The following is a 115105-nucleotide window of genomic DNA, read 5'->3' on the forward strand; positions in this document are numbered from 1 at the left end:
GTCAGGGTAGCCGAGCCGCTCCGGCAGGCGGTGGTGCCGGGAGCAGGCGGCGCTGGCAGCACGGGTGCCCCCTGGTCTCCCACGCTGATGGGAGCCACGGCCACGGTGGGTGCTCGGGGCCGGCAGCGCTGGGCTCGGGGGATGCCTACCCTGAGGAAGGGCACGATCCCATCCCTGGAGATGGCTTGCAGGAGGCGGGGGGCTCCGGTGAGGCTCTGCAGCCCGGCCCCACACGTGGAGAAGAAGGAGCCGATGACAATGACCCACGGGGACGGCCACGCCAGGGTGCCAACCACCAGGTTCCCGTTGACAGCTTCACCAAACCTGCGAGGCACCAGCATCACCCGCGGCTCTGTCCCATGGCCAAACCCCAGTGCCGCGGCGGCACAACCCAGCCCCCGGGCAGGTCGGCCACCGAGGGACACTGCTGGGGGGGACGGGACCAGAGACGGGCCCTGACCTGGCTGCTGACGGCCCCCTCCCCCCGCGAGGCATGAGCCAGGGAGCGGGGTCTCAGGTATCCGGGGTCCGTCCCCATCCCCCACCCGTGGCCCTGGGGGGGACAAGGGGGAGGCGCGGGATGGGGGCTCCCCATCCCCTGTGCCGGGAGGAGGCCGATTAAGGCTGCAGTTGGCTCCTGTTTGTGTTGGTGCTGGCGACCCAGAAGTGTCACCTGCCGCACGCAGCGAGCTGGGCTGCCCCAGATACGCAGGCAGCGCAGGCAGCCCTGCCTGTTGACAAACAAGCTCACTGCCTGCAGCCCTGGAGCGGGAGGAAGGACTGCGGATGTGCAGCAAAACATGGGGGGCGGTCAGGGCACACACGAGCCTCCAACGCCTGCTACAAGCTCGGGCCCTCCCGAGAGCCCCCCCTGCCCCGGTGCTCTCACCCCCGGACCCCCGCAGACCCGCCAGTGCCACTCCGCCCGCCCAGTGTGTCCCAGCTGCAGCCCCCCCACGCCCCCACCTCCCCCCACAGCTGCCCCTGCCCCAGCCCGTTCCCGGGGGTGCTCCCGAGGGGCTGCCGGGCTCCCCCCACGCCGGCCCTGCACGGCCCCGGGACACTCACTTGTCACGCAGGACGACCCCCTCGATGCACGCCCCGAAGAGGACGACGGAGCTGATATCTGCCGGGCGGTCAAGGAGAGCCAGGAGGACGTGGAGTCCCGCCCCCCGCCAGAGGGGTGCCAAGACCCCCATCCCAGCCCGGCAGGGCACCCAGGGGGTCCGCCCCACGCAGCAAGCCCACCCGCCCTCAGCCCCACAGCCCAGGCTCAGGCGAGCCCTGAAGGATACAGACCGCAGAGGTGGTGGCGATGGCCAGGATGGTGCCCGTGGGGATGGACTTCTGGGCGTCCCGCAGGTCTCCAGAGCGGTTGGAGCCAGCCATGATGCCTGGGGAAAGAGCGGACGGTGCCATGGCGGGCAGAGCCGCAGCCCTCACCCGTCCCAGCCAGCAGGACGGCTCATGCCAGGCACCGCGCGAGCCCCGGGCACGGCAGGGTACCAGCTCGGCGGTGTGCCAGGACGGGGAGCAGGCACGCAGCACCCGGCCTGCTCCCCACAGCCCCCCAGCACTTCCCCCCCCCGAGCCGCAGCCTGAGGCCACTCAAGGATTAGGCTCAAAACGCTCTGAAGTGACTTGTCTCATTAGCCCTTAATTAGCTCAAGCAGGGATGGTGACTGCAGCAGTGGCAGGGACAGAGTCTGGCCCTGGCGCTGCTCTGGGAAGGCAGGAGGCCAGCTTAGGACACGGCTGGTGCCAGCAGGTCCGGCACAGCCCGAGGGACGACCTGCGCTCCTGCTGCGGCAGCGGCCAGGGCGGCTGTCCCACCGCGCCGGGCAGGGCAGGACCCCACAGCCGGGACACGGCCACCTGTAGCTCAGCCCACGTCACTGCGGGGACACGCGCCACGCAAAAAACCAGGACCTGCTGGTGAGCAGGCACCGAGTGGGAGGGTGCGGGGGGCCGTGTGCCAAGTGGCGTCGCAGGGCCTGTCCGGCGCCAGACCCCACCAGTGACGGCAGTGCCTGGGACCGCCCTGGGGGTCCCACTGGCGCCTGAGCACCGGCAGAGCCGCAGGCCGGACCCGACAGCTGTGCCCTGCGCTGGCTGCGCGGCGGGACTGGGGCGGGGGGGGGGGCTCCTCCACCCCCGGGGAGCTATAAATACCGGAGCCGCGGGACGTCAGCACGCACCGAGCGGCACCGTCAGATCTGGAGCGCGGGCGGCTGCGTGGGAGGTGCAGGCTGCGATCCTCCCCCACGCCACCGCCACCGCACCCAGCATGGGGGGCAGGAGCACGTGGGGCTCCACACGTGCGCCAGCCGGTGCCCCACAGCACGCGAGCGGGGCCGGCAGCAGCTCCCACCTGTGACCGAGGGGAAGTAGATGCCGACGAGCAGGGTGAAGTAGGAGGTCATGTCGCTGAAGACGTAGGGCTGGTCCATGTCCACCGGCGTGTCGGGGGGGCTGACGGAGGGCAGCCCTCGCTTCTCCACAATCACGCCCTTGGTCAGGTACGAGCTCCAGAGGTTCTCTGCGAGGAGGCAGGAGCTCAGGCAGCACGGCCAGCATGAGGAGGTGCCAGAGAGCCGCCCGCGCCCGGCACAGCACCTTCCTGCCCCGCAGCCCAGCGGGATGGAGCACGGGGGCATCCAGCGCTGCCTCCCCCCGCCCTGGCCTCACCAAGCAGCCGGCACGGCCGGCAGCCGGGGCCACTGGCATCTGGCGGGTGAGGGACGGGACATCCCCAGCCCGTCGCGGATGTGCAGAAACACCCGGCCTGCGGACAGGCCCAGCAGCACGGATGGGCGACCAGAGCAGGTCCATCCTGCCACTGGCATTGTCCCTGCAAGATACTGGAGCAGCTGACATGGGATTGCAGCAGCAAATAATTAAGAGGGTAATATAATTAATGCTGATCAACACAGGTTTAAGGAAAGTGGATCGTGTCAAAGTAACTTGATAATGTTTTTGATGGGATTACAAGTGCGGGGCTGATGTAACAGGCTTACTGTCCCTCCACGTGCTGCCTTGGCTGCAGATCGCAGTGAGAAACTGGAGCAGCAGAGAGCAGCCAGCGCCCGGGCACGGCGGGGAGAGGCCGACAGCCCTCGACGCAGCATTGCAGAGGGGCTGCTGAGCGGGTCCAAAGGGGCCCACAGGGACCAGCCTGGCGCTGAGCACCCCTCCCAGCCACATGACCTCCCCGACCGCTTGCGGGTGACAGACGGGGCTGGCAGCCCCCACCGACACAGCCCTGCTGGGTTCATCCTCCCGGAAAGGCACGTTTCTCCCCGCAGGGAGACCCAGCGCCTGGGGCACAGCCAGCCCCAGCCACCTCTGCCGGGACTGCGCAGTGACACCCCATCTCGAGATGCTGCCAACCCGGTCACCCTCGCCACCAGCCACCCCAGAGCCAGGTCCTGGCTCTGCCCCGCACGCCCCCGATGCGGGAGCATTTTCTGTCTGCTGCCCTGACAATGGCTGGGCCGGGTGGGGGGTCCACGTCCCCTCCCTGGCAGGACCGTCGCCAGCAGGAGCAGGCTGTACCCAGCAGCCACGGACTCCGTCTCTGCCCCGCGAGACCTCAGCGTGGGACGCCATCCGGAGCCTCCCGAACACCCAGCGAATGTGCTCCACCGCACCACCGTGACACGGCCTGGCAGCCGTAGCCCCAAGCACCACACGCTTAGCGAAGTCCGAGCTCCCACGCCTGGGTCCACACAGCCGCTGCGGCAGGGATGGGCTGGAACGGCCCCGCAGCCGCCCCGGCACAGTCTCAGCCTCAGCACCCAGCGGAGATGCAGCCAGGGCTGCCCCGTGGCAAGCGCCAGCTGTGCCCGGGCGCCCCAGCCCCGTCCCTGCTCCGCGGGACCCCCCAGAGACGGAGCCACCGCGAGCTCACCGCGTGCACCCAGCGCGCTGCACGGCCGGCACAGCCGCTGCCCCGACACCCAGCCTGGCACCGCAGGAGCGCCTGGCCTGGCTGCCGCACCAGGGAAGGGCTGATCCTGCTCGCGGCTCCGTGGGCAGGGAAGCCTGACAGGCTGCTGCACTCCTGAGCCCCGACCCCTGCCCTGGCACAGGAGCGCCCGGAGCAGGTCCTGCTGGCAGGGACCCATGGAGCAGGGGGCTGCAAATGCCCTCTGAGCGTGGCACTGAGCATCGTCCTCCACTGCTCACTGCAGAGTGTGAGCACCTGGCAAATGTACCAGCACCTCCGGAAAAACAGGTCAAAAGTGGCTCCTCACAGCAAATTCACAACTTTTTCTGCGGCCCTGGCCACTCTCCCGGCACGGCTGCGGCCACAGCAGCAAAGTGCCCCCGAGGGGCTATTGCTCCTTGCGAAACCTCAGATCGATACCAGCCATTCTGAAGGAAGCAGAGGGAGGATTTATTCCTCCTCAGCCCTTGGGCATACTTTGGAGCCGTCCTGGCTGGCACAAACCGTACGGGGGCTGCAGCACCCAGCTGGGTCGCACGGTGCAGGAGTCCGTCCCGCTGCCTGGTGCGGCGTGAGCGTGGCTCGCTGCACCGGAGGGGCAGAGCAGCCCATGGCAGGGATCGCCCGCACGCCCGCTCACCTGGACCCGGCACTGCCCGCCTGCCCCCACACCACCTGCCCGGCATACCCAAGAGGCCGGCCGCCCGTGTGCACAGCAGCCCCCCGCGGCACCAGCCCCTCCACCAGCCCTGCCAGCGGAGCTGCCTGGCAGGCACGGCCGCTGCCCCACCACGGCTGCCCTGGGGCTTGTCCTGTGCCTCTGTCCCCACGCCCTCATCCCCATGCCTCCATCCCTGCTCCTCCGTCCCCATGCCTCCGTTCCCGTGCCATGCCCACCTTGGATGAGGCCGCTGGCAGCGCCGGGGATGCCCTCGATCTCAGTCACGTTGTTCATGGTGAAGTACTCGTCACAGGTGGCATTGAGGAAGCGGGAGGTGCAGAAGAGCTCCCAGAGCTTGGAGCCCACCGTCTCGTTCCCCTCCACCACCATCTTGGTGCAGAGGTCAAAGCCATGGCGCGAGAGGGTCCTGTTGCCCAGGAGGCAGATCCTGGGGGGGGGAGCAGGCAATCAGCCATGCGCCTCCATGCCCCAGCCCTGCCGCAGCCCCGCAGAATGCCGTACTCACGGGAAGCTCGGCGGATCGAAGGCCGACTTGATGACACCGGCGTAGATGGCGAGGATGGAGAGGATGACACAGCCCAGGAAGACCAGGGCAAACTTGTTGACGTACTTGACCCCCACGAACACCACGGTGGCCATGCAGGTCAGCACGCAGGTGCCGTACACCCGCATGTTGTTGAGCATCGCGGCCGCCTCCCCACTGGCATCCTCTGCCTTGAAAATGGCCATGGCTGGGAAGATGTAGGCCTGGGAGAGAGTCATGGCATCACCGCCCGGCTAGCGGCCCTGCAGAGGGGACCACGGGGAAGGGTCCCTCGGCCCCACGGCAAAGCCTCAGCTCCCTGACGGGCCACTAGGAGCGGGCAGTGTGGGCAGGCAAGGGCAGCGCTGCCCTGCCAGGACCAGAGCCCACGGCACTGCGCGGGGAGAAGGAGCAGGCACATACCAGCAGGATTTCGATGGTGCCCAGGATGTACATGGCGCCGGCAAAGGTGGTGCCCAGGTAGAAGCAGAGCCCCACGGCCCCACCAAACTCAGGTCCCAGGGAGCGTGAGATCATGTAGTAGGAGCCACCCGCTGCCGGAGAGAGCAACAGTGGGTCCCAGCCAGACCCCAGCAGCACCCCCAGCTCTGCCAGGCGTCCCGGAGGGCAGGATGGAGCCAGGGCAGCCCTGGAACCCGCTCCAGCACAGAGCAGGACGCAGTCCCCAGGGCCCCGGAGCAGTGGGAGCAATCGCGCTGGCAGAGCCATTCCCTGGGCGCCCGGCAGCCAGGTGCGATAGCCGCGGGGACACATGTCCCCGGGATGCCAGACAGGCGCTGGAGCCCCAGGGACGTGGGCCATGCCCTGCTCCGTCCTCCCAGAGGAGCTCTCAGAGCCAGGCTGCTGGGATCAATGGTCCTGCCATGGCAGCAGGATGATAAATAGCTTTAATTACACCCTGCGCTGGGGCTGTCAGTGCTGTGCCCAGCGGACCAGCCGGGTCAGCGCAGCTCGCCTGCTCCCAGCTCCCCGGGCTCTGCGGGGCTGGGCACGCTCTGGGAGAGGCAGCCCAGGGGCACCCACACGGCCAGACCCCGCCGGTGCCTCACCGGGGGCATAGACCACGCACAGCAGCATCCTTGCGTCTGGGGCGGCTCGGGGAGGCCGATGGGAGAGGCCACTCCAGCACCCAACCAGTGGTGCCCGGCGCGCCCGGCTCCCCATCCTCCTGCCGGCATGTCTCCCTGGCTCCCCTGCAGCCTCGCCAGTCTGGCGGAGGGAGGAGCCGTGGCTGGCGGCTCTCGCTGCCATCTGCACCTCGCGGCTCTGGGGACGGGCGGCGGCTCCAGCTCCGCGCTCCCCCCGGGCCACGGGGAACCCACGCGGGCTGGTGGCAGAACGCCGGGGAGCAGCTGGTGGTAACGTCCGCCCTCCCACGCGCGGCACGGGGCAGCCCCAGAGCTCAGCCGGCGTGGCCCAGGGAGCGGGACGGCCTCGGGGCACGCTCTCTGGGAAAAGCCCTTTGCCAGGGACAAGCCCTTCTGGGGCACAGGGGCCCCTGCAGGCACCTGACCCGGCAGGGAGCCAGCTCCCCTTGCCCCCGGCGCACGCACGGACACGGGCTCGGCTCTACCTGGCACCACGCCGTTGGTGGCGATCGCGCTCATGGAAATGGCCGTCAGCATTGTCTGCAGGAAGAAACACAGTGTTGGCACATGGCAGAGCTCCCTCCTCGCTGGGGCAGAGGGACAGGGGAGCAGGAAGGGAGAGCTGGGGCCATGCTGGGACATGGGGCTCCCTGGGGCCACGCTGAGATGTGCCACAGGGCCAGGATGCCCAGGGGAGAGCCAGACGGATGGATGGATGGATGGATGGGCGGGCAGGCAAGGCTGCTGGCCAGCAGCACAGCTGGGGGGCTGAGCCCCTTGGAGGGACTGGCAGCGCCGCGAGGGCGGGGGGTCCCCAGGCTGCCCAGGATGCTGCCCGTGTTCAGCCCCCCCAGCCTCTGCCCTGGGGTCACCGTCCTGGCGCGATGGCTCACTGCAGCGTGGCGTGCAGGGCCAGGGTGGGGGACCCCCCACCACATCCCCCCCACATGGCAGCTGCGATCTAGGTCACCATTTGAGCACTGTTCTGCTGCTGACTCCTTTGGGAAGCCAGAGGCTTCTCCTTGCTGTAAGTGGGGCAGGGGCAGGGGCAGGGGCAGGGGCAGGGGCAGGGGCAGGGGCAGGGGCAGGGGCAGGGTAGGGTGGGCTGGCAGCTAGTGCCCCTCTCCGCAGCCTGGCCAGCCCAGATGGTGACCCCAGACCGCAGGCGAGGCCAGGGGGGGCCCAGCCGGCTCTATCACTCACGCAGGAGCAGCAGAGGAAGACCATGCAGAAGGACTCCATGATGCCGGCGATCCCCACCACCCAGGTGAGGCGCAGGAAGAGAATGACCCCAAAGATGTTCTGGAGGCAGGGCAGGTAGACGCCCATGAAGGTGCCCATCCGCGGGGCCTGCCGAGGGAGCGGGCAGCCCTCAGGGCTCACGGGCCTGGCTGGCACAGGAGCGAGGGGTCCCCCTCCTCCTCTAACGCAGCCAGGGACCCCAGGTGACACCGCCCCCCCCCCCCCCGCCGGGAGCCGCGGGACCCGGCTGTCCCCAGGGCAGCCCGTGGCCTGGCACTGCACAGGCAGGGGCCGGGAGAAGGGGCTGCGTCCCTCCTGTGTCCCTCACCTGCACTGGCTTCTTCTTGCCCCCGTCATTGTTCTCGGCCTCCTCGTGCTCCCGGCTGCCCTGCGGCAGGTTGGTGTAGTTGGCCAGCCCGCTCAGCAGGGACGAGACCATGGGGCTGGTGTCCATCTCCTCCTGTGGAGACCAGAGCCCCGAGCCGTGAGGACAGTCCCGCGGGACCCCGGCCAGCCCTGAGACCCTGGGACTTCTCCAGATGCCACCCCACCGCCCGCCCCACCAGGCATGGCTGTGGCAGCTGGGGGACCCCGGCCTGGGGCTCTGGCATGTCCCGGTGCCCAGGGTGGGGGTCAGGGTGCTGCGGAACAGCTGCCCAGCTCGGCCCCCTCCCCAGGGACCCTCCCTGCCCCGCCGCCCACGCGCCCTACCTCGAAGAGGGCCATGTTCTTGCCATCGTACTCTTTGCCCTTCTCCAGGTCCGTGCTGTTGATGAAGGGGCTGCTCTCCTTGGGATTGCCATCACCTGCAGAGACGCCGCCGGGTCAGCCAGGCAGCCCCCACCGGGAGAGCATCCGCCCCGTGGGGCTGCTGCTGCAAGGGGCCGTGGCTGCACCCCAGCTCCCGCGGGAGGGCTGCCGGGGCCGTGGGCACCACGCCTGCGCCCAGGACAGGCGATGGCAGCGCCTGCGTCCCAGCCGCCAGCTTCGCCTCCGTGGCAGGCATGGGCAGGGGCCACCCGTCCCCAGGAGCCACGCGCTGCCCTGCCCGACTGGGCCGGCGCGCGGACCCACCGGAGCGCATCCACGCAGCGAGGTGAGCGGTGTGGATCCAGGGGGAACCCTCCCAGAGGGACGGCTGGCAGCAATAACTCAACGGCACGGGGCGCCGGCAGGTGAGCGTGCCGGGGCTGCCCACAGCGCTGCGTCTGCAGGGGCAGGATCTGGCTAGCTGCTCAGCATGCCACCACAGAGGGGGACGGTCCCGGCACGGTGCCTGGGAGCAGGGCGAGCAGCCGGACGCCTGGTCCTGCTCCCCGACAGGCACCGCAGGAGCAGGGGCCGGCGGCCTCGCCGGCTGCGCGGCAAGGCAGGGAGGCGTCCAGCGGTGCTGCCACCGAGGATGGGCGCTGCCGCTCTGCCCGGGGCAGCGGAGCTGCTCGCAGCAGCGCAGAGCCCGCAGAGCTGCTGGGACAGGGCCGTGGCTGCTCACTGCATTAACGACCTCGTGCAGAAGAAACCCAGAGTCGGCTTAATAGCAAAGAAAACAGCCGAGCTGCAGAGCAGCAGAAATAAATCAGGCTGGAAATGGAGCGGCAGCGAGGACGGTGCCGCTGGAGCGGTGCAGCCCTGAGCGGAGGCCCAGAGGGGAGGCAGGCAGGGGCTGCATGGAGCCAAAGGACATGGTGCTGGGCAGAGTGGCTCAGCGGGCACAGGGAAACCTGGGCAGCTGGGTCTGGTCCCCGGCCCTGGGCAGGAGGAGAGGGGCTCCCCGCCACGCACCCATCCCCACCACCATGGCCCCGCAGCCAGGGCAATCGCGCCAACGGCAGCAGCAGCACCGCCGGGCAGGCTGCTTGCATGGGCAGGGCTACAGACCTGCTCTGCACCCCGGTCCCCGGGCTCCTCCGGCGTGGGGCAGCAGGGCAGCAGTGTCCCTGACGGCACAGCCGAACCGCGGGGCAGAGCCCGCAGGCTCCTCCTGCACAGCAATGGCCGTGGCAGCAGCACCAGGGCAGTCCAGCCCATGGGTCCGGCTGGCCTCGCTCCGGAGCCCCCTCGGATGCACGCCCGGCGCCGCGCGCTGCACTGCCGGCACGTGCCCTGCCCCATGTCTCCCACCGAAGGGTGTGCGGGGCGTTCTCAGCGCAGACCCAACGTGCTCCGCGCTCGGGTTTGGTCTAAAGCGCTGCACCCAGCGCTCGTTAGGTAACAGCAGTGGCACGGGCTGGCACCCCCTGCTTGCCACAGCTCCCACCCACCCACACCAGCCCCGGGGACCGCGCAAGCACGGAGACGTCCACCACGCTAACGGGGACGCCCTCCAGGCCAACGGCAGGGCCTGTCCCCAGCACGGGGGCACGAGGGCACGGGACCGGGGGTGTCCGAAGCCCACCTCCCCCCCGGGACCGAGCGGGGCCCAGCGGGGCCTCGGGGGCGCGGGGGCAGGGGCAGCCTGGCCGGGGGGACGTGCTCGCAGCCTGGCGAGGCCCTGGGACCCCACTGGGAGAGCGGAGCCCGCAGGGGCCTCGCCTCGACGCCTGGTACCCAGCCGACGACATCACCGTGCTGGTTTCCATGGCAACGGCGAGCCACGGCCGCCTCGGCTCCCGCTCTTATGTAACGGCACAGGCGGCCGGACGCAGGCCCCGCATGGCACCCGCGCCCCGGCCCACCGGCACCTGCCGGACGGCGCAGCCGGGCCCCCCGGCCCCAGCCCGCCCCGACCCCACGGGACCAGCACTGCCTGGCTCCGCACGACGGACGCCAGCAGCACCCCAGGGTGCCCACGTTCCAGCCCGCCGGCACCGCATCAGCACCCAAACCTCGCAGTCCCTCCACCCCCCGGCCCGGGGCACCGCCTCACTCCAGCACCGCCGGGACCGCGGCCCCGTGCTGGCATCGCCTGGGCTGCCAGGGCCAGCCTGGGGCACAGGAGCCCCTCGCCCGGTGGTGCCGCCGGGAGGACCGGCACCGGGAGAGGCCTCGGGCTGGCGGGAGGTGGGGACACGGGGACATGCACGTGGCACGGCTCCAGCGTCCCCGGGGCACGGCTCGGGGGGAACCCCCGGCCACCCGCCTCGGCCCTGGCCCCGCAGGCTGGAAGGAGTTAAGTGCCAGGGCCTCGGGGTCCCAGGTGACGATGCACTCCCCGCTCCTGCCGGAGACCATTTTGCCGCAGAGGGGCTGGTGCAGCCTCTCCCCGGCAGCCGCCACAGGGTTTGTGGTCTGTGCAGGCAGAGGCAGGCAGGGGCACCGCCGCCCATCCCGGGCAGGGCCCACCCCGTCCCCCAGCCGCCACCGAGCCGCCACGCCCGGCGGCACCGAGGGGGTGACACCTCCCGGCCGTGGGGACACGCGGGACGCCGCCGGGTCCCCCCAGCGCCTGCCAGGCCTGCCCGTGCCCCGCTCCCCCAGCACAGCCCGGGGACGAGCGGCACCGGGGCAGGAGCGCAGGACGGGGCTGGCCGGCGGTGAGGCCCGGCAGCCCGGTGCGGGAGAGGCGGCGTGAGCAGAGCAGAGCCGAGCCGTGCCAGGCTTCGATCCCGGCGCTCAGCCGCCCCCCTCCCCAGGGATCACTCAACGTGAATCGGCCTTTTAATTTGCTGCGGCGGCTGGAAGGGCTCGCGGCGGGATTGCTGGCAGGAACCCACAGCCCTGCTGTGGTCACTGCGCAGTCCCGCTCGCAGCCGGGGTTACCAACAACCCTGCCTGCCCGGGGCGTCCCAAAGCCAACCCCGCTGCCCACCCCAGCAGCCCGGGGCCCCCAGAGCCGAGGGCCTGTCCCTGAGCCCCTGGGAGCTCACCCGCCCCACAGGGCAGCTCTCGGGCTGCAGCACCAGCCACAATGTGATCTCCTAATGGCTTTTTACTCAGCCCTAAATTGGGTTGGGAAGCGTCATGTCCCTTATCCCAAATCCTCCCTAATCACTCTACATGGCGCAGGGCACCGCGCGCTGACTGGGGGGAGCCCAGGCAGCCAAACCCTACGGGCTAATTAACCAGAGCTGCTGCTGGGACTGCTGCCTGCTCCTGCCCAGCCGCGGCCAGCCCGTCCCCTCCATGGCACACCGCGAGGGCCGGCTCCTTCGCGGCTGCCGCGCACGGTGAGCCCTGGCCAGGGACATGGGGTGCTGGGGCTGTGGCGCTGGCCGGGAGGAGCAGCGGGCGAGGGGGGGACGCAGCGGGGGCAGCCCCGGCCCCACACTCCCCCCGCGCCTCTGTTTGTGCTCCTGCAGCGCCCCAGGGCCCACCGGCTGCTGGCACAGGGGTGCTGACAGCTCAGGGACCCACCGCGCGAGCCTGGCCGCTGGCCCCTCCTGCACCGCCCCCCCGCACCAGTCCCGCCAGCCCCAGGGGCGGCAGCAGTGCGGTGGCTGCTCACGGTGCCCGGGGACGCCTCGGGGCTCCCCTGGAGGCACACAGGGCACCTTGACTTTTGCCAGAGCGTTCGACGGTGCCGGCTGGCGAGCAGCCTCCTCCCGCTCCCCGGGGCTCTGCCCGCAGCCAGCGGCAAGGGGCACCTCAGGGTGACCCCAGCAGCCCGGCGAGCGCACGGGTGAGCATGTGGCCCTGGCTGATGTCCCCAGCTGCTGCCGCTTTGCAGGAGTTGCTGGCCGGGGAGGCCACAGTGCTGTTCTGTCACCCCTGGCCATCAAGGGGACTTGGCCACACGTCCACTGGCCTGGCCCTGGGCTGCTGGCCTGGTGGTCCCTAAGGCAGATGGGGATGGCCAAGGGGCCCTTCTAGCAGCTGGCACCTCTGCTCCCACCCAGGCTTCCTTCTCCCCTGAGCAAGGGTATCTGCCAGCTGCCCCGGGGAAGGGTAACCCTCGGGTAGGCCACAGAGCCCCCGCAGTCCCCGCTGAGGCAGAGACCACCGGTGGCCAGAGCAGCACTGGCTCGTGCTGGCAGCGTGCACACCGGTGCCGGCTCACAGCTGCAGCGTGGCGGTGGGGTGAGGGTTGGGAGGTTCCCCCTGCCCCGGGGCTGCGCTTTGCCCCTCCAGCCGGCAGGCACACCAAGTGGCCTTTTGGGCTGGATTCTTTCACTGCCTGACCCAAATTGGACCAACTGCTACTTCAGACCTATCCTCTTCCTTCCTAAACCCGGGATTATCCTCCCTTTGATCAGCCGGCCCTGCAGGCACAGAATTTCCAGCACAGGCGCTTTGGCTGGCTGCATTTAAACAGCTTCCCAGATTCTCCAACAGCCCAAGCCCTGCCTTGGAAAAGGCTGTGGACACAAGCTCCAGCAAAGCTCCCCAGCCCCGGGTCTCCCCTCCTAGGGCAGCCCCGTGCCTCCAGGCTGGAGCGCCGGCACAGCAGCCTGCAGTGGGGCTGCGTCTGACATTTCCACACCCCAAACAGAGCGGTGCAAGCTGCCAGCCTGGACACTGCAGGCAGTAGCCCTGCCTGCTCCCCCGCTCCCCACCACCTCCCCAGAGGGTCTGCCACCGGCCCGGCCCTCGCCGGGCTGCCAGGGCTGGAGCCCTTCCAGCCCTTGTCATGAGGCTCTCGCGGGCTGCCCAGAGCGGGGACCTGAGCAGGATGCTGCTCGGCCTTTCTGACAGAAATGGCCTAAGCGGCACCCAGGGCTTCAGCAGCTCCGCTGGGCTCAGCAAGTCTCCGGCCAGCCAGCGCTGGAGCAGCCGGGACGTGTCGGGGGGGCCCCCCTGGCATGGAACAGCTCTGCCACCCCCCCGGGTCATCCACAGTCCCCGCAGACAGACCCTGCACAGGGAGCTCAGTGCGACCCTCGGGGGGGGGGGGGGGAGGCAATCCCAGCCCCCCCCGCAGCAGCTGCCCTCGGCACGGGTGTGGAGGGCCCTGCCGTGCCCCTCCCCATAGATGCTCTCCTGCTCTCCCAAGATCCTCAGGGCCCCCGCCGCCTCCAGCCCCGCGCCCGCCAGCCCACAGGGCACCATCTCGCCAGGCCCGGCTCCAGGGACAGTCTGCCCGGTCCATCTGTAGTGGCACCGTGTCCAGCCCTCCCGCCAGACCCTAGCAAGGCAGAAAGCCTGCCGCTGTGCCGCCGGCACTGCTGTGATGGAAACGCAGCAAGTGGGATAGATTCTGGTGCTGCAGAGGGCAAGGGGAGGGCGAAAGCCCAGGGAAGGGCACGGCCAGGGGCCAGCGCGGCTCCCCCCAGCCTGGCAAGGTGCCCCCAGAAGATTCCTGCCAGCCCTGACCTTGAGTGGAGCCGTGAATAAACAAGCAAATAAACAGGCTCAGGTCGGCAGAGCAGAGCGAACACCGAAAGCCTCGTCGCGGCTGTGCCCAGAGCCTCACTGCAGGCAGCCGAGGACTTCTGCAGCGACTGCCAGAGCCAGTTGTCCCCTCCTGGCTGGGGCTTTCAGCAGACCCCGCGAGGGGACCTGGTGAGGGGACCTGGTGGGGGGCTGAGGGGAGTCAGAGAGGCACTGCAGGTCCCCTCAGGCGCATCGCTGCATTTCCCTGGCTCCAACACATCCCTGTGCCCGACAGAAACACCTGCAGGAGAGGGTGCTGCACTGGCCCAGCTGCCTGGGGCTGAACATGGCCCCGCAGGGGCCCGAGGACCCTCTGCAGCAGCTTGGCTGTTGGTGGGTGCCCCGGGGAGAGCTCAAGCCAAAGTGCCAGCAGTTGCGTGGCCGCTGCCAGGGCCTGGTGGCCCCACCGCCCGTGGGGCTGGAGCCCCGTCCCCTCGCCCGCAGCGGCCCTGCCCGCCTGCACTGCGCCGGGGCTGCAGCATGCCAGGCATGGCACGGGCTGGAAGGGAATGGCACAGCTTGGACCGGACTGGCAGGGCATGGCACGGGCTAGACCGAGCGGACCAGCTCGGCTCGGCTTGGCTCGGCACGGCTCGGTACGGCATGACAAGGCTCGGCTCGGCTCGGCACGGCACGGCACGGCTCAGCTCGGCTTGGCCCGGCACAGCCCGGCACTGCGGAGCGCAGCGGCCCCGGGCCGAGCGGCTCCTGCCGGCCCCGGCGCAGGGCCCGGGCGGCCGCTTCAGCACCGCGGACAGCGGCGGCGGCGGCAGGGGCGGGCAGAGCCCCCGCGCGGCCCCGGGGGGCGGCGGATGCGGGGGGGCGGCGGGGGGAGCGGCTGCCGGGGATCGGGGGCGGCGGCGGGGAGGGATGGGGGCGGCAGCGGGGGTGGCGGAGGCGGGAGGGAGGGATGGGGAGGAGGTAGCCGGGGATGGGGAGGAGGTAGCCGGGGATGGGGGGGCGGCAGCCGGAGCGGGGAGGCGGCAGGGAGGGGTGGGTAGGAGGTAGCCGGGGTAAAGGGGGTGGAGGGGGGGAGGGGGGCGGCAGCCGGGCGCGGGGACCCCCGCGGGGGTCCCGGGCGGGCGGGAGCGGGCCGGTGCAGCGGCCGGCGGGGGCTGCCCGGGAGCGGGCAGGGGCCGGCGCCCGGCGGGATCGCCCGGAGCGCGGCCCGCAGCCCCCGCCCGGGAGGAGGAGGCTCGCCGGCAAGCCCCGGGCACGGCTCGGCCCCGCCGCGGCCGCGGCTCCAGCCGCGCCGCCGCTTCCCGGGGCTGCCGCAGCGGCGGGAGCGGGGCCGGGGCTGCGCGGAGGCGCCGGCAGCGGGAGCGAGAGCAACCCCGCACCGCCCGCCGCAGCCTCGCGGGGCCGCGGACCAAGAGCCGCCGTCGCGGCTGGTGCCGGTGCCGCCCGCCTGCCCCGCGGCGGGGTCCGGCGGCCGCGGCACCCCCAGCCCCCGCGGCCCCCGGCTCCGCGCCGCCTCTGCCGCCCGCTCGGCGCCGAGCCCCGGCCCCCAGCCCGGCAGGGGCGGCCGCCCCCCCGGCTCCCCCTCGGCTCCCCCGGTCCCCGGTCCCCCGGTCGCGGTCCCTCACCTTGGCTGGCGCCGCCGTCGCCGTCCTCGCAGTCGGCCAGGTTGTTCAGCATGGCGCCGGCTGCCCGCGGCCGCACGCTGCCGCCCGGGAGCTGCGAGCGCCGCGCTCCGCAGCCAGCCGCGTCCCCGCGCCGCCCCCCGCCGCCGCCGGTGGGAGGGGGCTGCAGTGCGGAGGCGCCCGGGCTCACGGCTCGCTGCTGCCGGCGGAGCCCAGCCCGGCCGCTCGCTTCATCACGTATGCAGGAGGCATTGCCCCCGCCGCGGTGGGGAGGGGAGCAGCGGCAGGCAGGGGCGAGGCGGGGGAGGGCGCGGAGCGGAGCGCACGCCGCCTCCCGGCCGAGCCAGGCGGGGGGGGGGGGGGAAGTAGGGCACGGCAGCGCTGCGGGCCCCGGCTGGCGCGGGCGGGACGGCCCCGCACCCCGCGCCGGCCCCCGGCACCGCCCCAGGACCGGGCACCGCCGGGGGGGGGACGCTGCGGCCTGGTGTCGGGGCAGCGTGTGTCGTCCCCCCCCCGCCCGGGCGGCTCCCGCCCGGGGCAGAGCCAGGCCGGGGACCCCTCTGCGGGCAGCAGGGCCCCGGCCGGGGGCGAAGCCCCCCCGCCCCAGCAGCAGGACCGGCCTGCAGCCACCGCCATCCAAGGGCACCCCGGGGAGGAGGGGGATGGCCAGACCACCCAGCAGCGGGGCCAGGGGTCCGGCAGGGGCTGCCGGCCCCGCTCTGCCCAGCCCGGCTGCAGCAGCCCTGCAGAGCGGGCAACGCTGCCCACAGACGGGAGCGGGCTTGGCCTGACACCCCCCCCGCCCCCCCGGGGTCTCCAGGGGGGCCGGGGTCACACCGCGCCCGGGAACACCCCGGCTGACCCCGGAGAAGGGCTGCGAAGGGCCCGACCCCCCCCCCCGGGCCCTGCTGCCTCCCGCGGAAGCCCCCGGCCCTCGCAGCCCGTCCCCCGGGGGCCGCGGGGCTCAGGGCCCCCTTCGGGCCGGGGGCTGCTGACAGGACCCCACACTGACCCTGCAGGGCCGCTCAGGCCCCCCCTTCTCTCACCCACTTAAACCGGGAGGATCCCAGAGCCGGAGCTGGCTGCAGCTCCCGGCATCTCCTCCGGAGCGGGCTGAGATCATGACAGCCCGCTGGCGTCCGTTACTTCTTGACGGCTGTAATTAATTGTTTACTTTCTCCTGGTACGGGGCCAGCTGCTCCGCAGCGCGGAGGCTCCCCGGCCCTCACCTTGCGGGGCGGGAGGGCTCAGACCCCTCGCACCGGCCCCGCCAGCGGCCCCAGCCCCGGCCCCGCCTGCTGCAGCCAGGACCCCCCTGGCCCCGTGTCCCCGGGAGCCACAGCGGCACAGCCCCGGCCCCGCGGCAACGGGCGCAGGACGGCCCGCAGGCAGGGCGGGCCGATCGGGGGCTGCCGCAGGGCAGGCGGGACGCTGCCAGCCCGCTCCTCGCACGGCCCCCACCCCCCTCTCCTGCCCAGGCCCCTGCACCCCGGCCGCAGCGTGGGGCTGCCCCCGCCAGCTGCAGCAGCACCGGCCCCTCGCCCCCGCGTCCCTCGGCCTTGAGCAGGAGCCAGCGCTGGAGCAAGGGGCTGGCCCGCTCCCAAGGGACGGGACTGGCCCCCGCACGCTGCCTGCACGGCCAGGGCTGCAGGCAGGACGCAGCGGGCAGAGCCGCTCTCCCTGGCGGGTCCTGGGGGGTTTGCAGAGCCACGCGCGGAGGCCGTGCCCGGGCAGAGGGGCAGCGGGCCGGGGGGCTGCGCGGGGGCCGGCCAGCCACGGCGAGTGCCGAGCGCCGAGAGGGTGGTTTTGCGCAGGAGGCCGCAGCGCGTGGGCTCGGCACAAGAGGGATTTTCCTGCTAAAGCAGATGGGGGGGAGGGAGCACGTGAAAGACCACTAATCCCCTAATCCCTGGATTATGGCTCCATTTCAGGGGCTGGGATTTGCCGGCAGCGCAGGAGGAGGGCTACGCTATCGACTGCATTTGCTTAGCCCATGTGCAGGGTCCCACCGGCATGGGGGGCCACATTGAGGGTGTCCCTGGGGCAGAGCCAGACTGAGGGGGCCTGGCCCCCCCAGCACAGCACTGACCTAACTCTGGCCCGTGAGCGTGACGCCCTGGGGCTGGGGTACGTGGCCCCAGCGCACCCGGAGCTTTGGCATGGCTTGGGCAGCACCCATGGGAGCTGCAGGGTGCCGGGAAAGGGGTTTGGCATCGGGGCCGCAGGCAGCGCAAGGGCATGGGCAGAGGAGCTGGGGATGGAGGGAGGTAGACAGCTTTCCCTGGGCATGGGGGGGGATCAGCTGCAAGTGGCCCCCGAGCCCGGGTGCAGGCAGGATCCTGGCATGGGCCAGGCACGGCACCAGTGCCCCACTGCAAGAGGCTGCCTGGGAATGACGAGGGAGAGCTGCGCAGCTCCTCTGCCAGGCCAAGGGGTTGGCACAACACAGCTGGACCACCCCCCCACGATGCCTCCGCAGCCCCCCCGGGATGGAGACTGCTGAGCTATGCAAGACCCCCAAGAGCCAGAGCCGGTCTGGCACATGGAGCATCCCTGCAAACAGCCCTGTGCCACTGCAGACCCCACAGAGCCCCCCGAGCACGTCCCAGACCCCCCTGCACCCATCGTGTCACACAGAGCCCGGGTGGAGGGAACCGTCCCCGCAGCCCTTCCTGGGGCAGGCGTCCCGGCAGCCGGCTGCACAGCCCGTGCCTGTCCTGTCACCGGCAGCGGTCAAACCTCCCAGGAGCGAGACACGTGCCGGAGGCACTGGGAAACCTCCTGAGGGCACAGAGTGGGCAGCCTGGCAGCAGCCCGCCCGGGAGGTGAGGGTGGCCATGCTCCAGAGATGCCAGTGGGCACGCTGCAACGCTTGCAGCGATCCCCGGGCACCGTCGGCAGCCTGCCCGACCCACACCCTGGCCTGGACAGGAGACCCCGTGGTCCCGGCTCGGCAGGGTGCTCCTCGCAGCGCCGGGGGCTCGAGGGCATGAGGCCAGGCAGCCCCCAGGAGAAAGAAGAGCTGGGGCAGGAGAGACGCCAAGAGGACGGAGGGGTGGGGAGGGAGCCCGGAGGTGCAGCGGGGCGCAGAGGGCAGCGATGCACACACACAGCCAGGGGCCGTTGCAGAGGATTTGCATCACGGCGTGCTCCGCAGCGCTCTGTCCTGCCGGCCCCATGAGCCTGGGGGCAGCACATCCTGCAGCACCTCAGTGGGACGGAGGGGTCTTGCTCATCCTGGTCCAGACAGGTCAGGGCCCTGCCACCAGCAGCAGGGCAAAAACAGAGCCTGGAAGTGACCCGGCTGCCAGCTGGGACCTGCCACCAGCTCCAGCAGCAGGACAGGACGTGGAGAGAGGGACGGTGTCCCATGGGGCTGGGACCGGAGGCACAGGGAGCAGGGAGCTGGGAGCAAGTGCAGCTGCCCAAGGCCAAGAGCAGAAGGGCGGCCGTGGGGCAAGGCAGGAGGCAGTGGGGCAGGGCAGGAGGACGTAAGCTCCTGCGTCGCAAGAGCCCTGCACGGCACGCAGCTGGCGCGGCGTCCCTGGCTGCCCTGCCCAGATGTCTTGCCAGCAGCGGGGCTGCGTCAGCAGGCGGCCGGGCAGCCCGGCACAGGGATCAGCCGTGGAAGTGACCTCCTCCCGCCAGGCCTCGCTCCTGGACAGCACAGCCAAGGACCCCCCCGCAAGCAGCCCCACGCTGGCTGCAGCACCCCGGGGACACCAGGCTGCCGCAGCTGAGCGAGGGCTGGAGAGCACGGTGCTGGCCGAGGAGCGGCTGCACAGCCATCGCCGGCTGCTCCCGAAAGGGTCAGGCGCAGGAGCACGGCTGACTGAGGCACTGGGGTGTCCTGCGTCCCACACGGCACGCCCTGCCCGGCCTGTGCAAGCACCCTTGGCCCCTGGCACCCCGCTGGAGCACCCCGTGGTGGGTTCGGTGGCACAGAGAGGCCTCGGGAAGATGCTGCAGGTGGCAGGTGGGACTTGGGCTGCCCCAGACCCCCCGGGAGCAGTCCCACACTCGGTGTGCCACTCAGCCCCTCCATGGCGCAGCCCCTTGGCGCTTTTAATGACACCTCCCAAGAGCACCCGGTCTCCCACGAACCTGCCTTGCACGACTCCAGGCTGGGGGAGCTGGGGGAGCCAGGGGGGTTGCGGCAGTGGGGAATGCTGGGCAGGGGGGCTGGGCAGGGGGGCTGGCCCCCCCCCCGCAAAGCCTGCCGCTTGCATGCACCCCTCTGTGCCCGGCGCCTGCTGCCCCACCCTCGCACCCCGGCCCCCCAGGGCAGCGGCCCCGCAGTGGGGTGTCCCTGCAGGCGGCAGCCGTGCGGCCGGGACGCAGCCAGGGCTGGTGGGGCCCCTGCCGCTGCCCAAGCCCTCCCCTCCCCCCCCCCCGGGTGCCCAGCCCCCGCCCGGGACCGGCCCCCAGCACGGCTGCCCCACACAGCCCGGCCCACGACCCACGGCCCACGGCCCCCGGCCCACGGCCCCGCCCTCCCCGGCGGGTCTGCGAGAGCGGCTGAACCCCCCAGCATCAGGAGCCGCCGGCAGGGATGACACCGGGCCCGGTTTCCATGGCAACGAGAGAGGCTCCTTAACCAGTTGGTTGCCATGACGACTGCCGCCGAGCCCGGCTGCCTCGGGATACGGGGCGGGGGGGGCTCCGCTCCAGGGACGCCCCGGCGCCCTCCCGAGCCAGGGCAGCTGCCCCACGGCCAGCGCCCCGCGGGAAGCCCACCCGGTGCCCGGCCCCGCGGGAGGCCCGGCCCCTCACTCGCGGCTGCCGGGGGAGACCCCCGCGGGGGCGGCCGCAGCGGCCGGGTCCCGCGATGGCGGCGGGGCGGGGCGGGGCGGGGCGGGGCGGGGCGGGGCACACCCCGCCCTCGGGGGCCGGCGCCGCCCGTCCCGGCAGCGCCCCCTGGCGGCGGCGAGGCCCCGCGCAGCCCCGGCCGCCCCCGCCGGCACCCGCGGGCCCCGCACAGACCCCGCGCCGGCCGCGGCCGTCCCGACCCGACCCCCCCGGGCCCAGCCCCGGCTCCGGCCGCGCTGCAGCGGCAGCGGCAACCTGCGCCCGGCCCCGGGGCCCCCGCTGCGGCGCCCTGCCCGCACCCTGCCCGGCACCGGGAAGTGCCACCCGCGGCTGCCCCGGGCCGCCCCTGCCCGGGCTCCGCACGGGGCTGAAGCCCGCCCCAGCACCACCCCCAGCGCCGGCCGCGCGGGGCCGCCCACGGGCAGAGCCGGCCGGGAGCGGCGGCAGCAAGGGCGGCCCCACGGCCCCGGCACGGCGCAGGCAGCGCGGCAACCAGCCCGCCGGGCAGGCTGCCCCGGGCCGGGCCAGCGGGGGGGCGAGGGCCCGCGGGGCCGGGTGGTCCCACAGCGCCGGGGTCTGTGCCGGGGCAGAGGGTCTGTGCCTGGGACCCCAGCTCTGCAGCCCGCAGCCCCACGCCAGCCCCGCAGGCGCCCGGCCCCACAGCACCCCCTCCATCCATCCCCGCGGGAGGCTGCATCCACAGCCCCGGAGCAACGTGGGGCGTGAATCGGGGCGACCCCGGGGGCTCTCCGGCACACACCCTGCCACGGCCGCGGCCGACCCACGGTTCAGGGTCGGTCCTGGGGCGCCTGCCCGCAGGGTCGGGCCGCGGGCTGTCCTCTGCGAGGGTGCAAGGTCACAGCTCAGCCGGGGAGGGACGCCGTCCCTGCGCCTCCCCTGCCGTGGCCCCTGCGGCATGCCCACCCCAGCTCTCCCGTGGCCAGGCCTGCTCCTCACCCGGCCCACCCGGCCCCCCGCGAGTAGACCAGCCACCGAGACGATAAGCCATTCCTGGAGGGCCACGGGCTCCGGACACGGCTCCAGCCAGCACCGGCTGCTCTGCTCCTGGTGCAGCCCATGGGCCAGGCCCAGCTGCCCCAGGATGCTGTGGGGTGACAAGTGGCCCTGCGCTCACCCGCTAACGGGCCCAGCCCTCCGCCGCCCCACCACAGCCGGGGTCCTGGGCAGGGGGCCCCAGGGGCCAGAGCCCGCTCGCGGGGGCACAGCCCGGCCTGGCCATCACGGTGCCCGTCCAGCTGCTTGCCGCCTCCCACCAGCGCCCTTCGCCGAGGGCACAAGGTCACAGCTCCGCGCAGCACGGTGCTGCCGTCAGCTGGGTTTCTGGGATCGATACGGCTCTGGTGATGGTGCAGCCCCGCCGCCACATCCCCCGGGCACCGCGAGGCGATGGCCTGCCAGCCCCAGCGCCTGTGCCCACTGCGGCCCGGTGGGCCGCCGCCACCGAGGGCTATCCGCAGCCTGCCTTCCCCATGCCCTCACGCTGGCCCGGCTGCAGCCCCACAGCCCACGCTCTGCCACGGCCACCCAAAGAGCAGTGTAAAGCCCCGCACCCCGCAGCCGTCCCCCCGCATGCCAGCCATGATCCCGGCTCCGTCCCGCTGCGGGTCCCGCAGGAGCGGGGCCTTGCTGCGACAGACCCCCGGGACGGGGACAGGTCAGGGGAGCTCCCCGGGGAGCGGGGGCAGCCCCGGGGGAGAGCCCAGGGATGGGGGGTCCTGCCCGGGCGGCCGAGCCCCGCTCCCCGCTCCGCACCCTCCGTCCCCTGAGCCCCGCGGCAGCCCCGCTCCGGGTGTCCCCGCCGCCTCCGGGGGGCCCGGCCGACCGACCACCGGCCCGGGGCGACTCCGCACACCCCCTCGGTGGCCCGATGGCCCCGCCCTGCCCCGCGGACCCACACCACGGACGCTGCCCTGGGAACCCTTCCCCACGGACCCTGCCCTGCCCCGCGGACCCTGTTCCACCGGTTCTGCCCTACCGGCTCTGCCCCACAGACCCCTCCCCGCGGGCCCTGCCCCGTCGGACCCTGCCCCACGGAGCCTGCCCCACGGAGCCTCCACCCCCCCCCCGGCGCCCACCCCGCCGGCCGTGCCCGGGCGCTCACCTCTGCCGTCGCGGCGGGGCAGGCGGCCGCCCCCCGCGCCGCGGTCGGGTCCGCGGGCGGCCGTGGGGCCGTGGCGGGGCAGCGCGGTGACGGTGAACCGCCGGCTCATGGCCCCGCCGCCTCCACAAGTGGCTCCGGGCCCCGGCGGCCGCCGAGCGCGGCCCCGCCGGGCGCTGACCGGGGTCCTAGTGCCCGCGGCACCGCCCGCCGCGCCGCCCCGCGGCTGCAGGGCTGGCACGGCTCGGCCCGGCCCGGCCCGGCTTGGCAAAGCTCGGCTCGGCTTGGCAAAGCTCAGCTAGGCTAAGCTCGGTTCTGTTCGGCGCGCCTCGGCTCGGCTCGGTTCGATACGGCTCGGCTCGGCTTGGCAAAGCTCGGCTCGGCTCGGCTCGGCTCGGCAAAGCTCGGCTAGGCTAAACTGGGTTCGGTTCGGTTCGGTTCGGTTCGGTTCGGTTCGGCACGACTTGGTTCGGCACGACTTGGTTCGGTTCGATACGGCTCGGCTCGGCTTGGCAAAGCTCGGCTCGGCTCGGCTCGGCTTGGCAAAGCTCGGCTAGGCTAAACTGGGTTCGGTTCGGTTCGGCACGACTTGGTTCGGTTCGGTTCGGCTCGGCTCGGCTCGGCACGGCTTAGCAAAGCTCGGCACGGCTCGGCTTGGCAAAGCTCGGCTAGGCTCGGCAGGGCTCAGCTGGGTACGGCTCGGCCCGGCTCGGTTCGGCTAGGCTAAGCTCGGCTCGGCTCGACGGGACGGACCGCGGGGTCGACCGGCCCCGCAGCCGCCGCCGCCGCCGCACGGGGGGTGCTGGGACCGGACCCCGCGGGACGGGACGGGGCCGCGCTCTGCCCCCGCCCTGCGCGGAGCCGCGGCCGCTAATTACACTAATTACAGTCCTGGGGCTGCGGCCGCCCCACCCTGCCACGGCTCCGGGCAGCCCCCGGCCCCGGCGCTGGGCTCCGCGGGCCGCGCTGGGACCGGCCGGGGTGGGGTGGGGTGGGGTGGGCCGGGGCAGGGCGGCTCTGCGGGGCCAGGCCACACGCCGTGTGACAAACGCCCGTCCCTCGCCACCCGTGGAGAGCTGGGGACGCAGGGGAGGGCTGGGGGCTGGCGGGGTACGGGGGAGCCAGGGCCTGGGGGGGGGCGGGGGGCAGGAGGGGCTCTGGAGGGGCACAGGGGGCACGGGGGCTGGTGGCGGGGGATGTTGGGACCGGGGTACATCCCCCCCCGGTGGGACCCAGCGTCCCTCAGGGATCCCAGAGCCCTCAGCAGAAGGGGGGCTTGGCTGCAGCCCCCCCTTCCCCACCGACACTGGCCCCCCGCACCCTGGGGGTTTGCCGCGCTGCGGCCCCGGCCGGCGGACGGAGCACTCGGAGGCCGTGTCCGAAGGATTCTCTTTATTAAAAACGGGCAGACGGAGGTCGGCAGAGCGGGCGGCCGGCAGGAGCGAGGCAGAGCCCCGTGTCCCTGCCCCGGCCGAGTCCCCGGGCGCCAGCTCCCAGCGGAGCCCGGCCCCACGCGGCGTGGCCGGCCCAGGAAAAAGCCGAAGTCGTTACGGATCCGTGTGCGGTTTGCACCAGGCAAACGCCCCTGCGCGCTGGAGCCGGCACGGGCAGGGGCTGCGCGGTGCCCGCTGCAGCGAGAGTCCCGCTCCCCCGGCGGGGCTCCCCGGGCGGGGCAGCTCCCGAGGGGCGGCCCCGGGACTCCCTGCCCCTTCCTGCCGGGGAGACGGCAAAGCCCCCACCTCGGCGGGAGCTGCCCCACGGCCGCGAGGCTGCGTGGCCCCCGGTGCCCCGGGGGGTCAGGCTGCGAGACGGGAGCCGAGGGGTTGGGAGCGGCGGGCAGGGAGCAGTGCACCGGCCGGAGCCGGGCGGGTGGTTGTGTCCTCAGTGCTGGGGGCACTGCAGGATGTCGTACTTGATGTAGCCCACCCGGTCCACCTGGTAGCGCGGCGTCATTCTCCAGTAGAAGGTGCCCTGGCAGAAGTGGTACTTGTCTGGGCGAGGAGGGAGGCAGAGGGAACGGAGGATCAGCAGGAGGGTGGCTGTGCGAGGACCCGTCCCGGCAGCCGCCTGAGCGGCGCGGGCACGTGGGGATCTGGCCCTGGCAGACAGCCCTCGCCAGGGCCCGGCCAGCCCCACCGCAGGGACCCGCCGGGGCCGATGGCGTGCCCTGCCCCAGGGCCGTTCCCCACGCCCGCACGCATCCTGCGCCCAGCACCGGGGCAACGAAGCCCCTGCCCGCGGGAGGCTCGGGGCAGCGCGGGAGTGACCGCACAGCCCCCACCCGCCAGGTCCCCGCTCACCTTGGTAGAGGAAGACATTGCGCGCGTCGAGGGGGACACCGGTGAAGACGTCGTCGGTGGCGCGGGGGTAGCCCTTGTCCACCCTCTGGACCTTCACGTCCAGCCTGCGGGGAGAGCAGAGCCGTGCTGAGGGCTGCCGGGAGCCCTCCGTCGCAGCCCCCCACGGGGGGAGCCGGCAGGCACCGCTGCAGCCATCCGGACCCGCTCACCTCCAGTAGCTCTCCCCACTGAAGAGCAGCACTTTGCCACGGCCCCGCTGCAGGGCCCCCGAGATGCGGCCGGCTTCCTTCCCGATGCCCAGCTTCTCGATCCCCCGGGGGCCCAGCACGCTCTTGCCAGAAAACACCCAGAACTGCCGACCTGCAGCCGGGCGAGAGCACGGGCGTCAGCCGGCCCCAGGGGTGCCAGGGCAGGAGCAGGCTCCTCGTGATGCCGGTGGCACTGGGGCCGAGGGCGGCTGGGGCAGAGCTCACCAGCAAAGAAGAAGACCCTCTTGGTGAGCACGTCCTGGAAAGCAGCGTCAATGACAGCTGGGAGGCCGGGCCAGGTGTCTGCGATGGAGAAGGCGCCCTGAATGCCGGACTTCCAGAAGGACGAGCGGGTCCAGTATTTCCTGGTGGGGAAGGTCAGCCGTCCTGGTAACCTAAGCCTGGCACAGCCCCATGACCCCCACCCCCCTGGCACAGCCCCGTGTGCCTCCACGCCCCCCTGTTGCCCTGGCACTTGCCAGGGCAGGAGGCACCCGGTGCTGCCGCTCACCCGTCCTTGAAGAAATGCAACTCCCCGTTGATCTCCGTGATGGCGTCGAAGTTCTTCTCCATGCAGGCATCCCGGCTGGGGTCCACAGGAACGGGCTCAGCTGTGGGCTCCGGTGTCTCCTCCTCCTCCTCGGTGGTGGAGGTGCTGCCGGCCTCCGTGGGCATGGGCTGGGGCTCCTCGGTGGGCACGGGCGCAGGGGCGGTGGGCTTGGGGCCAGAGCCACGACCTGAGCGAATACAGGGGAGGGCGTGAGGCTGGGGGCTGGCCCAGCACTGCGGGACCCCCGGCACGCCCAGCCGCAGCACAGCTGCTCACCATAGAGGTACTGGATGCCTTGGACATCATCTGGGTCCAGCTGGAAGTCCTGGACGTAGCTGTACATGGGGTACATCAGGGCCTCGCGCACGCTGGAGTGGTCCAGTCCCAGCGAGTGCCCGAACTCGTGGGCAGCCACCAGGAAGATGCTGTAACCTGGGGGAAAGCACTGGCCTCAGCGCCTGGTGGGACGGGACATGCCAGCCAGGGACCGCGATGCCCGTGGGGACTGTGCCAGCACGGCGTGGGGCCGGAGGGCGCAGGCAGGGGGGCTGGTACCTCTGTCTGGGCAGAAGCCCCACTTCTTGTCGGTGTCATAGTTGCTGGTGGTGGCACACCAGAGCTTGCCGTCCTGCCGGCCCTGGCTGGTGCAGGAGCTGTAGGACTGCCCCTGGAAGGTGAAGGGGAAGACGCACGGGTCCCCCTGGGAGTTGCCGCCGATCACCGCCGTGTCTGCAGCACAGTGTCAGTGGGGCTGGCCTCGGTCCCCGGGACAGCCCTGAGACCCCTCAGGCGCCCACCCTGCGCACCACGGCTGGGGACCAGCCACCCTGCGCGCCCCCTCCCCGCACGCCCCCTCCCCACTCGCACCTCGGTTGGGGCAGAAGCCGTATTTCTTGTCCTGGTCGAAGTTGGCGGTGGTGGCACACCAGCGGTAGCCGTCAGAGCGCCCGTCCGTGGTGCAGGTGTCGTAGGAGGTGCCATCAAAAATGAAGGGGAAGACGCAGGGGGACCCGTCACTGTTGCCGCCGTTGGTGTAGAGGACTGCAGGGCGAGGAGGGGTGAGGACGGCCCCGGGCACCTGCGGGGCCGGGCAGGGGCTGCAGCCGCTGCTACTCACGTTCACTGGGGCAGAAGCCGTATTTCTTGTCCCGGTCGTAGCTGGCGGTGGTGGCACACCAGGGCAGCCCATCCGTGCGTCCCTCCGTGATGCACCGGGAGTAGGAGTGGCCCTCGAAGACGAAGGGGAAGTGGCAGTTGGCCCCGTTGGCATTCCCATGGCGGGTCTTCACCACTGCTTGGGAGAGGGGCGGCTCAGCAACGAGGCTGGGGCGGGCACCTTCGGCCCCCCCGGACCCGTCGGACGCTGCCCTTACCTAAGCCAGTGCCCAGCGTCCAGAACTCATCGTCGTCAAAGTGGGCATCACCCTGGACCCCCTGGCCCGGGGGAAAGGCGTGGGCCAAGAGCCCGTCCTTGCCGTCGAAGGGGTACCCATCCCCGTGCTCTGCAGGGACAAGCACCCTCAGAGCCGGCCCTGCCAGGGGAGCCCCCTGTCCCCAGCGCACGCACAGACCCCGAGCACGCGAGCCCTGCGCAGCCCCTGCGTGCCTGCACGCGCACATGCCTGTTGGCACGTGCAGGGGCAGAGGGACCCCAGGCACGCGGGGACACGGCCCGGGGAGATGCAGGGTGACGGTCCCGTGGGCAGGGACCTGCCAGCCCTCTCCCCACAGCTGAGCCGGCTCCCGGCTCCCTGCCTGCCCGTGGGACATCACCTCTGCTGCCAAACATGATCATGATGTCTGCCTCGCCGCTGTATATCTGGGTGAAGGTGAGGGGGGTCACATCGCTCCACACTTTGAACGCCCGCTTGAAGGCGTCATCAATTATGGCACGGTCCAGGTCGGGGGAGTAGTTCATCACTCTGCCAGGGGAAGCAGGGGGGTCAGCGCTGCCAGGTCCCAGCTCGTGCCGCAGGAGTGACCCTGCTCCGGGCATATGGCGGGGAGGTGCCCCCGCCCTAGGAGGGGACAGCAGCGCTGGCACGGCCGGGCAGAGCAGCCGGCCACCACCCTCAGGCTGGGGCTCAGATGCTCTCCTGGGCGCCGGGGAGCAGATGCCGCCTCTGCGCCAGCTTGGCCCTGGCTGCACCGAGACCCAGCTGTGCCGGCAGTGCCGGGGCATGGCCCGCGGGCCGAGCGGAGGCTGCCACCCTGCCTGGGCCCTCGCACCCGTCTCCATCCCCTGGCGACCGTCGCCCTGCGGGCACAAGGCTCTTCCTTCTGGGGCAGAGACTCACCGGTACGTCAGGTCCATGTGGTCCCACTTGAGGTCCCCCTGGAAGGTGAGGAAGGTTCCCACATCGGGGACGCCACAGCGGGGGGCTCGCATGGCCTCCAGCGTGCCGGCATCCAGCTCCCCCGTCTCCTCCAGGCCCAGCTGCTTCTGCATCTTGCGCAGTGCCTTGGCCAGGGACACGTGCTTGCTGCTCGTCCTTGCCTCTGCCTCCGTGGTGTAGCCAAACCGCAGCAGGTAGCTCTGGGGAGGAAAGGCAGCCGGCAGGGCTGAGCGAGGCGGGAGGGGGCTCGGGCGGTCCCAGGCACCGCACACCCCCGGTGCCCGACCCCAGCCCGGGCACCTGCAGGGGTGCAGGGAGACAGGCAGCCCCTGAGCTCAGCCCGCAGCCCCGCACTGCCGCCCCGGGAGCCCCTTGGGGTCCTGGGTGCCCGGAGGGGGCCGTGGGGCCGCGCTCTCCTCACCTCCGCCAGCTCCAGGTCCGACAGGGTGCTGACCAGCTCCCCGGGGAAGGTGACAACCGCCTGCGGCTTGCTCTGGAGAGGGGCTGCGCAGCAGGAGAGAGCCAGCAGCCCCACGGCGAGCGAGGCCAGGAGGACAAGTGCCATGGCGCAGCGGTGGCAGGAGGGCTGTGGCTGTGCTGGGTCCCCGCTGCTCGCTCTGGGTGCCACCGGGCTCCCACTCCTATTTATGTGGCGGGGAGGGCAATGAGTCACCCTCAGACCCCTCAGCGACTCACGCTCCCTTCCCACAGTGACGAAACGCACACTCAGGCTCCTCCGTTCCCTGCCTTAACTGTTTCATCACCTTGTTTACTAAACACACTCTGTCGCGTGGCCATGCAAGGCACGACGATGGGTGCGAGGAAGAGCCAGGGCACGGCACAGCTCAGCTGCCCCGGGGCTGCCCTGGGGCTGCCCCACGGCGGGGTGGCCGGCGGTGAGGGGCACTGCCCTGCCGGTCCCAAGGCTGTGGTGGCAGCGGGGACAGCAGGGGAGCGTGGAGGCTGGGGGGACAGCTGGGCGCTCGGGACCCTGCAGCCGTGTTGCGGCAACCGGCCGACGCTGAGCTCAGCCGGCTGAGGGCCAATGCCACCAGAGCCAGACCCGCGGGGGCCTGGGTGGGCACTGGGGCTGCGCGGGCAGAGCCGGCAGGGGAGCCCCTGCCCAGAGCCCCGGCGCCTGCGGCCCACCTGCCCGGGAGCCGGACGCCGGAGCTCGGACCCTCACCGGGATGCAGCGTCCGTCCCCATGTCCCCCACCATGGCTGCATCACTCCGGTGGGGCAGAGTGTTCCCAGCACAGGAGGTCCTCGTGTCTCATCGCCTCACAGGTGCCTCTAAGCCCACTTGCCGGCCGCTGCCTGGCAGAGCCCTGCGGGACCAGGGACAGTGCCTGGCACAGGAGCAGCTCCGTGCCTGGGGACACTCCGGCGGGGCCCACGGGACATGGGGGTGCCCTGTCCTCGCTGCCGGCTGCTCCGCAGGGTGATGCTGACTCAGGTTCCCACTCAGCGCAGCACAAACCTCGCCATGGGATGGTGTTTTCCTGCTTCTCCCAAAGTGCCGACGCTTGTGGGAACAGGAGTGGTGAAGGGGAAAGCAAACAGGGATGAGGAGCGAGAGGAAAACAGATGGCAGAGCGGAGAGAAAGGCGCAGCGTCAGCCGGGGGAGGTGGGAGGGCCGGTGCAGCCCAGCGACGCTGCCTGAGACGCAGGTCCCAGGACAGGTTCCCCTTTCCCAGCTCTCGCTAAGCCCGGGCTGCGGCCCTGCAGCCACCCCCGGCTCTGCATCACCCCGGGCTCTGGCTGAGTTACGCTGGAGTCCAGCAAGGCTGAGGGATGGCGAGAGGCGAGGGGCCGTGCTCCCCTGCGCTCTTGCGGAGGAGCCCCGACACCCGAGGGAGCGCTCATCCCTGGGGGAGCATCGCCCACGCGGGGCAGATGGGCTCACTGAGGGGGCTCACCCCGGGCGGGGGCTCTGCCCCGGACCCCCTCCCCACCCGGCCAGGGTCCCACGGCCCCGCTCCCAGCCCGGCCGCGTGCAGGGGAGCTGCCGAGCGGCAGGCGCCCGGTGCCGATGGGATGCAGCGCCGGGGCTGCGGTCAGACAGGCACAGGGAGCTCACAGGCAGCACCAGCCCTGCCAGGAGGAAGCAGGGCTGAGAAATCGCGGGGTTGCCTCACTCCCCACCACAGCCCTGCAAGAGCAGCCCCGGTTCCCAGGCAGAGGAAGTTGCTTCACAAGCAGCCGCCGTCCTGCGCCCCGGTGTGACGAACACGTCCAGCCCTGGGTGCCCACACGCAGCCCCTTCCTGGCGGGACACGGGCCAGGAACCCCCACAGCCAGGCCACCCCCGCCACCTCCCCTCCCCCGGGGTCCAGCCTGCCGCCCCTCAGCCCTGCGCATGGCCCAGCTCGTTGCAAGGCAGGAGGCGGCAGCTCCCCACGCTCCCTGCCTGGCCAGCAGCCGGGCTGAGGACACGGGGCTCAGCCGAGGCGTCCCGCAGCCCCCGCTGCAGCCGATGGCTCCCGGGGTGCGCAGGGAGCCGGCACCGCTCCACGTCCTCCACCCTCCAGGCTGCCAGGACCTCAGCCCACAGCACACGGAGCTGGTGCTGGAGCTGGATGCAAAAGCACCGCTGGGAGGATGCACCCCCAGGACAGCGCGGGCAAGGGGACGTCTGACACCGGCTCTGGGGCGCAGCCAGGGAGCCAGATCCGGCTCTGGCCTCCCCGGCGCTGCAGCAAATCCCTGGGCCTTTCCCATGCTATTCCCATCCCTCGTTTCTGCCACATGCGGGAGCCGCAGCTCCCACAGCCTGGGCGCGCTGCCATAGCACCCCCGCACCGCACCGCGCCACGCCGCGCCACGCCGCCTGCGGCACCCCTGAGGGCAGAGCCACGGCCGAGCAGAGCGGCACTGACCGGGACGGGGCTCGGAGGGGAGCAATGGCAGGAGGAGCCGAGAGCCAGGGCCCCGCACACCACGCAGCCCATCCTGGCAGGCCCACGCTCGCCCGGCCCCGGCTGGCTCCGGGGTACGCCGGTGGGTCCATGGCCAACAGCCCCGAGCATCCTGGAGCTGGGCAGCTGGGGTCCGCCCGGCCTCTCCCACTGACTCACGGCCCCACTCGCCCGCTTCCTCCTGGCACCGGCCCTGGGGATTTTCTGGTGACTCTCTGGAGGCTCCGCAGGGAGCCAGGGCAGGGCCAGGGCAGCAGGGAAACCCCCACGTCTGGCAGCACCGGCAGCCGCAGAGCCAGGCCGGGGAACTCCGCGGGGACAGGCTTGGCACTGCCAGCACGAACCCCACAGGCAGCCCCCGTCCCGTGCGGGGCCAGGCCAGGGAGCTGGGGCAAGGGACGCGTCCCTCGCACAGGCACACGCAGAGGGATGCCCGCTGGTGGGAGAGGAGGGTGGTGGTGAGCACCGGCAGCGCCGCAGGCAGGAGGGGGCTTCTGGCTGCCAGGGAACCCAAGAGCATCTGGGTGCTGTGCCCAGCCCACGCCTGTCCAAGGGCACTGTTTACACCCAGAGCCCCCGTAAGGACGAATTACATGGAAAAACCCACGTGGACGTCCTCCATCCCAGCTGGCTGCCCGAGCCACGAGGCTGCCTGTCACCACTGCCGCCGCCGAAAGGGGAAGGAACAGCCACCGCAGCCCCTTCGCACGCCCTTACTCGCAGCCACCCTCACACAGGCAGGCACCGCAGGGACACCCCCGTGGGAAGCAGGTCTGGGACCCGGCTGGGGCCGGACGCCGGCCTGGACCCCTGCCAGCGGGGAGGCAGCAGCCCTGCCCGGGGCAGAGGCTGACGGGACACGGCAGCAGCTGGGAGGTGCTGGCTGGGCCGGCAGCGAGGTTTGGGCGGGCTGGACGGAGCCAGGGACCCCCAGAGCCGGGCCCGGACCCTCCCCAGCTCCGTTTCCCCAGGGCAGGCGAGCAGAGTCGGGGCCAGCTGGGGAGGGAGCGCGGCACCGAGTGGCCAGGGGAGAGGTCCGACAGCCGCAGCCACGGGGTGCACCAGCAAAGGTGGCGGGAGAGTCGAGGAGCCGGGGGGCAAGTGGACACCCGGCTGCCACTGTCGCTGCCTCACACCTGGGAGCCCAAAGGTCCAGGCAGGGGACGGGGGACGCAGGAGCGAAGGGCAGGCCCAGGCGTGCGGATGGCATCAGACGCCCTCCGGGCGCGAGGGACTGGGCAGGAGCGCGGCAGAGCGCGGCAGAGGGGAAGCAGGGCGGGAGGGAGTCAGCATCTTGTGCGGGTGAGACAGCGCTGGGTCGGGGAGAGCACGGTGCCAGCCACCGCAGGGAAGCACGGCCGGCGCGGAGGGCAGGGAGCTGCTCAGACCTGTCAGCTGCCACACACAGTGCCAGCGCCGCGTCCACCACGGCAGAGCCAGATTCCCTGGCCGGCGGACAGGGCACCGGCGCACGCCCCCAGCCGAGCCGTGCAGCTGCAGCTGCCAGCCCCACGGCCCCGAGCCGCGGCGCCGCGAGCCCAGCCCTGCTCCCGTCCCATGGGCTCTGCAGCACCCCGTGGGTGCGAAGCCCAGGGAGCAGAGCTGCCGCCCACGTGCCGGCTGCCCCGGCCAGCACCAGTCCACCGTACAGCGTGGTGTCCCGGGCACGGGGATGCTTGGCGCGGGAGCGAGACTGAAGGCACGGGGAGCAGCTCTGCGTCAGAGGCTTGGAAGCCCCATTGCTCCTGCTCAAGGGCTCCAGACAAAAACAAAATTCCTGCACACGCTTCCCGTATCTGCTGCCTCGACGCCAGGCCATGCGTGGGCTGGGATCGCATCCTCCAGCTGGGCCCAGGACCCTTCTTGGCAAACCACGCCGCATGCCACGGCCCCACAGTGCTCCCGGCACCGCTGGTCCCCGGCCCTACACGCCTCCCCTGCCTGCCTGATGCTCCGTGGATGCACCTGCTCGTCTCCCTGTCCCTGCCGGACCCTGCCTGTCCCTTGCCTCACCTGGGGAACTCCCCACCCTCTCAACACCAGCTTCTTGCGAGTCCTTCGCCCCGTTTGCCTGGGCAGGAGGCGGTGTCCTGCCCCCCAGCCCTGCCGCCCCCCCAATGCCGCTGCTCTCCGCAGCCTCTCGTCTGGGCGAGGATGACACAGCCGGTATCAGCCGGGCGGATCACCTCCACCCTGCAGGCACTGAAACCAGCACTGCAGTTTCATCACTCAGCAGCGCTGATCCCAGCTGCGAACCGCACATGACGGATCCCCCGGCCGTCACGCTCGCTCCAGGCACCCAGGTGGGTGGCACAGTCACCTCCCCGCGTCGGGCTGGGACATCCCCTGTCTGGGTCCCCCAGGGATGCTGAAGCAGGAATCTCCCACCCAGCGCTCTGTTCCTCCGGGCACCGGGACCGGCGGCAGGCACGGCGGCAGCACAGCGGCACAGCCTGTGCCGAGGCAGCCGGGCAGCCTCCCTGCTGGGCACAGCCATGCCGATGCCGGGAGGGGACCCAGCGCCCCGCAGACCCCCGCGCAGAGCCCTCACGGCGCGGCACAACCCCTGCGCTGCCCTGCACCCTGCTCATCTCCACGGGATGGAGAGGAAACCACGCTCCCACCTGCTGGGAAGCCCTCGAGGTGGGAAATCCGGGAAGGGTTTGAAGAAACGAGTCAGCCTCTGGCAGAGGCCTCCAAAATCGCCTTGGTATTCGATCTGGGGGGAAAACAGCCCAGATCGTCGCATCTGCCAGAGAGCGGCGTGAAGAGCCCAGCAGCCCCAGGCAGCCCCAGGGCCATAGGGAAGGGGTGCCAGGGCTCCAAACACCATGGGGCTCTTGTGTTTCATGACTTGCTTTGCTGTACACTCATTCCCCATCCCTTGAACCGCATCCCGTCTCAGCTTTTGCCTCTGGCCTTGACCAACTTTTGTTTTACCAAACTTTCCCCGCCTGCCACAAGTGGGACCGCGGTGCATTCAGGCACGTGAGAGGGGTGCAGGGCCCGGGGCTGCCCCGGCTCCCGTGGGCTGCACGGGGCAGCACTGAGACTTTGTCACCCACGGTGGCTTTGGGAAGGGGTGTCCGTGGGCAGCCCCGCTGCCATCACCCCCTCAGCCACCCGGAGCCGTCCCCTCTGGGGTGACCCGCCAGGTCCGGCCCACAGAGGCACCCCATGCCCCACGGGGATGAGGCAGGGGCCGGGAGGGGAGCGGGGCAGGACGGGGCTGGGCAGCCGCAGGCTCCTCGAGGCACAGCTGCTGTGTCGGACTGTCAGCCGGCACGGCACGGCACGGGTGGGCAGCGCTTTGTTCCCCGGCGGTGAGACGGGCACGGCAGCTGCCTGCTAAAAAGGGAAGAGCAGCAATTGCGACAATGACGGCAAACCTGCCTGCCTGTCCGGCACGCAAAGGGGACAACGCGGCGCCAGGAACCCGCCGGCTGTCGGTGATGAAACGTCTCAGGAGTAAGAAGCGGAGGTTTGTGGAAGGTGAAATGTGGGCAAAACTGGTTGTATTTAATTGTAAACTACAAGAAGCAGAAGGAAGAGTGGTAGATGCAACATACTCGGATTTCACTAAAACATTTGACAACTGTTCTAACGCTGGCTGCCAAATTAATTCAGAGCGGCTCAGTTGTCAACACAGGCATATGGACAAAACCCAGGCAGCCCAGGGAATGGCAAACGGCCTGGCCACCAGCCGGGGAGCTGCCGGGGCTGCACGACCCTTGGGGCCTTTTAAAACCTCTTCTGCAGGCGCGGGTGCCGCGGGAGGGGAGAAGGCAGCCAGCAGGCTGCGGGCACTGGGGACGGAGAGAGCTGCCGCACTGCCAGCGGAGGAGAAGGGCTGGAGAGCACCCGGGCGAGAGCCACCGGCCCTCCGGGAGCTGCCGAGCCCCGCGGGTGCCTCCGAACAGCAGGCAGCAGAGAGCAGCCCTGGAGCCCGCCCGCTCAGCCGGGGGGGCTGGCAACCCCCTTCCACGGGGCCGGGGGGACTGACCAGACCGACTCCGTGCCCGGTCGCTGCCCGGTGGGGCTCAGGACCCCGCTCCGAGGGGGTCTGGCCGTGGGCAGGGCTGCGGGACCAGCACAGGCTGGGAGCCCCCGCAGCAGCGCCGGGGCACCGAGCCCCCCGCTTCACGGGTGCTCGGCAGGGCGAAGCCCTGCGCAGGCGATGAGCGCAGGCGATGGGAACGGCCTGGCACAGCACGTGTCTAAGGCCTCTGGGGCCCTGCTACACACACAGTTCTCCTGCCCACCTTGTTTATTTTACTTATATTTCAGTAATTTGCTGATTACCCTTTTTTAACTAACCAGCAGTGATGAATCAGCAGCACAGGAGACGGTGGAAGCCGGCGGCCTTGGACCATGGCTCCGAGGTCTCAGGTTCTGGGAAGGAAGCCACAGGATCCCTCCAGAAAGCAAAAAAAACAACCAGCAGCAGCAGCACTTCTGGCAGGCGAGGAGGGGCCGGGCAGGGCCGCGGCCGCGGCTGTTTGCATTTCAGCAGCTCCAAACACATCTTGGAAAGGCCATCGATGGTACCAAAGCCCTGCGGGAACGGCAGCCACGGCTCTGACCCGGGCACAAGACGAGACACACGGGACAGGCAGCGCACGGCACGGCTCAGCGCCGCTGTCGCTCCGGCCTGCGTGCAGGACGGCGGGCGCTGACGGGCCAGGAGGCAGCGGGACACGCGGAGGGCACCGTGGTCCCCGCCGGCGGGCAGGAACACCCCACAGGGTGGTAGCAGGAGCTGCAGGGCTGCACCCAGCACCGCCTCGCCCCGAGGAGAGCCCCTCCGTGCCCACAGCGCAGCCGCCGGCAGCACCTCCCGGCCCGGCCAGGCTGGGCAGAACCAGGGCCAGCGAGCCGCCTCCTGCCAATGGGACCCTGCCAGGATCTAAGTGGCCTCGCCACGGGCTTTCGTCGGCTCCTCCGAGCCCCTGGGGAGCAGCTGGGAGCGGCTCCTGCCTGAGCCCAAGGGTGGCATTACGGCTCAGGCCGCGGGTTTAGCCGCAGCTTCGGTGGCCACGGAAAACGGGGCATTATCCTATGACACTCCCGCCCACGCCAGCGCCCTGGGAAGCGGAGATCCCAGCCAGAACAGCTGGCACCGGAGGCAGGCTGCTCCCCGCAGAAGCGCCGGCGGCCCGGCAAGCCTGGGGCACATGGCGGAAGGGCCGGAGCAGTGCCCGCGGGAAGCCGTCCCAGCTCGCTGCCACCCCAGCGTGGAGCAATCCCCCGGGAGAGCCCCAGGCGCCTTCTTCAGGAGCCGCTGTTGCTGGGAAGGAGCTGAGTGGTGAAGCAATCTGGTGTAAGGAAAAACCCATTTCCTGCAGCAAGGGCTGTTTTGCTCAACATTTTATAAAATGTGCTGATGCAACTGCCCTTCCCAGGTGGGATATAAATACGAGCCTGGTTGATGTGGATTAATGCCCTGCAGCTACACAAACATCGCCAGCAATGTTTTCTTTAAAAAGAAAAAAGGAAACAAGGAGGAACAAGCAGCATGGATGACAAAATCACTGACTGTGGAAGTCCAAAATCACTGACTGTGGAAGTCCGGGGGCTCGGGTTGCAGGGAGGCTGGAGGGGCGCAGCCCTGGGCGCCACGCTCAGCACAAGCCACCACCTATTCTGGGACGCTGACCGAAGCCATTAGCTCATGGAGAAGCTATTGTGGGAGCAGGGCAAGCGGCGAGGCGGGTCAGCGCGGCGAGCAAACCACCACCGGGGACAGGGCAGACCAGCACGGCCGAGGGGGGCCAGCGAGAGCAGGACCCCAACCGGAGCCGCTCGGTCGGCGTGCTGTCGCCCTGCCCGAGCGGCAGCTTGCCTGGCTGTAGCTCCTTCCAAGCGCCATATCCAGGCCGGGAAACCTTCCGCCTCCTGGGACAGCCTGTCAGCGCAGCGGATCAACCGGCCTGTTAAAAATCAGCTTCATATCCCACGCGAGTCTTATCGCTTTATTCTCCAGGCACAAGCATTTGTGTTGTCTTCTCAGCCCGTTCCCAAAAGGCCTTTAACCTGGCGCTCCCCCTGCTAAGGTATTTGGACACACGTCCAATGCGTGCCGCATCCATTTTTGGATTCTCTTAAGCCTCTTGCCGAGATTTCTTTGTGTTTTCTTTGGCCCTGAAACGATTTCAGGCACGGGAGCTGCAATGGCAGAGCATTATCAGCGAGGAACCGTGCCTCCAGAGCAGAGCACGGGAGCTGTGCTTTGCCTGGCTTGGAAATTCTCCGCTCACCCCTGCTCGGGGGCACGCAGCATTTTTAAAAATAGCAGGTTACCCATCTCAGCAAAGCTCCCGCTGGTACAATCCTTTGAGACAGAGGACACGGGGTATCTCGGCAGGGTAACAGGGAAGCTTTAAGAAACTTTCCATCGGTCGAGCCAGCATCAGGAGGGTCCGCACTAGCCCCTGAAGCTCCCAGAGGTCAGGCTGCTTTGCCCTGGAAGCATCATCTGTTGGGAAAATCCTTTGCTTGTCTCAGACAGCAGTTGCCTGAAGACAAAAAGAGAGGAAACCTGCTAGCCCGACACAAATCCATCCCGTTTCCTCTGCCTGGGAGGCAGCTTTTGCCAGGGGTTCCTCCAACCCACCCCCCTGACAGAAATGTGGAGCTTCCCCCAACGGGGAGCACAGGGATACCCCAAGGCCACTGACGGAGCCGGCCCCACGGCCGGTCACAGACAGCACTGGACTCCTCCAGCATGAGCTACAGGGCTAGGACACTGGAGAGGGGACATCGTCCACAGGAGCCCCCCGCGTCCTCCCCGGCTCCGCTTCCCCCCCCCCCCCCCCGCAACTGCAGAGCTATGCAGGGTTGCTTTAACAAGGAACAATGGGAGAAAAACCCCAAGCCTTGGTCTCTCTCGGCTTCTGGCACGACGGCGATGGCAGCAGCCGGCTGCACGCGTGGACTCGGCACCCAAGTCACTGGCAGGCAGCGCTGCTGCGGCAGGAGCGCTCGTGCAGCCAGCCCCTTCTCGGCTCCCGCCAGCCCGGGGATGGGTTTCACTGATGCTGTCACCCTGTGACAGTCGAGGGCATAAACCTCTCAAGGATGTATTTAATTAGCTTGAAAAAGAGCCAGAAGATGCATGCGCACCAGGCCGGTGGTTCAGCGGCAGCTCCTCTGCTGCCTCTACCGGGCACACGCCTCTGGGAAGCCTTGCCCGGGGCAGGAGGGGCCGGACGGACGCGAGGGACGCGCAGAGCCCCACAGAGTAGCCCCAGGCTGAGGGGGGATGAATCCGGCCACCACCCTCCTCGCCCTGGACCAGAAGCACCACCACCAAACAACGCAGAGCACTGATCCAGCCCACCCCGCTCGTCCAACACCCGTCCGCTCGGATTTCTGGCAGGCTAACTCCGCACTCATGGACTGTGCCAGACGAGACACCGTCTGTCCTTCTGCAGCTGGCACCCTGTCAGCACCAGCTCTGTACCAGCCGTTCTGGCCAGCGAGACAATGCCACTGCCCACCCGGACCTGCTCCGGACGGAGCCGCACTGCGGACTGACTCAGTCCTAGCGGCCCCAGGACCCCCGACGCAGCCGGGGTGCGGAGCCTCGGCCCCCTCACTCAGCAAGCGCGTCCCTTCCACGGGGACTGAGCAGCCAGGTTCAGCCCAAACATGTCCCAGCCTCAGAAGAGCGCAGGCAGAACACGGCTGCCTTTCTCCCAGAACAAACCCGGGACAGAGACGTTCTCAGTAGAGCACTGCAACGTGAGAAAACATCGGTGAGAGCAAGGAGCCACCCCAGCCAGGGGTTCATTAAAGACGTCAGCGCAGAGCAGGGCCCGGCTGGAGCAGGGGCTTCGGCCAGAAGAGGCTGAGCCCAGGCTCTCCGTCCACAGCTGAACTCAGCTGGAGGAAACGGCACGCCACCGCGCTCGACGGCACTGCCAGAGCTCTGGGGCAGCAGCAGGCTCCCAAGCGCATCCCTGCGGGGACGCCACGGCGTCAGGTGCCGGCAAAGCCCCACTGCCCCCGGCGTGCTGGGAGCCCCCGGCCAGCCACTCGCAGCCCCCCAGCTCGTGCACCTCGCGCACGGGCGCTGGCCCAGCCGAGCCAGGGCTGCCAAACCGGGTGCCCATCGCCATCTGCGGTGGGGTGTAAACCGACCCAGATGAGGGCTTTGTCAGCAAGCGAACCGAGGAAGATGGCTGTCGTTCAGCTACAGAACCGCCATCAAAAGAGGCAAGTTTGGCTTCCATAAGACAGAGCAAACCTACAGCTCCCGCCAGGCGCCGCTCCCACACCAGGGAACGAGGGAAAAAGTGCCTAAAGGTCTGAGACTGCGCGGCCGCCGGGGCTGAGCACGGTAAGGCCCCCGGGCCCCTGCGGGAAGGGCACGGCAGAGGCCCCCGCAGCTCGGCCACGGTCGCTCCAGGAAAGGCGGCCCCAGCTCAGCCCGCAGAAGCGACCGCGAGCCGCGCCGGGCTCCGTGCCCACCGCGGGCAACCGAAAGGGAGCCGGAGCGCCGCGGCTGCACGGCACCGCCCGAGATGCGGCCGCCGGCTAGGGGGACGCGCCGCCGGGACGGGGCGGGGCGGGGCCGGGCCGCGGTGCCGGACGGTGCCGCAGAGCCCCCGCTCCGCTCGCGGCGGGACAGGGCTCCGACTGGGGGCTGCGAGGGGGGCCGCAGGGCACGGCCAGCGCGGCCGGGCCGGGCCGGGCCGGGCCGGGAGCGGAGCGGCCGGACCCAAAGCCCCAGGCCCCGGGCCCGGCCGCCGCTGCCCCTTCCGCTTCCGCCTTCTCGTCACGTGACGGGCGCAACCCGGCGCGACGCCGACGCTCAGGGCCCGGGCGCCGCTTCGTGACGCCATGACGCAGGGTCCCGGCACCGTCTCCGTGATCCCTCCGCGGAGAAAGTAGTCCCCGGCGGGGCGCCGAGGCCTCCCCCAGCCCGCGGGCGGCGGGCGGCGCCGCTCGGTGCCGGGAGGCGGCGGGCGGCGGGCGGAGCGAGGAGCGCGTCCCCGCGGCGGCCGGCGCCCCGGGCGGGGCGGGCGGGGGGGGGGCCGGGGTAAGTAGTCCCGGCGCGGGGCCCGCGCGGCCGTACCGCTGCGCGGCGCGAGGGCGGGGGGCATGGCGGCCGCCGTGATGCCGGCTCCGGCGGAGGCGCGGTGGGGGCGCGGCGGGCCGGGTGAGGGCGCGGGCCGACGGGCGGGCGGCGGCGGCTGCGGGCCCCCTCGCCCCGCCGCGGCGGCGGCTCCCCCGCCCCGGCGCACCGGGGCCGCCCCGCCGTGTGCGCGCGCGCGGAGGCGGCGGGGGGGACCCCGCGGCAAGATGGCGGCCGGGGGCCGGGCAGGGCCGCGGGGCATGACGGGACCGGCGGCGCCGGGGCCCCCCGCGAGGGGCAGCCGGGACCCCCCGGGCATGGCGCCGCGGCGGCTCCGGCCCCTCCGCGGGTGCCCCGGGCGGCGGCCCCGGCCCCCGGGCCGGGCCGCGCGGAGCCGGGACCCCCGCCGCGGCCGCGGCCGCCCCGGGGAGCGGCGGGGAGCGGGCGGCGGGCGGCGGCCCTGACGGCGGCGGCCTCCCCCCTCAGGTCGAGCCTAGGCGGCCCGGGCAGGGCGGGCATGGAGGAGAATGCGGTGGAGAGCAGCAGCGACGCGGCCCCGCAGGCGGCGCGGGAGGAGCCCTCCGAGAGCGGCCTGGGCGTCGGGACCTCGGAGGCCGTGTCGGCGGACAGCAGCGACGCCGCCTCGGCCCCCGGCCCCCTCTCCCGGGCGGATGACTCCGGCGTGGGCCAGAGCTCCGACAGCAGCGGGGTCTCCTTGGTAGGAGCTCACGGGGAAGACGGGGCGGCAGTCAGCCTGGGGAGGGGAGGGCGGCCGTGGCTCTGCTTCCTGAGGATTTCTCTAGACGCTTCTGGCAAACCGAGCTTCAGGATCAGCTCTTGTAGCTCGGCAGCCTCGGCAGGCGCTGTTACGCTACCGGTCGGGTGTCTGCTGGCCGGTCTGAGGAGGGGAACTCTCCTTGGTAGCCGGAGCAGCCCTGGAGATCCAGGGCGCTTGGCGATACCAAAGGAATTGCTCTGCTGCCTTTCCTGGCAGTTCTGCGGCGATACCCCGGCGTCGTTTGCGTACGCTGGCTCCCCCAAGGGCCTGGCCTGGCAAAGGTCTCTCGGCTGAGCTCTTCTGCCTCTTTTTTTTTTCCGCCAGGAAGAGGTGTCGGAGAGCAGCTCCAGCACAGATGCCATTCCCCGGATTTACCTGCCAGATTCATCCTCCATCGCCCAGTCCACCCTGGTCTCCAGTGTCTCTACTGTGAGCCAGTCCATCATGGTGTCAGAGTCCCCACAAGTCCTGGTCCACTCCAGCGTCATCACCGATGGAGCCACGATCGTGTCAGACTCCACCGCATCCACTTCCTCAGACCTAGGTTCTGCTATCGACAAAATCATCGAGTCCACGATTGGGCCTGACATCATCCAGAGTGAGTGCGTGCTCCCAGCTGCTCGCGCGCGCGGCAGACCTGCCCGCTCCCCTTCTGGAGTGCCCTGCATGCAAACGGCTCGGGGTACTGGGGCTGGGGAAGGGAGCTGCTGCTGTGCCAGACCTTGGGCGGTGAGGGGAAGTGTGTACACGCACACGTATGCACCTCGATCAGCGGGGGGTTCTCTTGCTTTACTGCAGTAGCTGGAGGGTTTGATGAGGAGCTCGTGGCTGCTGCGGCTGCCGGACAGCCCTCCCTCTGTCTGGCTGCTCCTCCAGCCGCGGTGCCAGCAGCCCAGGGCAGGCTCCGTCCCTGGAGCCAGACCTTCCTCGCCCCTTCCCACTTGTGCCTGAAGCTGAGCGAACCCCAGTGACTCTACAGCCCCCGCGTCTGGCAGTTACCACTCTGCTCTCCTCTTCTTCCCAGGCTGCATCGCCGTGACCAGCGCGGAGGATGGCGGTGCAGAGACTACGCAGTACCTCATTCTGCAGGGGCCTGATGATGGTAAGGGTGCGCCCTGGGGCGTCCGGTGGTGGCTGCCTCTGCCCCCGAGCTTTTTCTGCGAGAGCGGGGCCTGGAGCAGGTGTCCCAGCTGCATCGGCCACGGTGCCTGTACCAGAGTCCCCGTGGATGTGTTGACTGTTGGGAGCTTGTCACTGAGCTCGTGTTCAGCCCTGTGCCCCAGGTGTGGGTGCAGCCTGGATGCAGGTGAGGGTCTGCTCCTTGGCTAAGGTGGTTTTGGTGTTTCAGGTGCCCCCATGGTGTCCCAGATGGCCACTTCTGCTCTGGCCAATAGCTTGGCGATAGAAGCGGTTGCTGATGGACCTACCTCCACATGCCTTGACCAGCCCGGCCCTTCAGATCCTTCCGAGCAGTTGGAAGTGCTGGAGCTGCCCGCGCGGCCGGATCAGGCCCGAGAGGCGGATGGTGGGGAGGAGCTGGACCAGCCGGACATGGAGACCCTGGAAGAGATGATGGAGGTGGTGGTGGTGCAGCAGTTCAAGTGCAAGATGTGTCAGTATAAGAGTGTCTCCAAGAAAACGCTAATCAACCACATGAAAGAACGGCACTTCCAGCCAGGTGTGCGCTAAGGGCCGAGGAAAACTTATCTTACTGCAGACGGGCTCTGCTCTCTCCACGGAAGAAACAAGGGGAGGAGGGTAAGGACCTGTTGGGCAGTACAGTCTGGTAAAGATTTTTCCTTCTGTTCTCTGTGGCAGCGGGTTCAGCTCTGGCGTTGAAGAAAGCACGTCCACGAAAGGGGGGGGCCGCTCCAAAGACTGCAGAGGAGGAGGTCACAGAAGAAGAAGAAGATGATGATATCATGGACGCTGGTGCTATTGATGACCCTGAAGGTAGGACTCGTCCTCCCCACACCTTACGTAGCCTAGTCTTTTCCCAGTCTCTCTCTGACATTTTGGGCCACTTACCTCCAGAGGACAGCGACTATAACCCAGCTGAGGATGAGCCCCGTGGGCGACAGCCCAAGTACAGCCGCACTGTCCCCACATCCAGCGAGGAGAGGCCGCGTCGACGCCCGGGGAGACCCCGCAAGTTTCCTCGTCTGGAGGACATGCCCCAGGACGTGCCTGAAGGTGAGGGAAGCGGGAGGCGGCAGCAGCCCCATGCTGGGCTGGAGCAGGGAGCAGTGTGCGAGTTCCCGGGAGCCCGTAGGAAGGGTGTGTGACGGAGCTGTGTTGTGTTCTGTCGAGCAGGAGGGGAGGTGGAGCCCTTGGTGACGTCCCAAAGCACACCGAGCCGTGAGCTGCAGAACTCGGAAGCAGCCAGTTCCTCTGGCCTGGAGAACGGGACCAGCGAGAGCCTGGCGGAGCCCAGCATCAGCCAGTCCGACTCCGAGAACAAGGACCCTTCCTCCAACACGGGCCCAGAGGAGGCAGACATCATCCCCAGGAGGCGCGGGCGGCCCTCCCGCCGCTTCTTGGGCAAGAAATACCGCAAGTACATGGGGCGCAGGTGAGGGGTGTGTGCCGAGCCGGTGCTGGGCCCTCTGGCCTGTGCCCAGGGCCGGTCCAGCCCCTGCTTGCCACCACAGCTCTGAGCCCGGTCCTGTTTCCGCAGGTACTACTACAAGTCACCCAAGCCCCTGATGAGGCCCTACCTGTGTCGGATCTGCGGCTCACGTTTCCTCACGCATGATGATCTGCGTTTCCACGTCAACTCGCACGAGGCCAACGACCCGCAGCTCTTCAAGTGTCTTCAGTGCAGCTACCGCTCCCGGCGCTGGTCCTCCCTCAAGGTTAGCGCCGTCTGTCCTGCTCCCTTACCCACGAGGGTTGCTGGTAGCCCCAGGTCTCATGGCCCCCGCTCTGCTTCTTGCAGGAACACATGTTCAACCACGTGGGCAGCAAGCCCTACAAGTGTGAGGAGTGCAATTACACCAGCGTGTACAAGAAGGATGTCATCCGGCACTCCACAGTGCACAACCGGGACAGGTAAGGGAAGTGCAGTCCTGGAGACTGTCTCGCAGCCTGGCTGAACGGCACCAACACTGTTCCTCCTGCCCTGGGAGGGCAGCCACGGCTGCCCCTTCCCCTGACCTCTGGCCCTTTCCAAAACGGGTGGTTTTGGTGTCTGGGTACAAGGGAGCTTGGACTTGGGATGTGGCTGACACAAGGGGGTTTTCTTCTTTCTTTTTCAGGAAAAAGAGAGCTGATCCGGTGAGTTTGAGTACCCTGTTGGCTTGTCTCTCAGCACTGTTATATGGGAAGAGGCATGTCTGGGTCTTCCACAAATTCTTGGTGCCTCGTTGAAGGCAGTGTTTCTGGATCACCTGAGGAAAGGCAGCCCAGGTCCTGCAGTGGGGAGAGGGTAAGGAAACTGGTGAGCTCTTCCCAGGTGGGCTCATCTTCGCGCTCTCCCTCCAGCCCCCAAAGCTGAACTCCTTCCCGTGCCCCGTATGCAACCGTATCTACCCCATGCAGAAGAGGCTTACGCAGCACATGAAGACACACAGCACGGAGAAACCACACATGTGTGACAAGGTGAGGTGGGGGGACACAGCCTGGGGAAGGGTTGGTGGCGAGTGAGGCTGGACGGGAGGTGAATGCTGCTTTGCTTTGTTATGCTGCAGTGCGGGAAGTCCTTTAAGAAGCGCTACACCTTCAAGATGCACCTGCTGACGCACATCCAGGCCATTGCCAACCGCAGGTAGGAGCCTGGCAACAGCCTGCGGCGTGCCATGGTAGAGCCAGTGTCCTGGCTCACCCTCAGAGGGGAGGACAGAAGGTCGCTGCTGCCCATGTGACAGGCAGCGTTGTCCTGGCAGGTTCAAGTGTGAGTTCTGTGACTACGTCTGTGAGGACAAAAAGGTTCTGCTGAACCACCAGCTGTCACACATGAACGACAAGCCCTACAAGTGCAGCTTCTGCAAGTACTCCACCTTCCGGGAGGACTTCCTGGTCTCGCACATGGCTGTCAAGCACACGGGTGAGAGGAGCTGCCTGCTTGCACCGTGCCCTGATGTCCTGCACCCCTGCTTCTCCAGGAGGCGGTCAGAGCGTGTCTGCTCTCCCTGCCGTCCCTTGGGGACCCCCTGCTTGACTCACGCCTCCCGTGTCCCACAGGAGGGAAGCCGTTTGCTTGCGAGTTCTGTCACTTCACCACCAAGCACAAGAAGAACCTGCGCCTCCATGTGCACTGCCGCCATGCTGACTCCTTCGAGGAGTGGGCACAGAGGCACCCTGAGGAGCCACCCTGCCGCCGCCGCCCCTTCTTCACCCTGCAGCAGATCGAGGAGCTGAAGCAGCAGCACAGCCAGGTGCAGGCCCCGGCTGAGCCAGAGGCCAGTCCGCCGGTGAGTGCCATTGCCCACGCCCCAGCTCCTCCTGGTGCTCGCTGGCCCCGGCTGTGCTGTCAGCTCTCTCTCTCACACAGGCGCCTCTTGGCCCCGTCACCTACCATGCGGTCCAGGCCATCCCGGGAGCAGAGCCCCCCATCCTCTCGCAGGATTCCCTGGGAGGGGCCACCATCATTTACGAACAAGGTGAGTGAGCTCCCAGGGAAGGGGGTGGGGATGGGGAGGAGGTGGGCGAGCGTGTGCCTGACCCTCTCCTTTGGACCCTGACAGATGTGGCTGGATCAGCAGAACTGGCCACGCAGACTGCCCTGGATCTCCTGCTGAACGTGAGCGCTCAGCGAGAGCTGGCCACGGGCTCGCTGCAGGTGAGGAGGGCTGAGGGGGTGCTGCGCCTGCCACAGGGTGGCAGGGGGAGGCTTCCCAGCCCTCCACAGTCGTTCCGCAGCGTTCCGCAGCCCTGTTCTGCTTCAGGGGGTGTCTTGCAGAGCCTTGCCTTCCTCCGGCTGAGCTGCTGTCCCCTCGCAGGTGGCAGTGGTGAAGCCGAGTGATTCAGGAGAAGCGCAGGCCCCCTGTGAGCCGCAAGCACAGGAGGAGGGGGCAGAGATGGACTCTGAGGAGCAGCAGCAGCAGAAGTTGGTGACGCTGCACATGGCAGAGCCTGGGGAGACCTTGGTGCAGGAGGCTTACGAGGAGGCGACCCTGGGTGGCTCGGAGCTGCAGCAGATCACTATCCCCTTTGGTGGGACGACAGAGTACAGCATCATCACACCCATCAGTGAGGAGATTCAGGCTCCAGGCACGCTGTACAGGTCAGCTGTATGGGAGGAGCAGGGAGATGGAGGCACTTCTGACCTCAAATGAGGAGGCTTTAGTGGTGAGGAGGACGAGGCAGATCCTCCCTGACCCCGTCCTCCCCAGCAGCGAGGAGGAGAGCCCTGCGGAGACCTCCCACGCGGTTGTGGTGAGCGAAGCTGTGATGACAGAGGCCCTGAAGGACCATAACAATCACTATATCATGTCATCCAGTGTTCCGGGGAGCCAGTTCCATCACATTGAGGTAAGGAGCTGAGCTTTCTCCCCGTCTCGGGCAGCAGTGTGAGCAGGTGTGACTGGGTGTTTCTCTCTCAGCCCCTCAGCGGGGACGCTGCCTTTCCCTCGCCTGTGGAGGGCCAGGAGGCACAGCCCGCCGGCGTCAAGTGGCCCCTAGTGCAGTGTGTCACCAGGCAGCTCCAGAAGGACTCGTCTTTATCCCCAGCCTCTGAGGGGCAGGAGATCTCATCCCCAAAGGTCAAGTGGCCTGCACTCCAAGGCGTGGCCAAGAAGCTCTCGTGCAAGGTTTCCACAGCTAAGAAGCTCTCGTGCAAGATTTCCACAGCCAAAAAGTTTTCATGCAAGATTTGCACAGCCATGTTCACAGGGAGAGCAGAAATGGAGAGTCACAAGAGAGCCCACATTGGGCCCAGCACCTTCAAGTGTCCCGACTGTCCATTCACTGCAGCCCTCTGGCCGGAGGTTCGGGTAGGTTCCCTGGCACAGAGCAGCCCTGGGAACAAGAGGTTTGGAGAAACGGGGGCTTTCTGACCCCGCGCTTGTGCTTCTGCCCCCAGAGCCACATGGTCCAGCACGCCAGCCTTCGGCCACACAAGTGCACGCACTGCAGCTTTGCCTCCAAGAACAAGAAGGACCTGCGCAGGCACATGCTGACGCACACCAACGAGAAGCCCTTTGCCTGCCAGATCTGTGGGCAGAGGTGAGTGAAGCCTGCGAGGTTGTTGCTGCTTCAGGAGATCCTGTTAGAGCTCTCCAAGGCTCAAGAGGAGATGGGATACTGGCAGAGAGCTGCCTGCCCTGACCCTGCCCCCGGGAGTGGTCCCCTGTTAGAGGGGACTCTGCCCTTGAGAGCAGTTCCTGCTGCAGGTGGACCCAGCTTCTTTGTCTCCAAGGAACTTCTGCACGGGGAGGTTCAGTACTTGAGCCTGACGGAAGCGTTTTGGGAGCTGGGACGGGCCATGTCGTAGGACGTGCTCATGGCACCCATGGCCTGGGTCTCTGCAGAAAGCACAGGGGCCCTCTGCTGCCCGTGGCAAACTCCACCTCACTCTTGTTCCTCCCGTAGGTTCAACCGTAATGGGCACCTCAAGTTCCACATGCAGCGTTTGCACAGCTCGGAGGGGAAGAGGCCGGGGGCGCCTGCAGCTGCTGCCCAGCAGACCATCATACTGAACAGCGACGAGGACACGCTGGCCACCCTGCAGAGTAAGATGTGTCCCTGTGACCGGGGTGACTTGCGGGTTTCCTGTGGCCAGAGCCCTGTGCGGGGATTCGCCCGGCTTGTGGGCCGAGCGGGGCTGAGATGGGTCAGGGCCAGGAGATTCCTGCTGCGGGTTAGGATTGCCGGTGGTGGCAGGACTGGGTGGGTGCAAAGACGAGGGGGCTGGGTGCAGGGAGCTCTCCTGGTGAGGCGCTGACCGTTGTGGTTCTGTGCAGAACTGGGGGTCCAGTGTTTCCTCTAAGCAGGGCCCAATAGATCAGTGCGTTGCGGGAGCAGCGGTGCTGTGAGCAGCTCATGGCTGAAACGGGAAGCGGAGTTCACGGTCTGATTTGGAGGTTGCGTTTTGCCCACGGTGACCTATAGTTTAGTCATGGTGGGAGAGTTTCGTTTAGCTTCTGACCTTCTGTGAGCAGAGCTAAGAGACTGTCCTGTGCTCCTCGTTGGGGTGGGCACCTGGCAGGGGCCGCTCGGGAGCGGGGCCGGCCAGCAGCCCCAGCAGTGTCCGCACCGGCTTTCTCCGCTTTCCAGCGGCTCTGCAGTCCGGCCAGGCGGTGCTGGCTCCCGAGCGACTGCAGCAGGCCCTGGGGCAGGAACACATCATCGTCGCACAGGAGCAGAGCGTCACGAGCCAGGTGAGTCAAGCCCGTCGATCTCCTCCTCCCACCTTGTGCAGCCGCTCCCTGCAAGCTGTGCGGGTTCCCTCCTCTCGGAGGGCTTGCGGTCAGTCCCACCCCACTGACAGCGCTGGGCTCTTGCTGACCTGCAGGAGGAGGCCACGTACATCCAGGAGATCACAACTGCCGACGGACAGACAGTACAGCACTTAGTGACCTCTGACAACCAGGTGAGGGGGGGCACGTCCCAGGAACCGAAAGATTCTGCGCAGCGGGAGCGGGGGGAGCTGGGGACAGTGGGGAGAGGTGGGGTGGAAACAGGCACAGAAGACAGACAAGAACCAGCCCTGTTGCGGTGTGAGGGGTGGGCAGCGGTGACCTCTTCTTTGTATCTGAATCCCTGTGTTTGCAGGTTCAGTACATCATTGCCCAGGATGGTGTACAGCACTTGCTTCCCCATGAGTATGTTGTTGTCCCAGAGGGACATCACATCCAGGTAAGCTTCAGGCTGTCTGCTCCCTCTGCGCGGCGGATGGGGCTCATGAGGGTGCCGTCTGTGGGGCTCAGCCTCCTCCTGCCCCCCGTGGCTTGCTCCGTTTGAGTCACAACTTTGTTCGGGGGCAGGGATGCCCGCTAGTCCCAACGCAGCCTCACAGCGGCTCTTGTCCCCAGGTACAGGATGGGCAGATCACCCACATCCAGTACGAGCAGGGCAGCCAGTTCCTCCAGGAGCCGCAGGTGAGGGTGGCTGGAGCTGACAGGGCTGCCATGAGATGGGCTCCGAGCACACAGCTGGAGAGGGAGGGCTGTGAAATGGAAGGTGCAGGAGGGCTGGTGACTCGCTGCAGCAGCTGTGGCCAGAGCAGCACTCCAGGAGCGACCCTGCCCCTCCCGGACTCTCCTGCTCTCTCCTCCCTGCAGATCCAGTACATGCCTGTCTCGCCTGAGCAGCAGCTCGTCACCCAGGCGCAGCTGGAAGCAGCCGCACACTCGGCAGTCTCAGGTAGGACCAGGGCCCCAGGGCCGGGCTCTGGCGTAGCTCCGGCAGCCCCGTCTGCCTCCGGGTCTCCGGGGCCGGTGCTGCCGGGCAGTTTGCGACGCCCGTTAGCAGCCACTGAGAGGCCGTGCTCTCGGCCCGGCTCTGCCTGCGGAGGCTGCTCGGTTGCTGTAGCCGGCAGGGGGGGCGGGGCAGGGGCCCTTGGCGGAAGGGCTGGGGTAGGCGAGGCTGGATTGCCACCTCGCTGCCTGCGTCCCTGTGATTCTGGGGAGCGGCCAGCCTTGGTGTCTGAGGGGAGATCTTTGCTGGTCCCAGCGTGTCCCTTCTGGAACGGTACCAGCTCCCTTCCCCTGGAGATGAGATGCAGCAGCTTCCACAGGGTGGAGACACCCTGATGTGTGTTTGCAGAGTTAACCGGAGCCAGGCTCCCCGCTGGAGCCCCGCGTGAGCGTGGTGGCCCTTGTGCTCGTGTCGTACGCCTGCCCGTTCCCCTGGAGGCAGGTGGCGAACGTGGAGGGGGACCCCGGGCGAGCCGCCTGCTCTGCCCTGCCCTTGGACGCGAGGAGGCACTGACCCCCCTCTCCTCTGCAGCAGTGGCTGATGCTGCGATGGCCCAGGCGCAGGGCGTGTTCACCGCCGAGGCAACGGCCGAGCAGATCCAGCAGCTGCAGCAGGGGATCCACTACGACGTCATCACGCTGGCGGACTAGCACCAGGGCCGGGCCCGGCTGGCGCTGGGACACCCGTGCTGAGCAGGACAAGCTGCACCAGGCAGGAGCCTCCTCAGCCAGCAGTTGCCTTATCGCTTCGGGGCTACGAGGGACGTGCCTGAGCGCGCTGCGGCGGGGGCCTGCTGCCGCTCGGCCGTGCGCCACGAGGGTCCTGCGCGTCCTCCCTGGCATGGGCAGCTGTCTCCAGCAGAGACTGCTCCGCAGCCGAGGCAGGCTGAGCGGCAGCAGCGCTCTCGTGTGGCCGATCTCTTTGCCTGTTGCACTTGATGGTCTGAAATCCCTTTTCCTGAATCATGTCTGTGTGGGCCAAACTCGGATCGACGTCTGCCTGGCACGCGAGGATCCTGGGAGCGAGCCGAGGGGCCGAGCACAGCCGCACGGTACGGTGCGAGAGGCGTGCGTGCAGCCGCAGCCCTGCGCTCCCCGCTCCGCAGCTGTGGGGCGTGCGGTCCTGGCGTGAGGGCGGCCGTCCCTCCCTTGGCTTCTCCGGCCTGCAGGCAGGCACCAGTAGGGCTTTGGACTGGAGGAACCCAGAGTAGGAAGAATCATAGGTGGAAGATGTTCTATTTTTCTTCTGAAGAGGGATGGACTCAGGAGTTGGTGCGTAGGTGGTTGTGGGTGGGGTTCGATTCTGACATTCTCAAGCTTTGACTATGCTTATGAATAAAAAGGGATTGAAACCTGCGCCTGCGCCCGCCTGGAGGGTCTGCGGTCCTGCGCCAGCTCCTGCCCAGCTCCCGGCCGGCGGGGACGGGCAGGCCCAGCCTTCCTGCTGCCTCCTCCGGGGCTGGGGCGGGGGGGTCCCAGGGCCTGGCGCTGGGGCCGGGCAGGTCCCTCTGGCAGATGCAGCTCCCCTGTGCTATCGGCTTCCTCCTGCCTGAGTGACCTTGACTTCTGGGAAGTGAGCCGGGCATCTGGTACAACAGTGGGTTTGGGGCTGGAGTCATGAAATTAATCGAGTGGTAAACAGCCTAAATCCCGTGTAACTCTGTCCCAAACTACACACGCCGCCCCTGCCTGAGCGGATTGTCTGGAAGTATTTACATGTGATTATAACAGCTAATCTCAGAGTTTTAGTTCTGTGCTTTTGCATTAAACTGATTATCTGCAGAGGGGGAAAAAGGCCTGGAACCACCCAACTTCAGCAGGAGCTTCCGTGAGGCAGGAGCCCCTCGGCTGCAGGACTGGTGCGGTGTGATCACCGGGCTTGCAGCCGGGCTCCTGGTCCAGCTCGTGCAGGGGATGGGGACAGCACCGGGGCTCGTGCTGCGAAGGCAGAGCCCGTGTTGTGCCCCAAATGACAGCAGCACCCTCCCTCCCTGGCTGCTGGGGGTGCCCGCTGGCCCCAGGGAGCCCACTGCTCGTCCCGTGCCGCAGGGCTGCAGGCAGCAGCCTGCCTGCACGCCGGACACCCGGGCCGGCGCGGGCTGGACCCCCGACCTCCCTCCCCAGCTGGGGAAGCGGGGTGTGGGTGGCCCCGCACCTCCCCGGGGCGAGCAGGGCCAGTTGTGGCTCTGTCCTGGCCGTGGCTGTGTCCAGCTGCAGCCCTGTCCGTGCCCAGCCGTGCCGGCGTGTGGCCGTGCCTGTCCGGCCGTGTCTCGGTCACCGTCCAGCTGTGTCCGTCGGCGGCTGGCTGTGGCCCTCCCTCTCCAGCTGGGCCACGCAGGGTTAAGGCACGCCGCAGCAATCCACAGGCGCTTTCCTAGATTACAGCCCCATTATTTAATAAAGCGGATGCGCAGCGCGGCTGGCGGCGCTGATCAGGGCTGGAGGAGTCCCGTGGGGACAAGGTTACAGGGCCGCTGCGGGGTCGTGGCCGGGGCTGGTCCCGGCCGGCGGCACAGGCCCCTGGCTGCCCGGTGGCTTCCACGCCTGGGGCTGCTGAGAGCACAGGGCCAGCCCGAGGTGGGGACGGTGCTGGGACAGAAGGGACCGGGGCTCCCGGCCGCTGCACAGGGGGAGCTCCGGGTGCTGCTGGGGCTCTGGCCACCGGGCACAGCGGGGCCGCGCGGGCTCGGGGCCCCTCAGCGCTGGCACCTCGGCCCTGGGACCTTCTGCTGTCACCGGGGGCCTGCAGGGAGCCCGCGGATGCAGCAGGGCTCATTAGCACCAGTGACCTTCCCTTCCCGTCCCCGGCCAGTGCTAAGCGGGTTTGTTACATATTTAATATCCTGAGAGCGTTATTAGTCGGTATTTAATGATGGATACAACCTGTGGGATAATCCCAGTCTGAGCAGGGAGGCGCAGCGGCAGGAGCCGGGCAGCTCGGGGGGTCGTGGGCTCTTGGGGCCCCTCGTACAGCTGCCCACTGCTGCCCTGCCCACCCGCTGCCCCCACTCCGCTGGCAGACGGGAACGCCCCGGTGCCTGTGGGGCCGAGCCCCCACCCAGGCAAAGGGTCCCTGGCCGTCCCTGGGGCTGCAGGACCCCTTCACCCCCCTGCAGCCGGGAATCCAGCTGCAGGCACGGCGGCACCGGGGCTTGGGCAAGGACCGGAGGAGGAGCAGGCTCCAGGGCAGCACCTCGCACCACCCGCGTCCTACCGGGCTGTGCGCGAGTTCTGCTGCCAGCACCCGGCCCTCCGACCCAGCCTGCCGCAGCGTGGGGGGCTCTGCCGACCCCTGCCCCAGGGCCACCGTCAAGGACGGGGTCCAACGGTTCTTGGCACTGCAGTGGAGCCCCACGCGTGCTGCGTCCCACGTGTTCCCGTGCGTGCTGCGGCCCCACGGCTGTGGGTGTCCGTGGAGCCATTGGGGTTCATGTGGGCCCCGTGCACCAGCCCCCGGTGCCACCGCGCCCCATCCCTGGGGGCTGCACAGGCTGCGCTGGGGCCACGCAGGGCCGAGGGGCCGGGGGCGGCTGGGGTCCTGGCATGGGTCCTGGACACGTCCTGGCTGGTGGCGGGCAGGCAGGGAGGATGCTCCCTGCCCGACAAGAGGTGGGGTGGGGGTGGTATCAGCTGCCCCAGATCCCTGCTGCCGCTCTCGTGGGTGCTAATACCCCCTAATCAGCTGTCAGTCACCGCGGACCCCGGCAGCTATAAAATGCCTGGGACCAGCTCCCCGGCTCCTCTCCCCGCAGCATGGCAGCTCCTCGGGGTGAGGGGAGCCCAGGCCGAGAGCCGGGAGGTTGTAGGGGACCCTGGGGAGCCCTGCAGGGACCCCCCCAAGCCCTGCTGCCCTGTCCCTGTCCCTGCCCCGTGCTGGCCAGCTACAGCCTGCTGCCGCCCCTGAGCCTCCTGGCGCCCTCGGTAAGTGCCGCACAGCAGCTCCCGGGGGGCCGGGATGTGGGACCCCTCCCAGGACCGGGCTGGGGCTGTGTGGGGTGGTTGGGGTCGGGGCTGGGGAGCTGCTGTCCCAGGTTCCTTGCACCGCCCTGGCATCCCCCTGGCCCCCACCCCACCCCCCCGCACCCTCCTGCACCCCGGCACCTTGGGGCACGCAGTGCCGGGCACGGGAGAGGATGAGGACGGGCAGGACCCAGCTCTGCTCCTTCCCGTGCGCGAAGGGCTGAGCCCCCACGTCCCCCGGCCCCTCTCCTCTGGCCGTGGGTGCCCCCCACCCCGTCCTGCCCTGACACCCCTGTGCCCCCTCCAGGTCTCACCAGCCTACGAGGTGCCGCCGGGGCTGCTGCCCAGTGCCGGGCTCTGCCCACCCTGCTGCTGGCAGCCCCTGCCTGTAGAGCTGGGGCGGGCGAAGGCGGTGGCGGCACGGGAGAGCACCGGGGCACTGAAGGCCTGGCTGGCGCGACACCACAGGAACCCCTACCCCAGCAAGGGGGAGAAGGTGATGCTCGCCGTGGTCAGCCGGATGAGCCTCACCCAGGTCTCCACGTGGTTCGCCAATGCCCGCCGGCGCCTCAAGAAGGAGAACAAGGCAGGCTGGGCACCGCATGGCACCTCGGACGGCGAGGACAGCGAGGGCGAGGGGGCCTTGCCGGGTGCCCCCCCCCGCCCTGACTCCAGCCCCGTGCAGGACGGGTGCGGGGGCAGCCCCGAGGGGGGGCCAGGCCCTGGGCAGGGCAAGCAGCCCCAGAAACCCAAGATCTGGAGTGTGGCGGCGATGCTGGCATCTCCCCCCCGCGAGAGCGGGTGCCCCCAGGGGGTGCCAGCGGTGCTGGAGCAGGGGTAGGGCTGGGGCGGTTGCGTCCCGTCCCCGAGGGCCAGGTGGGGGCCGGGGCTGTCGCCCTGGGGAGGGGACAGCCCCATGGCCGGGCAGGACAGACGGCCACGGGACCCGGAGGCTGCCCGGACAAGGAGAGCGGGAGGTATGGGCAGGGAGGGACGCGGGGCATTAATAAACGTGACTCTGTCTCGGACCCCCTGGTGTCGCCTGTCCGTGGCGGGGATGTGGAGGTGCTGGCGGGGATAAGGCATCTCCACCGCCAGCGCTGATGTGGGTGGCTCCACCGCCCCGGGGAGCAGGGCAGGTCCTGTCCGGAGCCCCTCGGGCTGCCCCTTGCCCGGCCCCCTCCGCTCCCCAGAGATGTCCCCGCGCTGCCCAAAGCGGGACCCTCCTGCGTGCCTGGCCAGGCTGCCGGGGGTTCACCGGCCCCACCGCCGGCTGGGGCCCCCGAGGGGGCCCTCCCTGTTCGGTGGAGGAAGAGCCGCAGCGTTTCCAGGCGATTCGGTGCCGTCCCAATGCCTCCTCGCCTTTCCCCTTCCCTGGACATTCAGGGTCACCTGTGGGGTGGGCTCACGCGTGGGGCACTGGGCTGGGGCAGCACAGAGATGGACACAAACATGCATTGACAGGGACACGCGGGAGGCACTGCACACGATGGGGGGGGGAAGGGGGGGGATAGTGGGCTGCCGGGACCGGGCTCAGACCCACCGGGGTCCCCCTGTCCCCCGGGGCCGGGCTCGGGGCAGGTGGCTCCGTGCAGCCCCGGGGTGACAAGCGGGGCGAGGGAGAGGGGACCAGGAGCCCCGGGAAGGCACGGACACGGGGCAGAGCCGTAGGCCGGCTTTTAATGTTCCTAAGAACTAGGAAACAGAAATCAAAAATAGACTTTGCTCTTCTTGATAAAAGTAATAAAATGGTTAGTGGTGTTAAATTAATCCTTACAAAACAAAACCCAAGGAGGTTAAATAAAGCCCAGAGGCTCCGCATAAAAACCACAACGACTACAAAACAGCTGCAAAGACGTCTTTACACACCAAAGAAACTCCTCTTCTCCGCCCCTCCCCTATACGGTACACAGCGTCGGCGAACACGGGACTCACACACGTGGGAAAGAAACACGGATGCGATGGGAGCAGCCCTGCGAGGAGCACGGGCGCCACGGACAGAACTATTTACACTATGGACACGGAGCTGTGCTGGTGCCAGCCCGGCCGCAGGAGGCCCCGGGCTCTGCCCGCCCTTCTCCTGCCGGCACCGGGCTGCGGCCAGCTGCCGGGGCCCCTCCAGCCACGGCGCTGGGCGCCGAGCACTCGCGCTTCCTGAGTCGGGATTAGTCTCCCGGCTGCTGCTTTGCTCTCGGCCCAGCTCCCGCTCTTTGCTGTGGAGGACGAGGAGGAGGAGGAGGAGAAGGAAGTGAGGGTCCGGCCTGAATGCTTGTAGGCTGCAATGAGCTCCTGCAGCCGCTCTGGTGTGAGCTCCCATTTGGCAAAGCCCGCGCTGTTCTGCAAGGGAAGGCAACAGGCGCTGAGCATTTCCCCGTGGTCCAGTCACACCACCACGCTGTGGGTCAGCTGTGGGTCAGGGAACAGCCATACCCCGAGGGACAATGCTCCAAGGTGCCCAGAGCCTCCCCGGCGCGGGCACAGGGCTCGGCTGTGCAGGGTCAGGAGTGGGGGAATCCAAAGACCTCCCGGCACAGGCACTGGCAGAGGCTGTAGACGATGCAGAGGAGGAGGGTGGAGGGCACGAGGCTGACCAGGACGATGCCCAGGCTGTGGTGCTCAATGAGCAGGAGGTAGATGCCAAAGGGCAGGGAGCTGACGTAAAGGAGGCAGAGGATGCCCAGGATGAAGCGGGGGACGGCTTGCCACCCCCAGGAGTGGCACTTCTGCCCCGGGCCGTGGCAGGGCAGCGCGCCCAGGCTGGCGGGGCGGTACAGCCGCACCACCTCCAGCCTGCCCAGGCCCTCCGGCGGGGCCACGTCCTCCGGCACCTCCAGGATGGTGACGACCAGGCAGTCGGGGCCAGGCACGGGCTCCAGCACGCTGGGGCAGAGGAGGACCTCGGGGGACCGGGGGAGACCCCGCTTCTTGGCCCACTCACGGCCTGTCAGCAGTGCCAGCGCCTCGCCGTCATCCTGCAGCCACTGCACGTCCCCACCGGGCACCGGGCTGTGCCGGCGGCAGAAGGGGCAGCGGAGCTGGCGGGGCGATGCGTCCCCCAGCGCCACCATCTTGCGCAGGCACTTGGCGCAGAGGCGGTGGCCGCAGCAGAGCAGCTTGGGTCTGCGGGCGCGGGCGTCGTAGCGGCTGTAGCAGATGTTGCACTCCAGCTCGGGGACCGCGAGTGCCATCGACCGAGGCCCCTGCTCTCCGTCCCGCTGGGCCATGCTCCCGCAGGGCTGGCTGGGTGCCGGCTGGGCTGCGGGGAGAGGGAAGCCGCTGCGAGCGAGGGCTCAGTGGGGCAGGTTCCCAGGCCCTGCTGCGCCCCACAGACAGGGTCCGGTCAGGGCTCTGTGGCAGAGCGGGGGCCGGCACCGCCCGGCTCCGAGCTCCGGCCGGTGCCGCCGGCGCTGGGACTCGCCCCCATCCCGGCCTCCGCGTGGGGTGCGGGGGGTGGGGGGAGGCAGGCGCCCTTCCCGGGGGACGGGACTGGCTGCAGGGTGGGGGCCCAGGTCCTGCGTGCAGCTCGTCCCTCCCCGTGCCTGCAGGTTCCCCGGGGCAGGGCCGGCTCCGGACACCGGGCTCTGCTGGCCGTAGGTCCCGCTGCCCTGCAGCCGCGCCCCCCGCCCCCCCGGGGCCGTGGGCGAGCCGGCTCCCGGCCCGCCCCCCCCTCCCCCCCCCCGTACCTGCGGTCCGCGCCGCGGCTCCCGGGCGGGCCAGAGCCGTGGGTCGGCCCCCGGCCCCGCGGCCCCGGTGGGCCGGGCTGCGGCCCTCGCCGCGGCGGCAGGCAGGGCGGCGGCGTGCGGCCCATGGGGCGGCGTGGGGCGCGCTGCCCGCCACGCTGCGGAGGCAGCCCCGGCGCAGGGGCCGGCAGCTCCTCCGCGGCGTTGGCCTGGCAACGCGGAGCGGGAGGCGGATGCTCGGCCGGGGCCGGGGCCGGGGCCGGGGCCGGCGGCGAGCGGAGCCCCGCCAGGGCAGGGCCGGGCCCACCCGCGCCGCAGGGCGCAGCCGGGGGGGGGGGGGGGCTGCGGGGTCCCCCGGGCCCCCGCCGGGCTGCAGCGGGGCGGGGCGGCTGCCTGCGGCCCCCTCGCTCCCGGGCAGCCCGGAGGAATCTCCTTCCCCGCCTCCCCCTGGGGCCCTGCAGCCCCCGGCCCGCGGGAGGGGGCGGCCGCGGAGCGGGGTCCTGGGGGCACCCGCGGCACGGGCGGCCCCTCTCCCCTTCGCTGGCCTGCGAACGGGCGTCTCCTGCTCGGCCCCAGGGGCAGAGGCAGCCTCAGGCGTGAGGTGCCCAGCGGGGAGGGCTCTGCACGCCCGTCCCGGGCCCGGCGCGTCGCCCGCAGCGTGGGGATCCCGGGGCGCGGAGAAGCGCTCGGCGCTGCCAGGGCTGGCCCAGCCGCCCCGCCCCGCTTCTGCGCCCCAGGGAGCCAGGGCCGGGGGCGCTCGGGGGCCGCAGCACTTGCCGGAGCCAGGCCGGGCACGGCTGAGCCCTTGGCACATCCCTCTCCGCAGCTGGGTCTTCCCAGCCCGTGCCAAACCCCGGCCCCGCCTGCAGATCTTGCAGGGGTGTTTCCAGCACCCCCGAGGGGCAGCGGCCGTCAGAGACCCCCCCCCCGCTGCCCAGGGCTGAAGGCAGGCTGGCAGCGCCGATTCCTCCCCAGCGCCGACGGGGCAAACCTCCCTCCCGCTGCGCCGCCAGCCAGGAGAGCGGGCGGCAGCGCTTGCGGGGGCGACAGCGGGGACCCCACGCAGTGACAGCCGACGCGGGGACGTGCCCGAGGCCAGGTGCTGCCGGGGGGTTTCCAGCCCCTCGTCAGCGACAAGGTCACGCCTTGCTGCTCTCAGCCCCCTCGGCGCGCAGGACAGGGTGTCTGTGCCGGTTAAAAAGAAAATTACGGGGTTGTTTTGCCACGCAGGGCTCTACTCTGTTTGCTGAGCTCCGTGAACTGCCCAGGTAATTATTGTCCACATCCTGACGAGCACAGTGCTGGGCCGCAGCTCCGGCCCGCGCCAGAGCAGCCGCTTGGGCTGGAGCCGCCCAGAGCAGCGTCAGAGAGGGGCCCTTTGGTTCAAATCATCAAGATTTGGCAGAGTCTGGAAGGATTTAGGCCAGGGGACCCGGCGACGTCCAGTTCCCAATGCGACCGCTGACCTCGTCCCCCCAGTCCCGCTTGTAGCCCCCACGGTTCCCAGCTGCATCCCCGGCTGCCCCACCACCGCAGCCCCTCGCACAGCCCTTGCTGGCCCGGCCTCGGTCACCCGCCCTTGGCTTCACCCTTGGCACAGGCCCAGCGGGGCAGCGAGCACTCCCGAGCGCTGCGGGACGGCCACCACCGAGTGTCTCGGTGGGAAGCGTCACGTCCTGTCTTGGCGCCGGGCTGATGGGGGTGCCCCATGCCAGCCGGTCTCGCTGCCTTGAGGATCGGGCAGCTCAGTCCTGTGAGCAGAGCCTGCTCCTTGTCCCGGCCACGCGCCCTCGGCCCCTCCACCCTCACCGGACCCTCAACCAGCTGCCGCTTCGTCCCTGCGCTCCTCCGGAGCCGGAGCCTGCCTACTTCTGCCACCGGGGCTCGGGTCCCAGCGTGCTCCTGCAATTAAATACTTAACACGGTACTTGACCATCACCCGACGGAGCAAGGCAAAGGACTCGGTGAGGACAGACTGACCAAGGAGCAGGTTTGCTGAACTTCCCAGCGCCAGTGTGCGTCTCTGGTCACCTGAACTTCAGGAGCAGCCTGCTTTGGCTCAAAATAATGAATAAAAGGAAAAAAAAGCATTACGAACTGCTGCTTTCACTGACTGAGTTCCCAGCCGTCCCGAGTGTCATTGAAGGATGTCAATGATCTCCTCGTCTCTGTTGTTGAAAGCATCCCTGGAGAGCTGCGGAGGCACTGGGGGCAGGCTGCGCAGGCAGCACGCAGGGCCGGGCTGCTCTGGCCCACACAGAGCAGCACCAGCACTGCCGCAGCACCGGTGCTGCTGGCTGCAGCGCGCCACGTGCATGACACGGACCCACGATCCACGGTGCTTCCTCACGACCTGGCTTTTAACTAATAAACCTCGTGACCTGTTTGATCTGTGCCGAGAAACGCAGCCCGACAAGGCTGCAGGATTACAGGCTTCCAGGCAACGCTAACCCACCCCGGAGCCGTTTTCCTCTGGGACAGCAAGACGCAGCCAGGGAGGACTGGCTTCCATGGTGCCTGCAGCCCGTCCAGAGGCAGCGGGGGCTCTAGAGGTAAAGCCGGGAAATTCCCAAACCCCTGAAAAGCCGGGTCAGAGAACTACCATGGCTTTGAACCCCCAGAGCCACCCTCACCTCGTTAGGCCAAAAGAGGCTGGCGGTAGCGAACGATTCTTTAATCCAACAGCCAAGGACAGGGCGAGATCGATGGCTGGAAGCTGAAGCAAGACCGGTCCAGCCAGGGAAGGTCTGCGCTTCAACAGCGCGGTGCATCGAGCCCCAGGCCGCTCCACCCAGGACATCTCCCCGCTCACCACGGACGTGTCCCCCCCGGCCAGCGTTAGGGACTGCCCGCAGGAAAGCCCAGCCAAGCTCTCACCACCGCATCGGTCGCTGCTCCGCCCCGACGAGGCCGTGCCTGCAACACGGCTCAGCCCGGGCTTCCCCGATCGGGGGGCGAAGGGCTAGCAAAGTGCCGAGAGCAGAGGCCACGCAAGGAGAAGCTGGGTGGTTCTGCCCTGAAGAGGCTGAGGGCGATTACAGCTGCCTGCACTTCTTGGAAGGCCGCTTGCAGGGAAGAGAAAGCCAAACCCTTCACGGTAGCGGCAGACAATGAACCAAGAGGGTAGTGGTTGGGTTGCTTTAGGGGGTTCACACTGGTCGTTAGGAAAAAAAATTCACCAGGAGGGCACCGCAGCACAGAACGGGTCAGACGCCAGATAGTTCTGCAAAAAACCCCAACATTTTTCTACCTTTCAGCCAGAGCGAGACAGAGGCGAGGGCAGGGGGCGACCACAGGCCCCTGGATGACAGAGAAGGAAAGGCACGGACACGGGGCAGAGCTGTATGCTGGTTTTTAATGTTCCTAAGAACTAGGAAACAGAAATCAAAAATAGACTTTGCTCTTCTTGATAAAAGTAATAAAATGGTTAGCGGTGTTAAATTAATTCTTACAAAACAAAACCCAAGGAGGTTAAATAAAGCCCAGAGGCTCCGCATAAAAACCACAACGACTACAAAACAGCTGCAAAGACGTCTTTACACACCAAAGAAACTCCTCTTCTCCGCCCCTCCCCTATACGGTACACAGCGTCGGCGAACACGGGACTCACACACGTGGGAAAGAAACACGGATGCGATGGGAGCAGCCCTGCGAGGAGCACGGGCGCCACGGACAGAACTATTTACACTATGGACACGGAGCTGTGCTGGTGCCAGCCCGGCCGCAGGAGGCCCCGGGCTCTGCCCGCCCTTCTCCTGCCGGCACCGGGCTGCGGCCAGCTGCCGGGGCCCCTCCAGCCACGGCGCTGGGCGCCGAGCACTCGCGCTTGCCATCCGTCCCTCCATCTGTCCTGCCGTCCTTCCGCCCGTGCGTGCGTCCCAGCTCCGGCTGCCCCTTCCCTCGGCACCCCGGCGTCAAAGGGGCTGCCTGCTCCTCCTGCCGTGCCACGCTGGGTTTCCTTGCCCTCCGGCGAGGGCCGCAGCCGAGCCTCCTCTCCCCGCCAGCAGCCGGGCGCTCCCCGGCACTCCTGGGCGGGGGCGGCGTGCAGTTCGCAGAGGAAAGCGGGTGCCGTGGAGCGGCTGCGCAAGAGTCCCCCAGGCCGGTGCTACGCAGCCAGCAGTCTCTCCACTGCCCTGGCAAGCCTCCTCGGGGCCGCTGGCACCTCCCCTGCTGCCTCGCACCTCTGCACCTTAGTTGGGATTAGTCTCCCGGCTGCTGCTTTGCTCTCGGCCCAGCTCCCGCTCTTTGTCTGCTGTGGAGGAGGAGGAGGATGAGGAGGACGAGGAGGAGGAGGACGAGGAGCTCAGGGTCCGGCCTGAATGCTTGTAGGCTGCAACGAGCTCCTGCAGCCGCTCCGGTGTGGGCTCCCACTTGGCAAAGCCCGCGCTGTTCTGCAGGAAGAGGACGGCTGTGTTGTGCACGGCCTTGTAGTACATCTCCTCTCTGCAAGGGAAGACAACAGGCACTCAGAATCTCCCCGGGCCCACCCGCCTGCAAGTCACACAACTGTCACCCAGATCCACTTCCTAGCACCTGCCCCTCCTCTTCCTGCAGGTAACGTTTAGGACAAGTATTTGTCTCTGTCCTTTTCTCGCATTATTCTGAGGAAAAGAGCAGGCAGAGTGCAGTGTCAGGCATTTCTGAGTAAAGGCAGAGGCTCGCGAACTTTCAGAGAAGCACTGATGCTGCATAGCCACGTAGCTCTCTACCAGAATGTGCACCGGGACATCGCTGTCCCTGCAGAAGGAGACTCATCGTGGTAAGGCATCAATCGTGACCAGGTACAGAGAACTCACTGTTTAAGCACTTGTTGCTTAAACAAGTTGTTGCTTGAACTTGTTGCTTACACAGCAGACCAACGGGCAGCTTGCTCCGCTAAGGACCAAGACCCTACCTGCCCCTTGCTTCTGCTTTCCCCCGAGTGACACCCAATTGCTGCGGCATTTGGCAGCCCAGGAAACGCTGCTCAGCTGGCTCACCAGATCAGCGGGCTGGCAGAGGAGCAGAGATGATCACCACAGCACCGCATGTATGGCCTGTTCAGACCGAACTTGTACCCAAGGAATACACCACTCGCAAGCTTTTTGTTAGTGAAATACCTCAGTAGTCATTAAATGAACGTGAAAATTCACAACACTCGGCGTGCCTATCGTGAAAATCCAGGGTGATTATGCACTGCGTTCTTCCTTGCGTGCTCCCTACTTCCCATTGATTTCAACCTAGGACAGGCTATTTCTGTCATACGGCTTCAGAAACGCATTCCCAGAAGGACTCGAGAAAAAGGCCTACTTTTTGCAGACATGCTGAGACCCGCTGCGGTATTCGTGATCAAAGGCTGGCAGGATGAGCTGGTGCCGCTTGAATTTGCTCTGCTCCATGCGGGTCAGGGCTGGTGTAGGAGGGTCCCGCCACTCGGGGATGAAGACGATAAAGGAGAGAGGCTCACTGGAGTTCTCCAGCAGTTTCTAGTTGAACAAGAGAACGAACAATCTCAGCACTGGCCGAGCAATGACCTGTCTCATGAGTTCTACTGACAGGAAACATTCCTGCTTCTAGAGCGGTGCTGCAGCAGTCACCGTTCTTTGCCTTCTGCATTACAGCCCTGCTGCGAGGGTGCGGGAGCAGTGGGGAGGACTGACTGCACGGCTCCACTCAGAACAACTCCACAGGTGAGCGAACATACCTCAAAGTGAGAAACCATGGCATCCATCAGCTCCTCACAGAACGGAGGATTTGCCTCAAAAGAGCCACTTATAGGGAAGAAATCCAGGCACGGGCTGGAGGAAAAAGGCAAAGATCCCTATCAGAGAGGACAGAATTCTAATTTTCACACCTTAAAAAGCATCCGTTCCTCAGAAAAGGCAGTCATACTCTCGGAAAGCCTGAATCCCCAGCTGTACAGGGCCTGCTGCTTCTAACAGCAGCACTGGTCCCTGGGGACACGCTCCACCTGTAGTCACTGAAGGTGACTGCCGATTCAGGCTGACTGCTGGAGGGCCCAGGTCTCCCATTCTCAGAACAAGGGCAAGCACTGGCAGACCTATAAACTGCACTACTCCAGGGACCAGAGCCCTCTAACCAGACTAACGGCACACTCCTGGCGGTTTCACAGCCAGCCTGTGTCCACTCATTGCCTTTAGGCAGGCCTGAAGTACGCATCCTTCTGAGCAGACGTCACACAACCAGCTACCGCCCTGAGCGCACAGACACGTCAGCCGGTCTTGAGTCATCGCACGTGCACACACCCACACAGAAACACGGCAAGGGCACCGGAACGTAAGACTCACCCCCTGGATCCAAAATACCCGTCTGTATCCAAGAAGGCCGAACAGTACTGTTTAAAATAGCAATTCAGGGGCGAGGCAAAGCATTCAAAACTCACTCCAAAGAGCTTGTGGAGGGCTTCGAAGACGTGCACGGGAAGTGCCCCCTGCAGACCAGTTCCTTCGTACAGACCCACACCAAACATCATCTGGGGAGAGCAAACCCCGGTGAGCCGTGCCTGCACTCGCTGTTCCTGCTGCTCCCTTCACTGACCGCGGACCCAGGGCCATACATCCATGCACCCACTCCTCTAGGTATGCGGGGCCCCCTCGTCCTTTCTCAAATTCGTGTAGGTCCCCTGCATGTACCCAAGAATGCTCTTTAGATATTTCATCCAACTCAGGCCCCACAAACCAACTGTCAATTTTCACATACATCCCCCTTTAGCCGGCCCTCAGAGTCAAGAACTACTGAAGGTTTCTTTCATAAAAATTTATCTTTACCCCCCCTTGAGGTCTCCTGTCAAGATCACAATTGCTCCCCAGACTGCAGTGCTATCTCAAACACTGGGAGCAGACAATGGACCCAGTTTAAGCCCTATTTTGCATCAGGCTCCCAGAGCTGCAGACCTCCCCCAGAACAAAGTCAACAAGTTCAGTTCCCCACTATGACTAAGGCTTTCCGATGTACAACAACTGAGATGAGACAGTACCTGGTATCGACGGAGAAGGCACCAAACCCTGGGCAGAAACTTTTCAAAGCCAGAGTCGTCAATGCAACTGTACCGATAGAGAAGCCACTGGAAGAGAAAGCCCAGCCATTAAACACAAACAGAATCAACCAAGATAAGACAGTACACAAACATACCATGACATGGAGAGGGACACCGATGACCAAGGCGAGGCCCTGCATGGAGGCTTGTCAGCACATCTGCTTTTACCGTGTGAGTGAACCGCAAGCTCTTTACCAGCATGAATGAATGTACCACATCAGCAAGTGCTTCTCAGCAAGGGCTGCCGCGCTGCGAGTACAACCATTCTCGCAGCACAGTATCCAAAGCATACAGGCATCGCCTTGCAAGTATTCCCAGCAGAAGCCCGACCCTGACCAAGGTGAAAGTAGCCATCCTCATTCCTGCTACTATTAGGGCAGTGTCTGACAGCCTCCGCCAGGTCAGCACTCCATCCCTCTGCACAGTCCCTCCTCTCGGAGAAGGAGAAATGAAACCTCTCACCAAAGAGCAGTTTGTGACAAGTCACGCAGGACTGGCAGTCAGCCCTTACCAGCTTGCTGAAGTAGTTGCGGCTCACTTTCACCATCTCCCCCTTGTACCGCACACATGCCACATTGTTTTCCATGTGCATTTCCACACTGGGGAGTGGGGGGGAGGGGATGGCCAGTCTCACTGGGTAACAGTATACGAGCCTGTCCTGGACTTCAGGAGCTTCTATCTCAGCTACGGAGAATAAAGAGAAAGGCAGCCCATTAGAATCCAAGGACGTTTGGGACAGATCTTCCTTCCACCTCACAACATGCAGCGACAGGAATAGGGCTAAAGAGCAGACCGGTCACCCCAAAAAGACCGTGGTGGTCCGTCACAGATCTTGTAGGCAGCTACCTAGGTTCAGAGCTGATTCCCCAAATTAATTCCATCACCCACTGCCAGAGCATAGAGAGGACCCATTTTGCAGTACTTCTCCTCCATCTCTAACGCAGCAGACCTGTAGACTGTACACAACCATTCCAGCGTCGTGAGGCACGTTCCAGATGAGTGAAACACTTTTCTTGTCATTACTGTTGTTATTTCAGTTTGCCCCCAACTCATCCAAAGCACAATAAATATTCCTAGGCTGTCAAGTGCAGGAGGCAAAGGAATCTTCCTGCTACCTTGTGGTTACCCATCGCGGACAGCAGCTTAGCCTCGGCTTCAGCAGGGAAAAAGAGAGCTCATGGGAAAGATCAGTTGGAAGGAATCATGGATTCAATTGGGTGGGAAGACAAGCAGCAGAAACAGGGAGCAAAAGGCAGACACTGGGATCTGAAAGGAGTCTGAGGAGAGCTAGGACCCCAAAAGGAAAAGGACTACAGAGCGTGGTGATGAAAGAAGCCGGGACCATGGAAGAAGGAAAAGGTGACTAGAGGCAGAAGTACAGACATAAACCAGGAAGAAATAACAGAGAAAAGATCAAGGAACATGAATCCTCTGCTGGGAAAGGAAGAAGGGTGCACAGTGACATGCTGGGAGGCAGAGGAGCACAGAAAGTGCTCAGAACCCAAGAAATGTGGCAAAGGAGAATATAGGGAGGAGAGAGCGCTCGGCATTAGGAAGGGGAGTGTCAGCTGTCCCCAGGAATTCATGAAGAAGCAGAGCAAAAAAGCATGGTCCAGGGAAATGAACTAACACCTTGTTCAGTGTGGTCAGCTCCTACCAAGCTACTTAATCCTGACAAATCGTACATTTATGATATTTGATATTACAGCCGGTAACAGTACTTGATGGAAAACACTCTGCCACTGCATAGGGACTGTGTGACTCTGTCAGCTGAGACCTATGCTGGACTGGCTATTTCTGACTATTAAATTCAACCCCGTGGACTCAGAGCAGCCCTCCCAACAGATAACGCTATTTGAATGGGGGCAGGCCAGAGTGCATTGCCTTTAGGTTGCAGTGCTGTAGCCCTATAGCTCTTCAGAGCTGACTGCGTACCAGATATATTGTTCTCTTTGAGGATGGCAAGATGCTTCTCCCGGATCCGCTTGACGTATTCAAGGGATATGTAGTAAATCTTACTGCAGATGCCTTCAACGGAGTCCTTTGCTGCAGCAGACACATGGGGCCCACATTGTTTGCGTAAGTGCTCCAGGCGGTCCTGCAGAACCAGAGAACCAGACAGCCCCTTACACAACCCACCACCGGACTCCCCAGAGGTATGCAGAGTCTCCATGCCGCGGTCACTTCCATTTCACGAAGCAAAGGAAAGCAATCGCAGCCTTCTCCAGAGGGACTTTTATCTGGCCCCAAACACGCCCCCCATCCTTTCCCAGGCTCCCTGCGCTCAGCTGCACGAGCGGAGGGATACTGACCATGTAGTCCTCCTTAGAGGCAGAGTGGTCCCGTCGCAGCCAGCTGAAGGTGTCCTCCACATTCCACTTCACCACCTTCCTGCTGTCTGGTGAAGCACTCCTGCACAAAACAGAGAAGCAAAATTTAACCCACGGCCGCACGGCAATATATTCCATCCCACCACAACGGTCTTCTGTCAGCAGGGGAACAGAGCTGCTGACACTTCCTCAAGGCCCTACCCTGTCACTCCCCTCCAGGCCTCCTCTGGAAAGTGCTTCCAGACATTTGTATGACTAGGGACTGCCATGCTCTCTCCAAAACGCTGTGTAGCTGTGTGCTGTCCTCTCTGCAACAGGAGAGGCAGATAAAGCATTTATCTGTCATGGAAATGGTCCACTTTGATCTTGCCTCTCATTTTCAAATGCAGCCACTGCTAGCAGCTTGTGACTCTGAGCAAACTACCCCATTAACAAGCTTTTTATTTTCCCCACAAGGCTATCTTCCTCAATTCTGTCCTGTGGCAGAACTTGTCAGAAAAATCATACATGGTATAATAAAAATACCATTCTAAGCTTGCTGCTCTTTAATAGCAGTGAGTGCCCAAGCACTCTTGTTTCTTCCCTCAGGGATAAATGACAGAAGGCATTCCATGTCCAGTATTTCACAGATTCTCACTTGTCTCTGCATACATTCAGCCTCCCAACATCAGACTTCACTGTAACGGGCCTCCATCACTGTTGTTTTTCTTCTGTAGGTTCCTAACCTTGCTTTTCCTCAGTAAGATGATGACCAGCGCTGAGTAAGGTGGGATGCAGCAGCCCCTTCTAAAAGTCCCTATAACCTTTTTCTCTTTTCTGAATGTGACAGTGCTGTAAGAGGAACTCCCACCTGGATTCAATCAGCCGTTTTGCAGCCTCAGCATACTTGAAGAGCAGTCTCTTGGCTTCCTCCCGGAACTTGATTCTGGATAACCTGAGGTAAGTTTAAATTCACATGCATCAGTTCCACAGCTGCCGCGAAGGCATGGAGGCCAGGTCCAGTTCGCAAGCTTTACATCACCAGCACCCTACCACTTCACCAGCACAAGTAAAACACAAACGCACAGAACCACGGCAGCTAAATCACTGGACCAGACCAACAGAAAAACATCCCAGCAAGGTGCCCTGCCTTTGAACAGTACCTGATGGGAATGTCATTCATGATCTCTCTGAACATGGAAGGAGACACTACTGGCTCGCAGTCACTCGGTAAAAGAGGATCTGTCCCTTTATCAACCACCTTCCTCTCCAACATCCAGCGATTAAAGGACTCCCTTGGGGGGTCAATCCCTGGAGAAGCACAGAAGAAGGGTCTAATCAGTACAATAGAGAGATGCCCAGAAGCTCTGATAAGGATCATCACATTGGAGTTCTGCCTAAGGAGTTCACAACCAACAACGTCACAGGGAGTATAAGCATCACAAGAAGAGATCACAAGGACAAGACAGACATAAACCAGAAGGAAGAACCCCACAGTACTGCAGGACTGATAACACAAATAAGGGGAGCCCAAGAGAAACTTACCTTCTCGCTGCTGGCAGAGCTCACGATAATGTTGCCGCAGCTTGAGAATGAGCTGGGATCGAAGCAGCTCCACCTCAGGGTGTGGAGAAAGCACTTCAGATGGTGCTCTCTGCTTAATCACTGCATTTGTCTGAATATCCAGGTCCCAATATACTCTATGGCAGAAGCAAATGTCATCAGGATGGCCAGATCATTGGCTAATTATCAAATATTACTTCTAAAGATGCTTCCTTGGGCTGTTTCACCAGCCAGGAAATTGAACTATCAAGACTCCTTGCAAAGATATAGGGGGGTGTTACGTCCCTCAGGCTCTTCTTCAAAGACGTCTGGAAAACCAGGTGTCTCTAATCTACCATCGAGAAAAGAACAGAAGACAAATGGAGACAACTCACTCAGTTGGTCGTAAAAGAGCTGCCTGCTGTTTATCTTCAGGTGAAACACACCATGCCTTCAAAACAGAGGTTCCTGGAATACTGGGAGAGCTGGGGACTGGCTGAGCAGCTGGGTTCCCTGGGACGTCCACCTGGGCGTGTAAAAGATGAATTACTGCCCCACAGAGACAGGTAAAGGGGAAGCAGCCCAGTACACCTAACAATCCTGCACCAGTACACCACTCAGGACATCCCTGTGAGTTGCTAGAGCACGTTTTGCTTGCTGTTGGCATAAGTTAACAAGGACATGCAAGCTACCACATTTCTCAGTCATAATCTGTCATCTCCCAACTCCCATACTCCACCTCAGGCTGTAAGAGAGAAATGGCAACTTGGCAGGACCGGACTCTGCTTCCACTTTTGTACTTTCTGAGTGTCAGCTGTCACAGCTTGAGTTGTGCTAGGGTGGCCTGACCTTGCGCAGTGGAAAAAAACCAGGTCCAAGCTCCAGACCTTCTAGGTTTCAGCCTGAACAACATCCTTAAGACTATTTATTTCACAGCACCGGACCCACCTTGGACTTTTTCATACTATTGCCGCTCGGTGGAACCTCCTCAGAGAATCTCCTCTTCCTTTGCTTGCTCTCCACAGAGGTATCTATCATCCCACCTTCCAGGGGCATCGGAGCCGCATTCAATCCCAGAGGGTCTGACTGTGAGCATCCAAACAACAACAGCACACGTGAGTTCATCGGCTGCCACTGCAGAGTCCCAAACGAAGGCAGTAAGCCCTCTTTAATTTCCCACTTCACTGCCCCAGGCTCCCACATGGATGCAAATAAGGACAACAATACTCACACCTGCAGAAAGCTAAAAAAAAAATCTCTTCTAGACCTGTGTCCATATGCTTTTTTTTTTAAGACTCAGATGAGAAAAATGCAACTCAACTCCCCCAGGTTGAGTGTTCTTTGAGCAGTGCACTACACCTGGAACAGCACTACCTGAGCATGCACCTGAAGGGGAACATTTCATCAGAACCGAGCCAGACACAGGACTCAGCAAGGAGTTCTGAAGGTAGAGAAGACCCTCCCACATGTGCAATCTGAAGTCCACAAGACCATGGCACCTGCCCCTGCAGAATATCCCAGTACTGGCACAGCCCCTTGAGATGAGTGCTTACTTACAATGACATCGTGTTGTCCCAGAACAGGCATTTCCCACAGAGACTGGTTAGTGAAGCGATTGAAGTAGTAAGGGCGATTCTCCCGCTTGCTCCAGCACTTCTCCCAGCCAGCCTGCACCAGCTCATCTGAGAAGACAGTGAGAGAGTCAGGAGAGGAGTCCTGAATAACAGCCCTGCCCTTCAGGTCCCCATTACTGTCACAGCACACTCTGAAACACGCATCATTCCTAGCCTCCCTCAGCGACCTCGCTTCACCCTCTCTCCCCGGCTAGCAGGGCCCTGTGGAACTCTGTGCCGGGCCTTCCCAAAACCAGAGTCAGTACCTGGCAGGTCCTGTACCAGTCGCATAGGTTTGGGGGAGCTGGGCTGGTTCTGGTTGGAGGTGCCAGGTGAGTGACTCATGAGAGATGCTTCCTCTGCAGGGCTTCCGTGATTCTCATTGGCCATTTCTCAGCAACCGCACTAGAAAAAAATACACAGAAAATCCGTGTTACAGCAGGAAAGATCCCAGATCCACTTGGCCCACTCAGCTGTAGCACCACAAGTTCATTCTGACAATAAAACAGGGTTTGAACCAGTACACACAAAACAGCACCTAAGTCCTGAAAAACACCCGTTATCCTAGATGCAACTAGCTATGAGGAATGCTGAGCTTTAAATGGTACCAACCATGGAGTTCTTAAGGCCAGCATTTAAAATACTCACTTTTCAGCTAGATCTCTCCTAAGAGTGCAGCGCCTGGTCCCATACATCAGGACTGAGAGCATAAAAAATAAAACACACTCCTCTGTGAACACGTACCACCTTCTGCCACGCTAATACTACTAGCCATATCTGATCTGTTATCCTCAGAGACAGTTTAAATCAACATTTACACACACGTAACTGCACATAATTTAAACAAAAGGCTTTTATTAAAAAGCTTCTGCTATATAAAATAGCCCTAGCGCTTCACTAATAACTTCTGTGGTTCGGAGAACTGCAGGCTAGGAGTCAGGAACTCCTGAATTATCTTCCTCAGCATGTCCCAGGCCCAGACTAGCTGTAAGGCCTCAGCCAGGCTGTTTTAGCCTTTGGTACTTTTTCATCTTCATAACAACAGTTATGCAAAAAAAGGTCTGTTGAAACAATAAAGCTCATCTTAATCATAATTTATTGTTGCCAGCTGGAGAGAAACAGCTAGGCTTTTCCTCTCTTAGTCACCATTCTTCCCCCCCGGGGAAGTTTTTGAAACAGCACTGCAGATTGCTTCTGTCTGGCAGCCCTAAAGACAGTGGCAATGAAGTGGGGGGAAACAAGGCATTTTAAATTATTACCATCTACCTCAGTTACTTAACTCTATACAGGCCTTTGGAGACACCCTACACAACACCAAAGCTAGGGCCGCAGTAGCACAATCTTGTAAACAGAAGTGTGTTTTTTAACTGAACACCACAGTGGCCCCAGCAGTAGGCTCCTTTGTATACCATCTCTTAAATAAAAACTCTGCTTTGGTTTGCACACTAAGTTATTTTGGATTTATTCACCCTTGCTGTCCCTAAAAACTGTGGTGGCTATTTCAGAAGAGCTGAATGGTAGGAGCGGACAACGATCAAGAACTAGCAGGCACTAGCTAAGCTGTCTGTAGTACCGGTTGTGGAATCAGCGTGATGCAGGCTAGGGCTGGGGAGCACTTGACCCTTCCAGCATCTCAGAAGATGTTTCTGTTCTTCCAGCAAGGGTAAGCAAGGAAAGCTGTGGGGCACTGCAGAAACCTGGAGTTTTGGTCTCTGCTCAGAACTCGGCAGATAACAATAACCAAGCCCACAGGCAAAAGCGTCTGCTGCGGAGCACACCAACGCAATCACGGACATTGAATCACCTCAGCAGGTGAGTGTTGCGCAATTTTTGTTTACTCACACTTCCTCCTGAACTCCAACCCCGCTGTGCCCTCTACAGTCACTTCACTTCAGCTAGCTGCCAGAAAGGGGGCAAGGTTAGCCCAGCCATCTCGAGGAGACACAGCAGGAGCTTAGACTCGTGTCGGGGCTGTCAGTGCAAGGAAGCACACCAGAGCCCCTGGGGCTGCAAGGCAGGAGCCTCATCAGGCAGTGCTGCAGGTGCCGTAACGTTCGACGGATGTGTTTAGCCCCTCCTCCTTAACTAAAAGCATATTCGCACATGCAGTTGCTGATGCGTCCTGCACATTACACAGACAACACGTTATAATGAACTGGCACATACTGACGAGACCAGACCTCCCAAAGCGAGCCAAGGATGTATTTCAAGAAGTTACGGATAGCGCTGGGTATCAAGATCTTCCTAGACTGGAGAGCACACACCGGCTGCGGCAACTTGCCAGTGTTTTTCACCTCTGACCGCTCAAAACGGCTGTGTCAAATAGGGTTCGCTGCTTTTGCCTTCTCCCATTTATGGATAAACTAGAACGGTGGAAGTAGACAAGAAGCTTTATCACTTGATCGGCGTTGATGAGTACTAAACCCAAGTACCCTTAAGGTCTGGGAAAAGGAGAAAAGCAAACTAACAGGAATCCTGACAGAAGCAACCCTACTGTTATGCAACTGGTATCGGGACTTAGACAGTGAAAGGGATCCAGAGTAAGCATTTTATGGTGATTACGGTATTGTTTTTATACACCATGGCAATGCATACAGTACTTCACAGACACAGTAGAACGCCGTCCCTGCCCAGAGAGCTTACAACCTAGGAGCAGCAGCAGCACAACCAGAGAGACCACAGCAAGGTGGAAGAAGACACAAAGTAAAGAAGTACAGCAAACAGGATCATTATTTGTTTCCATTTCACCGAGGCAGGATTTTACACGAGACAACAGCAAATGCAGACAAAGGAGAGCAGCGACAGCCCCCTGGGACACAGCAAGGTTCTCCCTCATCCCAGAACCACGGCTGCTTCAGGAGGCTGGAAGCCAGGCCACCGCCTCCTTCCATCAGTACTTCTCCCTTTCCCGAGGGCCAGCCCTCACGCCTGGCGAGGCGGGACAGGGGCTCAGCAGAGCACAGAGCTCCCGAGGCGGCACACGCACGCGTGCGGCGAGCACGCTGGGGACCGAGAGACCGTGTCTGCCGAGGGGAAGCATGCTGCCGGGCAGCGCGGAGGCAGCTCCCGGGGCTGCCCTCCCGGAGGCGGTGACGGGACGGAGCTCCTCGGCGCGGCGGGCCGGGACCGGCGGGCAGCCACGGGCACCGGCGCCCGGCGAGTGCGGAGCGGAGGCGGCGGCGGCGACAACTCTGCAGGCTGGACGGGAGGACTCCGGGGGCACGGTCTAAGCGGGGCGGAGGCCGGGCGGCCCCGCGCCCGGGCAGGCGAGTACTTACGGTGGCGGGCTGCCTGGCGGGACGCGTGGCCGTCGCTCCGTGCTCGCCGCTGGCGCGCCGGGGCCGCATCCTCATAGCGAGGCGTCCCGCGCCTGGCCCGCGGGGGCCGCTGCGGAGACAGGAGGCCGTTACGGCGCGCCGCGGGGGAGGAGCCGCCGGAACGCGCGCAGGCGCGGCGGCAGCGGCGGGAGCGCGGCGCCCAGCGCAGCCGGGGCGGGCGCAGCGGCGGCGGCCGCGCTCTAAGATGGCGGCCGCGGGCCTGCGCCGCCTCCCCTCCGCCCGGCCCGTCGCCGCCCGCCCCCTCATCCTCCTCCTCCTCCTCTTCCTCCTCCTCCTCCTCCTCCAGGGCAGGCCCCGGCCGCGCGGGAGCGCCGCTTACCTGGGCGTGAGGTCGGGGGCTGTAGGCACCGGGCACCGCTGCGTCTCCCGCTGCCGCCCCACCTCCGCCTCGCCCGCCCCGCCGCCGCCATCTTGCGCCGGGACCGCGGGCCGCCGGTGCGCAGGCGCGGGGCCGCCCCGCCCGCGGCACCGCGCAGGCGCCGCCGCCGGGCCGCGCCGCCCGGCGCATGCGCGCCCCCCTCCCCGCGCGCCCCGGCCCGGCGGCAGAGCGCCTGCGCCGAGCCTGGCCCGCGCTCGGGCGGGCGGGCGGGCGCATGCGCGGAGGGCGGGCGGCGGCCCCGCCTGCCCCCGGCGCCATCTTTGGTGTGGCGCGGCGGCAGCCCGCCCCGTTGTGGGCACGGCCGCGCCGCCGCCGCTATTTCGGGCCGCGCAGCCTGTCATTGTGGCCCTGCCCGGCCGCCGCGGGCGGTTCCTGTCACAGGCAGGGCGAGGCCGCAAGCGGTCGCCACCAAAGGGCCTTTGAAGTGCGGCGGCGCCGGGGTGGAGCTGGGCGGCCGGGCCCGAGGGCGGGGGCCGCGCCTTGATGTGCCGGGCGGGCGGCGGCAGCGGCCCAGCTGGGTGTCCGCAGCGGGGCTTCGGCCGCCCGGCGGGGCCCAGCGGCCGCTCGCTGCCGACGCCTCAGCCCGCGGGCCGGCAGCCGGCCGCGCCGAGCGCCGTTCGTGCCCGCTGACAGGAATCCCTCTGTTTAGGGGCTTCCGCTGAGGCGTTCCTGCCTTCGCACCCGCTCGTTAGCTGTTCTTGCGGCCCGCGAGGTCAGGTTTCAGACAGGCTGCGGTGGCGTGCACGCCTCGGCCACCGTGGCCGGTGGCCGTGCGCGATGGGACGGTCGTGCAGGTGTGTGCCCAGCCGTGCGCCCGCCCCGCGCCCGGAGCGGCGCTTTGCGGGTGGAGCTGGGCGCCGGCGCCGAGACGGGTGGCCGTGCTCCTCCACCGGCCCCTGGGATCGCTGCCTTGCCCTGAGACCAGCGGCTGCTGCTGCCTTCCTGCCTGGCCCGTCGGGGTGCGTGCCCGGCCCTGCTCCCCGGCGGAGCTGGAGCTCCCGCGGGAGCCGCCTCGCTGGTTCCTCTGTGCCCACCGGTTGCATCCTCCCGGAGCCCCGGGCTGTGCGCTCGTGGGGACGGACGTGCCTCTGCCACCTGCGGCACGGGAGCCCAGACCCCGCGAGAGAGCGTGGTACTCGCAGCGTGACGGGGGCAGTCTGCATCCAGCGCGACGCGTGTTGGAGGACGATGCCGGGTGGGGAAGGGGGACGTGGCAGGACACGGGCTCCTGCCTCCTGCCAGTTTCTGGAGGGGGCTGCAGGAGCCTCCGCCATCCCCTCACAGCCCATGGGCTCGGCTCGCTGGGCGGATGGTGGCCGGCGCTGGCTCACAGCCACTGCGGAGATGGGCAGGGGCAGCCGCGGGGTTGTCACCCCCAGCCGCGGGGCCCTTTCCTGCCCTTTGCCTCCGGAGTCTCCCTGCTGCCCAGCTTTCCAAGGGGCTTTCGGTCTTCCTGGGCAGCGGCCCGACCCGCTCGCTCTCCCAGAGGTCCTGCCCTCTGCTCCGAGAGCACCAGGGTCAGTTTAATGAGTTAATGCTGGCAAAGCAGTTCTGGAGGGATAAGTGCTGTGTAAGCACTAAGTCTCCCGAGTCTCCCTGCGTTCGGCGCACGAGCCCCGCACGGCCGGGCTCTGCTGCCCTACAGCACAGATAATCGCCCGGAGCGCAAAGTGCTGGCTCAGACCAGCCCCTTGTTGCGCGGCCTGGGGGGGGAGAGGGGACTCTTCAGAGGAACGGCGTGAAGCCTCCGTCCTAGGAGCGAGGAGGCTCAAGCGGCCGAGGGGGTGGTGAGGGCAGGGGCAGCCCCTCGGCTGCGCGCCCGCAGCTCGCTCGGGCAGGGCCCCGGGGGCCTGGGGAGGAAGCCCTGGGCGGAGGAGCTGCCCGTGCTCCCCGCCGTAGGTGCTTGCAGGGGCGGGAGGGAGCAGGATGGCAGCGTGGGAGCTGCTGGGGCCACTTTGGCAGCACCCGTCGCGGTGCCACGAGCCCCGGTGCCTGCCAGGCTGCCGGCGACAAGCTGGGCGAGTCCAGGCAGAGGCACGTCCTGCGGACCCTGAGCTGCCCGGTTTGTGCCAGGGGCACACGCTGTCGGGGCAGCGCTGAGGATCCTTCTCCGAGGGGCTCACATCACAGATGGGCACAAACCAGCCTCCGTCGGCACCCCCGGCCCGGGGCCGCGGGGCCCGTGATGGGCTCTGGCCCTGGCGCAGACCCCGCTGGGCAGGGCCGGCGCTGGGAGAGGGCGTCTGGGGGAGCTTGGCACTGGCGGAGGCTTCATAACGCAGACTGGGGGGGGCCGCCCCGACGCCACCAACCCCTTGGACCCCATTTGCGCGCCTGCCCCTCGTAGGGCTGAGCGCTGCCGGGGTGCGGGGGAGGCCCAGGGACGTGGTGCGCGGCCGCTTGTGTGGGACACGGGGAGCTGTGTTTGCGGTGGGGGAGGAAGGCAGCGCCCTCAGCCCGGGGCCCCGGTGTCTGAGCCGCCCGCTGTCTTTCTGCCTGTGCTGGCGGGCAGCCGGGGCGCAGCGTGCCGGGGACCTGCATCCTCCCCGTCCGCTGTCTCCTCCCAGCTGTGGGCTCGCAAGGAGTGGCAGCTGGTGGGATATATAAAGGCAGGGGAACCTCAGCCAGCTCAAAAGAAACTCCTGGAGCTACTGGTGCTCTCCCTCCCTCCCTTCACGTGATTCAGCTTCCCCACACCAGGGGAGCCGAGGACAAGCCTCGCTGTAAGTACCCGAACTGAGCCGGCATTGTGTGGGCGAGCCCCCGGGCCCGTGCACAGCCTCGGGGAAGGACGGCGGCTCTGGGCCCCGGGCAGGAGGGTCCCCGTCCTCTCCCTTGCAGAGACCTGGGGGGAAATGCTGTGGGGGAGCCCTGGACCCTCCCCACGGTCTTGCGGGGAGCCCTGCCTGTCGCTGCTGGATGGACAGGCTCCAGCTCCCTTCCCTCCCAGCGTGTGGGCAGGCAGCACATCTCCATGGGGGCTGGTGGGGGGGGGCAGCTGGGGCTGTCCCGTGGGGCTGGGAGGGCTGTGGGGCGGCCCCACAGGAGAGGGCTCCCTTCTCTGTGGGGTGCTGGGGTTCCCCGCTGCAGCAGCACATGTCGGGCTCGCACCTCGCCGTGCAGTTTTGGGAGCTGGGCGTGTTCAGGGCAGGGTGGGACGCTGCTGGGGCCGGCAGGAGCCGACCGGAGCGAGTGTTCCCAGGGGACGCGTTCCCTGCGGGCCTCACAGGCTCCGCGCCGGGGGCTTGTGCGCAGCACCCGAGGGTGGGGGCTGCGCCACTCGTGGGCTGCTGGTCCACGGGGATTCAGGCAGTGGGGGCCTGGGCAGAACACGGGTGTTCGGCGGGCGCAACAGAGCCGTGGGGTGTTCCTCAGGGCCACCCCTGCCCCGGGGCTGCGAGCGGGCTGGGCAGCGGCCGTCTGCCTCCCAGGGTGGCCGGGTGTCCCCCGTGCCACCCACTGGGCCAGCCTGTGCTGACCCTGCTCTCTGCCTCCAGGTGCGAGATGGCTGCCAGCGGCTGCCTCCTCCTCCTCCTCCTGCCCTGGCTGGTCACGGCCTCTCACAGCCCACCCGGCTGCAAGATCCGGATTACCTCCAAGGGGCTGGACCTGGGTAAGGGGCCGGATGGGACCCTGCTCCCGGGGCCTGGGTAAGAGGCGGGTTGGGACGCTGCTCCTGGGGTCTGCACCCGGGTAAGGCTCTGCCTGCACGAGGGGCGGCTGGAGAGGAGCCGGGGGACTGGCTGGGGGGTGATGCTGCTGGGGGGTGATGCTGCTGGGGGGCGATGCTGCTGGGGGGCGATGCTGCTGGGGGGCGATGCTGCTGGGGGGCGATGCTGTGGCCAGCCCAGGCTCATTTTGCTTTGCAGTGAAGCAGGAGGGGCTGCGCTTCGTGGAGCAGGAGCTGCAGAACATCTCGGTGTCGGACCTGCACGGGAAGGAGGGGCAGTTCCACTACAACATCAGCCAGTGAGTGCTGCCCGCTCCCTGCGCACGCAACTCCCCGCATCCATCTGTCCGTCTGACCGTCTTTGTCCCTTCCCCTGCAGGGTCAAGGTGACGGACCTGCAGCTGGCATTTTCGGACCTGCACTTCCAGCCTCAGCAGCACCTCATCTTCAACATCACCAATGCCTCCATCAGCCTGCGCTTCCGGAGGCAGCTGCTCTACTGGTTCTTGTGAGCCACCTCCCCGTCCCGCTCCCCCAGGCACCAGCCTACCCCACGGCTGGGCCACAGCCGCTGCTCGGCCACGCCTGCCGGGTGCCGAGGGTGCCTTGCTGCCCTGGAGCTGGTAGGAGCTGTGTGCTCCTCTCATCTGCTCTCCTCGGTTCCAGCTACGACATTGGCTCCATCAACGCCTCTGCGGATGGCGTCCACATCCACACCGTGCTGCAGCTGGCCAAAGACAAGGCTGGGCGCCTGAAGATCTCTAACATCACCTGCAACGCCTCCATTGCCAGAATGCATGCAGGCTTCTCCGGCACGCTCAGGTACACCCAACCCCACCGCCGCAGCCCCGTCCCTGCGCTGGGCCAGCTCTGCCTGTGCCCGGCTCCCCGGCCCCGCTTTCTGCACCCTTGGGACTTCCCCGGCCCAGGCTGCGTGCTCGCCCGGGGATGGAGGGGCAGGGCTGGAGCCGCAGGGGAAGGCAGGCGGCCGCAGAGCTGCTCTCGTGTCCTGCAGGAAGGTCTACGAGTTCCTGAGCACCTTCATCATCACAGGGATGCGCTTCCTCCTCAGCCAGCAGGTACAGCCGCGTGGAGGCAGGCGACGGAGCCCCCGCGGCGGGAGGAGGGTCCGGGTCCTCACCCGCACCTGGAGCGATTCCCCTCTTAGCCCAGCCCCTTGCCTTTCAGATCTGCCCGTCCCTGGAGCACGCTAGCCTGGTGCTGCTGAACTCCGTGCTGGACACGGTGCCCGGTGAGTGTTGCCCTGGGGGAAGGGACCAGACCCCACTCACCGTGGGGAGGGCAGAGCTGGGCGCCGGGCTGCCGGGCGGCCCACAGGCTGGGTCACAACAGCACATCTTCCCTGGCAGTGAGGAACTACGTGGATGAGCACATCGGGATTGACTACTCCCTCCTGCGGGATCCGGCCGTCTCCGCGGACACCCTCGACCTAGACTTCAAGGTGAACACTGGATCCTGCCCTGCCGACCCCCCCGCAGTCCCCGTGGGAGCAGCTGTGCCAGCCTGCACGCCGGGCACCACGGAGCGAGCAGGGTGGGCTGCGCTACGGCTGCAGAAACGTCTCCTGTTCTCGGCCCAGGGCATGTTCTTCCCCCGTGCAAGAGAGAACCAGGAGCTGGAGAACCACGCGGTGGAGCCGGTGATCAAGGAGACCGAGCGCATGGTCTACGTCGCCTTCTCCGAGTACTTCTTTGACTCGGCCATGCACGCCTACTTCCAGGCGGGTGTGCTGGCCATAGAGCTCCAGGGGGAGAAGGTAAGCCGTGCCGGGTCACCGGCTACGCACAGGCCGCTCTCTGCGGGCAGGGGCCTGCCGCCGGGCAGGAGGGAGGGCTGGGCTCTGCCCGCAGAGCGGAGGAGGTGCCATCCAGGGAGCGGCTCTGCTGGGATCAACAGCAACCGCTCGCTTACCCTCCGGCGGTTTGTCCTCCCCGCAGGTGCCCAAGGACCTGGAGGTTTTGCTGAGAGCCACCTTCTTCGGGACCATCTTCATGCTGGTGAGGGGAGCAGCCGGCCGGGGCGGGAGGCACAGGGGAGCCCCTGGGGCAGAGCACGGGCGGCCCAGCTCTGTGCCTCTGCCTCACCTGCCCTCCCCAGAGCCCTGCTGTGGACGCTCCCCTGCGGCTGGTGCTGCAGGTGTCAGCTCCCCCCCGCTGCATCATCAAGCCCTCGGGCACCTCCGTCTCAGTCTCTGCCTTCCTCAACATCTCGCTGGTGCCCCCGGACCACCCTGCCGTCCAGCTCTCCAGCATGGCCATGGTGAGCGGGGGGCTGGCCGGGAGGGGCGCGCGTGGCCGGGGCTCCCTGTGCAGCCACCCCAGCGCACAGGGGAAGAGCGTTTCCCACCCCCCCCCGTGGGAAGGGTCTGGTGTCCCAAAGCAGAGGGACGGCAGCGGGCACAGCAGGGCTGCGATTCGGCCTTCTCTCTCCCTAGGAAACAAAGCTGAGCGCCAGGGTGTTTCTGCAAGGGAAGGCGCTGCGTGTGCAGCTGGACCTGCGACGGTACGGCCCGTGCTGGGGTCCCACGGAGGCTGCGGGGAAGGTCCCCTCCACGCCCCGCTCACGGCTGCTTTCTCCCCTGCAGGTTTCGCATCTACTCCAAGCAGTCTGCGCTGGAGTCGCTGGCGGTGAGCGGACCCCTGCCAGCCCAGGGTTCCAGCCTCCCTTGCTAGCCCCCAGCCACAGCACGGGGCAGGCTCGGGGAGGGGCTGCACGTCGCAGGACACCCCTTCCAGCCCACCCAGAGCTAAGCGCGGGCGTGCCCTGCCCGGGCAGGTCTGCTGCTGCTACTGCTGCCGCTGCGATCACCCACTCTGCTCTCTCCCCAGCTCTTCTCGCTGCAGGCCCCACTGAAGACCCTGCTGCAGCTGACAATCATGCCCATCATTAACGGTAGGCACCACCGCTGCCTGCGCATAGCGGGGCTTGGGGCAGGGGCACAGTGGGACTCCGCTTCGCTGATCTCTCCTCTCCCTGCAGAGAGGACTAAAAAAGGGGTGCAGATCCCACTGCCAGAAGGCATGGACTTCACCAGGGAGGTGGTCACCAACCATGCGGTACGTGGCAGGATGGGGACAGCCCCGGCCCCCCCAGCGGGCGCAGGGACCACGTCCTGCTGGGACAGGGCACAGTCGCACCCAGCCTTGCGCTAATCCTCTTCCCCTTCGCAGGGATTCCTCACAGTGGGAGCTGATCTCCACTTTTCCAAGGGGCTGCGGGAGGTGATTGAGAAATACCGCCCGGCCCCCACCACCCCCGCCTACCCCAGCTCAAGGCCTGCAGAGCCCAGCGCAGACCCCCGCCAGCTCTAGCTCTTCTCCCCCCTCGCTCCTTCACCCCGGACCGTGGGCAGATCCCGGGCTGGACCCGTAGACTGTAGGTAGGAAGCAGCTTCTCCGGTACCGCTGGCACGTCCTGCAGGGCGCCCAGACCCCGGTGGGTAGCAGCAAGGCGGAGACAGCCGCTCTGGGAACCCCTGCTGCACCCCTTCTCATTACACTAATAAACCACTCGACTCCAACCCATGCGGTCTCGTTGCTTGGAGGATGTGCCCACACCGGACCGCACAGCTGCCAGGACGTGGGGAGAGATGGGGAAGGAGGCAGATAGCGCTGCTCCCCCGGCTCAGCTACATGGGAGGCAGCCACAGCTCAGAAGCGTGGCAGAGGGGCTGAGAGCAACCGCACTTCCCCTGCTCTTGCGGGTGGCTCGTTCCCAGGCCTCAGTGACCCCCCGCAGAGAGGGGGGCACAGACCACAGGCCTTGGCTCCCCAGGACGGTGCATCAGCACTCACCTCTGCTGGATCCTTGGCTTGTAGCGGTACTCCTCAGAGAGCAAAGGAAAGCAAAGCAGGGCGTAGCAAAGCAGTGCTAGGAGCTGGGCAATGAGGAACAGAACCACCTTGTTCGGAGAGTTTATTGCGAGTTCCCAGAAGCACTGTGTGCCCCAGACAGTGAGCGGGCGGTAAGCCTCCTTCACCGGGGTCAGACGTAAGAGTGGTTTGGAGGGGATCAGAAAGTCCCTGCAGGAGCAGTGCCCAGCTGCCCGCAGCCACCACGTGAACTGTGCTTTCCTAGCAGGGGGCAGCTGCCTCGGAGCCTGCCAGGGCTGTGTGCGTGCAGGGGCTGCGGGGCAGAGGGGAAGTGGTGGGGGAGCACTCCCTTCCCAGGAGGGAAGTAGCTGTGCCCCCAGATAGGCAGGAGGCGAGACAGGAAACCACAAGAGAGGAGGTGGCTGCAGCAGGGACACAACTCCTCACCCAGCAACGACAGAGCCCCTGGGACTCCTCACCCCGTGCCCCCCACCCACCGCAGGCAGCCCCATCCTCCACACAGTCCAGCCGGGCACTGCCCTGCAGGGCTGGGCAGAGCGGGGAGAGCCCCATGGGCTGCAGGAGTGGCTCGATTCATGGCACAGGGAGCCTGGGCGCAGCTGAGCAGCAGCGAGGAGGGGCTGGGTGGTGAGGGCAGCCGAGGCGCCGGGCACTGCCTCCGCAGCTCCTAGTAAGGCTCGTTCTTAATGAAGCGGCTGAACATGGTGAAGGCAGCAAGGGGCCGGTCCGTGGGCACCATGTGGCCAGCTCCCTGCGGGATAACAGGCGGCAGCAGGTCAGTGCTGGCCGTGGGGCTGCCGCTGCCCTGCGAGTGCCTCCAGCCCCAGGCTGCCCCCAGCCCAGCCAGCACCGCCCCACTCCGACGGCAGCACTGGTGTCTGGCACGCCTGCTTGCACCGCAGCCAGCGGCCCTCTCCCCGTCTCCCAGAGCCCCCGCAGCCCTACCTTGACGGTGAGGAAGGCGATGTTGGTAAATTCCTTCACAAAACCCCCGATCTGGTTCTCGCCTCCTTCAGTGTAGAGCCAGGGCCGGCGAGCCACCTGCACCTGGGACCGGCGGCAGCGCCCTCAGTGCCCCGGCTGCCCGAGGCGGGTGGCCAGCCCTGCCCTCGCTCTCGCCGCAGCCTGCCCCAGCACGCAGCCGACTGCGCAGCCCAGAGCTGGTGACCGGCCTGGCCCAGGCCCTGCCCTGCCCATTTACCTTCTGGCACAGGGAGTCCACAAACCACTCGTCCCCGAGGAAGTTGCAGGCCATGTCGACGTCCCCGTTATACACCAGGATCCGGTATTTCTGCAGAGCAGAAGGAGGGTGAGCGGTTCGCAGGGCAGCATCCCCGGCCAGGCAGGAGGCCAGTTTGGCAGAGCCGGTCCCAGGGCCCGGTGGGTTCCCCCGCACGCACCGTGGCTCCGAGCAGCTTCAGGTACTGGTCGTTCATCTGCATGTACAGGCGCTTGTAGCCGTGGTTCACCTCGAAGCTGCGGAGGAAGCATTGGCGTCACACGGCTGCTCGGGCTTGCAGCGGTCCCTCCCCGCCCGGAGGTTGCTCACCTGCACACCTGCCACTCTGGGGCGTCAGGGGAGATGTGGAGAGCCTTCCTCACCTCCGGGGAGTTCAGATACACACGGGGGGCCGTAGAGTTCGTGCAGGGAGGGTCCATCCGGACCTTATTCCGGGCTACCGGCATCCGCAACAGGTTCTGGGAGAGCGTTGGGAGAGTCCGTGCCGCAGCAGCACCTGGTGCTGCCCCACGGGAGCAACTGCCCTCTGCCCCCTCCTGCCCACAAGGCAGCACCACTGGCCGGGCAGAGGGAGCTCACAGCCTGGTGGCACGGGCGCCTGGGCTCACCTGCCGCCAGGAGAACCTCATCGGCATCCGGATGAAGGAGTTGCCCAGGTCGTGCGTGATGAGATAGTCACCCTCGTACCTGCAGCCAGAATGAGCACGGGACAGGCTGAAAGCTCTGGAGGACCAAGGGCTCAGGGTCCTCCCTGGGGGAGTCCTCGACAGCAGCCAGACACGGTCCACCTGTCCCAGAGGGGCCCCCTGCCCAGCCCACCGCGTCCCTCTGCCAGCTGGGACCCCACACGCTGCAAACGAAAGCAAGCCAGTGCCTGGAGACCCGCCTCCCCCGGGGCCACTCTCACCTCATGCTCCCAGGGACACCGCCATCGCACGGGGCGTAGAGGTTGTAGATGTTGAGGCCGGACTCCTCTACGATCTGAATCATCTCCCCCATCTGTAATGAGCCGCAAGAAGGGTTTGGGACTCAGAAGGACGCTTGAGGGACCGTGGAGCCCATCCAGAGCCAGGCGGGTGGGTGCTGCTCACAGACACGGGTGCTGGGCACGCGCTCGGGGGCTCCGGCTCCCCTCACCTTGAGCGTGCAGTTCAGGTTGGAGTTGTCATGGAAGTTGCACTTCCCTTGGGAGCAGCAGAAGGCCTGCAAGTCCCTCCACAGCCTGTGGGCAGAGACCAGGGGATTGGACCACGCTGCCCAGACGGCAACACCGACACAAAGCCAGTGGCCACGGCCACGCTGCAGCCTCCCTGCCCAGCGGCCGCACGGCACGTGGCTTGGCCCAGTGCCCTGCGCGCCCCACAAACAAATGCGCCCATGGGAGCTGCCCAGGATGAGGAGTCGTCTCCACAGCCCGGCTGCTGGCCCAAGTCAGGCCAGGAGCTTCCCTTGTCCCGCACACCACCGACCCAGCCAGCCCCGTCCCACGCCGTGCCCCTGTCCTGCTCACACAGGGACAGTGCACTAGCGGCAGCGCTCCCTCCTCTTACTCGGTCCCCAGCAGGCCATGGTAATAGGCAAAGTAAACCAGGGAGTTGTCGTTGATCTCATAGGAGGAGAGGCCATTTCCCACGGCGATTCCCTGCGAGGCAAGAAGAAAACAACTCTGTTGTGTTCCCGCTCCCCACAGGGCAGCCGCAGCAGCAGCGGCGGCAGGCAGGAAGCAGATGCGGTACTGTTTACTCCACGGAGGGAACAGGAAGGGTCGGGGTGCCTGAGAATGCTCCCCTGGTCCCACTCGGCAGGGACGGACACGTCCGCCAGCAGCCGCTGCCAGCACCCCAGGAGAAGATGAAAGGCCGCGGGGCCAGACCCACCCTACGCCCCGGGAGGAGGCCCCGTGCGCCGGCTGCGCGGCCGGTCCCCACCCCGGTACCGCTCAAGAGCCCCAGAGAGGCCATGCCAAGCCCTCTGCTCCCCAGCTCAGCCCGGACCGGCGGCAGAGCCCAGCCGCACACCTTCAGGTTGAGGCTGGGGTCCTGCATCACCCACTCTGCCAGCGTGGGGATGTAGACCCCCCCGTAGCTCTCCCCCGTGAGGAAGAGATCGTTCTTGGAGTACTCGGGGAAGAGCCGGAGGAACTCCTTCAGCGCCAGGTAGTTGTTGCGAGCAACCTGCAGGCAGGAGGAGACAGGGGTCAGGCGGCAAGGCAGGACCGCCAGCGCCCAGGCTGGGGCAGGCAGGAGGCAGGTCCCTCCCAGCAGCCCGGGTCACTCGCCTCGGTGTCGTTCGTGGCGTACTTCTTGTCCTCGGAGTAGGAGAAGCCGACGCCAGCGGGGGACTCCAGGTAGAGCACGTTGGCAATCTGCAGGGACAGCAGAGGATCTGGACATCGGGGGAGACCCCCCCCTCCTGGATCGGCACGGCAGAGGGCTGCTGGCCTCGCCGGTGGCAGCACCCGCGGGTGCCCGGCCTGCCCCAGGGCTGTGCTGGGGGGCCGCATTCCTGCCCTGCTCGACAGCAGACTTGAGAGGAGGGCGTGTTGGGCAGCGGGCCCTGCGGGAGGCTCGGCTCCGTGGAACCGGCTGGGGGCCACCCCCTCCCCACAGCCACGGAGGGCCGCAGCGCCTGCGCCCGTACCTTGTTCCAGGCGTAGTCGTTGTACTTCAGCGTGACCCCGTCGGGCTGGATCTGGGGAAGCAGAAGGCAGTGACCCACGGGCACAACCAGGCTGGCCCCAGCGGGTCGGCTCGTGCCACGCAGCCTGCCAGGCCCCGCAGCCCCGAGGCGGCTGTGCCTACTGACCAGGAAGGGGCCGTGCTCCTTCAGGAAGCCCTCCATGGAGCTGCAGCCGGGGCCCCCGTTCAGCCACAGCACCAGGGGGCTGCTCCGGGGGTTGCTCTGGGCCTCCACAAACCTGCGGACGCACGGCCGTCAGCACCCGGTGCCCGGCCGGGCCCCCGCGCCGCCCGCCCGGGGCGCAGCCCGGCACCGGCCTCGCTACCGGCGCGGCCCCACGTACCAGTAGTGCAGGTGCTTGCCCGGCCCGGCGCAGAGGTAGCCCGAGAAGTGCCGGAAGGAGGGCTGCTTGCCCAGCCCCGGCAGGAAGGTCACCTCGTGGCCCGGGGGGGCGGCCCGGCTCAGCCCCAGCAGCAGCGCGCACAGCAGCAGCGGCCCCATCTGCGGGGGGCGGGAGGGGAGCTCGGGGCGCCGCTCGCCGGGAACGGCCGCGGCCCCAGCAGCGCCCCACGCCTGCCCGGTCCCCCACGCCGGCCCCGGCCCCAGCCCCAGCCCCGCTCCCCCGGTGCCGGGCTGGTCTGGGGCCCTCCCAGCCCCGGCCCGCTGACCCCAGCCCGGCTCCGTTCCGCCCCCCCTCCCCGGCCGCTGACCCCGGCCTGGCTCCGTTCCGTTCCGCCCTCCCCCACCCCCGGGCCGCTGACCCCGACGCCGACCCCGGCCCCGGCCCCGGCCCCGCCCGGCTCCGTTCCGCCCCCCCCTCCCCGGCCGCTGGCCCCGGCCCCGGCCCCGGCCCCGCTGACCGCGGCCGCTCCCGGCGCGGCTCCCGCAGGCGGCGGTCCCGGCGGGCACATGACGCCCGCCCATATGACAGCCGGTGCTCACGTGAGCGGGGCGGGGCCTGGCGGCGGCCAATCAGCGCCCCGGGGGCGGCCGGGCCCCGCCCCCCTCCCCTCCGCGCACGTGGGAGCGGCCCCGGCCCGCGGCACCGGACCCCGGGGGCCGCGGGCCGGGGGTCCCCGCTGCCGGCGCCTCGCGGCCCCCCCCCACCACGGTGCCGCGGGGAGGGGAGCGCCGGCACGGGAGGGAGCCCTCGGCCCCCAGCCCCCGGCGGGAGCGTCCAGCCCCCGGCGGGCAACGACGGCGGCAGCCGGCGGCGGGGGTGCGGGGCCCGGCGGGCACCGCCGGGCACAGATGGGCACCGCCGGGCACCGCCGGGCGCCCAGGCACAGGCGGGCGGCGCGGGCAGGCACCGCGCGGGGCACCGGCAGGCCCGGAGAGCCCGGTGCGCCCGGCCGTGCCCCAGCAGGCGCGGGGTCCGCCCCCGCCCCCCCTGCGGCACTAGGACCCCTCCGGGCCACCCCCGCTGTCCCTGCCCGCAGCGGCCGTCACCGCCTCGCAGCAGCTGTGACTGACGGGGACAGTTAAAAATAGTCAGCGGCGGCGATGGCCGCCCGGTGCCGCCTCGCCGCGCGCTTCCACCGCGTCCACGGCGCCAACGTCCGCCTGGACGCCTCGCGCACGCGGGCCACGCGGGTGGAGAGCTTCGCCAACGGGCTCTGCTTCAGCCAGGAGCCGCTGGCGCCCGGGCAGATCTTCCTGGTGGAGATCGAGGAGAAGGAGCTGGGCTGGTGCGGGCACCTGCGCGTGGGGCTGACGGCCCACGACCCCCAGAGCCTGGAGGTCGTGCCCGAGTACTCGCTCCCGGACCTGGTCAACATGGGGGACACCTGGGTGTTCGCCATCACCCGGAGCCACAACCGCGTCGCGGCGGACGGGGAGGAGGTGCCGGCGCGGGCGCGGGCGCGGGGCCCCCCCTGGGAGCCCTTCCTGCTGATCGAGCGGCTGAGGATCCCCCGCGACACGCTGGTGGGGCGCAGCAGGCCCGGGCGCTACAGCCACATCCTGGACGACCTGTACAAGACGAACGCGCTGCCTGCGACCGCCCGGCGCAGCCGGATCGGCGTGCTGTACGCCCTGCAGCCCGACGGCACCGCCGACATGCACATCGTCATCAACGGAGAGGACATGGGGCCGAGTGCCAGGCGCCTGCCCGCCGCCCGCCCGCTCTACGCCGTGGTCGACGTCTTTGCCTCCACCAAGAGCGTCCGGGTCATCCCAGTGGAATATGGCTGTAGGTACCTGCCCCCTCCCCGGGGCACGTCCCGCACGGGCCAGGAGCCGGCGGGGGGGCTCCGGCGGGGTCACCCCGTAATCCCCAACAGTGGGAGCGTCAGAGCGTGCCACGGGGCAGGGGGACACGGGGCAGAGGGCACAGGAGAGCCCCCGGCCCCTGCGGAGCGCGGGCGAGACCCCACGCTGCCGCCGACGGGCACCGTCTCCCGAAAGCTCTGCCACGCGGGGCTGCGCCGGGGCCAGGGGAGAGCTCGCACCAGCTCCCGGCAGCGGTGGTCGGGGCAGAGCCCAGCCTGGCCACCCTTCCCGAGCACAGCGATGGGGGCGGGTGTTCTGGGCTGCCCTGGACCAGGGGCCGCAGAGCTGCGCCCCCGCAGCGCCACGCTCCTCCCCAGCCGGCACCTGCCCCGGCACGCGTGCCGTGCCCCCGCGCCTGCCGCGTGCCCTGGCCACGGGGTGCCCTGGGCAGACACCCCGTGATGCCGTGGGAGGTTGGGCAATATCCGGCATCCCTCGTCCAGCTGGGGAGGGGCTGGGAAGACAGGTGCTGGTCGCTGGCTCTTGCGAGGCGTCAGGCTAATAAGTGCTAATTAGCACCACACTGGAAAAATCAGCAGATGCCGAGGATTAGGGGAGGGGAGAGCCAGAAGGAGAGCTAGCGCCTGGGCGACGGTGGCTGGCCGTGAGCTGTCACACCGCCGTGCCACCTTTGCTTTACATCAGCAGGATAATTCGTTGTCTGCACCCTGGGTGCGAGGCCGCAGACAGAAGCTGATGGCCGAGGGGCCGGCTGCCCCCGACCGCCGGGAGCCACCGCTTCTCTCGTCGGCGCAAAGTTCAGCTGCTGCTGTCTCAAAGCTGAAATCCAGGACTCTCCCGGCCAGCTGCTGTGAGCTGGGTTATCCCAACGGGGAGGTTAAACGTGCCCGGCTGCCCAGGCCCCCCTGCCCCGGGAGCGTGCTGAGGGCCACCGGCCGGAGCACGCTGCAGGAGGCCACCGAGCCGCCCCGGAGGGCCCCATCCCCGGCCGCTCACGAAGGATTCGCGCTGGCAGCACGTACCTCTGGGAGAGCTGCCCCCTCCCACCGCACCAGGCACCGCTGCAGAGGCACAGTCTGGCTTCCTGCCCTCGACAAAGTAGCTCTGGTTTCTGCAACACTTCCGCAGGGTTTAAAAATCAGTCTCCGTGCGGTTCTGTTCCTGGCCGGGGTCTGGTTGGTGAAGTGAAAATCAGAAGCAAGCAGCTGAGCCGCTGGTGACACGCGATGCGGCACGGGGGGGGTGGGGGGCAGGAGAGCCGAAGGGCATCTGCCACTCGTCACCCAGCACTGGGCGCGACGCAGCCCCGTGCCGCCGAGGCGGGGGTAAGCGCTCCGGCCGTCCGAAAACAGCCCCAAGGTCGGGAGCCGGCCGGGCACAGCACGGTTGTGCTCGGCAGAGCTCTGCTCTGCCCGGTGCCGGTGCGAGCCTCCAGAGGCACCGGCCCCGCAGCCAGAGAGGCGCTCAGCCACGTGCAGGCCAAACGGCCGGGTCCCGGCCGCGGCTCCGTGCCGGCCGAGCACGACGCCCTGGGGTGCTCTCCTCCGGTTTGGCTCTCGGAGGCAGCGGACGAACCAAGGCCCACAGGCTGCGCCTGAGTCAGCTCTTGTTTAAAATCTGAGGAGAGCGCCGGCTGCGGCTAACTGCACCCACGCCGCTGAGCCACCAAGGGCTTCTGAAAGGAACCCCACAGGGGCGCGTGTCACAGCAGCAGGAAGCGGGCAGAACCCGGGCGGGCGGCCACGGGAACGGCTCAGAGGATGCAGTCTCAAAGGCATCGCTGGAGCTGTCCCTTGCAGGCAGCGCAGCCCCGGCCTGCGGGCGCCCACCCGGCAGCCTGGCACTGGCCGGTGGGAGCAGACCAAGGGAGCAGGATGAAAGGAAGGCACAGTGTGGGCACGTGAGACCCCGGGGAGCTGCTCGACAGCCCCCAGGGAAAACAAATGCAAAACAGCCCTGGTAACGCGCGGCTTGGGCACATAACCGTCCTCCCAGCCTTCCTCCGGTAACGGGAAGAGCTTCACAGCCCGGGGCCCTCAGGCTCCTGTCCCAGCCAGAGCACCTTGGCGCTGGCTCTGCCCCACAGCCGGCTCGAGCCCGGGGCAGGGCGATGCCTGCTCCTGCCGCAGAGCAAGCTCACCCACTGCTGTCCTAAAACACGGCACCTCTGGGGAGCCTTGGGGCTCATCTCCTCCGCACCCTTCTGCTCTCAGCCTCGCCCGTGGCTCGGCCAGCTCAGCTGCTTCTTTCTGTTCTCTCCCAGTTCCCTCCCTGCAGACCCTCTGCCGGCTGGTCATCCAGAAGCACATCATCCACCGCCTGGCCATCGACGGCCTGGACCTGCCCCCGCCGCTGAAGAGCTTCTGCGACGAGTGAGGCATCGAGGGCGCTGCCCCGGGCCGCCCCCCGCACTGACAGCCCCACCAGCGACGGCCGTGGGCTGCCCGGGCAGGGGCTGTGCCCCCAGCTGCCCCCTCCACCTCCCCGGGCCCGCCGGCACGCGGTGCCCCTCGCCCCCGGGCGCCCGCGCACACGGCGCACGCTGCCGAAGGGCCGACGCGAGAGCGCAGGCAGCGCGGCAGAGCACCGGAGGGACCTTCCTCCACACAGATGGGCGCGGCACGGCCGGTGCGTGGGCAGGAGGGTGGCACAGGGCAGAGCGAGCAATAAAGCGCTTCCAGCCAGAAAGCGAGCGTGCTGCGGGGAGCGCTGGCGCACGGAGCAACACAGGGGGGGCGCGCATCGCTGCCCGACCCGCACCGGGCCCGCTGCCGTAGGGGCTGTGCTCACCGCCGGTGCTGCCCGCAGCAGGAGGCCCCGTGCACCAGGATGCTGGTGGAGCCGGGCTGGCTGGGGTGGGCACGGTGGGACCCGCAGAGCCCCTGCAGCGGGGAGACCCAGCCCCACCGGCAGGATCGACACCCTGCAGGATGAGGCCTCGGCGCGTGCCTGGTGCCAGGCTGGTCCTCCACAGGGCAAGGCCAGCACTGGCCAGCTCTGGGGGCCAGTGTGCTGCCTGGCTCCCGTCTCGGGGAGGAAGCCATGGCTTTGGGTTTTTTAGTCCCCAGCCAAGGGGACTTTTCTTCCCCTTCCGTGCCAGGGCATTTTGTGTGGCTGCAGGGGGTACTTCAGGGGAGCCGCCTTCCGGTAAGGTGGGAAGAGTGCTGTCAAAGAGAGTTCGGGGGGCTGGGACCCCCCCTGCGCTTCAGCAGCCACTCGTGGGAGCAGCTCACCCTCCAGCAAGGAACAAAGTTGGGCCCGTGAGCCTGTGCGCAGGGCCCTCAACCCTGCTGGGCTTGGGACCCGCCCGTGGACCGGGAACAAAGCTGGGATCGCCCGGGTGGATCAGAGCGAGGGCCAGGCTGGGTGGAGCGCCGGAGGGCACAGCCCAATGCTCACGCGGAGGGTAAATTACAGCTGGGCGCTTGTCCCAGCCGGGCAGTTTCGCTCTTGGGAAAGATGTTTACCCCGAGAACGGGGATGAGTTATTTCCTGTGCTCCCAGCAGGGAGGTAGACAGGGCGGATGCTGGAGGGAAACCCACAGTGCCCAGGGAGCCGCGCTGGCAACAGCCGTTGCTCAGGCACGTGCCTGTGGCCACAGAGCCGGTCACAGCGACCCAGCGCAGGGTCCAGCTACCCCACCTTGCCGGCTGGGGAGGGGAGCTCAGCGCTCCCCAGCTCCAGGAGCCAGCACTGGGCCCTCCTCCAGACCCCTCATCCTCTGGCTGGTGGGGATGGCAGCTGGGGCTCCCACAGCGCCTGCGCCGGGCTGGGAGGGGAGGCAGAGGAAAGAGCCCTCCAAAAATCAGAGGGGTGCCCACACGTGCCAGGAAGAGCGATGGCGAGGGGGCCAGCAGGCAGGGCCTTCCAGGCCTCTTCTACAGCACGGCTGAGGGGTGAAACAAGCAGCTCCAAGTTTACAGAAAGGTGTCTTAGGAAACACGACACTATATTTAGTCAGAGAGATTTGATCGTATCAGGTAATGTTACAAAACCCTCAATCAAGAGGAAATCCCCAATCACACAGCAGTCCTACTCCTGCAACAGGCCAACTCTACTGAAACCAGGGTGTTTCCCCTGGCTGATGGGTGAAAACACTGATGGTGACTGAACCACAGCGATGAGTGAGGTCTCCCGATGCCCCCCGCCGCGTCCCAAAGTGACGGGCGCCGGAGCTGCTGGTGCTGGAGTTTCTCTGGCTGGCGAGGGGGGACGGGGAGCTCACCCAGCCCGAGAGCAACACCCAAGGGCCAGGCCTGTTTGTTCCTCTCGGTGTTTTTTCCTCCCCCATCCCACGCATTTAAAGCCTTTGCTCTCCACCTCACCGCAGCTTTGTTTGCACTGCTGTGACCCCCAGCATCCCTCCCGCCTCCCCCAGCACACGTGCTGTTGACAAGGGAGGGCGGGTTCCCCTTTTGGAGGAATTGAGAGCAGCTGCCGTAACCAGACAAACAACTCCTCTGCCCCAGACCGCAGGCTGCGCTGCCAGCAGCGGAGATTGCCACCCTCCGGATTGCTGCCTCCTAACGAGCAGGCTCGCTCTGATAACTGGAGGGCACCGCAATGAAGCAAGACCACCAAGCAGCGCCGTTCAAAGCCCTGCCTGATCTCACGGGCCGAGCGAGCCCCACCGTCCCGTCCTGCCGGCAGGGAGGGGTGGCCGCAGCTGGCACAGAGACAGACGCAGCTCCTGAGCAATACGAGGCTGATTTATTGGCTTTGTTGCACACCACACCGCACCTGGATGCTGGAAGGACCTGCAGGCGCTGGCCGCAGATCCAATAATTTTGTCACATGTTATTATACCATCGCCTCCCACGCCGCGCCACCCGCGGTTGGCTCCCAGCCACACCTCCTGTTAGCCAGGTCAGCGGCTGGTTACCCATTCCACCGCAATCTGGAGTTCCCAATCCGGTTCCTCAGCTGCCCCGTGCAAGAGGCGACGCTCAGCTCGCCAGATAAAGGACCCAAACCGCCCCTTCCATGCCGAGCCCCAAGGGAGCGACAGGCTGAGGGGAGTAAAGGGGGAAGCCGGGACACCGGTGCGGCATGAAGAGGCCCCCTGCACATCTGCTGCCCCGCTGCTCCCGAGGGCCCACACACAGAGCGGCCCGCTCGGCCCCCGCTTGGTGCTAGAGCTTCACCTCGACATAGGGCCCGATCCAGCTGTCGGCCAGCTCCCGGAGGGTCCTGTACCTGCGCTCAAACTCCTCCCTGCTGCAGTGGGTGAGAAGCCGGCTGATCTCCGCTGTGAGGAAGGATACCACCAGGGATTTATCCAAAGACTCGTTCCAAGAGCTCTTCAGGACCTCCAAGAGGCCATCAGCACGGTCTTGCCCGGCCTGATGGGCATCGCATCCCTTCTGCCACCGTCTGCTGAGCATCTCCGGCTGCAAGGTCCTCCCGTCTGAATTCAGCACAGCCAGGATGTGCCGGCAGGGCAGCTGGAAGACCTGGTTTAAGTGGCAAGTGCAACTGCTCGGGCCTTCCAGGTCCACCCTGTGGGCATCCTCCAGGATCTGTATGCTGAGAGCGTCCTCCCCGGTGCCTATCAGCTGCACGGATTTCTGAACCACCGCAAACTCGCTCAGGCACAGCCTGGCAGCGGGCTCCGTGCAAATATCGCTCAAAGACTGCTTGATGCATTCATCAGTCCTTCGGTCAATCTCCTCCTCGCTGTCACCCTCCGGGTTTTCTGTGGCCTCCGGTTTAGCCGCAGGAGATGAAGGACCTAACGAGGACTGAGGGCTCGCAGGCTTGCTCCGGAGGAGGAGCGCCTGGGGGATTTCAGGCTGACGCTGAAGAGCCGCAGGGAGCCGAGGAGCTGCCGGTGGACTCTGGAGGACAATCACGGGACTCTTAGCAGCTGTGAGAGAGGCTGCCACTGGCCGCTGCTGCCGAGCCGCTGCCGTGGTGGGGGAGGCCTGGACGGAGCTCTGAGACGGCTCACCCCGGCACGCCAGAGGGGCGAGAGGCGAACCCGAGGCAGGCAGGCTTTGGGCAGCTGCCCGAGCAGCACGGTGATGAGGATGGGGAGCGGAGCACGTCACGGCATCAGGAGGGCTGTTAGAAACACACTTTTGGTAGTGCTGGGCTAAGGAGGTGATGCAGCTCTCCAGAGAGAGCCCAGCACTGAAAACCTGGCTTAACCCCTGGGTGACGATCTCCAGGTCCCTAAAGTAGTTACTGCTCTCCCCCCAGCTCCTCTCCCTGTGCGCGGCCCAGATCTCATCATCGAGGAGCCAGTGAATATGGAGCCGAGGCAGCAAGTCTGGTGCCACAAGGTCCCTCAGGAGGGTGTGCATCTTCCTGCGGCTGCTCGCGGTGGCCGCGCGCACGGCGTCGCTCAGGGCGGCCAGGATCAGCCGCTCGGCACGGCCCTCCAGGGCCAGCCGCTGGATCTGCTGCTGCAGGCGCTTGCAGAGGTGGAAGACGGAGAGCTGCACCTGCGCCGCGGGAAAGGCCTGGGCCAGCGCCGGCGGCTGCGGCAGGCCGGGGCCCACCAGGAGGAGCCGGGTCTCGGCCCAGGCGGGGTTGAAGGCCCTGAACGCCCCGTACATGCGGGACAGGCTGCCCGCCGACTCGTCCCGCGGGACGGCGAGATGGGCCACCCTGGCCATGCCGCCCCGCAGCCCCGGGGCCGGCCCGGCCACCAGGAAGACGTAGAGCGCCCGGCCCGCCGGCCCGCCCGCCCGGTGCACCAGCAGCGCCCGGGGGAAGCGGGCGAAGACGCCGCCCATGGCGGCGGTCTGGAAGCTGACGGAGGCCATGCCGCCGTCCGCGCCCAGCTCGTAGGCCACCAGGGAACCGCGGCCCGGGCCCGGCGGGGCCTGCGCCATCGCGGCACGTCCCCGCCCCGCGGCCGCCGCTACCGGGGGGACATATCCCGGCATGCCCCGCGCCACGGCCTGCTGGGGGGGGGGGGTGTGTGCATCCCGGCATGCCCCGCGCCCTGCCGGGGACGCCACCAATCACCGCGGGGTGCGCCGTGACGTCAGGCAGCGCGCACCGCCCCCTGCCGGTGGGCGCGACGCCGGCAGCAGCCGCCGGTACCGGCCGGGGCGGGGCTCGGGCGCTGCCCGGGGCAGCCGCCGTTCGGGGCGGAGGGCCAGGGATCGCCGGGAGCTCCCCTCCGCCATCACGCGTCTCCTCCCTGCCCCCGTCACCCAGAGCAGTGCAGGGTCAGCGGCTCCGTCCCGGCCGCCTGCCCCGGCCCCGCTGACCGAGCCCAGACGGCCAGGATCGCTGCCAGCGCGGAGCTGCGCGCCTCCAGCTCCGCCCCCTCGCTCTGCATCAGCAGGTTGCCCAGCTCCAGGCTGAGGGACCGCACCCTCTCGCCCCTGCCCTCCGGCCGCCCGCCCGCCGAGCCCCTGCCGCAGCCCGGGGGGCTGACCCCGGGGGCCGGGAGCCGCTGGTACCTCCGCTGCCAGCGCCTGCACACCATGCCTTCCTCCACACGCCCCCGCTGCGCCTGCAGCACGGCCAGGACGTGCCTGCAGGGGAGCCGGTAGCGGCGGTGGAAGCAGCAGCTGCAGCGCCGGCAGTCCCGGCTCACCCGGTGCGCGTCTTCCAGCAGCCGAACCGTGAGGCCGCCCGGCGCGGGGCTGAGCAGCTGGGTGGATGTCTGCACCACCTCCCACTCCTTCAGGCACAGCCAGGAGCCCAGGTCCGTACAGCTCTCCCGGAGCGCGGCCAGCATGCAGCCCGTCCCCGCCGCAGCAGCCTGCCCGGTGGGCTCGGCAAGAGTCGGAGAGCCAGAAACAGGGCCTGGCTCTGCGGCAGCACCGGTGCGCACGCCAGGCTTCTCCCAGAGGCCGCTCCGACCGTCCTCAGTGCTCGAGAAACCCCGGTTCAGGCTTTCCAAGCCTCCGGAATCAAGGCAGTCCGCACACTCCAGAAAACGAAGAACGCTCGCCTCCAAGGACGGCTGCTGGCCAAAGAGACTGGATATTCGGTGCGTGATGAGGTCCAGGCTGTCCATGTGCGTGCTGCAGGAGTGGAGACCTTTCTCTGCATGCATGCACCACAGCAGCTCGCAGGAGAACCAGTTGGCTCGCAGGTAGTCGTACAGCTCCGGGCTGACCACGCGCTTCACCAGCTGGGACAGGGCATCCAGGCTTGCGGCCGAAGGGGAAAACACGGCCTCCTGCAAGGCCAGCGTCAAGTCCTGCTTGAGGGAAGAGGAGATTTCCGCTTCCTTCACGTTCTTCTCAAGCAGTCGGACAGTGTGATAGACAGAAAGGAGCACCTGGGCGGAGGGAAAGAGCTCGTGGAGGATGGCTTTGTGAAAGAAGGACACGTCCACAAAAACAGCCTGGACCTTTTGCCACTTGGGGTTGAACTCCTTGAAGACAGTCAGCATTTTCCTGACGCTGCGTCCTGTGTCACCCTTCAGCAGTGACAAGTGCACCACTTTCCCCACTCGCTCCTTACTCTCTACAATGAAAGCGTAGAGAACCTGTCCCCCCGCGCTCGGCGCCCTGTGCAGCAGGAGGCTCTCGGGGAACTGCACAAACGAGCTCTTCATCTTGCTGGTCTGGAAGCTGAGTCTGTCCAGGCCATGGTCGCTGTCTGTGCTAATTGAGGCCAGCGAGCCCCTGTCCACCCTCAGGAAGGTTTTCATGACCTCGGCAACCCTGACGAGCGCTGAGGCCGAGGCATTTTCCTTCGCTGGCTCAGGGAGCGTGGGAGCCCCGTACGGAGCAGGCATCCCATCCACCGGTTCTCCCGCGACCACGTGCGAGTCCTCATCCGCCGCAGCAGCGCTTTCGGTCCCACCCGCCTGCTGCTGCTTACGCAGTTTTGTTGCGGGGCCGTTGCGTGCCATGGTGCTTGCCGTCGCAGCGGTGGCTCTGGTCAGGGAAAATACCGGGTCCGCATGGACGTGGTTGCTGTTCAGTTCGCTGATCACAAGCTGGTCTATATCCTCCTTATATTGCAACACAAAATAAGCTGGACACAGGCTGGGCTGCTGCTTTCTCTTCTTGCTGTATTTTTGGGTCCGGGCACAACCAAACTTCACCTGCATGAACCTGCAAACGTTGAGAAAGCGTTAACGGGGGAAGCAATGGTGGTGTAGGCTGCCGGCATTTAGTTTTGACTTTCTTTCCATGCCAGCTCTATATTCAATCAGTGAGCGCAAAAATCCCCACATATGCCAGTCAGACATGCGGGCTGGCTTTCTGCTCAGCGAAGCCTGGGGTAAGGACGCTCAAACGCAGGAGAAACGAAGGAACTGAGAGTTACAACAGCCACGACGAGATGCTACGAAGCGGCCCCAGCTCTTGTTCCCCACAGCACCTCTATTTCTGCTCCCCAGAAACAGCAAAGCCATCAACGAAAACTTGATGCCTGCATCTTTACGTCTCACTCTCTTAAAGCACATATCATTTCTGCAACTCCTCTGCACCTGGAGGAGCAGGGTAGAACATTGCAAGAGAGGCTTCAAGGCGTGAGGTGAAATTATGTTTTAAGAAGGCAAGGGGAGCAGTTGTGCAACTGGAGAATGACCTCGCAGCCTGTGCACACATGAGCAGATCCACCGGCTTGGGTGGAAACAAGACAGCGTCACAGCATCGCTAGCCCTGTTCGGATAAGCAAAGGCTGCGGAATCGAGTACTGCGAGAGGGAAACCTGACAACACCTTTCCTTTGCGGTGAGGTAAAGGCAGCTAGGGAACGCTAACAGACACCCGCATTTAGCGTCCTGCTACTTGAACGGAAAAAGGCGGGAGCTATGGTTTGCCAGCAATTTCAGAGATCAAAGCTACAGGGTTTGCTACGAGAGGCAGAGAGAACTGACGAACCGAAAGGCAGAGGAGCACAGAGCCGAGCGGCAGCCGGAGGACAGCGGAGCGGGGACGGAGGCGGCAGCGAGAGGGCTGGGACACGGGCAGGCACCGCGCGGGGGGCAGGAGCGACGCGGGAACAGCCGAGACCACGCAAACGGCAAGCGCGTGCCATCACCAGCGGCACGCTTCTCCACGGGCGCGTCACGCCAGCGGAGCCACGCTCCCGAGGTGACAGGCAGCCCGGTGACAGCCCGGCACAGGCGAGAGCCTGCGCCCCGTGGAAGAGCGCTGCCGGGGGTCTGCGGGCTCTGCCTGCGGCCCCCACCGCGGGCCGGGCGCTGCCGCTCCCCGAGCCTGTGGGGCCCCGCCCCGGAGCACCGGCCCCTCCCGGAGCAGAGCGCCGGCCCTGCCGCGGGGGCTGCTGCTGCTGCTGCGAGGCGCCGAGCCAGCCCGGCCTGGCGGGGCAGGGCCGCGCATCGGGGCCCGCGGCGGCGGGGCAGCCTTACACGACATCCTCGCGGACGGCGGTGCCGTGCTGCCGGTTGTGGCAGCGGACGGAGACGCAGCTCCGCAGGCCGTAGCGACACCCCTGCGCCTGCTTGTAGGCGCGGAAGCGCTCCCTGAAGTCCTCGTAGCTCCTGAAGCGGGCCCCCAGCTCCATGGCGGGCGCCAGGCCCGGCCCCGCGGCCTCCGCTCCCCCGGAGCGGCCCCAAGAAAGAGCCCGCGCCCCCGCCGCCTGTATTAAACCTGGTGGGGCGCCGCTCACGCCCTGAGTATGGCCAATCAGAGGCGTCCTCTCCGGATTGGCAGGAGGCGAGCCAACCAGCCCGGAGTTTTCTGCCACACCCAGGTGACTGACGGCCCCGCGGCCCAATCGGCCGGCGGTCCCCGCCCCGCGGGTGGGCGGCACTTCCCGCTCCGCCGCTGCTGTCAGTGGCACCGGTTCCGGGTCGCTGAGGAGATGGCGGCTGCGGGCGACGCCGGCGGGGCTGGCGCGGGGCCGGGGCCGGGGCCGCCGCCGCCGCCGCCCGGGGACCTGCGGAGCGTGCTGATCACGAGCGTGCTGAACCTGGAGCAGCTGGATCTCGACCTCTTCCGGTGCGCGGGGGCGCCGGGCCGCCGGTACCGGGCCGCCCTCCCCGCCGCCGCCCTCACCGCCGCCGCCTTCTCCCCCGCAGGGGCCGGCAGCACTGGGTGCCCGCTACGCAGCGCCTCTTCGGCGGGCAGATCGTGGGCCAGGCCCTGGTGGCGGCCGCCCGCGCCGTTAGCCGCGACGAGCAGCTCCACTCGCTGCACTGCTACTTCGTGCGGGCAGGTGGGCCGGGCCGCGCCGGGCCGGGCCCGGGGGAACCGGGCTGCGGGCAGTGGGGCCGAGCCGGTGAGCCCCGGCGGCCGGGGCGGGAGGAGCAGGTCAGGGACCGGGGGGTCGGGGGGTGCCTGGGGCTGAGCGCCGGCAGCGGGGCGGGCGGGCGATCGCGGAGGGTGGGGCGGGCGCCGGGGCGCAGGGGTCGGGGAGGCGGGGGCGTCTGGAGGGACTGGGGCCAGGCAGCGAGTCCGGCGGCTGAGGGGCTGGGGAAGCCGGGGCCGGGGCCCACAGGGGTGAGCAGGTGCCGCCATCCCGGCTCCGGCACAGCAGAGGGAGGGTGCGGGCGGCACCGCCGGCTCGGGGCGCAGCGGGCTCAGCCCGCCCGTCCCCGGTGCTCAGCCTCTGTCAGTCAGGCGTCTGTGGCGCGTGGTGGCCCAACGGCAGAACGTCCCTTTTCTGTCCCAGGGGACCCCAAGGTGCCGGTGCTGTACCAGGTGGAGCGGACCCGTACGGGGAAGAGCTTCTCTGTTCGTTCTGTAAAGGCCATCCAGCACGGAAAACCGATCTTCACCTGCCAGGCCTCCTTCCAGCTCTCCCAGGGGAGCCCAGTGCAGCACCAGTACACCATGCCTGCCGTGCCGCCCCCTGAGGAGCTGCTGACACAAGAAGAGCTCATCCAGAAGTTCCTGCAGTGAGTGGGGCGGCAGGGGCATGCCAGCAACACCCTTCTCTGCAGCTGGGGCTTAGGGAGGCGCAGGGATTGGGGCGACTGCCTGAGGAGTTCCCAAATACGCCTGGGAGGGAGGGGAGTAGAGAAGGACAGGACAGGGCAGGGCAGGAGCCGTGCCCCTTCTGCCTTTCTGTGCGGCCCTGGGCCCCTGGGCTGAAGCCGCTGCCAGCAGGACGTGCCCCTGGCCTGCCTGGCATCAACCTCACTGCTGCGTGTTGGTCTACAGGAATCCTAACTTGGCAGAGAGATACAGAAAGCATCTCAACAAGATTCAAGCTGAAGATGTGCCGATTGATATCAAACCTGTGAACCCACCAGATATATTCCGCTTGGAGCCGCAGGAGCCAAAGCAGTTCTTCTGGGTGCGAGCACGAGGCTACATAGGTGGGTCCCGCCAGGAGCGCGGTCCAGCTGCCTCACAAGCCGAGGGCTTGCGCTCCAGCTCGCGCTGTAGAGCATGCTCGTGATGGAGTGGGCTGAGAGGGTCGTGATTCAGGGGCTGTCTGCACCCCGAGCCTGGGGGAGGCCTGGGCATTTCAAGGCTGAAATACGGGTGTGGGTGCCAGAGCATGAAGCAATGCCCGTGCGCCACGCTCAGCCACAGCGGGCTCTCCCTGGGGGGCACGGCAACGGGAGCGGGTCTGAGAGCATCTCAGCTCTGCCAGCAGCTGACCCTCGGGCAAGCCGAGCTCCTGGGGCTTTGCCTCACGCTGCGTGCCCAGGCTTGTCCCACGGCCACCCCACAGGGGACGGGCAGTGCCGGTTGCTTTGCAGGAGAGACTGACATGAAGGTGCACTGCTGCGTGGCTGCCTACATCTCCGACTATGCCTTCCTGGGCACGGCCCTGCTCCCGCACCGGCAGTACCGTGTCAAGTTCATGGTGTCCCTCGACCATTCCATGTGGTTCCACGCGCCCTTCCGAGCGGACCACTGGATGCTGTACGAGTGCGAGAGCCCCTGGGCCGGTGAGTCCTCACCACGTTCTCCGGGGACCCACGCTGCAAAGGCCAGCCCTGCCCGCGCCGGGGGGAAAGGGGCCGTGGTCTGACAGGCGTGCTCTGCAGGCGGGTGCCGGGGACTGGTGCAGGGACGGCTGTGGCGCAGGGACGGGGTCCTGGCTGTCACCTGCGCGCAGGAAGGAGTCATCAGGGTGGAGCAAACGCCAAACCAAAGCAAGCTCTAGCTGAGGAATCCCCCGCGGGCTGGGGCTCAGGCACGCAGAAGGAGGGACCAACACAGATGCAGGCAAGGCGGGACCTGGGCGGCAGCGGGAAGGACCTCGAAGGAGACCGGGCTGGATCCAGCACCGCAGGGAGTGCTGGTGCCAGAGGCCCTCTGCGACAGATGGCGACCCGCAGAGGCGTCCGCTGTGACCGTCTGCCAGCTGCACAGCACGTAGCCGCACACTACAGTCAGCCCCCCTTCACCTGCCTTAAATAAAGCCGTCAGGTGAACAGCTGGGCTCCGACCCCCGGAGTTTGTCCCCTTGGCGCCCGTGACTCCGCTCGCCCGAGGGAGCCTTTCCCGGCAGGTGGAGGGCGGGCAGCACCGGGGGCACTGGGGGCCGGCTCTGCCCCCGCAGCAGGCTGGGTCGCAGGAGGGGAAAGTGCTACTGTGGCACACGCGGCTTCCCCTTCTCACTTCTCCTGCCCCGGCGCTTGTGTCAGTCGCTGCTTCTCCTCACCCTCGGTCTCCTCCCCAGAGCCAGGCTTGGGAGAGGAGCCAGCCGCTGGGAGCCGGGGAAAGGGGACAAGTCAGCTCCCACCTCGGTGCCCTGGGGGAAGTGAAGCTGAACAAACGCAGCAGGCGCCTTGCCCTTCTTCCTACCAAGACTTTATTTAATAAAGTCCTTTTTATTATATAAGTTTTATGGGAAGTTCCTGGCAAGAGCCCCGGACCCTGCCAGAAGCCTTCCCGCTCCCGTACGCAGTGCCAGTATGTTCCAGCTAAAGTCCCATCCGCTCTAGGAGCCCCCCACGGCGGGGGAGCCGGCTCCCGGCAGCGCAGGCGGCGAGCACCCGGCCCCGCGGGACGGACTCACCACAGAGAAAGTGCATTTTCGAGGCAGCTCCCGGGCGTGGGCCGTGCTCCCTCCCTGCCCCATCCCCACCCGTGGCGTCACCCTGGCTGCTCCCGGCCGCCCCGGGCACGAGCCCCGCACAGCCCCCTGCCCTCCTGCCGGCGCGGGCGCCGGCGGCGGGACGCTCACTCCAGAGGCTCCTTGATCAGGCACTCCTTCAGGGTGGGCTGCTGCTGCAGGGGTGGCCCGGCCTCCTGCAGGTCCTGCAGCCGGGCCTCCGAGCGCCGCTTGTCCTTGCCCACCTTCCAGGCCAGGTGGACGTGGGCCTGCAGGAAGGGCCCCAGCAGCGGGTGGCTGCCTTGGGCCTCCAGCAGCTGCAGCGCCTGCTCGCAGCAGCCGTGGGCCTCGCCGAGCTCGTCCAGCTCCTGGTGGCAGACAGCCAGCCCGGCCAGTGTCAGGAGGAAGCGGCCGGAGCCACAGACCCCGAGCCGGTCCTGCAGCCGGTAGGCGTTGGCCCAGGTGGCCAGGGCCTCGCGGTACATGCCGGTGCAGGTCAGGCGCTGCGCGGCCCGCAGGTCCTGCAGGAAGAAGAACTCGAGGAACTCGGGGGAGCGGCGGATCTCGGCGATGGAGTGCAGGTGGGACAGGAACTGCTCGAAGGCTCGGCTCCGCTTGGCGATGGTCTCGGCGGTGAAGTTCCGGCGCAGCCTCTTCCTGGGAAAGGCGACCCCGGCCATGTCGCAGCCGAAGCGGCAGCGCAGGCGGCGGTTCAGCCGCTCAAAGTCCGAGTAGCGCCGGGCGATGGCGGCGGGGGCCTTGTCGAACCGGCCGGAGCGGATCAGGTAGATGGTGTAGAGCTGCGGGGGGAGCCGGGCGTCAGGGTGGTGCCACGGGCGCGCTGCTCCCGCGGGGCCGGGCAGAGCTGGGGGCGCGGCCGCAGAGGGGCCGCGGGGGTTTTGCCCAGGCAGGAGGGAGCAGGCTGGGCTGCCGCAGCCCCCATCGGCGATAGTTACCTGAGGCTCATCTGAGCCGCCAGCACCGTCCGAGCAGCACGGGGAAAGACAGAGAGAAATAAGCGCCAGCCCCGTGGGACCCCTGCCACGGGAGGGAGCAGGACCCGCGCCCACCCCACGCCCACTCAGCCCCGCCGGGCCACTCACCACGTACTTGGAGGAGCGCTCGCTGACCACGCTGGCACTGGTGACCTCGAAGAGCAGCCGCTGCGGTGCCAGGCTGCCCCGCGACTTCCTCCACAGCTCCTGCAGCTGCCGGGTCAGCAGGCTGCCGCCGGGGCGCTCGGCCGCGGGGCCCCACGCTGCGCCAGGAGAGGGGTGTCAGCCCGCCCGCTGCGGGGACGGGGCTCTCCCCGCGCCCCGACGTCTCCGGGCCGCCGGCCCCCACCATCGCTTGGGTTCCCCCGCCCCGAGGGTGCCGCTGCCCCGGGGAGCGGGGCCGCCCCGGCCCCCCCGGCGCAGCGGCAGCGGCCCCGGCACCTGCCTCCGTCCTCTGCGCCCGCCGCTGACCCCCTCGGCTGCGGCGGCTCCCCCAGCTCCTCTCCAGCACCCTCCTCCTCCTCCTCCTCGTCCTCCTCCTCCTCCTCCTCGTGGCTGGTGAAGCTCAGGGTGCCGCTGAGGCGCGTCGACAGCCCCTCCGTGTCGTCCTCCAGCTCCGAGCTCTCCGGGAACTCCTCGGCCTCGCAGCCGCCGCCCGCCCGCTCCTCCCGGCCGCCTTCGCCGGCCAGGGCGTGCCGCAGGCGGTGCAGGATGCGGGCGGCCATCCCGCCCGGCCCCGCGGCCGCGGGGCGTCAGGCCCGGACCACCCCGCGCAGCCCCGGCCCCGCTCCCGCCCCCGCCCCGGCCCGGTGCAGCCGCGTCCCCGCTGCGGGCGGGGCCGGCCCGGTCCGTACGGTGCTGGCCCGGGCCGGGCCGGGCCGAGCCGGGCGCTGCCGAGCGATGGCCGCTCCGCCGCGGCTCGTCCCGGGATCCTCCATGCGCGGCTCCGCCTCCGCCGGGAACCCGGATCGCGGCGGCGGGGCCGGCACGGCCCGGCACGGGTCAGGGCGGGTCTGCCCGGCCCCGACCCCGCCCGGCCGCCGCTGCCGTTGTCCCCCGCCCGGGCTGTGCCGGCAGGGCCCCGGGTCCCCCTGCCTGGGCCACGGGAGCCCCGCACCCCCGCGCCTGGCGCTGCGGGGTCCCGGCGTCCCGATACCCCCATACCCCGGTACCGTGGTACCCCACGCCCGGGCTCCCGGTCCCGCCGTGCCGCAGCCCCTGCGGGACATCCCCTGCGGGACATCCCCTGGGCCGCCCTGGCACCCCGGAGCCCTCGCCCCCGGCCGCCCTCGCCGCGCACCCCGTGCAGCTGGGCTGCACCCCCGGGGCTCGCCCTGCCTTATTTAGCACCGCGCCCGCTCCCTCCTCGCCGCTTTCTTGGGAATGTCTATTAATATCGAGGAACCAGCCCAGCTGCTGCCATCGCTCAGCCGCTTGCTCGCCCGCTGCGCCCTGCCCGGGCTCGGACCCCTGCCGTCCCCTGGGCGCGGGTGGGTCTGCAGGGGCTTCTGCACCCAGGGCCCGGGGGGCCCCAGAGCCACCCCGGCCCCTCCCTGCCCGGCTGCTGGGCAGGGTGGGATGCACGGGGGGCTGGGCTGGCGCCGTCCCCAGCTCCCGCCTGAGGAACGGGGGTCCCGGCAAAACCAGGGGCCAGGGAACCTGCTGGATGTCCCTGGTGCCGGGACCTTGCGGGACAGGCTGCTGTCAGCCTCGCCCCGCTGCAGCCCCGAGCCCCCCGTGCACCCCCCTCGGAGCACCGTGGGGCACGGGCCACTTGGCCAGCGTGTCCCCAAAGCCACTAGCCCCAGCTGCGCCCTGGCAAAGGTGGCTGGCATGGGCTTGCGGTTGTGCGAGGGCAGAGCCTTCGAGGAGGCACCCGGGCAGATTTCCCACTCTCCCGGCAGCATGAAAAGACGGGGCCTTTTCCAGACCCCGGAGCCGGGTGCCAACGGCACTGAGGACCCCGTACCACGGGGGGGCATGCCCCACGTCCCCTCAGGGGCTTCGCACCCCAGGCCCTGCCGGGGGCCCCTTCCTCGTCTGGGGCGGGTTGCTGCAACGAGGCTCTGCCCCGGCCCACCCTAGCAGAAAATGGGGGTGAAGGGAGGGGGCTGGAGGTGGTGGGGAGAGCTGGAGCCCCCGGGGTCTTGCGGGGGTGAGGGAGGGGACGCTGTGCCTGGGGAGCCTGGCCCCGTGCTGGGAGCCTGCCCAGGCAGGGCTGCGGGTTCGGCAGGGGAGCGGGCGATGGTCTGTGCCCACGGCGTGGGGGCAGACAGCTCGGCACAGGAGGAAGCCCTGGCCGCCTTGTCGGGGTGATGCTGGTGGCTCCGGGGCTATTTTTAACCCCCTCCTTGCTGAGCCGCCCTGGGCGGGGGGGTGCTGGGGGAAGCAGGGCCACCCACTTGCCAAGACTCCAGTGTCCCTCCCCGGAGGGCTTGAATTTCTATCCCAGCTTCAGACCCACATTTAATCCCCAGCTCTTGGCCAATAACGCTTTGGCTAAATTAGGTAAAATGCGCCCATTGCCAATGAGCGGGGCTGGATTGCCACCGGGGAGCTGATAGGCTGCCGGGGCCGGGGGCCCAGCGGCTGGGGGCACGCCGTGCGGCGGAGACGCTACAAATTGGGGTGCCAGGGACACCAGGGAGCTTCTGGGGACTTCTGCTGCAGGAGGTGGTGACTCCCTGGGGGAGGGAAGCAGCAGAAATGACTTCAATGGTAAGAGCCCCCATGCTGCTGCGAGCCGTGCGCCGCGTGCCACGTGCTGTGTGCCGCGTGCTGCGTGCCATGCGCTGCGTGCCGGGTCAAGACCCGGCAGGGCAGGAGGCGCCGGGCGCTGCACGCGCCCGGGGGATCCGGGCTGCTGAGGCACCTCCACGGAGGTGGGGAGATGGTCCCCAGGGCCAGGCTGACCACGGTGGATGAGGGCAGGGAGGGTCAGGGCGGCACAGGGTCCCCGTGGGACGTGCCCCGGAGAGGGACCGTGCAGTTGCCCGAGGGGTGCGGGTGCTCGGGGACGCTGGCTCAGCCCCGGCCAGAGCTTGGGGCTGCACGGAGGCAGCGGTGGCAGGGGGTGGCTGAAAGCCGAGTGCTGGGTCATGCGACACGGCGTTGCTGTCGGCTCCACAGCCGGCCTGCGCCTCCAGGAGAAACTCGATCGGGGCCGACAGGTGCCCGTGGCCGCAGCCCCACTGATCCCTATAAGGGGAGCCGAGGAGATCCCAAAAATAGCACTGCATGCCTGGGATGCCAAGGCTGCACACGAGGATGGCAGCCACTGCCCCGTGGAGCCCCCCGGGCAGGCGGCTCCCCGCAGCCCACCGCCCTCGCAGGGGGCACCGGAGCCACGTGGATTGCTGGGGGCGATGGCTCGGCTCGGCACGGCCCCGTCCTCCAGCTGGGCAGGGGCTCTCCCCGCACCCCTGCGAGGGGCTCCCGGGCGCGCCGTGGGTGGCCGCAGTGACCCTGCTCCCTTGCCTTGCAGACGGACCAGCAGGCCGAAGCCCGCGCCTTCCTCAGCGAGGAGATGATCGCGGGTGAGCCGGGGGCGGCAGGGAGAGGGGCCAGAGCTGTCCAAGGCACGGGGCCAGGCTCCGTCCCGCTGCCGCGGCCCCGTCCCGCACGCTGCCCGGCCCTGACCCCCCTTCCCCGCAGAATTCAAGGCCGCCTTCGACATGTTTGATGCGGATGGCGGCGGGGACATCAGCACCAAGGAGCTGGGGACGGTGATGAGGATGCTGGGCCAGAACCCCACCAAGGAGGAGCTGGACGCCATCATAGAGGAGGTGGACGAGGACGGTGAGCAGCCATCGGTGGCGAGCGGTGGGCAGCGGGTGCCGGGTGGGCAGCCTGACCGCGCTCAGCCTTCTCCCCGCAGGCAGCGGCACCATCGACTTTGAGGAGTTCCTGGTGATGATGGTGCGCCAGATGAAAGAGGATGCCAAGGGCAAGTCTGAGGAGGAGTTGGCCAACTGCTTCCGCATCTTCGACCGGTGAGTGGGGGCGATGCCTGCCCGCCCTGCCCGCAGGGGTAAGCGTGGCCGCATCCTGTCCTCACCCTCCTACAGGAATGCGGACGGGTTCATCGACATCGAGGAGCTGGGCGAGATCCTGAGGGCCACCGGGGAGCATGTCACCGAGGAGGACATAGAGGACCTGATGAAGGACTCAGACAAGAACAACGACGGCCGCATCGACTTTGACGGTGAGCGATGGCCCCGGCCCTCGCCCCGCGGCTGCCCCAGCTGAGCACCCGTGCTGCCCACCCTGGGCATGGCCGCAGGCTGAGGGTGCCGCTCTCTTGCAGAGTTCCTGAAGATGATGGAGGGCGTGCAGTAAGGGACCAGACATTCCTCGGGCCAGCTGCTGCGCCCAGCCCCGCTCCACCACCGCCCGGGGAGCAGCAGCTCCGCAGCGCCCGGCCCCCGGCCGCCCGCACCGGCTGGGACCCTGCCCCACGCCGGGGCCCCGGTCTAGCCCCGCCGACAGCGGCCGAGCTTTTCCTCCGGTCTGTTGTATGTGGTTTCAGTTCGAGCCTCAATAAAAGGGGGAAGGCTTGAGCTGCTGGTACGGGATTTCACCAGGTTCGCGTGGGGAGGGGGCCGTGGTGGCACTGTGCCCCCTGCGCCGCTCCCCAGGGAGGGGGACATGTCCGGGGAGGTGCCTCGTGCCGGTCGGTCTCACCCCACGGGGCCGTAGCGGGGGGTGTGGGGGCAGCGCGGGGCCGCGGTTCCCACGGGCTGCTGGGCAGACGCCAGCGCTGAGCTCAGACTTTCCATGCGGAGCGGCCGGTTCACACGCCAGCGGGCCAGGGAGCGCGGCCCCGGCCCCGAGGGACCCCAGCAGGCAGCGAAGCTACAGGAGCCAGGGGCCCTGGGGGGCTGCTCCTGCCTGCTCCAGGACAGGGGTATGGGACCACAGGGGATGCGGGGAGCCACCACTGCCTGCCCAGCACCAGGACCCCCGTGTCCCACCAGGAAGGGCATGGGGGACCGGGCTATGAGGTGGGGGGGCAGCAGCAGTCCCCTCCCTACGGGGTCAAGGCGACACTGGAGCCTCTGTGTCTGGACAGTCGGTGCCAGCCCGCCGAGCATCGCTGCTCCCCAGGGACCCGCTCCTCCCCAGGCGCTCGCAGCCGCCCCGCGCAGCCCCTCCAGCCGGGGAGGAGCGCAGCGGAGGGGGACGAGGGGGGCACGCTCCCCGGGCTGGGGCGGGTGGGGGCCAGGGAGCGCCTGGCACGTGTGGGGACAGCGGGGCCGGCACCGTACAGCTGGCGGGACACGGGGACACGGCTCGGAGCCCGTCGCATCCCCGTGCTGCGGCAGAGGGGAGCCGAGCCCCCCGGGAGAGCCGGGGGCCGCCGCGGAGGGGCCCCGCCCTGTCCCGTCCTCGCAGGGCGCGATGGCACCGGGGAGAGGGGACGCGTGCGGCGCGCGGGGGGTGGCGCAGACGTGCGCGGCCGCCCAGGCTGCCCTCTGCAAGGCCACGGCCGGGCACCGGCAGCTGGTGCTGCAGCTCGGGGGCAGCGCCGATGGCCCCTGGCTGCGGGAGGAGCGGCGCAGGAGGAGCGCGGAGGCCCGTGAGCTCAGCGCCGGTAAGGAGGGGGCTGCTGCCCCCGGCAGCGGGGAGGTGGGGGGCCTGGCGCAGCGACCACAGTGCCTCCCCCCCCGCAGCCACCCCAGGGCTGGCGGAGGGGCCGCGGGCCGCCCCGGCTCAGCATCCCCCGTCCCGCAGGGCTGCGGAGCGCGCTGCTGGCGGGGCTGCGGCAGGCACCGGCGAGCGCCGAGGAGCGGCGGGAGCTGGAGCGGCTGTGGGTGCTCTTCCTCTCCTCCCTGGAGCTCTTCCTGCAGGACCTGTGCCGAGCCCACCACCTCTGCCAGCTCTTCTCCATGCAGCGGGGCGGCGCGGCCCTGCTGCGCACCGGGCTGGGGGGCCGGGGGCTGCCCAGCCGCAAGGGCAGCCGGCGAGGGGGGGGTCCCACGCAGCCCCCGGCTGCCCTGTGCCTGGAGGAGGAGATCGAGCAGGTGAGGGCCACGTTGGCAGAGATGGAGAGTAGAGCCAACATCCCGCTGTGGACGGTAGAGGCCACGCAGCCGGCGGGGACGGGCGGCACTGCGGCCCCCACGGCCGGGGCGGCTTGGGGGGGACCTTACGCTGGGCACTGCTGCAGGGTGCTCTGACCGGGGGGCAGGAGAGGAGGCGGCAGGGCTGGCCCCCCCCCCGCCAACACAGGTATCGCAGAGCTCCTGGGCAGGCGATGTTGGGGGCTGCCCCCACCCTGCAGAGAGAACAGGACCAGCTCCGGGCACCCTCAGTGTTAATAAGCCCCTGTTACCCCACGGGGGTCAGTGTCCCTCCCTTCCTGCCCATGCTTGCAGAGGGGCCAGCGGGCCCCTGGGGCCAGGCCGACCGAGAGAAGGTGCCTGCAGGCACTCACGAGGAGCCAGGCTGCAACAAACCCCCCCAGAACAAGAGTTATAAACGTGCATTTATTTATACATTAACTGTGGCTCGGACTGCAAAATTAATTTACAAACAGCCTATGATACAGAAAGCCGGGGGGAGCGGCCGGACAGGGAGCGGGCGGAGGCCCAGGTACGACGGGGAGAGGCGGCGCGGGTCAGGTTTCCTGGCTCTTGGTCTGCTTGGCGTACGTCTCCCGCACGTACTTCTTGTAGGCTGAGGAGAGAGGGGGGGTGGGGGGCTGAGGGTCCCGGGGCAGCCGTGGGGCTCGGCAGGCAGCGAGACGCAGCGGGGCTGGGGGGCTGCACCGCTGCCCACCCCGGAGGGAGAAGGGAGAAGGGAGAAGGGAGAAGGGAGAAGGGAGAAGGGAGAAGGGAGAAGGGAGAAGGGAGAAGGGAGAAGGGAGAAGGGAGAAGGGAGAAGGGAGAAGGGAGGGCACCCGCCCCGGGCACTCACCAGCTTGGTTCTTCCAGAGCTCAGCGGCGTGCGTGTTCAGGGGGCTCTCGATGTTCGGCTCTGCGGACAGGGGCTGGGTCAGCGGGCAGTGTGCCCTGGACCCCTGAGCCCTGCCACCCAGGGCTGTGCTGGGGCGGGGGGATCCCCACCGCCGACCCCCCCCACCCCCCCCCAGCACCCCACTGCAGCGCGGCCGTGGGACCCACCTGCCAGCAGGCTCTGGATGGAGAGCAGGATGGTGCGGACGTCGTAGAGGGCCGACCACTTGTCCTTGAGGATGTCGAGGCAGATGTTGCCCTGGGTGTCGACGTTGGGGTGGTAGCAGGGCGTCAGGAACCGCACGGTGGGCGCGGTGTAGGGGTACCCGCTGGGGAACTCCAGCGACAGCCGGTACCGCAGCTCCTCGTAGGCCTGAGGGCAGGAGTTAGGGGCGGGGGCCGCAGCCCGGGGGGCAGCCCCAGCCCCCGGGGAGCCGGGCCGCGGGCAGGACCGAGACGGCCCTCAGCCCGCGGGGAGCAGGGCGGACCCGCCCCCCCCCCCAGCCCGGGGTCCCCCCGCCGTGCCGGGCCCCGGCCGCTCACCGTGCCGGCCGCGCCGTCGATGGTCCCGATCCACTTGAAGAGGTTGTCGGACTCGGGGAAGGCGGAGATGCCCTTGTCACCGGACATCTGCGGGGACAGCGCGTCAGGGCGGCCCGGGACCCCCCCCCGCCCCCGCCGCCGGCTCGGCCCCGGGACCCCACTCACCATGAGCGCCATCAGCTCCTGCTGCAGCCTGCGGGGGAAGCACACGTTACCGGGCCGGTCCGGCGGGGCAGCCCCCGGCCCCCGCCCCGGCCCCGGCTCACCTCTTCCCCACCGACCCGCGGGCCGCCGTGGCCCCCGCCTCAGCCGCTTTGCGGGCGGCCGCGCTGGGCACGGCGGCGGGGTCGGCGTTCTGCGAGGCCATGGCGGCTCCCGAGGGCGCCGGGCGACGCACCCGCTTCACGGGTACCGGGCGGCCGCCGCACCGGGCTCCGCTCCCTCCCGCCCGCGGCTGCGCTCGGCGCGGGACCCGGACCCCGCTGCGGCTCTCCCGGTGCCGAGCGGCGGTCGGGGCTCCCCGGTGCGAAGCGGCGGTGCCGGCGCAGGGGTGGCTCCGGCCTGGTCCCGGTGCCGGTGCGGTGCGGGGCCGCGCGCTCTCTCCCGTCCGGTCCCGCCCCGCTCCCGCGCCCCGTTTGAATGTTTCCAACGTGCGGCCCCTCCGCCAATCAGCGCGCAGCCGCGTTCGAGCCGGCCAATCGCCGCTCGCCGGGGATGCGGCTGCCACGGTAACCGCCGGCGGCCGCGGATTGGCCGCTGGGCGCCGCGGCGGAAGCGCCGCGATTGGTCACTGCCCCGCGAGGCGGAGCCGCGGGTGCCGGGGGCCCTTAAAGGGCCAGACACCCCCTTCCCGTCCCTCCCTTCCCTTTCCTGCCCGTCCCTCCCTTCCCCTCCCCAGGAGGCGGCGGAGGCGAGTGCGAAGCGGTTTATTGGGGTCCAGGGGGGCCCTCGGGGGCGGGGCCTCAGGGCTCGGGGGGGTCCTCGGGGGGCGGCGGGCCCCCCCCGCGGCGAAGCGTCTCCATGTGCTTCTGCATCTTCTCCGTCATCCACGCCGGCGGGACGAAGGGCTTCAGCTCCTCCAGCCGCAGGTCGACGGAGTCCCTGGGGAGAGGCGGGGTGAGACGGAGGGACGCCGGCACCCGCCACGGACCCCCGGCACCCACCCCCAGCCGGCACCCCCACCCCCAGACCCTGGGCACCGAGCCCCCAGACCCTGGGCACCGAGCAGGGCCCCACCAGCACGGGGTCCCCCCGCAGCGGAGCAGCAAGGGTGGGCGCAGCGGAAGCCCCTGGGGCAGCAGCCCCGGGCGTGGGGGCACACGCGGCACCCCTGCTCCGGTCCTCACCTGTAATCGTCGCTGGCAGCCAAATCCCGAATGTCCTCTTCGATGAGGAGGTAGGCCTGCGGCACAAGGCGGGCGACACCTCAGGGCTGCCGCGCACCCGCTCCGGCGCCCACGAGGGGCGGCGAGGGCAGCGCCGCAGCCCCGTCCCCGGCCGGCGCAGAGCCGCTGCTTCCCGCGGGAGCCGGCTGCGCCTCCCGGCCTGCGCTACTCGCCCTCGCCCGAACCCCGAGGGGCAGCGGACGGGGCCCCCCGCGGTGCCCCGGGAGCGCCTCTGCCTCCGCGCGCCCTGCCTAGCCTCCTGCCAAAGCCGCCTCTCCCGCGGCGCGCCGCTCGCGCCCTGGCTCGCTGCTCCTCCGCCCGTCCTAGCCCTGCGGTGGGTCTCTGCGCGGTTCCCGCCGGCTGCAGGAGCCGCGAGGCCGGGCGTACTCACCATCTTGCCCCCAGTGGCCCTCATGTGCTGCTGCTCTGCCAGCCAGTGCTTATCTTGCGGGTCGGCTGCGTACTGCAATAAAGCAGCAAGGACCTAGCTGAACACAGGCAACAGACCTTCCGCTCTGACCACCCTCCTGCCGGGACGCTGCGCCCCGCGCCAGCGCTCCCTCGAGCCCGTCGCCCCCCGCGGTGCTGCCCGGCGGGGGGCTGCCGGGGGAGGGCTCAGCTCTGCCTGCTGCTTCTCCAACCTCAAGCCCTGGCTCCGAGCAAACCCGCCGCCTCGGAGGCTGCGCTACGCCGTTAACTTATGCTCCGGTGTGCTAGCCAGACTGCGCGCGCTCGTGCTCTAAGGTAACACGGAAGGGCGTGGGGGAGGAAGGAGACAAGCGAGCTGAAGCACACGGTCCCGACTCCCATCAGAAACCGTTTCTGAGCAAACCCCGAAGAAGGAAGCATCCTGCTGCGGCATCTGACCTTAAAGAGGTGGGGATGCTTGATGTAGAGTCGCCCTCTTGTTCCTCCCATCCCGAGAGCTCTGAAAGAGGAACATGAGGGGGTGTTACACCTGTGCGGAGGGCGGCCGTGGTGGTACAGGGACACCTCCTCTCCTCCCCAAGCCCTTCCTACTGCTTTCGAGGCAGAGAAGCGAAGTGACGGGAGGAGTCTTACGGGCTCCTGCCTTGGAGACACCACCCTCCATCGACAGGGCCGTTCCTTACTTGTTTGCTCGAGATCCCAGCACAAAGGTTGTGGTTTCAGTCAGTCGGGATGGATCCCACTACAGAGCAATTGGAAAAGGGGCAACATTAGAAACGAAGCTGGTGCTGGCCCATGCTGCACGAGCCTCAGCTCTCTGATGGGGAACCTCGGAACCGCCCCCGGCCTGGGAGGGAGGGAGGGAGCTGGCCACAGACCTCCGGGCTTCTGCAGAGGAGGGAAGTTACCTTCCCTCTGGGCTGACCTAAGTAGTTTCCCTCGTGGGAAACACGTGTGGGATCCTCCTGGCTACTACTGCTCTCCCCAGGTCTCCTAACAGCGGCACCACGCCGCAGAGCTACAGGCCTCAGCGCCTGGGGGAGACAAGCAAAGGCCTCCAGGCACTTCGCTCCTCTTCTTGCTTCTCTCCTGCACTGCAGGGGCCCGTCGGGGCAGAGCACAGTTCGGCGCTGTCCTCCGCTCCCGCAGCAGTAGGGCTCTGCTGGCAGAAGCAAAGGGGAGGAGAGGGTGAGCCCAGCAGTGTCGGCCAGCCAATACCTTTGGTCCATCCCTTCTCACGGGCTCAGAGACTTTGAGCTTCCACCTGAGGGGAAGGAAAATGCAGTAAGAACGAGTCCTGCGGGACCAGCGCAGCCACCACCGCAGCACCAGCAGCAGGGATCGAGCCCTGGCCCTTCCAGACCTGCCTTCGTTCACACCCTCCGTTCCCCTGCGGTGCCCAGCTCTGGACCCTCGTCTTTGCTGCACGCTCTCCTCTCCCCGGCAGCCAAGATCCCACCGCCACCCGTGTCTCACACTGCGCACTCTGCATGGTCCATCTGGACCTTTTCACCCCTGTGGGCATGTTTTAAAACCGCTTCCTTGAAGGTCTTTGCCTCCTGGGGGGAACAGCTCAACCTAAAACTCTCCTGCCCTCCCTCCGGCACTCCCCCTGCACCCCTCCTTTGTGCAGGAGGGGAAAGAGACCGCAGGGTTTTGTACCCATCCCCATTCGGGAAGCCTCATTTCCCCCCTGCCCTCCCGAAACAGGGGCTCCAGCTCAGGACCCATACTCACGCAGCCATGCCTGAGACCCCACGATCGTTCGACAGACTCTGTCCTGGAGGCCGCCCCTTTCTCTGCATGGAAGAAATCCTTCAGTGACTCAGCTGCGCGGGCTGAGAGAACCCTCTCGTTACCTGCCCCCTCCCAGGGAAGCCGCTCTTTTTGTCACGAGCAGAAACGCTGGCTGGCACAAGAGCGAGCACCTCCGAGACACCCCAAAAGCTGCCTGTGCACTTGCGCACGCTCATACTGTGGGAATGGCCAGGAACGAGGAGCAGGCTTCCTGAAACATGAAATCCCTCGTGCGGAAAACCCTCCTACCTTTTTGGGAATGGGGCTCCCTCGACGATTCAGCTCCTCATCCGTCTGTCGTGCACGCTGGAAGAGGAATGGCAGCGGGATGAGCAGGGCCCTTCTCCCCGCCTAGACACGCAGGGCCCCACGCATCCAGCCGGCCGCTCTCTCCTTTGCCGCGCTCGAGGCAGAGACCACAAGCGTGCAGGGAGACACGACCCGGCTCTGTCCCAGTGAGAAACACCGAACTGCAACAAGCAGCGACTGCGCCTGGGATTTTTGTTGCCCTGTAGGCACCGCTCCCTCCTCACCTAACATCCCCCGGCTCTGCCTCCTCGCTAGTGCACTGACAGACAAGAAGAAGCGGAGAACAAAGCAATTCCAACCCTCCTGCTCCTTCTCCCAGCTCTTACAAGTCATTTAAGCCTCTGGGAACAATAACAACTTTTACCTTTGGTACTGCCTGCTCATGGGGCAACCTGGGAACAACCTTTTTGCCATCGGAGAACAGCAGTTTAGCCTGCAGAAGAGAAAGAAGGGTTACCCGATTCCAGGTCCAGAGAGGGACCTGCCAGCAACCCCCACTTTCACGTATCTGCCCGAAAGCCCTGTAACAGCTCTGCTTTCGGAGTGCTGCCACGCAGTGCTTTCACAGACGGCAAGATGCAAAAGCACGATCTGGGCGCGATAAAGTCTGGGCAACTGGGACAAAAGCAAGGTGTGGAAGAAAAAAATCCCACCCCCCCAGGACGCTCTGACGGGTGCCAGGGGGCCGGTCTGTGGGGAAGCTCCGGCCGTGCGATGCGTGCCGACAGCAGCCGTGGAAGGCAGCAGCACGAGCTGCCCGGCCCTGCCTGCTCTCCTCTTCCCAGTGAGGATGAAGCAAAGCACAGCAACCACACGAGGGCCGTGGGTGTCCCCCCGGCTAACGGCAGAGCCATTAAGAGGGACGTGTTCCAGCCGCGCTGCTCTGCTCGGCCGGGTGCCGGGCCCTGCGGAGGGTGCGGAGCCCCTCGCTAGCGCCCACCTGCTCCAGGCAGCTCCGACAGGTCTCCTGGATGAGCTGCTCCGGGTCCACCTCCTCCCCGACGTTATCACGCACATTGATTGCCGCCTTCTGGAAAAACTGGAGAGGAGGCGGCCGGAGAGGGTTAGAGCCCGAGCAGGCGGGCAGTATCGGTGCAGGCTCGCGGGCCCGGCTCCCATGCCGCACCCACGCACCAGCGGCCACGAGAAAGGCGCGACGGCCTCGCGCAGCGCCGGGAAGCGGAGCTCTCTCCGGGCAGCCCGCGACGGGACGGGGCGGCGGGGCCCGTCCCCGCAGCTCTCACCTTCATGTACTTGTTGAAGACGCCGCGGATTTCCTCGTTGATGCTGGGCTGCAGGACGGCTCGCAGCAGGTCCATGGACACGGCCGGGTCCGTGAAGCTGAGGGCGGAGCGGTCGGGGGGACGTTCGCCTTGCTCCAGTCTGCTCTAACCCCGAGCCTCCCCTGGTCTGGTGCCCGCTCCAGCCAGCCCGCTCCAGCCCGGTCCCTCTGTTCAGCCTCCCCCCTCCCGTCCGTCCCGCCCGGACGCCGTCACCGCCACCGCCGCCAGCTCCAGCCCGGCCCCTGCCCAGCCCCGGCCCAGCTCCCCGCCGGCCCGGTCCCTCCGGCGGAGGCCGCGGCCCGCCCGTACCTGGTGGTCATCTGGGAGCGCCGGCCGCGCCGCTGCACCTGCCGGTGCTTGATCATGATGTTCCAGGGGCTCTGCGGGACACACGCGTCAGCCGCGGCCCGCCCGCTGCCCGCCCGGCCCCGGCCCCGGCCCCGGCCCCCGCCTCACCGTGCTGACCACCTGCTCCTCGGCGCCGCCCGGGCCCTCCTCGCCCGGCGGCCCCGGCTGCTGCTCCGCGTCGCGGGCGGCGCCCATGGCGGCGGCGGCCCCGGCCCCGGCCCCGCTCCCGGCCCGCGCGACCGGAAGCGCCGGGCCCAGCGCGCGTCATCGGCCCGCGGCGCCCCCGCGGCGCGCCGGAAGTGACGGGCTGCCATGGCAACGGCGCCGGGGGTCCCGGGCGGGGGGTGCGGGAGCGAGTCCCGGCCCGGGGCGCGGGCGGACGCGCCGTGTGTGTTTGCGGGTGGGCCGCGGGGCCGGGCGGTTCCCGGCTGCCCGAGGCGGCCGCGGGGCGAGCGGCCTCCGACCTGCCGGCCGGCTGCGGCCTGGCCTGGAGGACGCGGCCGGAGTCCGGCGGGCTGCCGGGCGCTGCGGCCTCCCCCGGGACCCCGCGGCGGCGGCGGTGGGGCAGAGCGGCGAGCCGAACGCAGACAGCCCGGGGGGGGCGAGGCGGGCCGAGCCCGCCGTCGCGAGTTTGACACACCCCGTTCGCTTCCCGCCGCGCCCCCGCCGTCGTTCGTCCCTCGTGGCTTATTGTGAACCTCCCGCCTCGGCGTCCGCCGTCCCCCTCATACCTGCACGGTGCGAGGTCACGTAAGGACACGCAGCAATAAAGAAATCCTTGGTTCTAAA

The 115105-nt window shown here is 67.6% G+C and overlaps 15 protein-coding genes across 34 annotated transcripts in view; 6 read left to right on the plus strand and 9 right to left on the minus strand.

Moving 5' to 3' along the window:
* The window catches only part of SLC12A5 (solute carrier family 12 member 5), a 21853-nt gene extending 6461 nt beyond the window's left edge, over window positions 1–15392 (minus strand). Inside the window, exons 1-12 of the mRNA XM_072879009.1 lie at window positions 15341–15392; window positions 8217–8311; window positions 7834–7965; window positions 7467–7613; window positions 6749–6803; window positions 5578–5708; window positions 5137–5378; window positions 4847–5058; window positions 2372–2539; window positions 1296–1394; window positions 1069–1126; window positions 150–324 (exon numbers count right to left, since the gene is read on the minus strand). Of these exons, the coding sequence (XP_072735110.1) occupies window positions 150–324; window positions 1069–1126; window positions 1296–1394; window positions 2372–2539; window positions 4847–5058; window positions 5137–5378; window positions 5578–5708; window positions 6749–6803; window positions 7467–7613; window positions 7834–7965; window positions 8217–8311; window positions 15341–15392 (1566 nt within the window). The remainder of the gene's footprint in view (window positions 1–149; window positions 325–1068; window positions 1127–1295; window positions 1395–2371; window positions 2540–4846; window positions 5059–5136; window positions 5379–5577; window positions 5709–6748; window positions 6804–7466; window positions 7614–7833; window positions 7966–8216; window positions 8312–15340) is intronic.
* An 8252-nt stretch (window positions 15393–23644) lies between these two features.
* On the minus strand, window positions 23645–30005 carry MMP9 (matrix metallopeptidase 9). Its single transcript, XM_072879600.1, has 13 exons — window positions 28121–30005; window positions 27661–27899; window positions 27137–27285; window positions 26737–26865; window positions 26481–26654; window positions 26231–26404; window positions 25919–26092; window positions 25640–25795; window positions 25325–25550; window positions 25039–25178; window positions 24775–24925; window positions 24566–24669; window positions 23645–24256 (listed from the first exon to the last, which is right to left on the minus strand). Exons 1-13 carry the CDS (start codon window positions 28262–28264, stop codon window positions 24147–24149), a joined length of 2070 nt encoding a protein of 689 aa, XP_072735701.1. The 5' UTR covers window positions 28265–30005; the 3' UTR covers window positions 23645–24146.
* A 9698-nt stretch (window positions 30006–39703) lies between these two features.
* On the plus strand, window positions 39704–50190 carry ZNF335 (zinc finger protein 335). Of its 7 annotated transcripts, none has more exons than XM_072879592.1 (28): window positions 39704–39783; window positions 40186–40417; window positions 40802–41075; window positions 41502–41579; window positions 41826–42155; window positions 42296–42430; window positions 42512–42670; window positions 42791–43049; window positions 43155–43332; window positions 43416–43528; window positions 43735–43753; window positions 43961–44077; window positions 44167–44243; window positions 44362–44522; window positions 44660–44889; window positions 44970–45078; window positions 45163–45257; window positions 45418–45701; window positions 45811–45949; window positions 46021–46410; window positions 46500–46642; window positions 47009–47148; window positions 47693–47796; window positions 47931–48008; window positions 48191–48274; window positions 48451–48516; window positions 48700–48781; window positions 49367–50190. In XM_072879592.1, exons 2-28 carry the CDS (start codon window positions 40217–40219, stop codon window positions 49483–49485), a joined length of 4164 nt encoding a protein of 1387 aa, XP_072735693.1. In that variant the 5' UTR covers window positions 39704–39783; window positions 40186–40216; the 3' UTR covers window positions 49486–50190. The 7 variants fall into 7 exon arrangements, with proteins under 7 accessions (XP_072735693.1, XP_072735696.1, XP_072735695.1 ...); XM_072879595.1 differs by having other exon boundaries at window positions 49370–50190; XM_072879594.1 differs by having other exon boundaries at window positions 45814–45949.
* Window positions 50191–54474: 4284 nt separating this feature from the next.
* Window positions 54475–56770, minus strand: LOC140659416 (E3 ubiquitin-protein ligase RNF182-like). 2 transcript variants are annotated; one of them, XR_012045122.1, is made up of 3 exons: window positions 56478–56770; window positions 55225–56050; window positions 54475–55131 (listed from the first exon to the last, which is right to left on the minus strand). XR_012045122.1 is itself a non-coding variant. In XM_072879075.1 (2 exons), exon 2 carries the CDS (start codon window positions 56016–56018, stop codon window positions 55293–55295), a length of 726 nt encoding a protein of 241 aa, XP_072735176.1. In that variant the 5' UTR covers window positions 56019–56050; window positions 56478–56770; the 3' UTR covers window positions 54475–55292. The 2 variants fall into 2 exon arrangements, 1 of the variants encoding a protein (XP_072735176.1); XM_072879075.1 differs by having other exon boundaries at window positions 54475–56050.
* Window positions 56771–59809: 3039 nt separating this feature from the next.
* PCIF1 (phosphorylated CTD interacting factor 1) lies at window positions 59810–72769 on the minus strand. 5 transcript variants are annotated; one of them, XM_072878787.1, is made up of 18 exons: window positions 72632–72769; window positions 72253–72361; window positions 70817–71096; window positions 69241–69379; window positions 68919–69043; window positions 68310–68447; window positions 67757–67887; window positions 67365–67519; window positions 66983–67130; window positions 66691–66774; window positions 65823–65922; window positions 65446–65608; window positions 64022–64194; window positions 63451–63537; window positions 62762–62946; window positions 62158–62251; window positions 61764–61939; window positions 59810–60917 (listed from the first exon to the last, which is right to left on the minus strand). In XM_072878787.1, exons 4-18 carry the CDS (start codon window positions 69362–69364, stop codon window positions 60665–60667), a joined length of 2136 nt encoding a protein of 711 aa, XP_072734888.1. In that variant the 5' UTR covers window positions 69365–69379; window positions 70817–71096; window positions 72253–72361; window positions 72632–72769; the 3' UTR covers window positions 59810–60664. The 5 variants fall into 5 exon arrangements, with proteins under 5 accessions (XP_072734888.1, XP_072734890.1, XP_072734889.1 ...); XM_072878789.1 differs by lacking the exon at window positions 70817–71096 and adding an exon at window positions 71155–71337; XM_072878788.1 differs by lacking the exon at window positions 70817–71096 and adding an exon at window positions 71141–71337.
* Window positions 72105–79913, plus strand: PLTP (phospholipid transfer protein). Of its 2 annotated transcripts, none has more exons than XM_072878793.1 (16): window positions 72105–72240; window positions 76189–76304; window positions 76561–76660; window positions 76741–76869; window positions 77028–77183; window positions 77377–77440; window positions 77550–77613; window positions 77732–77823; window positions 77962–78138; window positions 78320–78379; window positions 78480–78641; window positions 78817–78884; window positions 78967–79009; window positions 79211–79274; window positions 79362–79438; window positions 79553–79913. In XM_072878793.1, the coding sequence occupies exons 2-16, from the start codon at window positions 76196–76198 to the stop codon at window positions 79691–79693; spliced, it is 1506 nt and encodes a 501-aa protein (XP_072734894.1). In that variant the 5' UTR covers window positions 72105–72240; window positions 76189–76195; the 3' UTR covers window positions 79694–79913. The 2 variants fall into 2 exon arrangements, with proteins under 2 accessions (XP_072734894.1, XP_072734893.1); XM_072878792.1 differs by lacking the exon at window positions 72105–72240 and adding an exon at window positions 72931–75414.
* Window positions 79914–80282: 369 nt separating this feature from the next.
* CTSA (cathepsin A) lies at window positions 80283–96818 on the minus strand. 3 transcript variants are annotated; one of them, XM_072878782.1, is made up of 16 exons: window positions 96664–96818; window positions 93923–95399; window positions 84478–84635; window positions 84261–84372; window positions 84096–84146; window positions 83734–83820; window positions 83474–83629; window positions 83006–83097; window positions 82593–82677; window positions 82363–82454; window positions 82064–82142; window positions 81765–81913; window positions 81616–81691; window positions 81417–81506; window positions 81161–81262; window positions 80283–80966 (listed from the first exon to the last, which is right to left on the minus strand). In XM_072878782.1, exons 1-16 carry the CDS (start codon window positions 96816–96818, stop codon window positions 80883–80885), a joined length of 3045 nt encoding a protein of 1014 aa, XP_072734883.1. In that variant the 3' UTR covers window positions 80283–80882. The 3 variants fall into 3 exon arrangements, with proteins under 3 accessions (XP_072734883.1, XP_072734884.1, XP_072734885.1); XM_072878783.1 differs by lacking the exon at window positions 96664–96818 and adding an exon at window positions 96173–96308; XM_072878784.1 differs by lacking the exons at window positions 93923–95399; window positions 96664–96818 and adding an exon at window positions 84995–85109.
* NEURL2 (neuralized E3 ubiquitin protein ligase 2) lies at window positions 85247–89214 on the plus strand. Its single transcript, XM_072878799.1, has 2 exons — window positions 85247–86325; window positions 88630–89214. Exons 1-2 carry the CDS (start codon window positions 85638–85640, stop codon window positions 88740–88742), a joined length of 801 nt encoding a protein of 266 aa, XP_072734900.1. The 5' UTR covers window positions 85247–85637; the 3' UTR covers window positions 88743–89214.
* Window positions 91058–93533, minus strand: ZSWIM1 (zinc finger SWIM-type containing 1). The gene has a single exon (XM_072878791.1). It carries the CDS (start codon window positions 93258–93260, stop codon window positions 91500–91502), a length of 1761 nt encoding a protein of 586 aa, XP_072734892.1. The 5' UTR covers window positions 93261–93533; the 3' UTR covers window positions 91058–91499.
* ACOT8 (acyl-CoA thioesterase 8) lies at window positions 96773–99648 on the plus strand. 4 transcript variants are annotated; one of them, XM_072878796.1, is made up of 6 exons: window positions 96773–97255; window positions 97336–97472; window positions 97929–98154; window positions 98420–98577; window positions 98968–99159; window positions 99259–99648. In XM_072878796.1, the coding sequence occupies exons 1-6, from the start codon at window positions 96933–96935 to the stop codon at window positions 99375–99377; spliced, it is 1155 nt and encodes a 384-aa protein (XP_072734897.1). In that variant the 5' UTR covers window positions 96773–96932; the 3' UTR covers window positions 99378–99648. The 4 variants fall into 4 exon arrangements, with proteins under 4 accessions (XP_072734897.1, XP_072734895.1, XP_072734898.1 ...); XM_072878794.1 differs by having other exon boundaries at window positions 96877–97255; window positions 97336–97535; XM_072878797.1 differs by lacking the exon at window positions 99259–99648 and having other exon boundaries at window positions 96877–97255; window positions 97336–97535; window positions 98916–99111.
* Window positions 99649–100013: 365 nt separating this feature from the next.
* Window positions 100014–102130, minus strand: SNX21 (sorting nexin family member 21). 2 transcript variants are annotated; one of them, XM_072878801.1, is made up of 3 exons: window positions 101708–102130; window positions 101382–101529; window positions 100014–101071 (listed from the first exon to the last, which is right to left on the minus strand). In XM_072878801.1, the coding sequence occupies exons 1-3, from the start codon at window positions 101989–101991 to the stop codon at window positions 100400–100402; spliced, it is 1104 nt and encodes a 367-aa protein (XP_072734902.1). In that variant the 5' UTR covers window positions 101992–102130; the 3' UTR covers window positions 100014–100399. The 2 variants fall into 2 exon arrangements, with proteins under 2 accessions (XP_072734902.1, XP_072734901.1); XM_072878800.1 differs by having other exon boundaries at window positions 101375–101529; window positions 101712–102127.
* Window positions 102131–102166: 36 nt separating this feature from the next.
* TNNC2 (troponin C2, fast skeletal type) lies at window positions 102167–105783 on the plus strand. Its single transcript, XM_072879502.1, has 7 exons — window positions 102167–102434; window positions 102668–102756; window positions 104751–104802; window positions 104921–105064; window positions 105144–105258; window positions 105334–105470; window positions 105573–105783. The coding sequence occupies exons 1-7, from the start codon at window positions 102167–102169 to the stop codon at window positions 105602–105604; spliced, it is 837 nt and encodes a 278-aa protein (XP_072735603.1). The 3' UTR covers window positions 105605–105783.
* Window positions 105784–106666: 883 nt separating this feature from the next.
* On the plus strand, window positions 106667–107445 carry LOC140659396 (regulator of G-protein signaling 9-binding protein-like). Its single transcript, XM_072879029.1, has 2 exons — window positions 106667–106859; window positions 107000–107445. Exons 1-2 carry the CDS (start codon window positions 106667–106669, stop codon window positions 107443–107445), a joined length of 639 nt encoding a protein of 212 aa, XP_072735130.1.
* A 290-nt stretch (window positions 107446–107735) lies between these two features.
* On the minus strand, window positions 107736–109420 carry UBE2C (ubiquitin conjugating enzyme E2 C). The gene is made up of 6 exons (XM_072879030.1): window positions 109032–109420; window positions 108931–108958; window positions 108766–108852; window positions 108391–108595; window positions 108185–108244; window positions 107736–107944 (listed from the first exon to the last, which is right to left on the minus strand). The coding sequence occupies exons 1-6, from the start codon at window positions 109130–109132 to the stop codon at window positions 107886–107888; spliced, it is 540 nt and encodes a 179-aa protein (XP_072735131.1). The 5' UTR covers window positions 109133–109420; the 3' UTR covers window positions 107736–107885.
* A 255-nt stretch (window positions 109421–109675) lies between these two features.
* Window positions 109676–114588, minus strand: DNTTIP1 (deoxynucleotidyltransferase terminal interacting protein 1). 2 transcript variants are annotated; one of them, XM_072879027.1, is made up of 13 exons: window positions 114425–114587; window positions 114278–114348; window positions 113930–114026; window positions 113626–113724; window positions 113050–113118; window positions 112626–112682; window positions 112317–112378; window positions 111798–111843; window positions 111263–111321; window positions 111018–111078; window positions 110542–110613; window positions 110112–110167; window positions 109676–109866 (listed from the first exon to the last, which is right to left on the minus strand). In XM_072879027.1, the coding sequence occupies exons 1-13, from the start codon at window positions 114509–114511 to the stop codon at window positions 109728–109730; spliced, it is 975 nt and encodes a 324-aa protein (XP_072735128.1). In that variant the 5' UTR covers window positions 114512–114587; the 3' UTR covers window positions 109676–109727. The 2 variants fall into 2 exon arrangements, with proteins under 2 accessions (XP_072735128.1, XP_072735129.1); XM_072879028.1 differs by lacking the exon at window positions 110542–110613 and having other exon boundaries at window positions 114425–114588.
* Window positions 114589–115105: the final 517 nt, after the last annotated feature.

The sequence above is a fragment of the Ciconia boyciana genome, chromosome 14 (genome assembly GCF_034638445.1).
Source record: "Ciconia boyciana chromosome 14, ASM3463844v1, whole genome shotgun sequence".
NCBI lineage: Eukaryota > Metazoa > Chordata > Aves > Ciconiiformes > Ciconiidae > Ciconia > Ciconia boyciana.

Coding starts and splice junctions, on each gene's coding strand:
- MMP9 (XM_072879600.1), bottom strand. CDS start 28,264: ATGGCACTTGTCCTCCTGGCCTCGCTCGCCGTGGGGCTGCTGGCTCTC. Junction 26,655..26,736: donor GACGCTGGGCACTGGCTTAG/GTAAGGGCAGCG, acceptor TCTCCCAAGCAG/TGGTGAAGACCCGCCATGGG. Junction 24,257..24,565: donor CAATGTCTTCCTCTACCAAG/GTGAGCGGGGAC, acceptor CTCCTCGCCCAG/ACAAGTACCACTTCTGCCAG.
- ZNF335 (XM_072879592.1), top strand. CDS start 40,217: ATGGAGGAGAATGCGGTGGAGAGCAGCAGCGACGCGGCCCCGCAGGCG. Junction 45,702..45,810: donor GCTCCAGGCACGCTGTACAG/GTCAGCTGTATG, acceptor CGTCCTCCCCAG/CAGCGAGGAGGAGAGCCCTG. Junction 45,950..46,020: donor GCCAGTTCCATCACATTGAG/GTAAGGAGCTGA, acceptor TTTCTCTCTCAG/CCCCTCAGCGGGGACGCTGC.
- LOC140659416 (XM_072879075.1), bottom strand. CDS start 56,018: ATGGCCCAGCGGGACGGAGAGCAGGGGCCTCGGTCGATGGCACTCGCG.
- PCIF1 (XM_072878785.1), bottom strand. CDS start 69,364: ATGGCCAATGAGAATCACGGAAGCCCTGCAGAGGAAGCATCTCTCATG. Junction 68,448..68,918: donor TGGGACAACACGATGTCATT/GTAAGTAAGCAC, acceptor GGATGCTCACAG/TCAGACCCTCTGGGATTGAA. Junction 62,947..63,450: donor GCCTTCTCCGTCGATACCAG/GTACTGTCTCAT, acceptor TGCTCTCCCCAG/ATGATGTTTGGTGTGGGTCT.
- PLTP (XM_072878793.1), top strand. CDS start 76,196: ATGGCTGCCAGCGGCTGCCTCCTCCTCCTCCTCCTGCCCTGGCTGGTC. Junction 77,441..77,549: donor GCTTCCTCCTCAGCCAGCAG/GTACAGCCGCGT, acceptor CTTGCCTTTCAG/ATCTGCCCGTCCCTGGAGCA. Junction 77,614..77,731: donor CGTGCTGGACACGGTGCCCG/GTGAGTGTTGCC, acceptor CTTCCCTGGCAG/TGAGGAACTACGTGGATGAG.
- NEURL2 (XM_072878799.1), top strand. CDS start 85,638: ATGGCCGCCCGGTGCCGCCTCGCCGCGCGCTTCCACCGCGTCCACGGC. Junction 86,326..88,629: donor CATCCCAGTGGAATATGGCT/GTAGGTACCTGC, acceptor GTTCTCTCCCAG/TTCCCTCCCTGCAGACCCTC.
- ZSWIM1 (XM_072878791.1), bottom strand. CDS start 93,260: ATGCCGGGATATGTCCCCCCGGTAGCGGCGGCCGCGGGGCGGGGACGT.
- CTSA (XM_072878782.1), bottom strand. CDS start 96,818: ATGGAGCTGGGGGCCCGCTTCAGGAGCTACGAGGACTTCAGGGAGCGC. Junction 82,455..82,592: donor ACCTGAACTGCACGCTCAAG/GTGAGGGGAGCC, acceptor GGCTCATTACAG/ATGGGGGAGATGATTCAGAT. Junction 81,914..82,063: donor TGAGGTTCTCCTGGCGGCAG/GTGAGCCCAGGC, acceptor ACGCTCTCCCAG/AACCTGTTGCGGATGCCGGT.
- ACOT8 (XM_072878794.1), top strand. CDS start 96,933: ATGGCCAATCAGAGGCGTCCTCTCCGGATTGGCAGGAGGCGAGCCAAC. Junction 97,256..97,335: donor CTGGATCTCGACCTCTTCCG/GTGCGCGGGGGC, acceptor TCTCCCCCGCAG/GGGCCGGCAGCACTGGGTGC. Junction 98,578..98,967: donor GCGAGCACGAGGCTACATAG/GTGGGTCCCGCC, acceptor GTTGCTTTGCAG/GAGAGACTGACATGAAGGTG.
- SNX21 (XM_072878800.1), bottom strand. CDS start 101,991: ATGGCCGCCCGCATCCTGCACCGCCTGCGGCACGCCCTGGCCGGCGAA. Junction 101,530..101,711: donor GGCGGGCGCAGAGGACGGAG/GCAGGTGCCGGG, acceptor CTCCTGGCGCAG/CGTGGGGCCCCGCGGCCGAG. Junction 101,072..101,374: donor AGCGCTCCTCCAAGTACGTG/GTGAGTGGCCCG, acceptor CTCCCCCCGCAG/CTCTACACCATCTACCTGAT.
- TNNC2 (XM_072879502.1), top strand. CDS start 102,167: ATGGCCGCTCCGCCGCGGCTCGTCCCGGGATCCTCCATGCGCGGCTCC. Junction 102,435..102,667: donor CCCGATACCCCCATACCCCG/GTACCGTGGTAC, acceptor ATTAATATCGAG/GAACCAGCCCAGCTGCTGCC. Junction 105,259..105,333: donor TGCTTCCGCATCTTCGACCG/GTGAGTGGGGGC, acceptor ACCCTCCTACAG/GAATGCGGACGGGTTCATCG.
- LOC140659396 (XM_072879029.1), top strand. CDS start 106,667: ATGGCACCGGGGAGAGGGGACGCGTGCGGCGCGCGGGGGGTGGCGCAG. Junction 106,860..106,999: donor GGCCCGTGAGCTCAGCGCCG/GTAAGGAGGGGG, acceptor CCCGTCCCGCAG/GGCTGCGGAGCGCGCTGCTG.
- UBE2C (XM_072879030.1), bottom strand. CDS start 109,132: ATGGCCTCGCAGAACGCCGACCCCGCCGCCGTGCCCAGCGCGGCCGCC. Junction 108,959..109,031: donor CGCGGGTCGGTGGGGAAGAG/GTGAGCCGGGGC, acceptor CTTCCCCCGCAG/GCTGCAGCAGGAGCTGATGG. Junction 108,245..108,390: donor CATCCAGAGCCTGCTGGCAG/GTGGGTCCCACG, acceptor CCCTGTCCGCAG/AGCCGAACATCGAGAGCCCC.
- DNTTIP1 (XM_072879027.1), bottom strand. CDS start 114,511: ATGGGCGCCGCCCGCGACGCGGAGCAGCAGCCGGGGCCGCCGGGCGAG. Junction 114,027..114,277: donor CGCTCCCAGATGACCACCAG/GTACGGGCGGGC, acceptor CTCCGCCCTCAG/CTTCACGGACCCGGCCGTGT. Junction 111,079..111,262: donor CTGGGATCTCGAGCAAACAA/GTAAGGAACGGC, acceptor TTCCTCTTTCAG/AGCTCTCGGGATGGGAGGAA.